Genomic DNA, 116484 nt, shown 5'->3' with positions numbered 1-116484 from the left:
ATAGCTTATTTTTCAGTCTTTAGTTTTTATTGCTGACTTTCTAGTTTTTTATTTGTGAATATAACATTTGGTTGTTTCACGAAAACACCAAATAATGATCCTCTTGATGTTTCACTGACCATCCACTAAAACATTTGGCCCTTTGCTTTGTAGTATCATTAGTAATAAGTCGATTCATCGCATTGGGGTATCTCTAAGTATAAAATTAGAGTTTTTTTAATCACCCTTGATAAAGTACTTCGAGCTATCATATTTTCTATGGAAAAATTTAGTATCTTAGGTACCAGATTTTTGCACTAAAATTTTCAGTACCTCAAGGCACTTAATTTTGGTACTTTAAGGTACAAACTAAATGGAGGTATTAAATTTTACACTCAAAATGTAGTTCCTCTCAATGTTTTTTTAAGAATAATAAAATTACTCTTTAAGTTGATTTTGCTATCCTTAAGAAAGTATTTAGAGATACTGTATTTTCTAGTCTAAAATTTGTTACCTTTAATTATTGTGAGCTTCAGGTTACTAAAATTTTAAGTTTAAATTTTAGTACTGAGAGGTACTTTTACAATAATAGTAAAATTTTCCTATAGAGAAAAATCAGACTTTTGATCAGCAGTGTTGTAATAAAACGAAACGTAGGTCAACCGACTAAAACATGAATAATTTTACCATCTCTAAAAAAACGCTGAAAGTTATCATAATAATTTATAGTGTAAATTTATGTATCTTTATGTATTTTGTATTTTAAGATATTAATATCTTAAGTGTAAATTTTTACCTCGAGGTACTAAGGTTTTAAGTTTTAAGTGTAAATTGTTGTACATTGGCGTACTTTCTTTAAGAGGATAAAATTGCCCACACCACGTACGCTTGCCACAGCTCCGATCCTCCGGGTACGTGTCTTATTCGAATGTAATAATAAGAAACAGAGGAACAAAAACCATATATTTCAGTGTGAAATATAACCATGGCACATAGATCATGTGCGATGTCGCCATTTCGAACAAGCGGTTGGGGGCAGACATGGGCGGACACTCGAGCTTTTGTCCGGGCATCAGCGTTTGATTGCTAGCCAGAGGCTCACCTTTTGATTTTTACGTGGAATAAATCACACAGTATGTTTACAAAAAAATTATAGATAAATTTTTTACATATGTTAATTAGTAAATGCTAAAAAAACAAACTTTAATAAAAAAATTAAAATCGACTTCAAATCTAAAGCTGAAAATTTAAAGATGTGGCGATGTCAACACCCGAAACTTGGCGTTCGCGCTCGTCGTCGCCGGCGAAAACGTTATCGAGCACGCAAGATTGGGCCAAAAGATCGCACTGGTGGAGGTGGCTACCTAGCAGGTTAGGCGGAGTGTGTCTTTTGCTTCTGGAGCAAGACGGCGCCATGCGCAGGCCGGGCGGGCCACGGATCGCGTCGGCTTCCATTCGCCCGAGAGCAATCCAGCGCGCGCGCGCGGTGCGGTCGAGCGTCGCCGTCGCCGTCGCCGGCGTGTACCGCGGATGGCGTGCGTGTGGTCGTCTATGGCTCGGCGGTTTTGGGCTTGTGCAGCAACGGTCCAACGACACGTACGAAAGCTACAACCTACAAGCTCACTGGCTGAGGACTCTACACTGAAACGTCTCGTGCTTCTGAAAGAAATATGGCTTGGCTTTATTTTAACACCGTGAAGGGGAAAGCTGGCTCCCAAATAGTAGGCGTCACTATCGCTGGGTTTTGGCTGTTACTTATTAGTATTATTGCATCTTGGATTGCGTCAATGAAGATCTTAAGACACAGTGAGCTGATTACATGTGACTGTAGTTGATCGACTTAGCTCCAAAGACCGAGTTATCACACTTCACACATGACTCCACCATACCTTGAAAAGTTGAAATATCTCTTTCACTAGTACTATCTCTTGGTTTTCATTGCACCACAGTAACAGGCATGCAACATAGTTGGGCTGGGCCTGTGGGAGATGGGCCTAGCCGAATGAACTGGTGGGCTGCATATCAGCCTGCCCTGCTCCTCGCAAGCCGGGCCAATTCGGGATCCGCGTCCTACCAGGTTAGTTTCGCAGCTTTGAGCGGTTTAGACGATGATTTTATCCTCCATACCATCCTTATGTTATACTCCCTCCTTCTTCGTTTACTTGTCATCGTTGACTATTACTATTTCAATTTTAACCATTAATAGTAATTAAATGATCAGTTGATGATTATTGAAAGTTATACTGCTGTATATTTATATGTCATACATCACAAATATAACATGTTTTTCGGTATACATAATATTTTTTCAAAAAAGACAATTGGTCAAAGTTCATAAATGAATAGTAACTGGTGTCAATTATTTGAAACCAGAGGGAGTATTGAACTAGTTTGCATCGAATATAATATTTACATGGCGTTTACATAGTGTTGTCATTATATTAAAACGAATGCGTCGTCCAAACCACGAGAGAAAGCAAAATGAGACAATGCCGATATCTGAGGCCTGATGGATGTAAAATCATCGTCTTTGCGCTGCAAGGCAACCATCTCGGTTATTTAGAGGGCTACCTGTCAACCTGTGTAGTGTTGGGTTGCTGACCCGCTGCCATGTCGACTTCAAACCACTCAAAGCAATTTAAGCCATGAATTTATTGATTTAAAGTTAATAAAAAGAGAACAACAATAGAAAATGAAACTGTCAACCCAAACATAGACGACCGAACCAGCTATAGCCTATAGGACATAGTGAGCATAGTTGGATGATACTCTCCTGTCCCATAAAGAATGCATTTTTTACAATTTGTGTTTAACATTTGACTGACCGTTTTATTTAAAAAATGTTTTATGATTAAAGCATTCACAGTATAAGCCAAAAGTGATCCTTATAATTTTATATAGACTTTTTCCATTGTGGAAGGAGTGTTAGAAAATAAAATAGAATAAAATATCTTTAGCTATATGGATTATCCGTATGAATTAAAGTATATTATCTCTCTTATCTCAGAAGAGATAGTTATGACTTTTGGATGTGATTTGTGGATCTTAACTTATGACCATTACTGTCTTTATGCATGTGCAAATTGAAATTATAAAATATCAACTATATAGGTTTCATCCCTATAGGCTAAAGGCTAAGCATTTATATACATTATGAAACATATTGATTTCTATGTAACTATATTTTAAAAAATAATAGAATTTTTAAATAAAATAAATAGTTAAATATTGGACATAAAAATCTCTAAATGCCGTTAAATTGGAACGGGTGGACTAACACATCTATCGCGTCTCTCAAAGAGACGCCCATATCGAGAGGATCAATACCTAGCGGTACGGTCTCGCTTCATCAGAAAGATCCTGAGTTGACATCTAACCGGCGCGCGGATGTGGCCATCTCGTGCAAATCGTGCAACACGTACGCATGTACCAACCTCGTGTTCCGCTGTGCTCGCACAGTCCGCAGTGCTACACGTTCCAGGGTGGTGTCGGTTGGTCGCCTATACTCCACTGAGTTAAACAGTAAATCATCTTATGTAATCTCTCGGGAATCAACTTCTAATGATAAATCTGGACAACTAACACTCATTCAATTTGCTTTTTTACAGGGGGAGTAATGCTCAATGCTTAAAAACATAATGCACAAATTCCAATCTCCGCCTGGACTGTTCCCAGGATATACCAAACAAAAAAAATTTAGTTTTAATATATCTGATCGACATTTCCCGGCCTGTGAAGTGTGGACATGGAGTGAGAAAAATATACCCATTCTTAATTAACATCCAAATGCAATTTTAATTGTAGGCTGAAAAGATCAAAATATCCCTCCCCAATAGAAACCAGTATTTCGTATAGGTTGTTAAGGGGTATTAAAAGGATAAAACTTTTGGATTTATGGAATGAAGTTATGTAATAGGGAGTGAATTATTTTTTGAAGTAGAGTTTAGACTATAAGAATGTGCTCATTTTAGACCGGAAGGAGTATTCTTTTATATAGTTCTAAATAATTATGGATGTTTTGGACAACGTTAGAGTCAAACCATATGAAGTTTAATTATAAATAAATTTTAAAATATTTTGTTTCGAGATAGAAGTATAGATTTGTCTTATAAAGCACTATCATAATTTAAGTATTTATTTATTTATATATACATTGTACTAAAAATATAGTTAAAGATATATTTTATCACAAAATATAGAATTGGAAGGAACTGGCTTATAAACTATACTCCCTCAGTCCTATAAGAGATTCATGTTGGTTTGGAGAAATTAAAGGTAAAGAAAAGGACTAGTGTCCCTCTTGATATCGGGAGTGCAGGGTGGATAGGGATAAAATGGAAAAATTTTGACTGGTTCCTAATTAATATGACTTCTTATATTGTTATTGTTAGACAAATTTTTAATACCATATGACCCATTATATAAAATAGATAGAGAAATTTAACTATTTACCACTCTTACAATGTTAATGGGTCACTCTTTAAATATCACTTTTACGTTTGTCTTACAAAATTTCCACCTGGAAGAGGTTATTCAATAATTATTTGACACTTTTGCGTAAGATTGCTAGTGTGGCACATAACGTGAAAAACATCATGGACCCTATATGTTTGTCCCTCCCCTTTCGTTAATCTCCTTCCCTATCAGTCAACCATCTTCCAGTTGCTTATCACCATGCAAGTTTGTTGTTTTAGGAGCTCTACTGTATAGGAGGGGCATCGAGGTTATGCAAAGAACTAATTGTTGTAGGAGCTCTAGCCCGACAAGTGCTAGAGGAGTTCCAGAGTGAGCGAATAACCAAATAGGTGGTGAAAGCAGCGCACCAAGGACGTTGGCGTCCATGGAGAAGAGATGACACGAAGGAGAAACCAGAGGATGTCAGGTAGCAAGGCACTGAGGATGGTGGTGGGGACATAAAAGAGCCTAACAATGAAGGAACCAGAAGGTATTGGTGGCATGGCACCAAGGACGGTAGCTGCCCATATCTAGTGATGGACGAGCAATGAAGCTCGTTCCCTGGGTGGCTAGGAGTTTGCGATGCCCCATAAGCAGTGAACACCAAGTTATTGGTCCAACCGATGTCAAGCTCATATTGGTCAAGATGGTCCATCTCGGCGTCGTTATTAAGTTCGAGTGACGCCACCTCGCCGTCAAGGTTGAGCTTGAGGTGTGTCACACCTTGAGATGAGCCCGATGGCAAGCAGCACATTTTGTTGTCTGTGGCGGGCATGATGATGACGAGGCTGTGATGGTTTGCACGGAGATAAAAAGACCCCTCTTACCGCATATGCTTACGCTTTCACCAGAGGCATGGGACACCGGTGGCTGATGGCCGATAGGCAAGATAGAGATGAAGGGGAGGGGAAATGCTGACATGCAGGACCCACATTGTTTTTATATTGGTGTGCAAAGCTAGCATGCTACGTAGGCAAAAGTTGTCAGTAGTTAAGAAATCACTTCGATCTGATGGCAATTTTGTAAGGTCATGTGTCATTTAAAGAGTTACACATTATAAGAATGGCAAATAGTTAAATTTTCCTCCTTCTTTACCGTATCTCAATGGTGCTATGTACCTTTTAGAAAAACAAACGATGCTATGTACCAAGTGTTTGAGCATCCCTAGTCCATATACATGGATCCACATATGTGTTATTTTGCTATTTCAATCTGCACAATATATAAAGATAGCAACGGATATAAAATAGGATCCACAATTCACATCCAATAATACTAGAGCATTTTTCCCATCTTTAAGGAGGTACCACCGTTTTCTATGTAAAATTTGGTACCTTCTAGTATCTAAGATATTATGTTGTAACAAATTTTATGTAGAAAACAGTGGTACCTCTTGGTATCTACTCAAGATGGTAAAATTGCTCATAATACTAGCTCTAGAGAAGAGGGATGAGAGAGATAATATATTTTAATTTATATATGTAGTCCATATAGCTAAAGTTAGCTTATTTTATTTTATTTTCTAATGCCTATTTTTATAATTGAAAAATAGTCTATAAATAGTTATAAAGACCACCGCTTTGGCTCACATTGTGGATGCCATTATAGATGAATCAGCACGTTCAACTTTAAAGAGGACTTATTATAGACAGGTAGTTTGGCAACCTCTTTCTCGAGCAGTGGTAAATAGAGACTTACTGTAGACATGTAGTTTGGCTTACCCAAACGAGTGAAAGAACAGCCAAATGTAACATGGTGTACATACTGGAGAAGTGGGATCCATATACAGTGCACCACTGAATCGATCACTGATTCGTATACCAGATTGTGCTCTAGTACAACTCTACCAGTCCGACTATAAATAATGATGCATCCAAAACTAAGTACGCCGTGCACCGTATGCATGTGCAGAGCACCATGATGCATCTGCGGAACGATATGATATTTTAAACCCTTTCAAACGCATGGATTTTACAACATTATTTTTCTCACGGTAGTACTTCAATTCTAGGACAAGTCAAGAAGGGTTTCATTACTTGGGGTAGATATGTACTCTTTTCTTAAATGTAATAAATACTTATTAAAAAAATTACAAGACGGTTTAATATAATCCACCAATATGTAAATTCAAATTCAACTCCTATAAATTATAAAAAAATAATAATGATTGCAATTTTTTAAAAGAACTATTATTATTTAGATAATTAGATGACACGTAAGAAATGATTGAATGTCTAATTGAGGATGAAAACACATCTCCATGGAGAAGATTGAAGTTATTCACAATCTAAGGGCATATGCATGATGGATAATCTTGCACATTATATCCACCTACGCCGCACGTACAAGTTCTAGGAAAAATGAAACAAACAAACGCAAATTAAGCAACAAGCAGCGTACAACCGAAATAAACAGATCACTAACAGTGACATACCAACCGTACCTATACATAGCCAATATAAGCGAACATGCATATACGTACATGCATGCATGACGGCGGCGTGCATATGCTAAACTTTCACTAATACCAACATTAAAAATAACACAAGGTTGACAGATACATATACGTACTGATGAATGCCGATACGTGTCACCTACGTGTAGCTTAATCCATGTACCGTGTAGTACCATACGATCAAGAGGAGACGTGGCGTACGTCATTCTTTTAGCTGACGACAACGCCACACTGGTCTTGGATGAGGACGTCACGAGCGAAATGATCGACCATGGCCGACGGCTCATGAGCTATCCATGGTGCTGGCCATGGCCGGCCCTCCTCTTGACCGTGACGGCGAGCCCATTCTTCATGTGCAGGATGATGGACAGCTTCGGCTCGACGACGTGCCCCGGCACCACCGCCACGGCGAAGTTCCACAGCACGGCGGCCGCCACGGTCTTGAGCTGCACGAACGCCAGCTCCTTGCCGAGGCACGTTCTCGGGCCGGCGTTGAAGGAGATGAACTTGTAGGACGGCTCGTACCGCAGCTTCCCTTCGCTGGTGATCCACCTCTCCGGCAGGAACTCCGTGCAGTCCTTGCCCCACACGCCTTCCATCCTGCCCATGGAGTAGGAGAACACCAGTACCTTGTCGCCGGCCTTCATCTCGTGCCCGCTCGGGAGCACGTCGTCGGCGACCACCGCCTTGTGCTCGAACGGCACGGACGGGTACAGCCTCAGGCACTCGCACAGCGCCGCGTGCAGGTACACCAGGTCCTTGAGCTCGCCGGCGTCGAATATCACCATGCCGCCGTCGCCGCCGCCGTCCTTCTTCCGGGAAGCGATTGGCGCCAGCTCCTCTACGAGCTTCTGCTCCACGCGCGGGTTCTTGGAGACGATGTAGAAGAACCACGACAGCGCCGCGCCCGTCGTGTCGCGGCCGGCGAGGAGGAGGTTCACCGTCGTGTCACGCAGGAACTCATCGGTCTCGTCGTCGTTGCTCGTGTCGTCGTCGCTGATGAAGGATGATAGCAAGTCGTCCGAGTTACTGGTTCCTTCTCGGAGCATGTCGGCCCTGCGCTTCCCGATGGTCTCGGCGACGAACTTGTCGATCGTCCTCCGAGCGACGGCCATCTTCTTCTCCGTTCCGACCTCCAACCGGTTCATGACCTTCCAGCACGAGATCGGCATGATGTGCCGGATGAAGAGCGTCTCCAGCACGTCATCCATGGCGCGCGCGAAGGGGATCACCGGCAGGCCGGCCGACAGGCAGCCGGTGTCCACGCCGAAGACGAGGATGCAGGTCACGTCGAAGGTCAGCCGCAAGAACAGGTCGTGCAGGTCGCAGCGCGCGCCTGCGTCGGCCGCCTGCGCGAGCAGCGGCAGGAGGCTCCTCTCCGCCTTGTCGCGGCTGCACCGCGCGGCGAAGGCGCGGAACCGGGAGCCCGCCATGAGCATCTGGGCCTTCGCCCTCTGGCTGCGCCACGACTCGCCGTCGGCGTTGAAGATGCCGTTGCCAAGGACGTCGAAGATCTCGGCGAACTCGTCGCCCTTGGGGTAGTTGGCGAAGTTGGACGTGAAGATGTGGCGCACGTTGGACGGGTCGCAGGTGATGAAGAACCGCACGCCGGTGAGCCCTGCGCGAGCTTCGAAGTTGTACCATGCGCCGGCGAGGACGTCGGTGGCCCAGTCGTGGAAGCGGTGGATGTTGGCGAACATCCCGAAGAGATGACCCAGCACGGGCCATTCGGTCGGCTCCGAAGCGCTCGTTTTCTTGGACTGGAGGTGGTAGTAGTAGATGATGCAGCAGCAAAGGATGGAGAAGATCTCCACGAAACAGAGAAGCATATCCATGGCTCAGGAAAAAGATGGGAGCAGCTTACGAGTGCAAGGTGGTTTGCTTCTTTTTGTAGTTTTATACTAAGTAGGCAAGACGAGTCCATGAGACCATGACTGCATGAGATATGCCATATGTGTACAACAGTAGGCGACGTGTCACCATCTCATCTCATCTTTGACTGTGATTAATTACTTGCCTACGTTACGGGGAAGCAATTTTTTCCACACCGATGGATATACCTCCGTTGCTTATATGCCATCTAAATAATCATAAAAAATATGAAAATTTTTGATAAGATAGATAAATATAAGTTATATCACTTCACAAATATACAAGTTTAAATTCAACTTCTACATATTTGTGGAGTGATATAACTCATATTAATCTATCTTGTCATTTCTTTGTCATTCTCCAGAAAGCTAGTTAAAAGAAGCATTAATTATTTTTAAATTTTTAATTTAAATTTGGATTTCTCTAAACCATATTTAAGAAGTGGACTCTATTTTACTTTTTTTAATTTTTAACTCCGAAATTGCATTTCTAATTTGTTTATATTTTTTGTTTTTAATTAATGTGAGATTTTATGACATAACGAACGTGATGGCTCCTTTCCCACTTTTACTATTCGTACGTTTGATTTTTTTTTCTACTGTCAAAATATGCGTAATGCATAGGAGACTGGGAGGAGGGCGTATATGTGCTTTTTTGACTTGCGTGCACGCTTTCACATTATCATTCAACGGCAGTGATCAGATTTAGTTGATGAAATTAAAATTTTTAAACATTTCATCACTAGTCAGACTCTTGCTACGCACATGATGTGGGAGCAGACACCGGGTGCGGGTGGTGGTGTGGGCGAAACCAACTACGAGCTGGCCGGCCTTCGAATCGAGCTGCTTGCCTGTTTAACGTCAGCGTACAGGAGAGAAACTTCCACTAGGCTGCAGTGCGCTACTGCACTATCAGTCTACTATCGCTGACTCAAGGCCACAGGACCACAGGGTGTTATCACCGTCATATGGTACGTAGAATGTGATAGGAAAATAGAAGTGAAGTGTGAGACAGTGAGAAAGAAGTCTTTGGAGCTAATCGATCAACAACCGTCACAAGATAGGTATCAACCAACTGCGTTTTAGTGCGTTCCAAATCTTTGATGATTGAAGCAATCCAAGACACACCCAAAACCCAATGATGACGACGACGACTAGACGGCCTTCACGGCGTAAATAAATCCAAGAGTTTTTTTTTTTGTTTTTGACGACAAGACTCAAAGAGATTAGAGATGTTCAAGGTGGAGTGAAGCAGCTTGTAGCTTTCGTGTTCCTGGACTAAAATCCATCCTGCCAAAGCCCAAAACACACCGGTCCATATACGAAGACAAGGACACTCGACCACATCGCTGGTCTCATAGCTTTGGCGAAGCCAGCCGTGGCCCGGCCTGCGTGCCGTCTTGCGGCGAAAGACCCACGCCGCCTAACCTGCTAGCAAACAACGCACAATATTTTGGCCCAATCTGCATGATCGTTTGCGCCCCCCCGCGCCGCCGGCCTGGGTGGCCAAACGCAACTCGCGGGACGCAGCCACGCGGCCACTTGATACGACGTACTACTAATAAGATAAACGATATTATATATATATATATATATATATATATATATATATATATATATATATATATTCACGTCATATTAATTATTCTACATAATATTATTAACTCACGAAAAAATTAGAAGATATCTTCATTCGTCTACTGTTCGAGAATATGCTCTAAGCTGCATGTAACCATTTTTAAAGAATAACTTTATATATTAGTTGAATATAACAGATACAAAGCATTAAAAAATAATATATTAAATATTATATTAGATGTGGCCGACTCCGGTGCATATTACTTGTAGTATAATTTAATCTAGATCGCTGATCTAATTTTGTTGGACGGTTGTGATTAAATTATATTAACAACAAATTTAGATGTAGTAGAATTTTGAGGGGGCAATATCGTCTTTTTAACTTTTTTTACTGTGATAGTAAGTGGGACTTGTTGGGTTTTTTTATCCGTGCATAATGTGATAAAAAATAATAAATATAAATCAAATATTAATCAAAGTACGAAAATACCATTTTAGATCAATAGACGAGATTAGTTCTACTGGTAGTATTATACTATAAGTAATATGTACCGAAACGTTGTCCTAGATAGATAGCTTATTATATAACTTGCTTATTTAGCTATCGGTTTCTTATTTTATCTATTGTTTGAGAACATGTTTCTAAGCTGCGTGCAATTATTTTTTAAAAAAAACATTTTAAAAAAAAACTCTATACATTAGTTACCTATAACAAACAAAACATCGAAACCGCCCAACGCTAGGACGACGAGTTGGCGATCGGCAACGCAACGGTGCTGTCTGCGCGACGTCAAGTAGTGCGTGCCCCCCGCCCCAATCATTTCTTTCATAGTTTTGCTGACCACTACGCGTGTGTCGTGTGCTAGCTAGATGGTTTCCACGTAGCTTTCGCGGCTCCGGCCGGCCGCCGGCCGGGTCCACGTCTCTCACAGTTGCGCTGACGCAGGGACAAAATATCGAGGGCCAGCCACGTCTGGCTGCTGCCTCGAACAGTTTGTTTGAGATCGGAGCACATGTTGTGCATGCGACTTTTCTATTAACGAACTGCATATACGGTCGCACTCCCTGTCTCGATCATAATGAATTCGACGGTAACGGTTACCCGCCCCTCAATACTGCAAGCAAGCATGTTGCTTAGTTAGCGCACTTTCTTAAAGCTAGACAGGTATGGTTAGGTATTCACGAAGCTAAATTTCCCCTTTTTGAAACATAGCATGTCATTAGGAACAAATATGACGAGATGATTCTTTTGAAATATTCATGTGCCTCTTTGTTTAAACAGATGATTGTTTGGATGTTTTAAAAAATGAAATAATATATTTACAAACGAAAAATAATTTATGAATAAAAAAATTATACGTATTCTTAGTGATCTAAAAGCTAAATTATTTACAAACGAAAAATAATTTGTGAATAAAAAATTATACGTATTCTTAGCGATCTAAAAGCTAAAGAAAAAATAAACTTCAGTAAAAACCACATAATTAACTCCAAATTTAAGTTAAAAATTTAAATTTTGACTTATAAGCATAAGTATAAGTGAAAAGATTAGGTCGTATCAACTGACCCCGGTGACAGGTCATGGATCCACAGATCATTCAGAGATAAAATAAAGAAAAATAATATTTTACTCTATCCATTTCAGAATATAAGTATTTCTATATTAGTTAGCTTAATAAGAAAAGACTATAAGTCACTTATTTAATAAGAAATGGATTGATGTTGAGGGGTGTGTAATGATAAAATAAAAAGGGGTGATTTGTTTGACTTTTTTATAAAAAAAACAAACGACATATTTACAAACGAAAAATAATATATGAATAAAACTTTTACATATGTATTCTTAGTGGTCTAAAAATAAGGGTTGAAAACTAAAATTCGATGAAAAAACCTTAAGATCCACTCCAATTTTTAGTTTTGACTTATAAGCATGAGCCAAATTTCCAGTGCTCGGTGCGGCTTGGCAGCCAAGAAGGTTGATCCCATCTCGGCGAGGAACTGCTTCGGTGCCACGAGCATCTCACGAAAGCAGCCATGTGCATCGGCAAGGAGGAGGAGGTCACCACGCGCGTGCGTGCTCTTATGTTTGCGCAAGCATACAGTCATACTCGATGAGGGGATGTGGTAGAGATTTTCTTGTATGCTTTTGATTCACATGAAGCATCTCGTCTGTTTGCCCAATTCAGATTTGGTAGTTCCACGAAGAGGCTCGTTTTATCTGAAATCCCTTCATTACCTAGCTTTAATTGTAGATGAGAGAGAGAACGAGTCTTTATCTCTTTATTTATGTCTAAATTTATAAGTCAAAATTTAAATGGTAAAACTTAAATATAGTGTTACTTTTGAGTTCTTTTTTATAATAGTTTATTTATCAGTTTTTATTTTTAGATCGCTAAATATACGTATATAAAAATTTTAGGGTTAAATCGTTCCATGCCACTGTAGATATAGCTCTTCAGAAAAATGTCATTACAATTCACGTATTTGGATAGGTGCCACCACAATTTTTTTAAATTAGATCCATGCCACTACCGTGACTTTTTCCATCCACTCCGTTATCTCCTCTACTTCTGGCCGCCACCGAAGTCGCCTTCCGGCCGCCGCCGAAGCCGTTGTCCATCGGGCAAGGCTGCCGCTTCCGCCGTCCAGATCTGGCCGGAAGTTAGTCGCCGCCACCGTCCGAGAGTCGTCGTCGCCGGCCTCCGTCCCGCCCCGCACGGCAGCCGTTGGCCTCCGCCCGCCCACCGTTGGCCTCGCACGCCCAATCCACCCCGCCGGTGGCCTTCGCTTGTCCCGCACGCTCGCCGCCAACCTCCCACCTCGCTGCTCACCGTCGCTGCCCTCCTGCCGCTCGCTGTCGCACACGGCGGCCGGCACCGACCTCTCGCCCCGGCCCGCCTCGCTGCTCACCGTCGCCGCCCTCCCTGCCGCTCGCTGTCGCACACGGCGGCAGACATGGATCTAATCTGGAGAAGAGGGAAGAAAATGGAAGGAAGAAGACAGATGGATGAAAAAAGTCATGGCAGTGGCATGGATCTAATTTAGTAAAATAGTGGTGGCACCCGTCAAATATGCGAATTGTAATGACATTTATCTGAATACCCATATTTGCAATGGCATGGAACGAATTAACCCAAAATTTTATCAATGAATTGTTTTTAAATTGTTAATAATTGATTCACTTATGCTTAATATAAGCTTAAAGATAAAAATCTCATGGAGGGTGGAGACATGGTAGTTCTCGGAGAAGAAACCGGCCATCCTCTAAACGCCGATTGCATAGGATCTGTAACTTAAACGACGTGGAATTTCTCATGCAAGCCTGACTCCGGAACAGAGGAAAAAGGAAGAAGGTGGGTGCATGTAAAGCGACGTACTTATTAAAATTCTATTTTATAAATGTGAGACGATAAATTTATAAAGATTTTTTTAAAAAAAGAAATGTAATGTAAAACCCAAAAAATAATCTGTCATGCCAGAAGAACCACGGAAGGGCCGCGACGACATGGACTCCGTAACAATGGATGAAAATTGGGCGGAAACAAGCTAGGAATTTCATACTGTTTGGAATCATGGTAGGAGCGATGGACACGAAAACAGAGACACTCCATATTTTTCCAGCATATAATTAAAGATTGTACGGTTGGATTAGAAACAGGAGACGACATAGTACACTGGAGTAGTACTACTGCTCGGTGCAGTACTCTAGTCAGCAACACAGTACAATACTAGTCACTAGTCAGCCCACCGGATGAAACGGGGAAGGAAGAGCTATATACCATGCGTACTAGAGGTATGCGCCAGGAGGTTTACACGTACGGACCATGCATACACGTACAGAACTACTGCTTAATCGCGATTCCCCTCCTACTTGTCCTAGAGCCATCGATCCAATACTCCCTAGCGATCCGCCTGCCTTCGCTTCACCCTCACCATGAATCCATTCTTCATGTGGAGTATGATGGAGAGCTTGGGCTCCACGACGTGCCCCGGCACGGCCTCCACCTCGAAGTTCTTCATCACGGCGGCCGCCGCGGTCTTGAGCTGCACGAACGCCATGTCCTTGCCGAGGCAGGTACGGGGCCCCGAGTTGAAGGACATGAACTTGTAGGACGGCACGTACCGCAGCTTCTTGCCGTCGTCGGAGATCCACCGCTCCGGCTTGAACTCCGAGCAGTCGCTGCCCCACACCGACTCCATCCTCCCCATCGCGTACAGCGACACCACGATCTTGTCCCCCGGGAGCACCTCGTCGCCGCTCGGCAGCACGTCGGCGGCGACGGGGCCCTTGTGTTCCATTGGCACCGGCGGGTACAGCCTGAGTGAGTCGCACAGGGCGGCGTGCAGGTACACGAGCCGTCCAACCTCGTCCGGGTCGAAGACCACCATGCCGTCCGGGGTGGTGCTGCTCTTGATGGAGTCGAGCTCTTGTAGGAGTTTGCGCAGCACGAGCGGGTTCTTGGTTAGGAGGTAGAAGAACCATGACAGCGCAGAGCCCGTCGTGTCGCGGCCGGCGAGCATGAGGTTCACGGTCGTGTCGCGGAGGAAGGCGTCCACCGTACCAGCGTCCTCGTCGTCGTCGTCGATGTAGGATGAGAGCAGGTCAGCGGAGGCGTCGATCCCGGTTTTGGCTTTCTCCGCCCGCCGCTTGGCGATCGTGTCGGCGACGAACCGGTCCATGGTGCGCCACGCCACCGGCATCTTCCGCTCGTATCCGATCCCAAGCCGCCTCGCCAGCTTCCACCACGACAGCGGGATGATGTGCCGTAAGAGGAGCACGCTCATCGCGTCGTCCATGGCGCGCGCGAACGGCACCTCCGGCAAGCCGACCGCGACGCTGCCGGGGTCGACGCCGAACACCAGCGTCGTCGTCGTGTCAAACGTCAGCCTCAAGAACACGTCCTGCAGGTTGCACGCCTCCCCTGTCCCCGCGAAGTGGGCGAGCAGCGGGAGCAGCGCCCTCTCCACCTTGGCGCGGCTGTACCGGGACACGAACTCCCGGAAACGGGGGCTCGACATGAGCAGCTGCGCCTTGGTTCGCTGTCGGCGCCACGACTCGCCGTCGGCGGAGAAGATGCCGTCGCCGAGGACGTCGAAGATCTCCTGGAACTCCCGCCCCTTGGGGTAGTTGGAGAAGTTGGTGTTGAAGACGTGGCGGATGTTGGCCGGATCGCTGGTGACAAAGAGCCGCATGTCTGATCTTGGTGGTCCGATGAACCGGAAGTTCAACGGGGAGGCGGTGAGGAGGGAGGTGATCCACTCGTGGAGGTGGTTGCAGTTGGCGAGGAGCGCCGGCAGCATGCCCACCAATGGCCATTGCAGTGGGATGACGGGGTTCTTCTGCTTCGACTTGGCGTGGTAGTAGTAGAAGAAACCGAAGCAGACGAAGGAGAGCAAGAGCTCGAGGAATGAAAACGAAGACATGGCCTTTGCTTTGCTTGCTGCAGTTCAACGAGCTGGCGATCAAAAAGATCACCGGGGTGGTGGATTTTGTAGTGTCACGGATCATCGATGCATTATTAATGTACATGAGACATCAAGTGGTTAGTAAGATGAGAAGTAAGGACAGGTATTAATTAGCACCTGTTGACTAATTTCGCCAATTTGTTCTAGAAATCTTTTTGATATCTAGCATGTTGATTAAGAGCATCTCCTAGTATATTGGGCCAAAAACATTGAGATCAGGTTGCTTTCGTCGTAAACGAAAGATTCATCTTGTTGCGATGGACTTATCTATGTATAATCTATTTTATATCTATACTAATTAGTTTACTTTATAGTCGGTACGGAAAATCTAGCGGTTGATTAGATGGTCCGATTATTTGTGATCGTATATCCGCACATAACATTGTGGGTCAGAAAGTTTCTGTTCTGCATCTCGTAGAAAGTAAGGCTCCAAAATAAATACAACTAAGGCCCTCTTCCAAACACATAGATTTTATAGAATTTTTAGATAAAATAGTTCAATTTCTCTAATTTTTCTTTGAAAATCATTCAAAACAAAGAGACCCTAAGTTTTTACTAGATTCAAATTCTAGACTTATCAAAATTGAGAAGATATTAGGTAACTATAACTCTAAGCTGAATACAACTTGGTATTTACGAACTACATATTTCAAAACCATTAAATCACGATAAATCTCGTTTTAACCTTTTCTAAATGAGTGAAAATTACTACCAAGTGCACCCAGAGAACCAAAATATAGAAGATAGACCTGTTATCAGCTCTACTAACTCCTACTGTCCCTGTCCTCTCTCCCAGAAACAAAAGCATGCTCTCCGCAATTCCACGTCACTATCAGAGTATACGACTGCATTGATCCCTAGTGATCGCAGGGAACCTCTCTGAACCACGCTTACATACAAACAGCGTGTCCGATACGATTGGTTGCGCCTTTTTTTTCCCTCTTTATACAAAAGATTGAAATTATCTAATTTTATAATAATTACTAAATAGTTAAATAATAAAAACAAAGTTAAAATATATATTCGGAGAAAGATGATATTATGAACGGGTATATAAAAACAGTGTGTACGTGACTAGAGAGAAAAAAAAATCTGTACTGTCTTTAGCCAAACGAAACGCAGGTGAAAGATTGGAAATCGGCTCACGTGTCCTCCATTAACAGATGCAGACACGTCAAACACGCCTCACCGCACACTCGGCTGCACTGCACAGTCACTTCTAGGCGGTTGCGTGCGCGTGCGGCCGGCCGTGGCGCAAGCACGGTCCCGCTCCCGCATCGGCGCCGGCGTGCAGCGCCCATGGCCGGATCGCGCTTGGACGGATCGGGTCCATCGGGAATCCACGGAGCGTGGGCAGAAGCAGAACAGCCGGTGATCGCGTGGATGCGCGTGGGAACGGCCGGCCGGGGGCGCAACGGTCAAGCAAATTTTGGACCACCGGTCGGTACGCGCGTGTCCGTACGTACCTACGCACTTTGGGCTTATTGTTTGGTTTTTTTTATGAACAGAAATGCCAATATTATATTTAAAAATTATAAATATATTTAATTTTAACGATCCAAGATTCAAGTCTGAAAAGTAAATTTGGTGAAACAACCACAAAATAAACTTTATGTTTAAGGTTCAAAATTTAAATTTGGGTTATAAGCATAAAAGATGAGGGTGTTTATCCACAAGGAGGAAATTTCTGAAATGAAAGTATGCTGATCTGCAGCCGTTCTGTACTTATGTTTATCGCTAAGATTATTTTACGCCTTCCGTAACTACGAACTCATTTTTCGTTATATTTATAAACCAAAATTTGAATTTTTAATCTTAAATCTGAAGTCGATTTTGGAGTTTTACTTATGACATGGAAAAAGGAAAAAAAATGATTAACCGTACCTCATCAAATCTCTAATTTCTAATTCTAATTTCTAATAATTAGAGTAAAATCAAATTGCTTAACACGATAATTAGCTAGATTATCAAAATTTGCCTTCTGACCCTTGTAGAGCTAAATCAATCAATTAGCGCATTTAGACCCTCTCAGAATTTGGGGAGCTTTTTCCCATCCTTGAGAAGGTACATAAGGAACCACTCTTTTCTATATAAAATTTGGTATCTTTTAGTATCTAGAAAATAATGGTATCTCTTGGTATCTTCTCAAGGACGATAAAATTGCTCAAATTTGGGTGTTATCATTTGGCATTTGTTTAGGATCTTTTGCATAAGCTGATGGTACATACATGTCCTCCTTAAATTATATATATATATATATATATATATATATATATATATATATATATATATATATATATATATATTGCAACAATCCCATATTTTCTTCAAAAATCACCTTGTTGCAAAAAAAACCCCTCAGAATTTGATAAATTTTACCCCTGAGCCTTCATATTAAGGCCTCTAAATATTATGGAACCTTCTAGAACCCACAAAAGTCACGATTTCTATCAATTTCAGTTCTCGAATATTATAGAACTTTTTGGAAACTTCGAAAGCCTTGTCCAGTTTTTTTATCCCAAAATGATTAGCATCCATTATAAGCAACTTGATTATCTATTCGTACAAGGATCGATAAGCTGCATATGGTAAATATATGTTAGGGATGAGAGGATAGACACTGTTTTTTAAGTAGTTTAGAACTTTAGATACAATGATGATGTACCGTGTACGGAGTTGAATACCAAGTATAGTTTAAACATCATCATCCATTTTGGTCTGGAGCTAAAAGTTATGGGCCTACATGGCTATATGTGTTTGTTGCTCGTGCACATGCTGTGCTTGCTCTAGCTGGGTGCATCCGTGCATGGGTGGTCGATTGCCCGTACAAGCTATCCAGCTGATCGAACTGAACATCATACGAATCATACGTGGCCTGATTTGGATCGCGCGACTATATGTGAGAGTTAACGATTGGTACGTGTAGCTAGTGACTGTCGCAATCTCTAGCTCATCATCGAGCAGTGGCTGCAAGGTTAAGCTAGCGCCATGCCTGCTCCACACGTTAGCTAGATAACCCCAAGCTGTCCAAGCAGACTCAATTATACAAGGTACTGTTACAATTACTACTGTAGGTGCATGATGATGGTAGTACCATGGTCGCGACTAGGGTGGTTTAGGTTACCGCAGGGACAGTTACTGCTTTTAGCAAAAGTATGTATTTGAATGAAGGGTTTTGGGTGGATAGGATATGTCGGTCTATTTTTTTTATAGTTGTTTGGTTGATGGACGAGAGTAGGATAGGATGGCCCCGAGAAGAATATTCACCACAGATGCCGGATGGATGAATCGGTCAGCGCCCCAGGCGAGTCGGGCGACGGCGACGACGACGACGTGCTGCTGCGGCGGCGGAGGGAGCAGCGGCAAGCACTGGCGTGGGCGACGAGCGTGGCGGCGACGACGATGCCGATGCGTGCCCGACAACGATGACGTGCTGCGGCTGGGAGGAGGAAGCAGCGGCGAGCGATGGCGCGGGCAACGAGAGCGGTGGCGACGGCGATGTCGATACGTGCCCGGCGACGACGACGACGACGTGCCAGCGAGAGGCGCGGTGACGGAGGAGGCGTGAGGCGGCGGCTGGGGGAGGAGGCGGCGGTGGCGGTGAGCTCCCGCCAGCTAGATCCAGATGTTTTTTTTCCTTTTTTTCTTTTTCTATGTGTATTTATAATGGGGATAGTAGTGTAAATTATTGGAAATTTTATGATTTGTTTCTGTATTAAAATTTGATGGGGCTATACCACACTTATAAATTCATCCTACTTTCTCCGACCAAACAAATAATTGGATCACCAAATCCATCTTCATCCCTACAATCAAACAAAAAACTGGATCGCTATATTCGCTTAACCAAACAAAAAAAAAACTAGATCGTCATATACAACAAAATATGAACCGCTATATCCCATCTAGTCTTAACCGTGAACTAAACACATCCTCAGTGGTACGACAGTTATTGCACGGTAACCATGATTAAATAGTGCAATTTTACATTAAATTAATTAAACTTTTATTTTAAAATTTTATTTAAATTTGGAGCTGTTACAACGGTTTTACTGTTATAGATTGCTTGTGTCACTGTGTTGTGTTACTGTGGTTACCGCAGTAACCGGACGGTTATCGACCTCTGTAAGATTCAATTCATTTGTACGCGATTTCTGCCATGATATGATCGTAGCTCAAACACAATTAATGTCGAATAGACGAGCTTGCGCACGGTACATTAATTACCTATGATATATATCTGTCTGCCACTCTCTTGATGGCACGAGGTCAGCCAAAAATTAATTACCTAGATGTTGGCATGTCGCCAACTCCATAAACAAAGTCAACAGAAAATGTACAAACTTTTGTTGTCAAGGGTCCATGCTGAATTATGCGCAAAAGTATGGTACAGTTCGTTGATCATCACGCTGTGTATAGATAGATATTGATCTGATAAGGTATGTGGCAATACACTGCTTCGTCTGAACCATCTGCAGGACAAGCTAGCAGTACTGCAGTAGCATGATGGTGCAGTCCGTATCCTGAATAAGATGCTCTGTTATCTTTCAGTTGTTCATCCTAGAAGCTTCCCATACTGTTTGTACACCCTGCATTTCAGTACACGCACATCGATTGATCATCCTCTCCAATGGTGTAGGGGCATGAATGCGAGTGACGTTGATCTATAAATATATTGAAAACGTGCCAAAGACCGAATTATTTCCATACGCTGACGTGTTGTGTCTCATCTCGCAGGGGACCATTAGCCGTGCAATGGTTCAGCATTAAAAAAACAAAATTATCAATAAAATTTTTATATACATGTTCTTAGCGATTTAAAAGTTAAGCCTAAAAAATAAATTATGATAAAAAATCACAAAATCTTAGGAGGTTACTATTGTACGGTTACTACGGTATACCGCCTTGGAACGAGATTATTCCGGTGTGGTACCAAACATGATACCTCGTTGGTATCAGATCTAGTATCGCACCGGTAATAGCTAATAACAAAACGGTACTAGCTGATATTCTATCGGTATTATCTGGTACTGGAGGTGGTATCAGCCGATATTCTATCAGTAATAACTAATATTAAGATGGTACTAACAATACTCATCAATTCCAAGATAATACTCTAAATTATAAATGACAAGAAAACAGATTGAACGGTTGCTAAGTACTGTAAAACCGTCTCGTTCTAAACTGTATTCTAGCTTTTTTGATATTTATAATATAAAGATTTTAGCAATGTAAATATATAGCCAAAATAAAGTAGGAGCATTTGATCATTAGAGTTTAATGAGCATGCATGTACAATATCCCATTGTCTTAGGGCATTCCCAACTCATAACACTAGATATGGTTTCTATAAACTTTCTATCATCAAGAAACTAGTACTAAACACTACTCTTTCAATGCAAACACCACTGTTCCACACTTAAATTTAATGTTACTTATCTCACATGATATCTTGGATGTTGTGTAGAAATCATGTCTCATGCAAGACATTGTTTCATTCTCTTTCCTCATTTATTCACTTGCCACGTCATTTTTCATCCTATGTGATAACTTATTTAATGCTATAGACACCATCCTGGTTATTGGGTTGGAATGCCACATCATTTTTCATCCTATGTGATAACTTATTTAATGCTATAGACACCGTCCTAGTTATTGGGTTGGGAATGCCCTTAGTAATGATTATATAAAGTAACCATCAACTGGTGAGAGTTACCCACTAATGAGTGGACAACGACTGTGTTTTCTTTGTTTTCTTTTCTTTTCTTTTCTTTTTTTTTTGAAAACGGCATGAACCATTTCAGTTGTTTCTTGTATATACAAATGGAGAGAACATCCTGACGATTAAAAACTACTAGTTAATTTGCCCCAGTGTTAATTATGTCAGGCAAGGCTATACTGTTGGCCGGAATGGTACAATGTTGTATAGCATTTACCTAGATTTAAGTTTGAAAATTCAAATTTTGACTTATAAGCATAAGTAGAAATAAAAAGATGAGGGTATCATGGGATGATTGTTTAGTTTTTCATAAAAACCAAACAACACATTTGTAAATGAAAAATAATTTGTGAATATAACTTTTATAGTGTATTTAGCGATCTTAAAGACAATGCTGGAAATTAAACTTTGGTGAAAAAACTTCAAAATCAATTTAAATTTAAGGTTAGAAATTTAAATTTTGTCATATAAACAAAAGCAAAAGCGAAAAGATAGAGGTGTCCAATTTGTGAGTTATATTGTTTTATTCTGCAATTTGCAGTGAGGCTGTGGTGCGTACAGATAGGCAGACATATATTGTGCAATCATCACTGATCTCTTGTCACGTTACTCCGGCTACATTATAGATAATGCGCATTAGTGCATATTTTGGGAACCTTACAAAATGTAAGGTAATGGTGTCCAAAGACATGCAAGGGAGATGAAGATGTATCACCAGACATAGCTAATGGACGAACCATATTATTGGAACTGCGACCAGAATGATTGATTCGATTTGATAGCTCGTTCGCTGGCTTTCTAGCTAGTGAGCTAGCCTTCCGTGATCGTCGCCTCGTCGGTGACAATCTGTTTGTCCCAGTGTGGCGTGAGGACATATAGATTGATTTGTTCTAACTGTACGTTCTTGTTGCGATCTGCATGCCATGCATGCATCAACTTTCGAGCTGTGGATCCAGAATTCCAGATTAATTTACTATGAAATGGAATTTGCATGTCAATTTCATGGAGCATTTCTAGTTCTACTATTTATCATGTCCAAACCGTTTATTCACTAGGTTGTTGTCATGAACTTAACAATAACAAATAACTAACTTAGAACAAGTGATCTAAATAATACCATTCCACGAATACTTTGTTTTTGTGGCCGATTCCGGTGCATTTTACTTATAGTGCCACTGATCTGTTTTTATCGTGTGACTGTGATTAAATTATACTATCAATAATTTTAGATGTAGTAGAATTCTAAGGGGACAATTTCATTCCTTTTCTGTGATGGGCCTGGCTGGGCTTTTACCCCTCCTGGCACAGCGCTGATCGATCACATCTCTTCCTCCGACCTTTACCCCTCCGCCCTGATCGATCCCATTTTTGCCTCCGATCGATCCCATCTCTGGACGATGCATATTCAAGATAGAGAATAAACGATGCAGACCTAGACTAGGAGAATATTCGAAGTGATATAATAATTAATAAAAACAAATCAAATATAAATCAATGTACCAAAATACTCTTTTAAATCAATGGACGGGATTAGTTCTACTGACTGACAGTATAATACTACCAGTAAAATGTATCAAAGCGTTGCTCTTTATTTTTAGTTTCTCATATTTGAAAAGTTACCGTGCATTCAATTCATTGAGTTTTATAAAAAATAAAGAGTGTTTTAGTTTTGTGGCTTTGAATTGATTTGTATGAGATATGCTAAAAATGAAGTATTTTTGGAGGACAGATTACAGTAAAAAACAATCAAAGCTAAGCAATGCATCTTACTGGACGTCTTTTGCTTAGGACATACTGGACCAAAGCTACAAGTAATAGTATACTTATGGAACCGGAGCCGTGCGTCGCTTGCACCAACAACTAACAAGTAGGAGCAGTACCAGATGTTTAAAAGGACTTTAGATTATGAGAAGCAGCGGCTTGTAGTCAGTTTCTAAGAATCTGGAAAATCTTCTAAACCTAAATTCTCCCACTTCTAGAATTTTAGTTTATTTTCTAGAATATGTAACTATATATTCTTAGAAATTGTGAACCGTTTAAAACAATAGAAGTAGTTTTTGGAAATGTTGCGATCCAAACAGGCCCAAGAAACCAAGAGCAGCTGCACGAACTTGAGCACTCTGCTTGGATGGCTTAATATGTTCGTTTGCCGATGGAACCAACCGTACGTTGGGTGGGAGCTCGACATGCATGGCGAGTCCAGCCACGGCGAGTGCGAGCCGGCCCCAGCAAGTCTGTTGGGCGCAGGCCGTGCCGCCGTGGGAGCGCCCTTGTTGGGTTTGTTTGACGATTAAATAAAAAAGGACGCGCAAGTGGATGGACACAGACTCGTAGATCGCGTACCACCTCCGTCTACTTTTTTGCTTTCAATCGGGCAATCCATCCGGCGATTCCGGCCGGCCGGCCGGCCCAGGTGTATCAATTCATGGCGCATCTTTTTCATTCGCCGTCTCGCCGAGGAGGACTGCCCCAACCTTTGTCTCTCCTTTATTATTCGTAAGTACTAATATTAGTTACAGCGGTACATGCCGTAAGAACAGTACTTGCATTCTAATTATTTTTTGTTTTGCATGATCTTCACTGCAAATATAAACACTTTTGTAAATTCACACCAATATAAACTTATGAATTATAAAATACAAGTATTTTTTATATTTAAATTTTGAAAAAAATATAAGTATTTTTAATAATATTCGTGGTAGTAGTTATCTCATCAATCAATTTCAATTCAAATTCTTTCAATTTTATTCTCATGTATTCTTCTATAATCCTTCCTTCCTTCCTTATTTATTAAAGCATATTACAGTCTTTTCTTTTGAAACTTAATCACTAAAAAACTTAAAAAAATTTATATTTCAGGATAGAAAGAGCACGACTCGTGTGTGTGTGTTAGTGGTGTGTTTCTCCAGAAATGAGGCTGCAAAGCCTGCGCTAAGGCAAGTCCGGCCGGTGACCAGTGAAAGTCACGATTACATCATGTTCAGGCAGAAGATGAAGATCAGTGCTGTAGTACAGTGAGTGAGATGGATGTACCACTCAACTCAAGTAGAAATGTCAAAACTAGCACGGTGAAGCATCGGTGTCCAGTGCTCTATTCCTGGCTCGATCAGCCCCGAGACAGCCCCACGTGATGAAGTAACATCTGGGAAATGATAGCAGTCCCAGTAGTACATGTGGACCGTAGTGGAGTGCCTTGTACTACCACCACACTTCTCTCGCGGTCTCTCGCTGTAGCGGGTTCAAGGCCGTACAATACAACGTCGCGGAACCACGAACAAGACCCCCGGCACGGCACGTCTGCCATTGGTAAGCAACGTTAATTAGGAGGACGTGAATGAATCCGGGGGTGAGGTCGCCGTCTCGCTGTACGCACGGCAATACGGCATCGCACGCTACGGAGACAGCATCGGCGACGCGAACGCGACTCCCACGCCCCCGCCGGTGCGCATCCGCGCCGCGCCTAACCCAAAAAATTACTCCGTGGTTAGCTGAACAGAGTGCTAAACAGTTCGCGGGAAATACACTGTTTATCAACAAGAAAAATATATGTATAAAAATCAGAAATAACATAGTAAAATCAGAAGAAAAAATGGTGAAAAATATCGCAGCAGCCGCATGTGTGCATCACGTGGCGGCAATGCACATCTAGATGCGCCGGTTTCACGGAGCGGGATTTTCTGACATGTGCGAACATCACAAATCTTAGGGTTTTTCTGTGCTTATAAGTAAAATTTTAAATCTAGAGTTAATTTTAGATTTTTTTTATCATAGTTTATTTTTCAATATTTATTTTTAAATAATTAAAAACATATATATATAATATTTATTCACTAATTAGTTATCGATTGCAAATATCTTATTTGACTTTTCTTGTAACATGACAAGATGATCCCTGAAAAACACCGGCGCGTGTGTTGCCTTTGCCGCGGACGGAGAAGGAACAGTTATCTGGCCGTACGTGACTAGTAGATATCTTCGCCCTTTGCTCAGAGACTAGTCAGTGGAACGTGTATAATTAATTAATTATTGCATGCAGCACGCGCACAAGCTAACCTGTCTATCTTCTGTACTGTGTCCCACTTATCTGGAGCACTGCAACTTTGTGAGGGATTGATACTAAAAACGTAAAGCTTTCTCTTCGTTTTCCCCGAAGACTTAAACTCAAATACAGTATTTTGGTCCCCATGCTATGTCCTAACTTGTTAGTTTCTTTAAATTCAAACTAGTTGAACTAGAAAAATGAAATTATATCACGGTTAGCATACTGTTTTTTTGTGACATGTGACGTGCCTCACTTTCTCGTACTTGATCCAACCTTATATGATCTGGGCCGTTCAACACTGATGATTTGTGAGGATCCAAAATTACATGGGCCAAATTTAGATCCTTATTACTGTTTGGCACCAAAGTACTTGGGCCGAAATAACTGTTTGGCATCCAAATTTTGTGGGCCTTGCATCTATCAGAAATCCGTGTGATTTTTTACTCTCAAACCAATCGCGCGGCAAAATCCTTTCGTGATAGGGCTTGCGCCAAGGTTAGACCTTAAATTGACTTAAGACTTGAGTTCATGTATCGTGTTGAACTGTTTGGCCAAGAGACTAAGACTTGGAACGGAACAGCAAGAATCAAAATGATATCGAAAAAAGCAAACTGACTTTTCTCCCTATGTTTTTATTACGAGGAACCACATCCTTTTTTTTTCCAAGGTGGAAAACGACAGTAAGTACACAAATATCCACACGTAGACCTCCGAAATATGCCCCAGCAAACAAGAAAATGACATCGTGCAACCACATATTATTGCTAGATGATTCAAATTCCGACGGTTTAAAGAAGTTGAGCATTTGTCGTCCTTCTCTTAACCCTGACCATGAAGCCATTCTTCATGTGAAGCACGATGGAGAGCGCGGGCTCGACGACGTGGCCGGGAACGGCCTCGACCTCGAAGTTCTTCAACACGGCCGCGGCCACGGCCTTGAGCTGCACGAACGCCATGTCCTTGCCGAGGCAGGTCCGTGGCCCTGAGCTGAAGGCCATGAACTTGTACGACGGCACGTACCGCAGCTTGCCGTCCTTCGTCACCCACCGCTCCGGCCTGAACTCCCGGCAGTCGTTGCCCCACACGGCGTCCATCCTCGCCATCGCGAACAGCGACACCACGATCTTGTCCCCGGGACGCACGCCGTGCCCGCTCGGCAGCACGTCGGCGGCGAGCACGCCCTTGTGCTCCAGAGGCACGGGCGGGTACAGCCTGAGTGTTTCGGACAGGGCGGCGTGCAGGTACACGAGCGGCCTGAGCTCGTCCGAGTCGAAGGTCACCATGCCGTCGGCGGTGGCGATGCTGTCGATGGCGCGAAGCTCCTCCAGGATCTTGGACACTACGTGTGGGTTCTTGGTGAGGAGGTAGAAGAACCATGACAGGGCCATGGCCGAAGCGTCGCGGCCGGCGGAGATCAGGTTCATGGTCGTGTCACGGAGGAAGGCGTCCGCGCTCTCCTCGTCGTCGTTGATGTAGGACGAGAGCAGATCAGCCGAATCCTCGGCCTCTCCTCGAGCCTTCTCTGCCCGTCGCTTCTCGATCGTCTCGTGGACGAACAGGTCACAGGTGCGCAACGCCTCAGCCATCGTCCGCTCGTACCCGACGCCCAGCCTCCTCGCCAGCTTCCACCATGACAGCGGGACGATGTGCCGGACGAGGAGCACTCGCATCACGTCGTCCACCGCGCGCGCGAAGGCCACCTCGGGCAAGCTGGTCGCGAGGCACCCGGCGTCGGCGCCGGACACCATCATGGTCGTCGTGTCGAACGTCAGCCTCATGAACACGTCCTGCAGGTTGCACGCCTCCCCCGTCGCCGCGAAGTGGGCGAGCAGCGGGAGCAGCGACGTCTCCACCTTGGCGCGACTGCACCGCGACACGAAGGCCCGGAACTGGGGCCTGCACATCAGCAGCTGGGCCTTGGCTCGCTGGCGGCGCCAGGCGTCGCCGTCCACGTTGAAGATGCCGCCGCCGAAGATGTCGAAGATCTCGGCGAAATCTGGGCCCTTGGGGTAGTTGCAGAAGTTGGAGGTGAAGACGTGCCGGACATTGGCCGGGTCGCAGGTGATGAAGAGCCGCATGCTGGAGCTCGTCGGGCCAGTGAACCGGAAGTTGAGCTTGGAGACGGCGAGCAAGGAGGTGATCCAGCCATGGATGCGGTGGCGGTTGGCCAAGAGCTCAGGGAGCATGCCCACCAATGGCCAGCACAGTGGGATGGCACGGCTCTTCCTCTTCGACACCATGTGGTGGTAGTAGAAAACGCTAAAGCAGAGGAAACAGAGCGCGAGGTGCAGAGTGCAAGCGAAAGCCATTGCTTGATTGATCGTGCAGTTGCACGTACACGCGTGATGCAAAACAATGGCGCCAATCGATTGGTCAGGGTGATCGTGTGTGAACGTTTGCAGTGTTATACGTGTATTAATAGGTGTTTTTTTACCGTCCTTGAGAAGCATGTTAAGGTACCAAAAATTTTACTGATGTGATACTAAATTTTTATACTAATACTTCGAGATAATTTTTAAGGTTAGGGAAAAAACTCTTATTAATATACTCCAGCGAGTAGTAAGATGAGGCCGGCGATGTTAGCGACAGTGTTTGTGATCTTTGTCTGAAATAGTTTGATTTTTATTCCCAGTAGAGCGCCATTGCATCTTGAGATATACCAGAAAGAAAAATTAATCAATGTTGGCCATGTTTGCTTGAACCAGCTTTCTATCGATCGATGGGAATCAGTTTGCCTTTTAAACTCTGATCTCCTCCACACATTGCCGCCATTTCGTGTCTCATTGCGCATGTTGTTCTTGCTGCTTTCTCGGTGTCACCGTGGAAGTGGAACTAAATTATCCCATTCTGGATACTAAATCACATCTGGACAGAGTTTTGACTAGTGTCTCCCGTAGGCAACTAAATATCCCATTCTGACTTTGTTTCTTTTCTAAGCAAGGTTACAGTGTCGTCATGACATACGTAAATTCCTGCAATCCCCAGATATTTCCTCGAGCGTTAGAAGTGCCAATTTATCAAAATTTAATCTGAAAACTTTCCATTTTCAAATGTTCATGATAGGGATAACATAGTTCGCCCTCTATATCTACCAAACTTAGAAACCAAAATTCAAATAGAAGTTCAAACGAAGACTCGGCATTTATAAAATATAAAAGTCTTTACCATATCTATGTTACTTGACATGTATATATGCTGAAAAATATGAAATGATGGCCGGCCCATATAAAAGGGCATTTCTCTCATTCTTAAGAGAGGTACCATGAGATACCACTATTTTCTATATAAAATTTGGTGAGATACCAAATTTTACATAAAAAATAGTAATACCTCCTGGTACCTTGTCAAGGATGGTAAAATTGCTCCATATAAAAAGAGTATGAGTCACGCCAGTTGGAGCAGTATAAGGTAGATGACATTGTCTCAGGGTTTCACTTATCCTGATAATTGCAATAATCGTCCAAGCCGCCATGACATGATAGCGATATGCTGCGGTTTTGCTCAACAAATATCGCGAGAATTTTAATTTTTTTGAAAATAAATGGAAAAACCAAAAAAATCATGATAGTATATCGCGATAATGATGACATATTGCGCAATAATCATGTGTTTTTATACCAAAACCGTGATTATCAATATCGTGAAAACCACCACGATTATTGTTACTGCCAAAATCGCTATGATAATCGCCTGATATTCACGATTATCACTTAATATCGTGTGGTTTGACCACCTAAATCATAATGATTTTTCTAAAAAATTTGAATTTAAATTCATGTGATTTCTCCACAATTATCGCTGATAAACGTTTGTCTACTGGTGCACGGTTTTAGAGGGGAAAACAATAAGTGAAACCCTCCGCGGTCTAGGCTATTGTTAGGCTCTCCGCTGCTACCTCCCCATGAGGCCATGACCATGAATTGCTGCACCAAAAGGCCCAATAACAGGAAAACCTAAATTTAAGTGTTCCATATATATATATATATATATATACATTGACTTTATTTATTGTTATTGTTCATATATACTAGCCTACCAATGATGTAACGTAACAAATCAATTATGTTTCCCTACTAGCTTGCTACGGCTAGCTGTTACTTCTATGATACAGTTGTATTTGGGATTTGTGAAATAGTTGAGTAACTATCATATATATGGTATATACAGTTGTTGCTTTGATTTTATATCCAAATAAGTATTCGTAACCGGGATCATTCATATCCATCTTAGTACGTATTTGTTTCATATTTGTACCTGACATGATTTGTCTTTGTATTTGTATTTGATAATATCAGTATTCGACCCGATCCTAAGAAGAAAATGTGGGTTAGGGTATAGGAAATGTGCTATCCGACCCAGTTTTACTCCTACTTGCTATTACTAGCAAATCGTTAGGTCTCCATAGCATGTGTGGTGCACCAATTTCTAGATTTTCATATTAGAAAACAGTGTTGGAGTACGCACGTATGTGACACATGTATAGCACTGCAGCGTTGCAATCTATCATCGTACAAGCGATGATGGTGGTGTCATGTGCAGGCTGGAATAGCCTATTCCGTTCTATAAAATTGGAACGGTATTGCATTGTCTAGCATTTCTCTGACAATTTTTAAAATATTTAGTTTGAAAACATACTTTAATAAAAATAAACATTTCTTTTATTTATACATACATATAATATAATATCACATTTAAAGCTCCCATTCATAGTTCTGCTACAGACGATACACGAGGAAGAGTTTTATGGCGGTTCTTCCTTCTAATTACAGGCATATCGATCTATGACTCTTTTACCTGTCTAAAATGATTGTAATTATGAACATATACGGGAGAATAATTAGTTGTTAAGCACCTGCCTTCTCTTAACCTTGACCAAGAAGCCATTCTTCATGTAGAGAATCAAGGACAGCTTGGGCTCCATGACGTGCCCTGGAACGGCCTCGACCTCGAAGTTCTTCACCATGGCGGCCGCCACGACCTTGAGCTGCACAAACACCATCTCCTTGCCGAGGCAGGTCCGGGGCCCCGTGAGGAAGGACAGGAACCGGTAGGACGGCACGTACCGCAGCTTGCCGTCGTCGGAGATCCACCGCTCCGGCCTGAACTCCCCGCAGTCGCTGCCCCATACGGACTCCGTCCTCCCCATGGCGTACATGGACACCACCACCTCGTCGCCGGGCCGCACCTCGTGCCCGCTCGGCAGCACGTCGGCGGCAAGCACGCCCTTGTGCTCCAGCGGCACGGGCGGGTAGAGCCTCAGCGACTCGCACAGGGCCGCGTGCAGGTACACGAGTGGCCTGAGCTCGTCCGAGTCAAAGGTCACCATGCCATCCGTGCTGCTGCTGCTGGTGCTCTTCTTTACGGCGTCAAGCTCCTCTAGGATCTTGGACACCACGCGTTGATTCTTGGCGAGGAGGTAGAAGAACCAGGATAGCGCCGCGCCGGTGGTGTCGCGGCCGGCGATGATCAGCGTGAGGGCCGTGTCACGGAGAAAGGTCGTGTTCTCGTCGTCGTCCTTGATGTAGGACGACAGCAGATCCTCCGCGTCGTCGATCCCTTCTTGCGTTTTCTTTGCCCGCCGCTTCGCGATCGTCTCATACAGGAACAGATTACCGACACGCAACGCCTCCGCGCCATGGTCCACTCGAATCCAACACCCAGCCTCCTCAGCAGCTTCCACCATGACCGCGGCACGATGTGGCGAACCAGGAGCACATGCGTCGCGTCGTCCAGCGCGCGCGCGAAGGGCGGCACCTCCGGTAAGCCGATCGCGAGGCACCCCATGTCGGCGCCGGAAACCGGCATGGTCGTCGTGTCAAATGTCAGTCTCATGAACACGTCGTGCAGATCGCACGCTTCCCATGTTCCGGCGAGCTGGCTGAGCAATGGGAGCAGCGATCTCTCCACCCTGTCGCGGATGCATCGGGACACCATGGCCCGGAACCGGGGGTTGTGCATGACAAGCTGAGCCTTGGCTCGCTGGCGGCGCCACGACTCGCCGTCCGCGTTGAAGATGCCACCGCCGAAGACGTCGTCGAAGATCTCGGTGAGACCTGTACCCTTGGGGTAGTTGGAGAAGTTGGAGGTGAAGATGTGCCGGGCATTGACCGGGTCGCAGGTGAAGAAGAGCCGCATGTTGGTGCTCGGCGGGCCGACAAACCGGAAGTTGAGCTGGGAGGCGGCGAGGAAGGAGACGATCCAGTCTTGGAAGCGGTGGCGGTTGATGAAAAGATCGGGGAGCATACCCAGCAGGGGCCAGCTCAGTGGGAGTGCAGGGTACTGCTTTCTCTTTGACTTGATGTGGTAGTAGTAAAATGCACTGAAGCATATGAACAGTGCCACGAGCTGGAGCATGGAGATGAAAGCCATTGCTTGTGTGATGAAGAACGGGTAGAGGAGGCACCGATCGATGGTAGCACAAATCCTGTGGTCACTCACTGGGGGTGATGGTTGTATCGTTATATACTCGAGCTGTTAGTATGATTTGGCGGTGGATGCTAGCGACAAGAAATGTTTGCAATTAAGGTATGAAATGTTTATAAAATTTTTGTTGCAGAATAAAAACATGACAGCAAATCCTAGGATTGAATTTTCATTTGCTTTCTCTATGATTTTTATTTCTGAATTAATACATTGCAGCATAAAAGGAAATCACCAGTGGCGATAACAACCCGGCCTTTCCAAATTTAAGTATGCATGCGTGCATGCATGCAAGAAAAATTAAAGCTGGAATGTACCGGCCATTTGAATTGACCTAGCTTCACCGTTATGAATTCGAATGCTATATATTTTGTTTGGTTGTTTAAATTAGGTTAGCAATAAAAGTTACGCAAAAATCAAAGTAGGGAATAAAATTGAAATGCATCTAAATTTGATTACGCCTTATCGGCTAACGAGCTGCCAAATACAGACGCAATTTTAGAATTTAAATACTCCATCCATTTTAAAATTCAAGGATTATAAGCATTTTTGCACTAATTTTTATGATTTCAATCATTCCAATAATTCAAGAACCAATTAGTTGTTTAGAAAGGTAATCTAATCAATTCAAAAATTAAAAATTAACCACTAAAATGGTTAAAAGATAATTTTTTAACATCTCATTAGTTTATGCCAGCCAATCTAAAAATAATATTTCAGAATGGAAGCAATACATTTGTACCCTAGTTTTGATATTCCGGGCGCGTGAATTGCACTTTGTTTCTACTTGCCATGCTTTCTTTACAGCTGCCAAGCGGTGTAGTTGCTCTCGGAACCGGTGTACATACCAACGGGCAACTGCCGTCATGCGAGCAACAGTCGGCACGCGCGTCCAATCTCACGTTGCGAAACCACAAAATTCTTAGGCATAGCGCTCAATGATAAAAAAAAATTTAACTAAATTTAGTATTTTTCTAATGTGTTTTTTCAACCAGACGCTCCTGCTCACATACCCCGTGATCCATGTACAATAGGATTAGTTATCGGCCTACCAAATCAAACGGACATTTAGTAATCTCTGTCATCTCATCTGTGGCATAGAGGTTTTATTTTTAAAGTGATTAATATATAAGATTTTGCTAAAGTATAGAATAAACACACGGAAAGTTGCTAAATTGGAGAACAAAGACACAAAGTGCATGAAGGTTTGCTAAAGCGAAACATGTTCTAGTTTATTATTGTTTGTATTGGCATATGTTAAAAATTTTCGTGGGGCGAAGTTAGCGAGCAGCAAGCTGGCTAACTAATTATGGGCATGGGCAGCTGGTTAACTCGATTGATCATTGATGACGACGTCGACCGATGCGCGTGCACATTCATGGCGTGATAGTATGAAACATGAAACTTGTGTACACATGTGATCTGAAAATCGTGATAGGAATGGTTTGTACCGAAAATAAGTTTATTAGAGGTCTCTTAATTTAATATCGAATTTGTCTAATGTCTGTTAACTCTAAAACCAGAAATATGTATCTCTCAACTTATAAAAACCGTTTAAAAAAGGTCCCTCAACCGTATCGACTCATCTTTACCGGGTTTTACTGACGTGGCATCCAATAAACCCCATATATCAGATTTTTCTTTTTTTTAATCCTCTTTCCTTCTCTTCTGTTCCTTCCCATCTTTCTCTTCTTCGTCTCCTCTTCCTCTCTTCTAGCCCGTGCATCAAGGTGGACGGCGCTGTCGAAGGCTGGCGGCAGCACGGAGGAGGTGGGGAGGAGGAGCTTGCGGAGCCGCGTGGGGGACTCGGCGAACGCCGCGACCCCCGGGAGCGCGGCGGCGTCCGCGGCGAGCGCCCGCGCGAAACGCGGCACGAAGGAAAGCGGGGAGGGGAGCGCCGGGGGCAGGTGCGGCTTCCGCGACTTGCGTCGTCGACGGCGCCCTGAGCCCGTCGGCAGCCGTCGCCCACCATCAGTGCCCCAGCTCACCGGGCTATTGCCGCCCGCCCACAGTCCGCCGGCCGCTGCCGCTGGGCCAGGAACGTGCACCCGGCTTCCACAAGTAGCGCCGCCGCGTCGTCGATGGCGCCCGCATCCCGCCGGAACCCGAACCCGCGCAGCCGTCACCACTGGCCCCCGCCGGAGTCGCTGCCGTCGTCTTCGGAGTCCAACGCCGCTGTCCGCACCGCGAGCTAGCTGCACGTGAGAGAAAGAGGGGAGGTGTTGATGACGGGGGAGAGCGGCTGGTTGATCTCGGCCTGGAAGGCGAACGTCTCCCTCTCCGTCTCCATAGCCGCCATCGGCACGTCCGTTGCCGCCATTTTTTGCTGCTTAATTCTTGCTCTGCTCAACAACGTCGAGTTGTCGATCGATCACTCACCGCTGGAACTGGAATGCAACAAGAGAGAGATGGGAAGGATGAGAAAAAAAAAAGAAAGATGATTAAAAAAAGGAAAAAATTGAAATGTGAGGCCAGACGCCACGTCAGCAAAATCAGACAAAAAGCGAGTCGATATAGGGACATTTTTTGAATGCTTTTTGTAAATTGAGGAATACATATTTCTGGTTTTAGTGTTAAGAGATCTCAGACAAACTCTACATTAAATTGTTGAGAGACCTCTAATGAATTTATTCCTTTTACCTAAGCTTGCACTGCGTGTTATTGTTGGGCTTATTTCAACTGGTCCGGTACTTATCTTGACCGTGTTAGAAGGCCCATTACAAGGTGGCTGTGTTCTTCTTCTTGTTTTTTACTCTTCTTGTTTTTTACTCGCTTTTTATGTACACGTTTTATAAAGAGTTAAATATTATAATTTTTGCTAAACTTTTCCCTATAGAAGTTTATTCTCTCGTATTTCTTAAGTAAGTAGTTTTTTAACTTTATAGAAGTTAATTTCATTATTTATAAGATTAAATAACTATAAAAATATTATATTATGCTTCATATTTCATCAATAAAAGAACACGACCTATTAACCATTATCCGTATTATTTTTTTTGCCTCAAACCAGAATCCTATCGAATTTGAAAATTACAAATGCTTATATAAGATATGTACTATTAATTGTATTAGTTGACCTTTTTTATAAACTTGGTCTGACTTAGTCATATTTTTTTTCAATTCACCTTATTTTAAATTATATTTTCATTAAAAAAAACTAGGGATTGAAGAATTAGGATACTACGTAAGATTTGGTAGGATTGTATTGGAATGAATCATAAGATCGGGATGTTGTGTAAATTAGAATACTATGTGAGATCGATATCATTTTTGTTGGTAGGAGTATAGTATTGTAGGATACTAGGGTACAAATCGGTATACTGATAACATTGATCCACTGTGCTTGATGCCCTACAGTAAATATATTTTCTTGATTTTAAAAGAATCTTACCTCCATTTCGTTGAAACAAACATAAAATTAATATTGTGTTATTTTATAGTTCTATATAGTCATATAGATTCATCCACATTGATCAACATGTGTCAAAATTTATTGGTATTCATATATAAATCTAAATAAAACTACAAAATCTTACCTATTTCAACGAGAAAGAGTACATAGATGCAGACGATATGTCGTGTGAGACGGCTCATGTCATCAATAGGCTTGGTATGTCACCATGTCATGTCGTGCAACGGGTACAACCCGGCTGTGGCTCACTCGTACGGACTCATGCTCTGAGAAGGCATATGGGGATGGATATACAGTACGTGGTAAGAAATTATTTGTGTCATCTCTATCCAGTTGTGGGTGAGGATTAGGTATGAAAGGGTCGGTAATATGAAATAAATCATTTTCACATCCGTACTATTTGTTGGAAACAAAATTAAAAATGGTAAGCTAAAAATAAAAACACTATCAGAAATATCGCTAATGAAAAATGCGCAAACCAGGTCGAAGCAGAAAAATGGGTAAACCACCAGGTCGAAGCAGAAAAATGGGTAAACCACCAGGTCGAAGCGAAACCCGGACGAGGCCGAGCGGGGCGGGTGAATCTCCCGTCCCGTCGCGCCATCGGGACGTGTCTGCCGCATCGGCGCCAGCCGAAGGGGAGGGCCGATTTCCGTGGCCCCCGCCCCGCCCCGCCCCGCGCGTGCGCGTCGCGACCCGGCACCGTCCGTAGCCCAGACCCGGAGCTGCCGCTACCCTAGCACGTACCCGCGCGGAACGGCATCACGGCCGTTTCGCCCTGTGCTAAACCGCGAAAAGACGGGGGGGAGACGCGGGCGCAGCACCCTGTTCCGCTAAAGCGGGGACACCCGAAGCGCGCCCCAGATCGCCGTCGCCGCCCGCTTTTTCCCACTTGCATACAGCGTGCTCATCTGGAGTAAGTTGCGTGAAGACCCCTTGCCCCGGTTGCCCCTCTCTCCCTTTCCCTGCCGTACGTGCCGGTGCCCGAACATACAACAAGCACCATTTGTACGAGCCGAGGTGGATTCGGCCTAGCTGCCGCTACCCTACTCGATCTCGCAGGCTGCAGATAGCGAGGGATAGAGATAGAGAGATTCCAGGAGCAGCGAGGCGTGGTGCCCTAAACCCCTCTGGGACCTGGCCTGGCCCTTTTTTGGGGACTGACTGATGGGCATTAGTTCCATTTCGGTGAGTGGAAGCAAGCAAGTGCACGCATGCGACCCACTTGTGCGTTAAGCTTCGGCCGACTTTGTTCCTGTATTACTCTAACCTGTCAGAGCCCGGACGGGAGGGGCCTCTCCTGTCGCCGGTACACTCTACTCTCTACTTGCTTGTATTGCTGCTAGGAGTAGCTTTTGACACTCCATGATTGGAGATCGCGTTATAGATTACCTTTCTCAGCGAGTGAGCGGCAGCCATAACGTTCTCGTCGCTCGCAATCGCTACCACCCGATCTCTCGGTAGTGGCCACATTATTCCGGGGAGGTGGAATTAAGCTAGATATAGCTATGTTTTTCTTTTGCTGAATGTTGACTACGGAAAGAAGCTGGGTAGGTCGTACGTGCAATCTCGTGCTTGGACTGGCTTAATTGTCGTTTGCTAGCCGGGATCAACGTTATTTGGGAATTGGAACGTACATGCATGCACACACACCTGTCGATTGCTCCGACGTTTTTTTGGCGAAACAACAGCAACTGTATCTTTCCTTCAAGTAGTAGCGAACTGACGCTGATCGATCAGTGAATTAAGCGTGGCAAGCACACGCAAAACCATTCGAATCGGTCGAACCTTGTGCGGTGTCACAACACGCGTCGATTGATAGGAGATCAGAGACCGAGAGAGCGTAAAATTCATATACAACAAATGTACATGTATTTGCTGAGACGATCGAGTCTGTGGTTTTGTCGACGTCCACGCCGAAATAATCTCCCGTACGTCCCGTCGGGAGATCGGAATCTGTCACGCAGGTTTTGGATGCCCCCGGCGGCCGATATCTCTGGACGATACGCTGCGTGAATCGCCGTGCCGGGGTTAGACTGCAAAGCATGTTACCACCGTACGATATATGCTCTGTGCTTACTACTGTCACTTTTAGGGGTTGTTTAGATTGGGCTAAAATTTTTAGCCTCATGTCACATCGGATGTTTGGACACTAATTTGAAGTGTTAAATATGGACTAATAAAAAAACTAAATTTATAAATGAGAGCTAATCCACGAGATGAATTTTTTGAGCCTAATTAATTCATAATTAGCAAATGTTTACTGTAGCATCACATAGACTACTCATGGATTAATTAGGCTCATTAGATTCGTCTCGCAAACTAGTCCAAGATTATGCATGGTTTTATTTATAGACTATGTTTACTATTTTACTATTTATAATAAATATCAAACATTCGATGTGACTATGGGCTAAAGTTTAGCCCTAGAAACAAACGCCCTTTAATCAACATAGGTGCTCATCCTTAAAACTGAAGATTTGCCGTGCCTCTAGGCACTGGGGTAGCTGAGCAGCTAGCCAGCACGTACAGGCTGACATGAGGTGACCCAAAGCAGTCGACCACTCGACCAGATAACATTCGCAGATAGCTGCATTGTCGAGTTATTATGAGTCTTTGCTAAACACAGGCTACAGTCCAACACGCGGTTACATCGATCAGCCATAATCACAACAGTAATCAACTGAAGAAACAGCACCTACCTTGCCTACCATAACTGAAACTAGCATTAAGCATCTGAATCAACAGGAGGGGTTTAGTTCCCAGCTGAGCTGTTTGGGAGTTGTTCATCGCACCGGACGGCACCAAAGATAGCAAAGGGTGAGCATGCTGTCTCTCGCTAGGTTCCCCCTCTCTCTCTTCCCAACTATAAATAACCTGCTTCTGCATTGGCCATGGTTCGGCGACGAAATCCTTTTGACGTTTCTTCCTCCTCGCGGTAGCTTGTGAAGCCACTGCAGCCTCCTAGCTAGATTTCTATTGATATACGATACCTCGCGCCCATACTGTGCAACCAACACCAGCACATATATATATACATATACCTGGGGATTTGGGTGTTCTACAATATGATGATGATGTTCGAGGCGGACATGGCCATCAGAGGGATGATGTTGGAGGCGGACACGGCCAGCGGACCGATGTTGTCAGACCCGCTCTGCATTGTAATTTCTCCAACCTTTGCTTTCTATCTGCATTTTTTTTTTGTTCTTGAAGAGTTTGTGGCGTTTGAGTGTTTGATTGATCAGTTCTGTTCTTGGTTAATTTTGTGGCCCTGTTAGCCTTCTTTGCTTCCTTCGTCACTACTAGTTGCATATGTATGCAAACAGAGTTAGATAGATACAAAATACTTGTCTCTTGTATGTTTTCTTTATAATCCAACTGCAGCCTATTCTGTGAGTTAGAAATATTAAATATAGTTATGCTTTTTTGAGTTAGTGCCATGCATGCTCTTACATAAATGTTGTGCATTGACTACGTATCTCTGATTAGCAAATCTGAATGCAAGTTCTTGTTAGGCTGCCTTCTAAATAGGGGCTTGCATTAGTCGATTAGCCGCACGCAGAATGAGAAACATAGTTAGTATATGACTAATGGAGTATTATAATAATTTAAAAAATAAATTTACGTTTTTAAAAGCAACTTCTATATAGAAAGTTTGTACACAAAATATGTTTAGTAATTTAAAAATATGCTAATAGTAAATGAGGATTAGCTAAGCTAAAATAACTGAAAAGAACAGACCCTTAATTAGACACACATATCTAATCAACACAAGGATTTTTTTTCTCAAGCGCGCAAAAGGTTTACACGTCAATATATTAAAAGAAAAGAAGTGTTGCTACATAACACAACAAGATCGGACCGACCTCGTACATGGACCCCAAAGGAACGAAGCTAGAACAAACTTAATACATACACCAAAAAGAGAGAAAATGGCAGACAATGCTACTCTCCCAAAAGACCGCCAAAGGCCGCTACTCCGGCGGAGGAACACATATGTCCATCTGAGCATATGGTCTTGAGTACCACTTGGGTCGAGCACGGAACATTGTGTCAAAAATTTTACGGTTATACTTCTTCCTGAATTTAATATTATGTTCGTTTAGTTTGATATAACGTCCTGTAGGTGCAATCCGACCTGAATTTATTAAAGAGATGCTATCCATATATTGCATAACCAGATTTTTAGCAAGGGAATATCGATACAAAATGCTCACACTCCTTCCTGAATTTAATATTATGTTCGTTTAGTTTGATATAACGTCCTATAGGTGCAATCCGATCTGAATTTATTAAAGACATATTATCCATATATTGCATAACCAGATTTTTAGCAGGGAATATCGATACAAAATGCTCACACTTTTCAAATACTACTACGCAAATAGTCTTCAAAATAATATTAGATTCGTTGTTAGTTTGGTAAATTAGACACCATAACTCGTGCAAAAATGTAATACTAAACCCGTTCTATATATCAATGAAAGTAACTCTGTTAGTATTCAACATGTTTTTGCTCATATATAGATCGAGGTTTGATTCTTTTTTTTTTTACAAAAGATCACATGAGGGGAGAGGTTCCCATCTGAACTTTCATTTCATATTTTAAAGAAAATCATAGTCTAGTGCAATACGAATATTTAAGATTATACATTCATATTGAAGGATTGTAGGTGAGATGAGAAAGTGGCATTCCAATTCGTTAGTATTCTTCGGTTATCTAACTTTATTTCTTCTGTTCAACTCGTTCTTCTATCCCACATCAGTGTGAATTGACTCAAGATTATGAAACTGCACTTTTTATTTTAAAAAATTTCTAATATTTTAGAATTATTTGATATTGTTAATTGTTTAAAACACAACTGTACTATTTGCCAACATATATCTTGTTTCGTTTTTAAAAAAGAAAAAATATAGTAGATAAAACCAATATAGTCGATATTTTAGCATGATTGTTGGATCCTTGTGGTTATAGAGGAGGTAAATATAGACACACTTAAGACCAACAATATCATATTGACTTTTTTATCTTTTGATACATAGCAATTTGAGAAATGCTAGATCAAAAGATAAGCCATTCAAAAAGTTATATCAAAAGACAGAGATTCAAAAATAACTTCTATGCGAGAACAGAGGGACAGAAGGAGAGACGTCAAAAAATAAAATAGAGTATTGAAAAATCCAAACATAAATTAAATACAGAAAGCATAAATTCGGAATTTAAATGCTGTAAATAAATTAAACTTAAAATTTCATTGCATTGAAATGGAGTTTACACAAACATGTATTACACTCTCATAAATCTATCCACTGAACTAAAAAAACACTAAAAATATAATAGCAAAACAAATCTCATAAAATATTTCCTCTATCTCTTAAGGTGCACTGAAAAACCTAGCTCTCCACCTTATTATATATGTCTAGGATGACTAGTTTCTCTCATAGTAAAGTATTAAAGTGCCCTCAACATGTAGCCCCTACTCTATTTCTTTTTCATGACTAGATGAAGATCTAATGCTCCAAATTTAGCCACATGGCAATTGTTCAGATCTATCGTAGGGGATCCGCAAGCCATAGAAGACCGTGAATAACCTACTGTCTCCAGCGTGCACGGAGACTGAGGAGCCTTGCCACGCGTCGACCAGAGATACGCCGTCCTCCCACGTAGCAAATCAAAGAACGGTGCGTGGCTTGTATGGCGGCAGCGCTCTCGCTCGCGGACACGCAACGTGTGGGCTGGCTTGGCCACGCGTCATGCTTTAAGTTCGCCAATTTTCCATCATACCAAGATTAGAACACTTTTGGTTTCACAAAGATACGTATTCAAATACCATATATCAAAAGGTAGCAGATAAACAGTGTTGATGCAATATCATTTATCGTGATAGATGGCAAAAAAAACACCCGGAGAGAATACACACGAGGTAGTTCTTCCTAGTATATGGGATGTTCAAGTGATGCATTATAGTGCACAAAAATAGCATCCCGCGCAAAAAATAGCATCCCCGTGCATAGGGGCATGTTCGATCGCGTGCTTAATTCTTAGCTTTGTCCAAATCCCCGTTCCTCTCCTGAGCGCGAGTGTAGCACACAATTTCGGGCCGTCTTGGACGCCATTTTCATCCCACGCCCATGAATCAAATCCTTTATTAAAGCCCCTAAGCAGAACGGTTTCCCTTCTCAAGGATCAATAGGACGAGAACACTGATGTTATGTTTTGGGTTCAAAACAAGCTTCACCACAAAGCGAACAATCTCTCTGTTGAGGATCAATGATGCTTCCCGACGATTGCGTCAGTGTAATTGTTTCTATGATCTTGCTCGGTTTATCCTGATGTTTATGGGGTCCTTCTATGCTATGATCTTGATTTTGTTTTCATTTATCTTGTTCATAAATGCTCGTTGAATTGTAACTTAGATAGCGGCCTTCTGCTGCATAGGCCAACCCGTACATATCTGCATACCGGATATAATCTTTTTTTTTCTTTTTGAATACAGAAGCGTTATTCAAAAGCAAAAAACCGACGTGAAACCTTTCAAATTTGGATCTGGGGCAGTTCCTGAGATCGATATCTCAATTTTATTCTTTTTTTTTGCTTTTTCGTTGACATCTGTGAGTATTACTTAACAGATCTTTTTCAACTAAAATCACATGGATGTAACTACAATACAATACAGTATAATTATAGTGCAATTACAATATAACTAGCTTGTACAAGTCTCCCGTACTACTGAGTACATTAGAATTACATGCGGTTATATTGTAATTACATACGAGTTACATTTGTGTGAAAATCACATGGAAGAATTTTAGCAAAACCGTAGTCGTACACACGTAAACTTGTCGACATGGTCTGTTCTCCATTTTTTTTTCCTCATGCAAAAAGTTCAGGCAATGCAATAAAAGGTACTCACAGGTTCATTCCCATGCAAATTTTTCAGGAAGGCCTCTCAAGCCCCATAGCTGCTCAAATTCTTGATTTCTGCGATGACGGCCTGGGTGATGATCTATTCACTGCTGTGGCTACTACCTCTCAGCAATTTGCAGCCTATTCCGAGGATGGTTCATCATCGTCCACAGCCACACCTCCTCTCTGCAGTAAAAGCGATGACATTGCAGCAGTTGCAGACACAGCTTTCTCCCCATTACTCTCCTTTGACTCCACCCTCTCGGCCTTCCTTGAGCAAGAGCAAAACCCTGACCAGGACGCCAAGCTACTTTCCTCCATTGATGAAACCCTTACAGCACCAGCATACTTTCCAGTTGCCACTGAGGCCAACATAGAGCAATTCAGCCAAATAATGGTTCCAGATCACACAGCTGAACCAATGCCCCCAATGCAAATTAGCAGGGCTACAGCTGCCCTGATGCCCATTGCTTCAGGGTACGATGACAAGTGTCTCACAGCAGCACTAGCTGGAGAGTACATGGGCCTGGATGAAACCCTGTATCATCAGACAGGGGTAATGATTCCGAATTGCAATGTGGAGGCACCACAAGTAGGATTTTTCAACCATAACAGTACTAGTAACAATGATATGGTGATGATGGATATGAATAATTTCGGTGAGTACCAGAGGATGATGGAAGGTGAAGGACTGACCAGAACATATAGTGACAAAGATTCCATGCAGGGGGCATTTAATAATGCTGAAGAGATGCAGGTAATATTCTGAACCTATTTATTTAAATGGAAAGTGTTATACATGATAAATAAGTGTTATACATGCATGAATATTATGTAACACGATGAACTTTATACTTCTTGCTAATAACTGAAATATCATCAGTATCTAAACCAAATATTTTACTGAAACAGATGGGAGAAAATAACCAGAACATGATAGCTGGATGCAATGAAAGCCCATTAACATTGCCTTCAACAGAAGGCTCAAGCTTGGAAGATACCCCCTACAAAGGTGTGCGTCTAACAGCTGAGCAGAGAAAGGAAAAGATCTCCAGGTACATAAAGAAAAGGAACGAAAGAAACTTCAGCAAAAAAATAAAGGTAATATTAAACATTTCAAGAATATAAACTACCATGCATCTTACCAATTATATTGTACTGATATGAAACAAAATGCAGTACGCTTGTAGAAAAACCTTAGCAGATAGCAGGCCTCGTGTCCGCGGAAGGTTTGCGAAGAATGATGAACTCTGTGAAGCTACAAGATCAAGCTCCCAAAATTTTGAACAATATGAACATGCTGTAAGTTTTCTAGTAAATTACACTGTCAAATCAGAAACTACATACCAAATTTAGCTGAAACTATTCACAGATAAAAATGAAAGGAAAGATTACCTTATTAACCTTAGAGACAATGCATCAAGATGGTCATATAATCATCTCGTCATTTTCTCCATTGCAGTCGTAGATTAAATATTTAAACTCATACTCCCTTCGATGTTTTATGTTTGATGCTGTTGTATTTTAGACATACATGTGACCATTCATCTTATTCATTTTTTTTGTGCAACTATGCAGAAATATAAGTCATGCTTCAAATTTACTTGATGATAAAACAAATCATAGCAAAATAAATAATAATTACATATTTTTTTCTTGAATAAGACAAGTGGTCAACATAGGTTCAAATGTCAATCGCATCAAACATAACAAACTGGAGGGAGCATTGACTTTTTTATACTTGCTACCTATACCTAATTCATCCATTTGGCTTTTTCCAGGTGGGCATGAAGGGAGAAGACATGCTTGATTCTTCCGATATTCTAGCACATTTAAGTGGGATGAACTCTTACGGCTATAAGTACAACTACACTGTGGAATCCTGGATATAATTCTGATAAATCACACAAATTGAAGTGTGTTTTCCTTCCAATTGTGCAAACATTAAACACATTTTCCCCTTGTTCCCAGTAAAATAAGATTGAAGCTTTAGAAGCTCTATTCAGCTGTTTGGGAGAAGTGCTTAGGTCAAGTTATTGTAGATCTTGTATCGTATCAATATGTGCTCGCTCGTCGCCATTCTTGAGAGAGAGAGAGAGAGAGAGTTCTGCATAATAGTATAACACTGATTTGTAAATAGAATTGTTCCTTATCTTAATAGAGATACTAGTTTCGAGATTTTCTTGCAATTTTTCCATGTTATAAATACAGACTTGGTCTACTATAAGTGTTCAAGCGAAAGTAACACAACAGTTGTGAAACCAGTAATATCAGCATAATCTTAAAGCATGATCAAACCTAGCTAGTTCTTACCATCCTCATGTGAAGAAAGCCCGTAAATCAGAATCCAGTAAAAGAATGAGTAACTAGAAAGTGGATTGCAGCTCATAAACATCTGTTGTTTCTATTCAGCTCATACATATATGTTCTTTCTACTCACATGGTATGATATGACTGTGTACCCATATTGAAGAGAAGGGGTGTAGAACTCAAGCTGGTCAGGATTATAATGATACAAACACACGGGAATATGGGAATAGCAAAATAAAACCACATCATCACTGTGCAATCTAGTTTATGACAGAGACACTCCATTTAACAAAGATAACTGGTCAAACATCAATTTCAATACCAGGAGGATAATCTGATTTGGCAAAAAAAAAAATATCAACAGGTTTTAGGAACATTTTAGCCTCTTTATCCAAGTTATACATGGCACATTGTGCAAGCATAAACTGAAAAACAATACTTTCAAAAGTGTTATGCATTGAATTGTGGATGAAGCTCAAACTGAAAAATCAGTGACACTTCCAAAACTCAAATGCCAAAAAATGGGCAATATTCTATTCCAGATCCATAATTCAACCTTTTATAGGACAAATTTAGTAATGTTCTACACTTGTAAGTACACCATTACAAAAAAGGACATCTTAGTTATGTTTTTGCTTCCATTAGAGTTATCAAGGCATAAACTAGAAATAGCAATACACCATTGTTTTAAGGCGAATATTTATGCCTAAATATAAACCATGTTTCTTTCTGAAGGTTAAGCACTCTAAAGCAGTCCCAAGACAAACTTTCAGCCTAAAAGGTAAATGATTTAGGTACCCAAAGCAAGGTGAACCGAACACATTTGCAGTGCTCCATTTTGGCAAAACTATCATGTGTCAAAATCGAAACTATAGCTTACTCCAGCGCCGGTTGGAATTCCTAAGAGGGTTCAAAGAGAATCTGGGGAACCCAAAAAAAATCCATACCAAGATATACTCTTTGTTTTCAGAAATGTTAGTAACCTTGCATAATGATGAAGCCCATACAGTTGAACTGAGATGTTGTCGCACAGTTAATTAGCCAAACTTAACTAAGAAACGAGAAAAGAAGCAAACATTCGAGCAAAATTCAGAGCCATCTCTACATGATATCTTATATATGCAATTGTACAACAATTTTGTGCTAAGTGCTAACTCACTAATAATGTGTTGCCTCAGGAAGTGGCACCGCAAGGCAGAGTAAGTCCGACCCCTCTCGCCCTTCCAACTGTTTCTCATCTCCATCCATCGCAACTCTTCCAGCTCCATGATCCAAGAGCACAACTTGGGCTTCAGATTTGCTATACCGAACAAGCAGTAAACTGCTCGGCCGAGTAAAGCCGAGAAATTGCACGGAGCACCCCCGTCGGCCGCCCCAGAATCGACCGCCGACCCATACGGCGACCTCGGTGGCGATTACGGCGACCTTGACGACCACCCCGAGCGCGTCGACCCCATTCCTGATGCCCTTGTGCACCTGGAGGCCGAGGAAGCCCTCGATGACCTTGGCCGAGTTCTTGGAAAGCTTGTAGCCAGACTTGAGGATCGCGAGGGCCGCGACGCCGGTGGGGGACGCGACGGGGGGCGGCGCGGCGGCCGCGAGGCGTAGGAGCGAGGCGGCGGCGAACGCGGCCTTGAGGCGCTTGTCGGAGGGGAGGGAAGGGAGGCGCGCGGCGGGGCGGAGCGTTCGCGCGGCCTTGTAGGACTTGGACGCGGCCTTGGAGGCCGCGAGCAGCGCGGCGAGCGGGGACGAGGAGGCGGCCAGCGCGCGCGGGGTCTTGAGCGCGGCCGCCGCGGCGGACGTGGCGGCGGCGAGCGGCTTGAGCGCGCGGGAGCGGGAGAGGAGCAGCAGCAGCCGCACCCCCAGCGCTACCCCGAGCGCGGAGGTGGCGGCGGCGGCGATCGCGGCGTGCGTCGGCGGCGCCATCGCGGCGGGCCACTGGCCATAGGACGAAAGAGGACCGGCCGGCCGCGGCGGGTGGGTGCTGTTCGGCGCCCCTCGCGTGCGAAAGGCGTAGTCGTCGTCGCGCATCCGACACGATGCCGAGGCGAGACGAGACGAAAGGGGATGGACTGGAGGATGGCGAGGCGAGCGACGTGGCGGCAGCCGGCATCGCGCGCTCAGATTTTTCGCCCTGACCCGGCCCGGACACGCATATGCTGCTGCTGCGTGCCGCCGATTCAGTCCGCATATGCTGCAGATGCCGCGTGCCGGCCCACGGCGTGCTTTGGCATGGGCCGAATTCACGCACGCGAATCATGATCGAGTCGACGGAGACGGAGACGGAGACGTTGCTGCCGAGGAGAAAACGCCGAGCCCAACTCGGTCCACCGGCGAAGGCTGAAGACGACGACTCGCGAGTACAGAGCCACAGACGCTGCATCACACTGTCGTCGCTTCACGACATTCGAGTTGGTGCAGTCACCAGCATTCACCACTGCAAACACTCGCAAATAATACCAAGTTTGAATTTTAGAGCCTAGTTTTAGAGTTTTTCATTAGAGTTTTTCACCGTTATTCGGTTATGGATTACTTATCCGGCACGAAAAATATACTAATAGATCAATACATGATTAATTAATTATTTGTTATTACAAAATTAAGAATAGATTAATATGATTTTTTAAAAACAATTTTTCTTTGGAAAATTTTTAAAAAAGACATACCGTTTAGCGGTTCAGAAAACGTGCGCATAAAACGGATAAATGTATGATTAGTAAGAGGGGGAGAAGAACTCAGCCGCAGAATATTGCTATGCGCAGGTACAATAGTAAACTATAAGCCAACTATAACCATATTTTGAGAAGATAAGAGAGGGAAGAGAAGGATAGCGGGCTACTAATTTATAGCCAGCTATGGCACGAATTTCAAGACACATGTATGTATGACAGGTGAGACCGAATATTAGTTGTGTAGTTTATGCTTAGACAAGTTAGAACCAATAGTTGGCTATACTATTCAACTTGCTAAACGAATCGACGAGGCGATCAGTATCCTGATAACGGCTGCGGTAATCAACTGATTGAAGCTTCAGTGGGTTTTTCAAAAAAAAGCTTCAGTGGAGTACTGTAATGAGTAGCAGCATTACTCTTCCAGAATTCGTCTGAGCATACGATACACGCCACACATGGGTGTTCTACTCTCTTTTGTACGAGACGTACCTGCACCCCCTTCGAGTTCGTTTTGGCTGTACACATCTCACATTCTCATTGCTTCATGATTGAGAAACCGAAATGCATTACAGGTCACTCACTGCGCATATTCGCCGGTTGCGTGACGGAGCCGGACAAGACACCCGGCGGATACAACATTTCTTTCTGAACACCTAACTCCATACTCTACGCACGTTCACGTTAGCACTAGTAGTACTTGGTACAAATACTATGTCCGGCATATCTGTAAAAGAAATTATGAATAAAATTTTTATATACGTATTCTTAACGATCTAAAAGATAAAGCTAGAAAATAAACTTTGGTGAAAAACCCTAAAATCAACTTTAAATTTAAAATTTAAATTTTAAATTTTAATTCATAAGCATAAGCTAAAGAAAAAAAAAGATAGGGTGAATTAACAGTCTAGCACATGTACGTGCATAAAAATCGGCTGACTTTGTAGCCGTTTGTATGGTCAGGTATGTGAGTGACTAGCAGCTGATTGGTTTTCTTCGGAGGGATTGTAGTCTCATATACCTGATTCATCATGTATTCATGGTGATCAGGCAGCCAGGCACCAAGATGCTTGACCTGATAAAAGCTATAGTACCAAGACTTTCTGAAAGGTCTCTGAACTCTGAACAAGATGCTGCAAGTACTATGGTTGAGATGCCTATCTTATCTTGGACTAACGCAGCTGCCTGTAGTCAACACGCACGTAACAAAAGCACTTCTCCCGGTACACTTGTCTTTGACGAACTTGTAAGCAACTGAAGTCCCCTTCAAACCAACTTAATCAATCGCCGCTCTTATTATAAGCTCTGGCATTGGAACATCAACCACTACTGCATGTGTGGTGCTTAGTATCTTATTGCGAGTTTTAGGCCACTTCCCAAGGAGTATGTCCAGGCCAGCAACGAAGACGATGATGGATACGTTATGTCAGAGACCACAAGCTCTTTTCTTTTTCCTCTGAAAAGAGTACAAGTTTCATCTCAAATTTAGTGGGGAAAATATGTCTTCTGTTTAGTTTGACTCAATGACTCATCAAACTTATTACAATACTGCAGATTAATCGTTTGGGGAGTTTTGCCGGAAATCATGGAATAATTCATGACCATGTTAAGTACTGACGGTGATGTTAGACCAATCCTTTTTCCAGTTGTTTGGTTCTTGTATTTTCGTTTGTCCATAGATGAGCTGCTGCAAAAATGGGCTAGTTATCCATGGAAAATGATGAAATGATATGTCGGCGAAATTATGACACTCACGTCATATTCACGTCTCATTTGGCCACCAACCTTGGTTTGAAATGGTTCATATACTGCGTAGAAATATCATCACTGCATAACCAATAATTCGCCATCTATTGCATCCGCCAAAGAAAACGAGAGGAACAAAAATGCCGTCAAGACAAGAAAGAAACAAGTCCCCCCTATTTAAGAGAGATGCATTCAGAAATGATTAGTTTCTTACCTAACACAAACTGCTCTAATTTAATACTTGATTAAAATAGTAGTCTTCAGGTATAGGACCTAAAAACGGATAAGTTTTGGCGATCTGCTGGAGCCTGAAGCTGAAGGTAACACAACATCTACCAGAGCAGATTGCAACGAGTGGCAACGTCAGAATTGCCATCAAAATCCTCTCTGCATTTGATGGTAAATCCTTCGTCGGCACGTCGGTAATGCTTGTCACCGTCGTTGCTGCTTTGATCCACTTCAGGATGTGAGCTGAGATCTTCCACTTACAGGCGCCAGAAGCCACTCAAGGTGGCTGCCATTGCTCATTGCTAATGCAGTGGACAACTGGAGATCTTGATTAGTGAAAAAAATGACATCATTGGAGTAGTAAAACTGGAGCTGGATGGATATCTTACCTGTCTCCTTGCTAAGACGTCCCTGTCCACCACAGCAGGAACGCACTCTGTCCTTCGTCATGCCTTGCAGTGAACGTTGGGACTCCTCGCGTTGATTCGCAAGAGAATTTGAATCTTTCCAGGTCAAGATTGCATTAGCATCCCCTGTTTGAAAGGGAGATGCAGGATGCAGATGCACTGTGACGAAGACAAAGACGAGCAAAAAAGATCATGGACTGTAAAGGCTTGTCTTCTCTTACAACACAATTCAACTCAACCCATTTTGGTGTAAAGCAGACACCTGCTGTTTACCATTTTTTCTTCTTCTTGAGTCTTGACAAGAGTATTAAAGAAACATATCCACCAGACCAGAAATTCAAAATGAAACCCATCATCCACAGTGAATTCCCCGGAAAGCTGAAGAAATGAAAGATTGCACATGGTCATTGAAGTAGTACCTCTACGGCTCTACCTCACCACTTGCAAGAACAGTGTGAAGTTTGAACAGCCAAATTGCCACAAATCGTCAACCGGACAGGACTAGTTCAAAATCGGTGACACTCTCCTGCTGAACCGTTCACCTGTCCAACGGTTTCCCGTTGCTCGACTCCTGTTCACTGCATTTCTGCGTGTCCACATAAAAATTGACCAGTTGATGCGGAACAAACTGTGAAAAAAATAGCTAGCTCTCGGTCCCAAAATAACTTTATATAAATCAATATAAAGTCATAAAGATTAGAATTTTTTTTAATTTTTGGAATCCTGATGCATTTGTTTTATACCTTATTCCGATCTGTTTATTCTTCACTTTATCAAACTCCAATGCAATAATTGCTTAAAATAAAGTTCTTATAGGATAAATGAGAGAAGTTAACAATATAATTTTTTGTATAATGGAAATAGTACTATGTTATGTTCTTTTATTAATAAAGGACGGGAAATAAAAGATTATTTGATTTTTAATAATTATTTAATTGTATAAATGATGAAACTAATTATTATATGTTAAAGAATCTACTTTAGAAAGTTGACTCGATGAATTTCTATATATTTTTTTAATAAACATATTGTTTAACCATTAAAAATACATGCAAAAAAACAAGAAAAAATTAAGAATAAACCGAGGAGAAGAGAACACCGCCTATATACAAGTACTCCGTTTTTTTTTTTGATCAAACAAGTACTCCGTATTACTCTCTGAGGATAATTTTCACCGATCACAAGTAGTCGACATTAAGAATTTGGAGACAGGTCCAGCTAGATAGATAATCCAAGGTGTGAGCTTTTTTACGGTGGATTCTTCCTCCGTCGTGTTCTGAATACTACGAGAAAATTGCTATTATACCATCTTCAATATGTATATTCGCTCATATTATTATAGAATTTGTATTCGTTAAAACATCACTCTTAAACTGAGAGCTACCTTTAGAATAGATTTCATCCGTATCTAATATAAAATAAACACATTATACGTATTAATGTTAAAATACCGACCAAACTACCCCTCCCTGCTACTTCACAGGTCACGACACTCTCAATCCATCCACTCTCAGTCCCCGTCGCCTGCAGCCAAGGTCGACGCCGGCTCTCTCCACCCAAGACCGGCGCCGGCGAATCCATCCGCCGCCCCGGCCACCGAAGCACGCCGCCGCCGCCTCCTGCCCATCGCGCCGCCGCCGTCGCCTCCCCCATCGCACTGCCGCCAGATCTCGCGCGACCGAGTGAACCGGATCTCGACGCCGCCGCCGGCGCGGGCTCGGCCCGGCCGCCGCGGAATTGTCCCCGCCACCGCCGGCGCGGGCTCGGCCTCGACGCTGCGGATTCGTCCCCGCCGCCGCTGCTTCTTCCCCGAGCCGCCCCAGCCTCAGCACGGCCCTCACCGTCCACCCTCCACTGTGACGCCGGCTCCAACACTGACAGCTCCATGTGAACTGTTTAAATGCTATCACTAGTTTTCTTAATGATCTCATGCTGTACTTACTGATATTTTTTCATCGTGTTGTAACCTTGTTGGATGAACTATCCATATTAGTGAGTGAGATGCAAACTTTTACTTAATATGAACTATTAAAATTCTTTCATTGCTATTTTTAGTGATTCCATAGTGTAGCTGCTGACTTTTTCCCCTCGATATTGTATTGATTATTTCAAAACATGTTCTAAAGTGTCTCATAGGCATAACTAATTCTAAATTTTAAATCAAACTCTCATATTTAAAATTATTAGGCTGTAAACATGTCCTAAAGTATCCCATAGGGATAACTGGGTCGCAGATTTAAATCAAATAATTTTATTTAATTCTCCATTCAAGCAAACTCACCTATTGTAGTGTGCTCAACCAGGGGTATTTTGGTCATAATATTGATGTAAATATGTATACACATATTTTTATACGTAGACAATACAAATTCTAGAATAATATATGAGCGAATGCATATACTGTAGATGGCGTAATAGCAATTTTTTCGAATAATACTACAGAGTGAGAGAGCTGGAAAGGTAACAAACTCTGAAACGTAGCAGTTGGGGTGAAAACAGTTGGACAGCTACGAGGAGATGGCCGTTAGCGTCGCGCTGGTCGAGGCGAGGAACAGACGAGCAGTGAATGACTAGACGTACACCCGTTTGCCGCCCTCTTCAAAGACTCGTTCTTTCCTTCGTTAACCCTGCACTTACCAAGAATAAACTAAACAGTAGATGTACTGCACGTACCTTCAGGTCTCAGTTTCAACTCTCCAAAAGACCGATCAGTACGCATACTGTGATTTTTACTAGTTGTCAAAGAGTATTTCTGCAAAGGTTTGATTTTTAGGAAGGAATTTGAAAGGATCAATAAATTCATGAGGTTCATCTTTTCAATTTTTCAAGGAAAAAAGACAAACGACATATTTATAAATAAAAAATAATTTATAAATAAATATTTTATATATATGCTCATAACAATATAAAAAGTTAGGATAAAAATAAATTATGATAAAAACCTTAAAGTTAACTTTAATTTTAAGATTAAAAATTTAAATTTTATAACCAGCCAAAAGAAACTCAGACAAACTGCAGCCACAAGAGGAAAACAAATGGGAACTAAGTTTGTCTGAACATGCAAAAAGAAAGCTCCTTTTTTTCCTATCTGGCCGCCGCTCGTGACCAATTCTCTTGTCCCTGTCTCTGTTGGCCCCCTCCCTCCACTGCGGCGAGTGGCCGAAGTCCATGCCGTAACGTTCGGCCAGGAGCACGATGAGAGAACCAAAAACCAATTCGGCTCCGACCAAAGCGGGAATAAATCCCCGCACCACACTAACCCTTTACAACTCCGGAGAATTTAGAACCTGTCCTAGAAGTAATCGAGGGTGCAAACGCATGAACACGCGTGTCAAGAACTGAACCCAAAAAAAACTAGCCGAATCCGGATCCACAAATCCAAGTTTTTTTAGTGTCCAAAACCGTTTCTTGGGTGCAGTATCCTACTGCTGCTTGTGCGCTAGCCTAGTCGTCCTCTTCACATGGCCTGTGCGTAGGAACCGAGCTTTTCTTCCCCACTGCAATCCCGGGTAATCTTGCCATTCCCCTGTCTTCTTTTCTGCTTTTCTGCTCCAAAAGGCTGTAGGCTTTGTAGTAGCTCGCCCAATCGACCTCGTCCCTGAATTCTGCACCTGCTCCTTGTTCCTCGCGCTCTGGGCTCTGGCCCTTCTTGCAATTACTCCTTGCCGTTCTTGATGAGCCTTTAATGGAGAGGAGTTAAGCTTCCCAGTTATGGAGGTTTTGCTGTGGTAGGCGTTTCGATCCTTTTCACGGCCGGCTGTTCCTTGGCTTGCATGCTTGGGCGCAGGCAGGCAGGGATGGAAACTGTAGCCTCACGCGTTGCCGAGAGAGGCAGCTCGTTTGCCATCGAATTGATGGGAACGAGAGCGTGAGTAGTAAAAGGAGACAGCTTTTTTTCCTTAACGCCTCTCCGTGTGCTCCTCACCGTTCTGGAAATCGATCAAACGCCATCTCCAATCTCCATCTCCATCTCCATCTCCATCTCCATCTCCATCGTCTTCTTCCTTCTCCAGGAGCCCTTTGGGGTTTTGGAGGTCTCTGATCGTCTGATACCCTGGTTGCTCGTTTGAGGGGGATTGTTAGTGCAGAAAAGCTGACTCATTTGTCTCTTCTTAGCCATACTAGTAAGTGGTGCTCTTGTGCCATCCTTTGATTCTTTCTTGGCCCCTTTGATAGCTTGGTTTAGGTCCTAAGTCCTCTTCACCTAATCTTGTTTTTTTTTTTTTTTTTGCTTCGGTTGGTGAGTCATCAGTTATCTGAGTCTTGCCTCCGGTTCTTATATAACCTTAAGTCCTCTATGCTCTGTTCTTGTTCACTTCACATTACTCCATTTCCCTTCTCTTTCCCAAGGTTTTGTTGCAAGCGTGCTCTTTTCATCAACAAGAGGTTCTGCTCTGCTCCGTGTTGGGAGGTCAGGAGACAGTTTTTTGCTTTCAGGCCAGCGTTGGTGAGCTCTGAGGTGAGGAATCTGATGCCCTCTCCACTTCTACTCAATGATGCATCATCTTTAGTTCACTTTGTTCCTTTCAGCCTTCGACCATGCAAAACAAGCCTAGGTTTACTCGGTTTTCATTGACAGCTTTGGTTTTTGTTGTAAAGTATGTTCTGTGATTGCTTCTTGCTTGAGAAAAGATGGATTCAACTTTCTTGTTTCTTTTGTACGTACGTGTTCTTGCGCGTAGGCTCCCATTGTGGTCGTGTTAAAAGGTGCAACAAAGCGATGTGCCGGCGAATGCGTTCTTTAAACCGGTGATGAATGCATTTAAGGTCATCTTTTTTGGTTGGGCTAGCAGCGCGTAGTTGCTTTTTTGCAGCGTGGGCGCCGCTACAACTTTTGTTTTTATTTCTAACCAACTTTTCTTTTCCGGTTGACTTTGATTGCTCATGGTTGATACACAACAAGAACTTCTTGGTGATTTTTTTTGCTAGCCGGTTTATCGTCCTTAGTCTGAGTTAGTGAGAGACACTGAGTTGAGACTCAGAGTATCCTTGAGGTTAGTTCTCTGGTTTCTCGGGCATAATTCAACTCATCTAAGTTCATTTGGTTCGTTATTTTTTCCTATGTACATCTCGTGCAGTCTTGATCAGATTGTCCGTGCCTGTACGGCTTGGTTTTTCAAGTACTGGTTCTAATTTTGCTACTAGAATCTAACATCCAATGATTCAGTAGAGTTACTTGCTTTCAGCAGTGCATTTTAAGCAATGAAGTACAGTTAGTACTAGCATGTTCTCTTTTGTTTCTACTAGAAGGAAAGCCTTCAGAGTTTAGATACTGCACAAGTACTATATTTATGGGTACCTGGGTGGAGTGTACGCCATAATCTTACGGAGAAAGTATTAATGTGTGGCTGTGTGCTGTTATTGTTGATGATATGGTACAATTTATTGCTGGCAACAATCATTAGTTGTTTCCATTTGGAAGAGAGATTCCTTTGATGGTTGGATCCTACTGCTGTGAAATTTTGTGTGTGTAAGCATGTCTGCACCAACTGCAGTATGCATGTTTCTTCCACGACCTTATTTTGCAGAGGGGATGTTCCATAAGGAAGAAGTAACATGGCATTCTCTCTACATACTTGTCAATAATTTCTGTTGTTTTTTAGTTTATTGGTCAGCCATAAAATCATATGCACGTTTCTTCCATGATCGATGTGCAAAATTTTGGTCCTTGGTACAAATGCCGATTCCATTTCCCTTTTGCAATTGTTTTATTGCCAGAAGTCTTTGACTCCTTCCTATTTCTCAAAACTTTCTGATCTGCCTTTGGCATTCAGAAACTGTTGTATCTGAACTAAGTTTTTCAGTGAGCTAGTATTTTATTTTCCATCAGCTGAACATGCTTGCAACACTATTGTTGTGCAGGTGATCAAGGTCTTGTTTCACCGCGATTACTAGAGTTTCTAACACCAGAGCTAAAGATGGAACTTGTCTACTTGGAAAGGAGAAATGGGTTAGATGAAGATAGCGCCTCTCCAGAGTTTAGTGGAAGGTCAGCAATTGACCATCAACACCTGACAGTTGCTACACCTGAGGTGAAGTCTGATTTAGGACAGACAATGTACAAGCATCCAGTACCATCAGATGAGAAGAAAAGCAGGAACTGCCAGTCATGTCATAAGTCGTCGTGTTCTTGTAGGAGCGAAGTGTTCCATTCAGATTTGTACCCGACGCTTCCTGCGAAGATGATGATACTGGAGTTCCTCATCAGGAGCCTGAGGCACCCAACAAGAACCCACAACGTGAGTGATCTCGATGACATGATTAGCAATGGAGCTAGCACAGGGAGTGTAGTTCTTGGTCCTTCAGAGAAAATGATGTTGGATTCTTTGCATTCCCTTGTTGATGCGAAAGCAAGGCCGAAAAGTCCTTCATTCTTCCACTCAGGAGCTAAGATGAGAAAAGCTCGGTCAAAATCCCACATGATAACACAGTCAGAGATACTGAAGCTTATATCTCCTGAGACATGGGAGATCTCATCCCCTGGCGCATCGCCATTGAAGAAGAACACAGCTGAGTTGAGCATGAATGAGAAGATGGTGTCCTCTTGCTCTGATACACCATCTTTGAGTTCAAAGCAACCTGTTTTGTCCTCATGCTCATCGTCTCTAAGTGCAGGGCTTCTACAGTGCATATGGAGGGATGGTCTTCCACATTTTGAACTGTCACTGGACAATCCTATGGCAGTATACACGGCAAATCCTACCAAGGCCCAGGACAATGACAAGTCCCTTGACTTTGTCTACTTGCTCCATTCAGATGAGCAAGGGAGAAAAGATTGGCTAGGCAACTCAAGCAATGTGTCACGGCTTGTCGGCAAGATGAAGGTATCAAGTTCTTTAGTTCTAAACTCAGATAAGTCGACTTCTATGGAGACAGAGTTTGTCTTGTATGGTTCACCAGATGATTACCTGAGGCAATTGCAAAGTTCATATGCTGTTACAAAAAGCAAGGGGCTAGCCAAGAGAGTAGCAGACATTATGAAGCCAGCCAATTTGAACTCTAGTCCAAAACATGTGTGGAAGTTTGGCAAATCTTCAACCCAACAGGTTGACGAGCTGCCTGAAATATCTGAAGGTGAACAGTGCAGTGCCAAAGAATCAGTCCTCAAAAATCTCACCGCCGATGATCTGCCTACCAACCAGGAGATAGCAGCAATTGTAGTCAGAAAACAGCAGCGCGAACGGCAGAAATCGCCTGTTCTTGGTGGCTGGGGGCTCAAGTTCCTTGAGAAGGCTGGAGCCACTGCTCATACAGGGAGCAGTGAAGATGCTGATGTTCAGACCAGGAAGAGTAATGCAGGGAGTGTAAGTGCTATTGTTCCCCGAGGTTACCATGGCGGCACGGCTTCGAAGAACGGCGGCCCTGCCGGCCTCATCGAGAGATGGAGGTCAGGAGGGCATTGTGATTGCGGTGGATGGGATCTTGGTTGCCCAATTAGAGTGCTGCAGAATGATGGCTGTGGCACATCGCCTCAGTCAGAGTCCCAGGCACATGACAGAAAATCAATAGAGCTACTATCACTGAAGGTAACACTAGGTTTCTTTCAGTATTTTTTACTATCAGATATTAGAATTTGGTAGAATTCTGACGATTCCTGTTAGATTTTAGAATTTATTATACAGTTTGATGCAGTAGAATAGCTCCCAATTCTGACCCTACTTCCTACTGTTTTCAGGGTGGGAAGAATGAGCCCATGTTCAAGCTTGTGAATGTCACAGATGACCTGCACATCATATACTTTGACTCCAGTCTTTCGCCGTTGCAATGCTTCTCAGCAGGAATAGCAATTATCCACAGCCAGGCGCCTCAGCTCCATCCAAAACTGTGAAGACATCTTGATCTTGTTTAAGACTAAAATATAGAATAGAAGATTTTAAATGCGTCATCTTGTTTCTTTTACTTGATTTCATAAGGGGAGGTTATCCTCCTGTTAAATTGTTAATATTTCAGTCTATTCCATCATTTTTAATCTTAATCTTGTTTTAACGCTATAATGTGCTATAAATCGCTGGTAGGTACCTTGCTATGGTAAATTTTCTTTCAAATGGTTTGCAGAAGGATGTACTCCCTCGAGCCAAGGGATCATTTATTAAGAACAATTTCAGAACAAACCACGCCATCGTACAGTAGGAAGCGTCATTTGACATACGATATTAAGATTTCACCAACCACAGCACAGTATTTTCCGAGCTGCATCCAAACTACAATAAAGAAATTTACCAGCGGCATCAGTACAGTAGAGTATCCATGCAAACTAAGGAATGCATCAAGATACTACAGTAAAAAGGTGAAAACAACCCAGACAACATTTCGGTCATATACGAAGCCCAGCAAATAGATGACAAACAAAATATCATATGGGGTGGCAACTTCTGTTCACTACAAAACTGCAAAGGACAAGCAAACGATAGCACCACAAAGTTACTCGGTTGTCCTAGTAAAAACATTTGCAGACAATACTGAGATCATATAATTGTTTGGACAACTCAAACAAGCTCAGACAATAGCATTTGCTGCACTAGCTATCCTAGGCCAAAGGTCAGCACACTCCTTTCCGATGGGTCCAGTGATAGCAGAGCCTGAAAGAACAAGGTAAACATATAATCCATTAACTAGTTCAATGTTACTAATTAGATCAGGATAAATAAATGTAAGTTCAGCACTGTTACCTTTCATCTCACCCTTAGGATTGACAATCACTCCAGCATTATCTGCAAACGAAATTTGCACCAACAATAAGATAAATGGCTTTGGAATTTCTCAAGAGCAACACCGTAATGCAAACATTCACAACAGTCCGAAAAACAACTGATAATAAAAAAGTTCACATCACCTACAACAATATATTTAATTTTAACAATTGAATTACCTAAACTCAAATAACCTAAACCCAATTTTAACCACATGCAGACGGGGGAATTCCTAAGGAAAACCTAGACAGTCAAAGGTCTACTTAATGATATTGGCCTAGGATGCAAACATGTTAGGCTTGCTGCAAAAAAGGTATATATATCCCTGTTTCAAATAGCAAAATGTTCAACGACTATCTGTTTGTCATATGAAACAACAACAATTTTGGCACAAGGCATTACAAAACAGGGAAATAAATGTAAGATAACAAAATTGGAGGTAAGTGCACTTAAAAATGACCGCCTCATGGCCTAGACCAAATGTTTAATGGCAGCAACGCCGCTAACAATGGCCATGGAATATGAGTCTGCCATCAGATGGAGGAATTCCTAGCGAAAGCCCCAACATCCAAAAGCTTGATTTATGACGTTTGCTTAGGACTATGCAAACATGTGAGGTTTGCTCCAAATATGCTGAAAGACTCGGATGGTGTCTCACCGTCAAATAGAAAAAGTTACAAAAGGTATTCTAAAATAAACTACCTAAAAGAGAACAAAATGTAGTATATATATGCAGCATTAGTATTAAAAATGATTGCCTCATGACCTAGACCCAATGTTTAATTGCAGCAACGCCACTAACAAGGGCCATGGAATATGAGTCCACCATCGGATGGAGGAATTCATATGGAAGACCTCAACATCCAAAAGCTTACTTTATGACGTTTGCTTAGGACTATGCAAACATGTGAGGTTTGCTCCAAAAGGCTGAAGAACTCGGATGTCCCCCCATCAAATAAAACAAAAGTTGCACAGACTGTTTCTAAAATAGAGAATTAAAATCCATTGTATATCTCAAACAACAGAGAATAAAATGGGATAGATATGCAGTACTAGTATAAAAAAAATGATTGCCTCATGGCCTAGACCCAATGTTTAATTGCAGCAACGCCACTAACAAGGGCCATGGAATATGAGTCCGCCATCAGATGGAGAAGTTCCTAGGGAACATCTCAACATCTGAAAGCTTACTTTATGACGTTTGCCTAGGAATATGCAAACATGTGAAGTTTGCTCCAGAAAGGCTGAAGGACTCGGATGTCCCTCTGTCAAGCAGTGTGAAGGTTCATCACAACTAAAACGAAGTGCAGAACATGCATCAACTTATGATACAATGAATCAATTCTAGAATCAGATGACAGGATATCGACAAACATTGAGAGGAAATGACAATTGTAAAAACCATGTCATCTACAAATATTAGCATGAGTATCAGAGAATCAATACTACACAACAAAAGCTGACAGGACAACAGACATTGTAGAGAATTTGAATATTACATTGGGGAATATGCACCTCATGGCCAGTCCCAAATTTTCAAAGCAGCAACGCCGCTAAACAAGGCAATGGAATATGAGGCTGCATTCAGATGGAGGACATCGATAAAAGAAGAATCTTTCATTCGAAAACCTCGACATCAGAAGGCTTAATCTCTGACGTTTACTTTGGAATATACAGACACTGAAATATCTGCTCCGGTTTAAGCTGGAGAACCTGGCGGCCCTCCCGTCATTCACACTCTAATCTAGCATCTACACTATTAGAATTGCGACGAGCAACAGTGGATCAACACATGACCATATGGGGGATCAAATTTAGAACACACGGTAGGAGTTGATGCTATTACCTTCGAAGTACATGTAGACACCGTCCTTGCGGCGCCACGGCTTGCGCTGGCGGACGATGACGGCGGGCATGACCTTCTTACGGAGATCGGGCTTGCCCTTCTTGACGGTGGCCATGACCATGTCGCCGACGCAGGCGGACGGGAGGCGGTTGAGGCGGCCCTTGATGCCCTTCACGGAGATGATGTAGAGGTTCTTGGCCCCGGTGTTGTCCGCGCAGTTCACCGTCGCCGCCACCGGCAGACCCAGCGACATCCGGAACTTGTTCCCCGCCGAGCCTCCTCTCCCTGCAGCACACGTCGCAACAACACATGAAGCAATCACAGCGTGAGATCACCTATCGTGAAGTACCTCGCGGGATCGAGAGGGGACTGGAGCGCGGAGGGAGGAAGAATGGTTACCTCGCTTCGACATGGTGGCGGCTGGGGTGGGATCTGACCGCTAGGGCTCGGCTTGAGCCCCCCTCTTATAGATGCGAGGACTAGGGTTTCGGCGTGTACGAAAATACTGAAATGCCCTCGTATTAGTTAGGGCATTGCTCTGTAGGGCAAGGGTACAGATGTCTTTCGTTATCCAGGAGGCTTGACGGGCTCACGGTGGCGGCGGCGGCGGCTGCGTGGGCTTTTACTGGGCCGTGGTGCGCAAAATACAAACGGGCCTCCTAGCCCACGTAATCTCTGGTTATGGATGCAACTGCAGGCCCATTAAAACCGTGTTCAGCAAGAAGGTGGATACGTTAGCTTATTAATAAATTAGTACATGATCAATTAATTATTAAAAAATATAAAATAGATTAATATGATTTTTTAAAATAACTTTTCTCTAGAAAATTTTTGCAAAAAATTCACTGTTTATCAGTTCGAGAAGCATGTGCACGGAAAAAGAGATAACTAATTTAACTTATCGACCCGGTCGAACGCGGCCTAAGTGAGTCTGTTTAGGAATATGTTGGTATAAGGTAGTAGTAGTATCACACTTGTACAAGTTTTCAGTCAGCTTGTTTGAGAGATACTCGGGCATGACAATTGTATTTGTTGCTAGGCTGACCGGAGACAAGAGTGAACTTCTGAAGTTCTCAACACACAACACAAAGTAGGCAAAAAGGATAGAGATTATAGAGATATCAATGATAACATGACATGATCCATTAGACTAGAATGGGGACATCGTTTGGTATTTTCATGTAAAAAGTAAAATGACATATTTGTAAATAAAAATAATTTATGAATAAAATTTTATATGCATGTCTTAGAGATCTAAAAGCAATGGTTAAAATATAAACAATGATTTAAAAAGCTCCAAATCAACTGGTAAAAATGTTTGAACTTCCGAATTCTGAACACAGCAAGTGAACAATCTATTACCTGGTTATCCATATAAAGATATGGAGAAACCATGAACACAAAAGCATAGTTGTGTTGCAGGTACAAAATCTAAATCACTCATCACATTGGTTTATGAGAACTAATGAGCCATTAATTGAGCATCTATAGAACTAGAGACGAAGCTAAATATGATTCCTAGAAAACCTGAACAGATCATTCGATGAAATGCATTAAAACACTAGTTAGCAGATCATTCCAACTCTAGCCTTGGTGCTGAACAGGTGGATAAACAAACAGGCATGGACTAGAAGGTACCTAGCAGAACACATGACTTCTTGTCAGTGCTTTACTCTTCTTGATACAAAAATTCGCAAGTCTTGCGTATTCCCGTAAAAAAAAAGTTCTTGTCAGTGTGTTTTAGATTGGCAAGTCATTTATAAACAAGATACGAGCTACCTGCTAGCCACCAGGCACCAGGGAGTCAGGGACATTGCTAAGCTCACAATGCATAGCAATCAGCAGACTTCACATTGCTTTCGGAGCAACAGCCTACAGTAACACAGAGAGCATGATCTATCATCAAAGAGGCCGCACAGCATCTATAGTTCAATTGTTCCTTTGTGTCTCAAGCTCAAACTTTGAATTGTTCCTGTGGAAAGCCCTGCAAGAAATGTGCAATCACAATGGCAGGGTGTACTAATACACAATTGCAAACCCGTAATCGGGCACAAATTGAACAGAACCTCACATATATCACTTTCATAACCTAATCCTCATCCAAAAAACAAGATTTTGCACAAATTGCATGTACAATTCCTCCTACAATTCTGGTCTCCTGGACCTGAAGTCGTCTAACTAGCTATCGCCTCTGAGCTTCCTGACCTTGTCGAGGAATGCTTGACGGCCGGGGAACGGGTTCCCTCCCTCGCCGCCTGAACCAGGCAACACCTTCTCGCCGAGCACCTCGCCGCCCCGGCTGCCTCGACCCAAACCCAAAATGTCCTTCTTGGCCGTAGTCCTAGTACGGGCCTTCCTCGCCGTCCCGACAGCACCGTCGTCCTTCACGCCGGCGCTCACCCCGAGCACATCGAGCTTGGCATTCCTCACCTGCGTCTCCCTCCTCAGCCGCATCCGCTCCCTCCTCTCGTCCCGCTTCCCTCGCGGGCCGTCCGGGTCAGACCCCATGTCGAACAGGAAGTCCTTCTTGGCGCCGCCGGGCGAGCTGGTGCTGGTGGTTTGCCTCCGGCCGCTCCTTCTTGGGATGCGGCCACCGTAGGAGGTGCCGAGGAGGCGGAAGTCGAGGCGGCTCCACCCCTCCTCGTCGGAGAGGTCCCAGCCAAAGCGGTCGGCCATCTCCTGGAGCGGCCCGTCCTCGCCGTCGCCGTCGTAGTCGGTGTCCCCGCGGAGGAAGCGGTGCGCGTGCTCCCACTCGTCGCGGTCGACGTATACGGGGTCGTCGAGGACGTCGCGCGCGAGGGTCGCCCATGGCGCGGTGTCCCCGTAGTCGAGCTCGGCGACGACCCAGCGGAGGTAGGACGGCGGGAGCGTGCCCAGCATCTGCCCCTTGTACTTCCCGAAGTCAATCACGCGGTCCCTGGCAGGGCGGGAGTACGCGCCCGGCCCCGGCGAGGCGGCGGCTCTGAGTGTCCGGAGAAGCCTAATACGCTTTGGGAGCGCGTGGTAGTGAGAGGTAGGAGCGAGGCGGATGAGAGGAATCGTCCTGGGATGGGATATCGGCGGCGCCGGGGAGGACGAGAGGCAGGCTCTCGCGGCGGCGAGTGGGAGCATCGTGTGCGGCGGCGGCCGGCGAGCGAGCGAGCGAACGGTTTCTGGTGGAGACGCGCCGCCGCATTACTCGCGCTCACGACTTCACGGCGGGTAAAATTATCCACTCGTCCACGAAATGGGCCGCAGAGCAAGCTCCAAGCCCAATAAGGCGTTGTTTTGATGGGCCAAAAATGTGAACTAGATTTTTGGCCGATAGGCCGAACAAGCCCATTCCCATGGCGAAAGCCACAGTTCTGGGATATTCGGAAGTGGGCTGAACATATCCGCAAGGTGAAAGGCAGGAGAGATCACCGGTACTGCTGAATTTTCGTATTTTGGCCGGTATACGCAGTTGAACTGGGGGTAAGATTTTGCAAAAAAGGAACTAGAATACATTTCCCAAGTTAGTGAGTGGTGACGTGACAAACGGAATGAAACGAGCAAAATATTCATCAAAAAAATAGAAATGCACCAGCCGGGAATCGAACCCGGGTCTGTACCGTGGCAGGGTACTAATAATTGTACTCTTAGGACTACTTCGAGGAATAGTAGAAGGGCTCAAGAAAAAAACGTCAAACGAGCGAGCCTTCCCCCTGACCGCCCACCAAATCTTCCGGACTTCCCGTGCCCCCACTTCCATCACATACGTATGCAGCAGTACAGCGAAACGAGCAGATTATTATAGTAGTCGTACATTTACAACACGAGCGAGGAAGAACCGAAGAACGAGACGGTCTTTCCCCTCACGCTGCGTTGCGTTGCGATGTCCCCTTCTCCCCACGTATCACGGGCGCAGCAGGAGCAGCTAGCGTAGCGGCGTCTCGCCGTGACGCGAGCGCGACTAGCTCCCTCCGGCCGGGCGGGCCCTGCGGCTTGTCGCCACCCGGCCCGTGGAATGAATGGGAACCATGGAAGTGGCAGTGGTCTCGTCTCAGACTAATTATGATGTGCTGCAGTGAGTACGAACAGCAAGCGAAATAGAGAGATCGCGTGGTAGATCGCGTTTGTTTGCCGGTGGATCCATGCGGTTGCCACTTGCCAGTATATATCTAGAGCCTGAAGCAGTGAAGCGGTGAAGCCGGCAGGGCGGTACAAGTGGACGCTGGCGGCCGATCGATGCTTCCCTGCTCCGACCGTAGTAGCGTCTCATTAACTGATCGATGTACATCTTCGTGGCTGTCCCATCAACGTTTACGCTTTACAAACAGCCAGATATTATATTTTTCTTTTGAAAAAATATATAAGCATCTATAAGTATGTTTAATTTATAAACTGTTAAACATTACTTTTTATTTAAAAAATATATAGAAATTGATCGTTTTATATTTCTAATATTTTGTTAGATGTTAATTGTATCGTTTACGCTGTGGGAATAATTGTCACATAAGTTAAAATAACTTTGTCTTGTATCTTCACATGATAAAGTAAAAAAAGAACCCGCTACATGGTTATGTGTCGATCGATTAGAAGGACGTATGTGAGGACTGCCGACTGCGTGCGTGCGTACGTGCCGCCCGTTTTTGTAAGCAGATGCATGCATATTTGTAGCCGCGTGGGATACGGTACGCCTCGCCCCGCGGTTTTCCGTGTCCACATTGGGGACGCCACGAGGTAGGCCGAGTCGCGGAATGGAGACGCAGGCCGCGGTCTCCGTTCGCCGTAAGCAAAACAGCCACGGGGAAAGATACTGGATACGATACCACCATCGGTATTGCGCTGTCGACGGCGAAAGCCCGACAGCCACGCGCGTAGACGCGTGGCCTCCACCTACCGTGGATCAGCTAGCCAGATCACCATCCGTCCATTAATCGACTTTACATTGGCTGAGTTCTTTCCGCCTAATTATTATGTTTTTTTTTCTATATTTTTTTTACACATGTGTATCCCAAACCGTTAAGAGTTATTTTTCTAAAAAGTATTTCTACACAAAAGTTTATCATGTCATATTTTTAATTATTAAAACATAGCTAACATAGAAATCGTTTTCATCATTAAATAGCTAACATAGAAATCAAATTATTTTTTATATTTCATCTTAGGTCGTAAAGGAACATAATCTTTATCCCGATCTCGTGGTAAATACTACTACATAATTGAAACTTTACAAGGGTAGAGAAGTGGGATGATGCAGTAGTGATCGACACACTGTATGTGTTTACTTTTTTCCTCTTACAACAAATCACATAAAACCAACCAATTTATTTTTAAACCCTCCGGAAGATATCCCCTCTCCTCGTTTAATTCTTACCTATCATTAATATTGTTTTGGAAAATAATTGTGATATATTAGTGGATAAATATGTAATATTAAATTTAATTTCTATAATATATATATATATATAACTCTTAAACACTAATCAAATATTTAGGCCATGTTTGTTTCATCTTATAATTATTGTTACATGAATTATAGAAATATATGAAACAAACAGTTAGATTATTACCAGCTTATTACAATTTAAAGTCTTAGATTAATATAATATGATAATCTCCTCCAAGGATTTTGTTACTATGTTATTGAGTGGCTAAAGATGCATTACACTTAGCTACTTTAAATTAATTATCAATCTTGCCGTGCATTACCTACTTCAGTTTATAATGATCCAACTTATAATGATTTAGATTATAATAATCTCAAGTGGATATAAACGTGGTCTTAATCTACTCTATTTTTTACAATCTATAATGATCGAGTCTGTACGTCTAACCAGCTATAGATCGATCAGAGGTTAACAGAGAGCTATATACTTCAACGCTACTCCCTCCGTCCCAAAATAAATCAATTTTTTATTTTTTACCTTTAATTTTGACTCTTCGTCTTATTTAAAATTTTTTTGCGATTAATATTTTTTTATTTTTATTATATGCTAAATCATAAATAGTACTTTACGTGTGACTAATTTTTTTTAATTTTCTAAATAAATTTTAAACAAGACGGATGATCAAACGTTAGACACGGAAACCGGAAATTTTTTTTTAAGACAGAGTGAGTATGTTTGCTGTCACAGTCTCGAACGTGTATTTCCACAAGCCGCAGTCAAGCTGGTAATCATTTATAGGTTATAGCTGGCAAATCGTAGTGCCGGTACTATCCCGTAAAACTTGCTGAGGGCATGTTGGTAGTTACAAAAAACCGTGCAATGGTGGGGCCATCTCTCACTGACGACGAACACGCGCGAGGACTAGTGTACTAACTAGTGTGCAGTGCGGGCACAAAGATTCTATAAATGCAGGTCCCAGCATTATGGCAAGCTAGTACTTGTCGGAGCAGCTCGCCGAAGAAGACAAAGCGAGAGGTAGGAATAATTAATGGCGGTGACCGAGAGCTTGCCGGCGGCCATGGAGAACGGCGAGAGCAAGGGAGGAGGCGACTACACGCAGGACGGCTCGGTGGATCTCCGGGGCAACCCCGTGCTCCGGTCCAAGAGAGGCGGCTGGACCGCTTGCTCCTTCATCGTAGGTACGTATATATGCACGCTTCTTCCATGTCTCCGACGAGCTCATCAGCTTCGTGTGGCATGCACGCACGGCGGCGCCATGGATGGGATTCAGTGATAAATTAACTAACCGTGAGTTGAATGTTCCAGTGTACGAGCTGTTCGAGAGGATGGCGTACTACGGGATAGCGGCCAACCTGGTGATCTACCTGACGGACAAGCTCCACCAGGGGACGGTGGAGGCGTCCAACAACGTCACCAACTGGTCCGGCGCCGTCTTCATCATGCCCTTGATCGGAGCCTACGTCGCCGACGCCTACCTCGGCCGCTACTGGACCTTCGTCGCCGGCTCCGCCATCTACTTCTTGGTATAACTAATTTAATTGTCCCGAGACTATGCTTTTCTTTTGACAGATTATTATTCGGTTTTTGCATGCATGTTTAAAAAAATAAACTGCATACTTTTTAAATATATATATATAAGATTATTGTCTCATATTTCTAAAATATATTTTAATTTTACAATAGTTAATTCTATTATTTATACTATAAAATAACTATAAAAATCAAACAATCAATATTTTTCTTTATCTAATAAAAGAACATCGTCTTGTATTTTTTTTTAGGTATTTCTAACTTCACTACCTCTCGAATTAAAGAATTTTATGAGGATATTCCTCATTGAAGGTTTGTGTTCTTGTGTTTAGTCAAAAAAAATTTGAAGTTTGACCGGATTTATAGTGATATAAAAAGATATTAAATGATGAAATTAATTGAGCTAATTTAGTGTTATAGATGCTAGTATTTTATAAAATCGTGAAATTTAATGTAAGACAAACCCAAAACGTGCCCAGCGAAAAAAGTTTTGTAACTGCTGGGGCAGAGATTACCAGTCATTTCTGATGATTTGAATGACATAGGGCCGGACACGAATTTTTCGTCTCTCGTCATCAGATTAGAAGATTAGTTGTATCTGTGGAGTTATTTATATTGGAGTGGACTTGGAAAGCAAAAAAGCAAATCGATCTCCAGTTTTTGACTCACCAGTGAGCCTAGTCAGACACCGGACTGGCCGGTGTACTGTACTGTCTACTGCTGCAAGTCAGTGTTTCTACTTCTACGTTCTGTAAAGGAGCGTTACATACTTGCATTACCCTGTGACACTAATTCAGATTGCAACACTACGAATCTACGATTGATGCTCTGTACATCATCTAGAAAACTCTCTCTAGCTAGTTAAATTATTGTGCGTTGCAACAGTTTATTGAAAATAACACAATTATGTTTGGTTGAAAAATATTTTAATCGGTTGAAACAAGATCGTGTGTTATATTGAGTTTGCAAAATACAAAGAAATATTTCATTTAAAAAAACAAAACAATCATTCTTATAAATTTCCAGCTATATAGAGTCACACATGTTGTGGTGATATAATGGTCAACTAAATAGAGATCGTGATGATGATAGACTCACTACCACTGTCTTTGTGTTTTATAGCGGTATAGATCATAAGGCATTATCTGAGCCAGAGCTTAGGTAGAAATTATATAGCTATCATGTTGTTTTTTCTGTAATTTTTTAATTAATTAGTATGCTAGTGACATGCAATTTCATGGGTGTGAATGTTTGTGTTGTTTTACTCAATAAGTCAATGCACGAGACACTCTATGGGCCCATGAGTCATCACAATCATTGGAAACTTTGCATATAGATTCAACAAAAACAGTCCAAAAGGGCCGGCCATGGTCACAGAGTAAAATGAAACTTGTCATATCTTAGTTTTTAAATAACTGTCATAGACACTATTTATCTTAAAACTTTGACTAAGATATTTTATCATTAAGGTGTACTATAGCATCATAACTATGAGAGTATTTTTACTATCCATGATAAGATATTTGGATATACAATATTTTCTATTTTTTATTGTAAAATTTATTATCTCCATGTATCTAGGCGCATAGAGATATCAAAATTTTGTATTAAAAATAAGTTTTACTCCCATCCTTACTTTTGTACCAACCGGTACCTCGAGGTACTAAATTGTTTCTCACCGTTGAATCGAGATAAGTAGGATGTACGCTGTTGGATCCAATGATCAAAAACGATTTGGTACCGCGAGGTACTGGTACCTCAAAATACAAAAGAAATGATGGGAGTAAAACTCATTAAAATTTTAATACATCTAATTACTCCATCTGGTCTAACCAGAGCGTTGTAGGAGTATTACCTAGTGAAGTTAGGATATTTCACTTTACTATGGCAACATTAGTTCGAACGTCGAACTAACTCACGATAAATAGTAAACCAACGTATTGTTAATTGTTAAAATGGTAAATCACTGAATACACATATGTCAGTTGACTGACATATTACAACTACCAAATAAATTCGATTGCCCTAAATTAGGTACAGTTTTCCTTTCAAAATAATTCAGGGAAAGTCAGAAATTGGCAATAATCATACCATGCCTCGTGTGAAACTGTGATAGGTTTCAAAACCGGCACATGCATGATAATGGAAAATACCAGCCTATAGATGAGTCAGGATTTAATATGTATCGATCGATATATTATTTTCTTCAGTATAAAGTATAAATGGTTGTGAAACACACATCACACGTAAATGGACAGATATTGAAACAACACATCACATGTGAATGGACATGTATTGCCATTTAGTGGTTTTGTACCGAGTCTACCGACTACTCTATCCGTCACAAAATATAAATATTTATAGAATTTAAATTTTATTCCATAATATTAGTATTTTTGCATTAATTCTCATGATTCCACCATTCCAATTATTACGGAGTTAATCATATGCTCAGAAAGATAATATAATCAATTCAAAGTTCAAAAAATTAATAACTAAAATGACCGAAGTAAACTAGAAATGTCTATATTTTAAAACAAGAGGTAGTATTTCTTTCTGGCTAGTCAAATTCCTCTTACAAAATGAAAAGCACCAATGATATGCTATTAGGGTTGTGTTGTATAACTCGACCTAGGAGTGAGTACTTCATCGTCCACAATATAAGGCTATGAGTGAAATATCCCTCAAAAATCAAATATAAGGATTTCATGCTTCTTCATTTGTTCACAAATATAAGGGTTTTTATTTAAAGTATCACTTTCACAATTGATCCAACAACTTCATTTACTACTCCTTAGTAGTTATATTGTTAGACATGATTTTTCCTAATCATATCTTACCACCGTTCTCTATTATTCTAGTTTTTTTAGATAGACACCAATAAATCTGAATACATGTAAAAACATATATGTTGATATATAGATAAATTTAGTTAGAACGAAAATATCTTGTAACATGAAACATATGGATTTCTAAAGACATGCGTGTACTTTTGTAGCTTGATCTCAAACATTGCTACACAACTTAGAATCCCTTATATTTGTGAACCAATCCATGCAAAATCATTTCATTAGCTCTATTGTTTTGGAGGTGAGGTGGATCCATAAGTTGAAGTGTTGAACAATAATGCAGGGAATGTGTTTGCTGACGCTGGCGGTGACCATTCCGTCGCTGAAGCCGCCGCCGTGCGACGGCGGTGTGTGCCCGCCGGCGTCGGCCCTGCAGCTGGGCGTCTACTTCGGCGGCCTGTACATCATCGCCTTCGGCAATGGCGGCACCAAGCCCAACATCTCGACCATCGGCGCCGACCAGTTCGACGAGTTCGACCCACGGGAGAAGATGCACAAGATGTCGTTCTTCAACTGGTGGATGTTCACCATCTTCGTCGGCATCCTCTTCTCCTCCACCGTCCTCGTCTACCTCCAGGACAACATCAGCTGGTCCGTCGGCTACGGCATCCCCACGCTCGGCCTCCTCATCTCCATCTCCATCTTCCTCGCCGGCACGCCGCTGTACCGGCACAAGGTGCCGCAGGGCAGCCCGTTCACTCGCATGGGCAAGGTGGTCGCCGCCGCCGTCTGGAAGTGGCGCGTGGCCGTGCCGGCGGACGCCAAGGAGCTGCACGAGCTGGAGCTCGAGGAGTACACGAGGAAGCGCAAGTTCCGGATAGACTCCACCAACACCATGAGGTTCCTGAACAAGGCTGCCGTGAAGGACGGTTCGCCGGCGAAGTGGAGCCTGTGCACGGTGACCCAGGTGGAGGAGACGAAGCAGATCATCAAGGTGGTCCCTTTGCTGGCGACGATGTTCGTGCCATGCACGCTCATCGCCCAGACGAACACCCTCTTCGTGAAGCAGGGCAGGACGATGAACCGCCACATCGGGCCGCACTTCCAGATCCCTCCGGCCAGCCTCGGCGCGTTCGTCACGCTGAGCATGCTCGTCGCCGTCGTCGTGTACGACCGGCTCTTCGTGAGGGCCATCCGGAAGTACACCAAGAACCCCCGGGGCATCCCGCTGCTGAAGAGGATGGGCGTCGGGCTGCTGCTGCAGGTGCTGGCAATGGCGACGGCGTCCCTGATGGAGAGCCGGCGGCTGAGCTACGCGCGGCGGCACGGCCTGGTCAGGACGGGCGGGGTGGTGCCGCTCACCATCCTGGAGCTGCTGCCGCAGTACGTGCTGATGGGCGTGGCGGACGCGTTCCTGGTGGTGGGCAAGATCGAGTTCTTCTACGACCAGGCGCCAGAGAGCATGAAGAGCCTCGGCACGGCCATGTCGCTGACGGCGTACGGCGTCGGCAACGTGCTCAGCAGCTTCCTCCTCTCCCTCGTGTCGCGCGTCACGCAGGAGAGGGGCGACCCGTGGGTGACCAACAACCTCAACGCCTCGCACCTCGACTACTACTATGGCTTCCTCACCGTGCTCGGCGCCGTCAACGCCGTCGTCTTCGTCGTGCTCAGCAGCAAGTACTCCTACAAGGTCGAGTCGACGGAGACGATCGACATTGCCATGGACGTGAAGGGTGAGACAGCCAAGGTTCAGAGCTGATCATGCTCTGCAAATAAAAACCAGACACAATGCAAATCGTCATGCATCACAATGCTCCCAACCAAACAATGTAGTATCTTGTAAACGTGCACAGAATTCGGAAGAACTTGTGTCTGTGCAAGCACAGTATATAGTTAGACTGGTCTGAACTTTTCTAGTTATGTCGTAAAATGCAGCCATCCTGAATTCCTGATACTGTTTACGGAGTAGAATCTTACAAGAGAAATTGAAAAAGAAATCCAAGAATATTCGCTGCTTGAAATTATTTTTGCTCCTTCATAAATTCTAGGAATCTTACATGACAAGACTTTCATACTTTCTCTCATGGTGGTCTATGAAAAAAGGAAAAGTCAAATAATATATTTGTAAATTAAAAATAATTTATGAATAATTTTTTATATATGTGTGTTTATAGTGATCTAAAAGCCAAGGTTATAAAATAAACTTCGATAAAAAAATATTAAAATTATTTAGAAAATTTAAATTTTGACTTGTAAGCATAAGAAACAACAGGTGGGGTGGAAAGCGGCAAGAAAACCTCCTAAACAATTCTATAATTAAATAGTAGTAACAATCTATTATATATATAAAGTAATAGAAAAAGGAGCCTCCACATCATCTCTCACGGGCTAGAAATTCTGAGATTAATCGAAAAAATAAGAAAAAAAAGAAAAGATCAAATCTTGTCTTGTCCGATTCAAAAATCTATCTTTCCTCTTAATTTCCGTATCGAACCCGTTAGATCAGGTCCTAATCTTGCCCGTCCGATTCAAAAAATACTTTTCCCTCTTATTTTCTGTTGATTGCCCGATTAAAAATCATTATATTTTCTTTTCTCTCTTATTTTCCTTTGATTAATCTTAAAATTTATAATAAAAAAGAAATCTCCACGTTGTCTCTCATGGGCTCGAAATTATGAGATTAATCAAAGAAAAATAAGAGAAAAAGAGAAAAGATCAAATCTTGTCTTGTCCGATTAAAAATCTATTTTTCCTCTTATTTTCTGTATCGAACCCGTTAGATCAGGTATATGGTTAAAAGTGAACGATATGTTATTTGAAACAGGTTATGGACAATCACAAATAAATAATATATATATGAAAATAAGTAATATATATGAAAGATATGTAAAAGAACATAATTAGATATGAAGAGAAGATGACAATATTAATATGAAGATAGAGGGAAGAAGAGATATTATGCCATAAATTTTGTACAACTTTGATCTATTGTATTATTATTCTTAGATCTATTATGTAATTAAGATAATATAAAATGAGTCACTGTTTTACTTTGCGTGAAGCGTCAAATGCAAAAGTTTGATCTAAGTTAGGTCCAAGTTTAAAACTATATTACCACTTTTAATATTTATATTTTACAACATAATATAAAACTATATTTGATATTATATAAAAATTTCATAACGAAGTTAGCCGCGCAGTCTGCGCGAATGATTTTTTTTCATTTTAATGTTATAAATCAATCTATTATATATATAAAGTAATAGGAAAAAGAATCTTCACGTCATCTCTCACGGTCTAGAAATTCTAAGATTAATCGAAGAAAAACAAAAGAAAAAACAATATTTTTAATCAAATAAGGAAAGAAAAGATATGTTTCGGTAAGAGAAAAGGAACGGTTTTGAATCGGACTACGAAACATGAGGGACAAAAAAAAAATTAACGGTTTTGAATCGGTACTGGCTATCTAATCGTGTTCTTCTTTGTGTTTACAAGGTGTTGCCTCTCCACTATTAAGAGTGGCTACCTTAAGGTTTCGGTAAGAGATAAATATTTTTATTACCAAAGCGGGTAAGCGACTTTTTGAAAACATCAATATTTTTGAAAACGCGTGAGACAACGATTAGAAACATATACAATCATGTATTGGTTTATAAGTTTATATCCCATAAATAACCAGAAAAAATATTAAATAAATAAATAACTCATGTAGAGAGAAAATCACACGTTAATCAAAAAATAAAAAATGGAATTAGAAATACAAATTTAGAATATAAACAAAAGTAAAAAAAAGAATCCATGTATAAATAAACTTCAAAAATCTGACATTTGGATTAAAATAAAAATAGTTAATATCGAGTGAGGAGTTCATCTAGAAATACCACTCTTATGGGTTAGAAAATCTCACATTAATAAAAAACATACAATTTTAGAATTAAAGATAAAAATAAAAAGTTTATGCGTAAGCAAAATTATCTGACGATACAGAGGACTAGACCATAAAGAGTCCATGCGTAAGAAAAATTATCTGACGATACAGAGGATCGGACCATAAAGAGTCCATGTATAAGAAAAATTATGTGACGATATAGAGACCAAGTCAGGTCCGGTCCGAGCACCATGCATCTGATCTGATCTATCTATGCTATTTGAATTAATAATTCAATATATATATATATATGCTAGCCGCGCAATATGCGCGGGCCACCATGCTAGTTAAATATATACTATCAGATGCAGCTAAACAGGTACTCCCTCCATACCAAAAAAACCAATTCTTTGGTTTCGTGTTTAGCGTTTGACTATCCATTTTATTTAAAAATTTTTTAAGAAATTATAATAGAATGAGTCACACGTAAAGTACTATTCACGATTTATCATCTAATAAAAATAAAAATCTTAATCATAATTTTTTTAAATAATACGAAGAGTCAAACATTAACATTATAGTTAAAAAGTAAAAAATTGATTCATTTTGAGACGAAGGAAGTAGGCCTGTTAATGTTTGTACAATGGAAAATATCTCTGGTCAGTGTAAAATCAGTATCAGAGATATTTATAACATGATGATACGTGTAGATTTGAGATTTGGTTCATGGATTTTTGAATAGTCGGATGGGTTAATTAGTGACATGACGGCTATATGGTCCGATGGTCCATTTGGTATAAAGCTATTGTGGCGCATAATAAATTAGTGGGCTGCAGATCTTGACACTCCAGTGGGAAGGCCTCTGCAATAGTTATCCATAGTGCAGTGATATGTTTGACTGAAACAATTTTCTTCAGACAATCAGAGTCACATATAGCACTCGACGAATCAATCACTGGACTGGATCGGATAATGATAAGACTTACAACTCATCTAGTCACTTCTTCTTATGATTATGACCCAAAATTTAAATTTTTAACATTAAATTTAGACTTGTATTAGAGTTTTTTATTATAGTTTATTTTAGCCTTAACTTTATGCTAAAAATATGTATATAAAATTTATACTCACAAATTATTTCTTATTTACAAATATATTGTTTGACTTTTTTTTAAGAAAGCAAAAACAATCACCTGTTCACGATTCTCCTCGTGCAAGAACAGCAAGCTCATTGATGATAAAATACTCTGTAGAAGCTTTGGAAATAGCTAGCTAAGTGTACATAGACCTGAGTTAATGGGTTTAAATGAAATAATCCGAACCAAAATTAAGGCTCGCGAAACGAGGTAAGTTACTATTACATTATTAATTATATTTTAAAAAATTCTATAGAAATGTTGCTTAAAACAAAAAAAATTATTTTTAGTTAAAATAATTAATACGTAATTTAATCATGCACTAGTCTTCTCTTGTTTTACGGAAGCAAATCGATTGAGACCTGTTTTGGCTTTTAAAAAAAACTCGCATTACTGATTGGGGATCAGTCGATATCTCAGCCAAAAGCCAAGGACACATCAAGAAGATCATGAATCTAACTGGCACTAAGAGCATCCTAACAGTTTATCCATCCCATCCTCCATCCTAGAAATAGAGGATGAAGAGTAAAAGTTAATCTCCAGCAGAACATCTCTCATCATCTATTTTTAGATGTCATCCATATTAGGAGAGAAAACTCTATATTTAGATGTTATCTCTCCAATCCTCCAAATAGAGGATGCTATATATAGATAATCTTCTGGAGTAGAAAGAGATATAAAGGATAAAAATGTTTTAGATGATCATCCAAATAAAGATATGGATGACCAAATTTAGATGAGCTATTGGGGATGCTCTAAGGGATGGTATCTTCACTCAATGAGCATAAAGGCGGTGTTCTTTTCCTCGTGAGATATTTAGATGGTAGATTATATGATTTGTTGACAGCTATTAAAAATATAAACAATTAAATTAACTATTAAAATTAAAAAACTGCTTAAGATAGATCGATTGAGGATATAAAAACTTTTTATATGAAATACATCGTTAAAAAGGTTTCAACAAAAATAAAAAAATAGAATAGAACATAGGATTGAAACACAAAAATCAAACCTACCATACCTACCATAGAGAGTTGAATGGTAGGAATACCAAAAAAAGAAGTCTTTTGAGGAATAAAAGATACCTCTGTTTGGATGAAGTCATAGTGTACTTACTAGATGTCATCAGTCCGACTCTGACCGTCTCACTCCTGCTGGTCCGATTGTCTCCACTGCACAAACATCGGTCTAACCACCTATGGACAGAGAAAACCAATTTCAACAAAAACCTATTAACTTTTGAAGAAGTATCATATTTATTTCATTAAGATATACTCTACAGAGTGTATACAAAACACCACTCTAAATTTTGACTAAACTTGCTAAACCAAAACCCTAACTTTTCACTGTCAAAAGCAACTACATTGAGACCTAGACTGACTCTCTATTTATCCCCATAGACGGTGCACAAAAGCCAAATTTGAACCCCCTCTTGTATAATGTAAAATTTATCTCTTAAAGATTCGAACTCAAAGTTTTCTATCTTAATCTCTATCCAAATTCAACTATCCTTTCCATATGCATACAATTTGTTCTCTAGCTTTACTACCCCGCGTGATCTACTTGCCTAGACCTCAGTTTCTCCCAAACTTAGTTCCTATCCACCACCAGCAATACTCCCAATGCCTCGACACAACCACACATAAACAAACAAAAAAAATCATATGCGAGCACAAGTTATTTGTCAACTTGACTCAAATTAGCGGTACCCCTCAGGAGTGCATATGAAATATATGAAAGCAGTACCCCTCAAGAGTTCAATGATAATCACAAAACCACTCAAAAACGAAACTAATCTTGACACATCCTGTCCGATGGTTGGTGGGCCAATCTAACCGATATTGTTCATCCGGTTAGTTTGGCTCTGCTCTTCGAATAGAGAAGAGATAAAATGAGTGACACGGAAGAGAACGTAACCATTAAGGTGAGGGGCGGTCTATAAAAAAATGTAATTAACGGGGGACACTCCGGTCAGACCATGTTATTGTTCACCGCACTAAAAAATCACAAATTCAATTCTAAAACCTGCCAATGTTCATTATATAAAATTAAATCAAGACAATATTTTCACATAGGACATGGCCGAAGAGATGTAAAGTGTATCAGGCATGGAGTTTCAAAGCTTGAATTTGGGGCTTATCCAAGATGAGGATGACATACTTTCAGCAATTAACTAAAACGATGGCCGCACATGTTAAAAGAACTCTGTAACGGCTGTTCAGGGAAAATTTCTGCAAATGATGCAGACGTCATTTTCTAGCAACAGTGCGTAGCCAATGAACACCCGAAAGCTCAAGTGGGAAACTGAGAAACAATGAACCAATCATCATTTAAATGGTCAAACTGAAAAGTATGATCTGCATTGCCAATTTGGCACTGGTGAATTTGGCGGGAAGTGATGAGACAAGCTCTAGTTGCGAGTACTCAAGATTCGCCGACTACCACTCATCAACTGAAGTCTGAAGAAACCCATTCACATCACATCATCCCATGTAATGTGATCAAATTTTCAAACGAGAAGAGGAGTCCATTGTCCTTCTCAAAACCTAGATATCCACAGGTCTAATGATGGCAACTTATCATCGACAATTCTATCGATTAAGGGGGTGATTGATTGCGTGTTTTATGAAAAAAAATAATCAAACGACGTATCTATAGACGGAAAATAATTTATGAATAAAAATTTTATATATGAATTGTTACCGATCTAAAAGCCAAAGCTAGAAAATAAAATCCGATAAAAAACCCAAAATTAATTCTAAATTTTAATTTGAAATTTGAAATTTGAAAATTTGACTTATAAGCATAAGTATAAACGAAAAGACGATGTTGCGGATGTTGCTCAAGTTGTTTGACTTGGAAAACATAAGATCTTGTCCATTTCTACGAGGTAGTACAATTAATTTATATTCAATATTCCTACAGGACCATTTGAGAATTATTGGATATAGTTGTAGCTTGGCATACTCTGGATGAGCCCACGGAAGAAACCCATTCCCAAGTGGGGGCAGCATTATCTTTGACCCCTTTTTCTTGGCGGCGAGCATCGTCTTAATTTGACTTCACTAGCAGAGTACCATGCAAATTACAAAAAGCATGATGATACGGAACTTTCAGTTATCACTTTCTTTTAGTGGAAATATGTTTAGAGTGACGGTGATGTCACTACGGGCGTTATGATTTTGGTAAGAGTATAGGGTATTTAGGGTACGTTTGTACTATGATTGGAAAGATTATGGACAACTGTTAGATGAATTTAAATATTAGGTAGGTATAGCCAACAAATAGCTTAAGGTCTTGTTTCTTTTATATAGGGATTAGTGTAATATAAATGATTAAGTCAGAATACTAAAATTGAATTATTATAAGTTAAAGTTAAAAATAATAAATATATATAATTATTTTAAAGTATTCAAGAACCGTGGGTTTAAAGCCACCCAATAATTAAAAAAACAATCTAGGCTCTAGATTATAGTAATATATGATATATCTGTTTATTTTAGCTTAATCCTAATAAGCTAAATTACAATAATCCTAAGCTAAATAAAACAGGGCCTAAAACATGTTATTGAAGCAATGATGACGTAGAAAGTTTTTGAATAAATTCTTCTTTTCAAAGCTTAGCACAAATCCGCACATAATATACTCTTTTGCAGCTTATACTCCGTATTATGGCCCATTCATTTTTTCTCGAAAAAAAGAATATGTATGTAATCTTTATGATGGGCCAGTAGTATAGATTGGGGTGGGCTGCAAAAGCAACCTGCCCTGACGAGGACGAGAAGAAGCATGATGGGCCGGAAAAGCCAACGTGGATTTAAACTATCGAGAGGACGACTACTCATTTATTACATGTCTTCTAAATAATTAAAAAAATTATGAAAATGGATTAATATGATATATATCATGCTGCAAACAAGTTTAAATATAGCTTATATTTATAGTCATATTTGTTATTTTTGTTATATTTTACAAAATTTATACTTATAGTGGATTTGTATATTTAATATTAATCTATCTTCATAATATATTTTTCAAAAAGTTTTTGGTAACTATTTAATAAGATAACATGTAATATCTTCATAATATATAACATGCAATAATTGATGGGTATTCCTAAAGAGTTCTTTCCCCGGAACAGCCCATGATACAACGAGAGGAATCCTTGCGCCGGACACGTGTCGCAGTCTCCCGGAACAGCGGCGTGGGAAACGGGTGGGGCCATATGGCAGTGAGCCAGCCAGACATGCGAGTTCCCCCCCGCGCGGCCGTTTGTGGCGCCCACCCCACCTCTCTCTCCCTCGGGCCGAAAGAGCAGCGCAGCCGCCGCTCGCTCGATCGGCCGGAAGGAGAGCATGGGGCGCCTCCAGCATTACCACCGCTCCCGCTCCGCCTCCTCCTTCGCGCGCTCCTCCGACACCGCCGCCACCGACAGCGACGTGCGCAGCCTCGCCGTGCCTGTCGCCGCCGCCGCCGTCGACTGTCCCTTCGGCCACGTCGATGGACTCACCCGCGCTGAGCTCCGGGAGGCCGCCTACGAGGTGTTCTTCATGTCCTGCCGCATCGCCGGGGGTGGCCGGCTCAACTACTTCCCGGCAGGGGAGAGCGGGGGTGACGGGTCACCGACCATCGGCGCCGGCCCCAGGGGCGGGACTGGGATGAACGTCGTCAGCAGCAGGGTCAAGAGGGCGCTGGGGCTCAAAGCGCGTAGGTCATCGCAGCCGACCACCGCGCGAATCGCCATGAACGCGTCATCGGCGCCCGGCTCGCCCAGGCGTGCCATGCGGCAGGCGTCGACACCGGTGTCGCCCGGGAAAGGGAGGCGGCCGATGACCTCCGCTGAGATCATGCGGCAGCAGATGCGGGTCGCGGAGCAGAGCGACGCCCGCCTCCGCAAGACGCTCATGCGCACCCTCGTCGGCCAGGTCCGCGCACGCGCAGCATTCCGTCATGACGCCATTGTTACCCATGCGGCCATGCGACGTTGAAAGGTTGCATGTGTGTGCTGTTCGATTTGATGATCCACGTGAACAGGTGGGAAGAAAAGCTGAGACGATCATCCTGCCCCTAGAGTTGCTCCGGCAGCTCAAGCCCACCGACTTCGCCAACAACGACGATTACCACCAGTGGCAGCGGCGGCAGCTCAAGCTCCTCGAGGCCGGCCTCGTCGTGCACCCTTCCCTCCCGCACGACCACCTCAGTGTCGTCGTGCTCCGGTTCCGCGATGTCGTGCAGGCCACCGACGCCCGCGCCATCGACACCGGCAAGACATCAGACGCCATGCAAGCCCTCTGCAACGCCGTGCACGCGCTTGCTTGGCGCCCCACTCCCGGCAGCAGGTCCCCCAGCGAGGCCTGCCACTGGGCCGACGGCTACCCTCTCAACGTGCTACTCTACGTCTCGCTCCTCCAGGCCATCTTTGACCTTAAGGAGGAGACCGTCGTGCTCGACGAGGTGGATGAGCTCCTGGAGCTAATGAAGAGGACATGGACAACGCTAGGCATCAACAAGATGATGCACAACGTGTGCTTTGCTTGGGTCCTTTTCCGGCAGTACGTGGTCACTGACCAGATCGAACCGGACCTCGCCGGCGCGGCGCTCGTCATGCTCACGGAGGTGGCAACCGACGCAAAGCAAGAGAACCACGATCCAGTGTACTCCCGGGTGCTCTCGAGCACCATTGGCGTGATACACGACTGGTCGGAGAAGATGCTACTTGACTACCATGAGTGGTATGGGAACGACAATTGTGGCGCCATGGCCATGGAGAGTGCTCTTTCACTGGCGCTCGCCACAAGCAAGATCATCGCCGATAATGCGACCGGCACAGGCATCAACACGGCGAGCACCGAGGACGACGACTGCAGCGTTGGAAGCTTCGCCGGCGACTGTGCAGATTACTACGTGAGGTGTTCCATGAGAAGCGCATTCACTAAGGTCAGCTAAGCAGATGGTCAGGCCATGGGGAAGTATTTTTTAAAGCATACGGGTGTATGTCCACCCGTTACTTATATGCCATCTAAATAGTTATTAAAAAATATAAAAAGATTTGACAAGATAGTTTAATATGAGTTATATCATTCCACCAACATGTAAGTTTAAATTTAACTTCTACAAGTTGTAGCAAAAAATAACAAAAACAATTATGAATATGCGTATCAGTTTTGTTTGCTTTTTTGCTACGACTTGTAGAAGTTAAATTTAAACTTGCATATTTACGGAGTGATGTAGCTCATATTAATCTATCATGTTTTTTTTATATTTTTATGACTATTTAAATAGCATGTAAGCACACGAGTGTATATACAACATGTACTAAAAACTGTTTCCCTAGTCCATGACATATCTTGATTGAATACACATCAAAGTAGACATTTTTATTTTTTTAGTGTTGATCTGCGCATATGTGCTTGTCCAGTTACTGCAGAATGGACTCAGACAAGGGGACGGCCTAATTATCGATCGCGGCGACGATGACCCGAGTGACATCCTAGCGCGGCTCGCCAGCGACACAGAGCAGATCGCGTTGTGGGAGTACGACAGCTTCAGCCCGGTGCTGCGACGGTGGCACCCGTTCCCGGGCGCGGTCGCCGCGGTGACCCTGCACGGCTGCTACGGCGTCATGCTGAAGCAGTACTTGGGGAAGGCCTCCGGCCTCACCAACGAGCTCGTGCACGTGCTGCACGCGGCTGGTAGGCTCGAGAAGGCGCTGGTGCAGATGGTGGTGGAGGACGTGGCGGACAGCGACGACGGCGGCAAGTCGGTGGTGAGGGAGGTGGCGCCGTACGACGTGGAGTCCGTGGTGGTCGAGTTCCTCAGGACGTGGATCTTGGAAAGGCTCAGGATCTGCAAGGAGTGCCTCCACCGAGCCAAAGAAACCGAGGTTTGCTCGAGTTCTTTCGTCGAACATGTGTTCTACAATCTACAGCTACCATGTATGCGATGCAGTCTCAACATCGAGCATGTCGCGATGTTGGTGTGTAGAGCTGGATGCCGAGGTCCAAGAATGAGCCCTACGCGCAGTCGGCGGTGGAGCTGATGAAGGTGGCCAAGGCGACCGTCGACGAGTTCTTCGGCATCCCGGTGAGCGTGAGGGACGACATGGTCCAGGACCTCGCCAACGGCATGGAGACGATCTTTCACGAGTACATCTCCTTCCTCGCCTCTTGCGGTACGTAGACGTCGCCGTCGTTTACAACAACATTTCCCACACAAAATTGAATTTTAATTTTTACATTCTCTTGTGTTGGTCAATTTGGTGAATCGTGCAGGCAATAAACAGAGCTACCTCCCGTCGCTGCCGTTGCTGACGAGGTGCAACCAGGACTCGAAGATAATCAGGCTGTGGAAGAAGGCGGCGACGCCGTGCCGGGTGCCCGTGTCGAGCCCTCGTGGCAACGTGCACCATGGCCAGGGCAGCATGGCGTCCGGCGGCCAGAACCCGCGGCCGTCGACCAGCCGCGGCACGCAACGCCTCTACGTCCGGCTCAACACGCTCCACTTCATCCTCAGCCACATCCACGCGCTCGACAAGTCGCTCTCCTTCTTCTCCCACGGCAGGTGCTCGTCGCCGGCCGCCGCCGCCACCACCCGCCTCCTGGCGCCGTCCTCCCACTTCGACCGCGCGCGCACCGCAGCGCAGTCCGCGGTCGGCCACGTCGCCGAGGTCGCCGCGTACCGCCTCATCTTCCTCGACTCGCACCACTCGTTCTACGATGGGCTCTACGTCGGCGGCGTCGCTGACGCCCGCATACGTCCGGCGCTCCGCACATTGAAGCAGAACCTGTCGCTGCTCCTCTCCGTCCTCGTCGATCGCGCGCAACCAGTAGCAGTGCGGGAGGTGATGAAGGCCTCGTTCCAGTCGTTCTTGCTGGTCCTTCTCGCCGGCGGCAGCGACCGGAGCTTCACAAAGGACGACCACGACATGGTCGAGGAGGACTTCCGGAGCCTGAAGCGCGCCTTCTGCACACGCGGCGAGGGCCTGGTGACCGAGGAGGTGGTCGACGGCGAGGCGGAGGCGGCAGAAAGCGTCGTGGCGCTCATGGGGCAAACGGCAGAGCAGCTCGTGGAGGAGCTGAGCATCGCGTGTGAGTTGAGCGCCGTGAGCTCCGCTGGCCAGAGGATGCCGGTGCCAGCGACGACATGGCGATGGAGCCGCACGGACCCGAACACGATCCTCCGCGTTCTCTGCCACCGTGACGACGTGGTGGCGAGCCACTACTTGAAGCGCACATTTCAGCTTCCCAAAAGGCGGTGACAAACTTTCGATTCGCAATGCAAATTTCATGGGCGTGTGTTCTTGTTGGAAGCAAATAAAGCTCAAATCATCTGGAAAAAAAAACCTGATCTAGCTTCAATTGTGCAGGAGAAGAGAGAAGCTGCATGATTCGTAATTCTAATTCTACTGCCGATTTGCAGCAGGTGTTGGTGCTGTACACCAAAATTTTCTCTAGAAAGTTAGGTACTGGAACTCTGCTGTCCAAACAAGTGTAACTCCCGTTTCTCTCGTATTGCAACATGAAGATACTCAGACAGGTTAACATGACTGAGTATAGCACTAAATCAGAATAAACCCTGAAGGCATCCAGAAAGGGGGTGAACGGTAACGGAAAGAGCCTCATACAACATATTGACAATGTAACAATGAAGCAATACATCATATTGACAGAGCCAAAAAAAGATTACCATACTAGAATATGGATGGACATTGTTTACAACAAATAAAAGAATTGACAAGTAACATCTTTGAATAAAGCATGCCACTCCTTCCACAACCTCACTGACTCTATATGTATGTTCTTCTGACAAAAGATTCATCCTCTGCAATTCTCCAACTGAAACCGAACTCGTTTCTTCCCAGCTTCCAGCTGGGAAGCATTCAGTAGCAATTCACCATTTCACCCTGCAAAGTTCTACAGAAATTCGTCATCAGCTCAAATGCACATGAAAAATTCAGAATCAATATATTGAAACTAGGTGACAGTGACATCAATCTTACCTGCCCAAACCTTGTCCTAGTCCTCATAAAGCCTCCTCTTGTCACCGGATCACCAGCCTTGGAGCTGCAGTTCCAGTAAGCCCCTACGGTGCCCAGGATGGGCATGTCGTCAGGGCTCGGGCTCGGAGACCTCGACCTCCTCGGAGACGAATTGGCAGAGGATATCTTGATGTCCTCCACGGTCAGGGCCCCAAGGATCGGCCGGTCTTCTCGGCTCATCGGCGAGAAGGACCGGACGGAGTTGCTCTCCGGTGTCCCCGAAGAGCCCAGCCATGTCGAGAGGCTCGCGTCCACCGAGATTTCTTGCTTGCTTGGCGTGCTGGGGCTGTAGTCGGAGGAGACCTGCCAGTCTTTCTTCTTGGCTGGGATCGCCGGCTCGGAGAGCAAGTCCGCTGCCATTCTGTTCTCCTTGTCCGAAGCAGCCCTTGGTGCAGCAGTGGCGGCGCGGGTCTTGGCGTCCTTCCACTGGGTGAGATTCTCCACTGAGCCGAGCACCGGGTTCGAGTCGCGCGTCTGTTGACGCGCGGGCGGTGGCTCCGGCGAGGTGACGCCGGCAGCCGCTTCCTGGCCGTTGCTGTCCTTGGTCTTGCTCATTGGAAGCAGGAAGAGTGACTCGCATGCCTCGTCCTCGCCGCGCCCAATGCCAAGAAGGCCGTCTTCCTCTTCGTCGTCGATCGCGCACTCGTCGAGCCCATCCTCATCTTCCTCCTCCTCCTCCTCCTCCTCCTCCTCATCCTCGTCGTACTCGCTTTCATTGTCGCTGTCAGCGTAGTTGCTGTACCTGTGGTTCCGCGGGAAAGCTTCGGATTTCGCGCAATCCGGCCCCAGCATCCACCTCGCCTCATCCTTGTCGTCACCCGCAGCCGGCTCGGCCTCCTCCTCCTCCTCCTCCTCCTCCGGGATCGCCGCCGCCTCGTAGGTGGTGACGTTGGGATCAAACGTCACCTTCTTCTTGACGACGGTCAAGCACAAGTCGTCAGTGGAATCCCTAAACACACACACACATGAACATCAGCACACCGGAACAAGCGAATCCCCCTCCAAACCAAATCCTCCCGCCGATCATCTACACCACAAACCTCAACTCCAGGAGCGTCGCCAGCAGCGGCGCGGCGGCGGAAACAACGTCCCCATCCAACGCGGCGGTAGCCTTCTTCGGGGAAAGCCGCGGCGTGGCCTGCCCCCATTCCAAATTTCAAAAAAAAAAAACACGCACAAAACACCTCAGCATCTCAGAAAATGCGGATCGATCGAGAGAGGATAGATAGAGATGGAAGAGATGACGCCACCACTTACCCGGGCGCGGCCGGAGGGGGACTGCGCGGGGGAGCGTTTCCGGCGGCGTCGGCGCTCCTTGGCCCCCCCGAAGCAGCCAAGGAAGCAGCCCATGGCGAGGGCGAAGGCAAGAAGAGCAGCGCACGGGCAGAGGAGAGGGGGGGGGGGAGTGCAGCTAGTGAAGAGGAGGAGGCGGCATTTCCGGGCTCGCGAGAGAGAGGAAGCAAACGGAGGCGAAACGAGGATGCCGTTGGGGGAAAAAGGCAAGCGGCGCGCGGTAACGGTCAAGTTTGACCCAGCTGGCATGTGACCGTTGGATGGATGGAACCGATGGCTACCGTGACGCCCCCCGGCGGGGCCCACCGCAAAGAGGGTCGTGGAATCCGAGGACTACAGCAACACCTGCGCGATGGGCTGAAATGGTCCGGACCACTCTGCTTTTTGGGCTGTAGAAGGAGATTTTTCTTATCTTATTTGTATCGTGTCTCCTATCTCTATCACTCTGCATTCCTATCTCGGAGAAAAAAAAATATAGACAGTTTATGAGAATTGCATGAATGAAAAATGCAGCTGAGAGTCAGGAGAAAAGCATTGGATGTTAGTTACTGTAGTATGTAAGGACATGTTTAGTTAATAAAAGGAAAATTTTTAGTATCATGTCAAACATTTAACCAGATGTCAAAAGGAGTTTTCAGATACGAATGAAAAAAAAAACGAATTTCATAGCTTGTTCGGAAACCGCAAGATAATCTTTTAAGCCTAACTAATCTATCATTAGCGTACGTGGGTTACCGTGGCATTTATAGCTAATCATAATTCGTCTCACGATTCCCCCTTAACTATACAATTAGTTTTTTTACCATTTATGATTAATGCTCCATTTAGGTATCTAAATATTCGATACGTGTTTTTTTTTTAAAAAAAAGAAGTAATCGGGCCCAAGTTGAAGAAAGCAGCTGGTGGTGCCTCGTCATATTGCCACATCAATTACTATTGACAAAATCGGTCTTGAGTTCTGGCAGTGAAATAATAAATGCTACTGTATAATTCTACCAGCACATTGTTGACTATACTCGCAAAATGGGTCAAAATGTTAAACCAAAGAGGGCCTCCTTTCGGATCTGTTTCCTTTTCCTCTCTACATGATGTCCGCCTGTACCCAGTGGTATAGTTTTCTTTGGACTCTTGACCAAAACTGCACGTTAAGGCCATTTGCATATCACCAGCTTTTTCTCCATTGCAAGGTTAGCTACATTTTGCAGTACCTCCTGAACAGAGATGGCATGAGTCTGCTGGAGTGAGTCGGTATACATGGCTGTTAGGTGCATGCAGAAGCCAGCAAAATTTGACACACTACAGATCTTGCTACACATGCATAGAGCAACATACTCCACATGGTGCAAGATGTGCCGGAGATTAAGCTTCATGGTATTTACATAATTGAACATATGCAAGTATCCAAGTATTCATCATCAGAATCATCCGAATCACTGCAAATATTAAAACAACGAAGCGTAGTTAGGCAAAAAAAGATGCGGTCTTGAAATATAGTCGAAGATCAGAACAATTTTAATACAATATTTTAAATGGAGTGATTAAAGGCACGCAGCCATTTCCAAATGTATACTCTATATACTATAGAGACAAAATTAGCTTCAAAGGTGGCGGCGCCACCAAACCCCATCTTACCACCCAGGTAGAAAATATGATTCTCGACATAATCATTTATCTTTTGCAGTACATTTGAAATGATGCCAACAGGCATAAAATCAACTTGAGGCAACTAAGTTTTTTGAACAAGTATACGGGGATGGTCCCGCAATTGGGGCAATTGCGAAACAAAAGTATTTACCAGTCAGAAATAATATTTTAGAATAAACAAGAACAACAAGATACCAAACAAGGAGATTTATAGAGGTAAATCAATCGTCTTTAGCAAGATAAGTGTACACCAAAAAGAACTCAGTTTAAAACAACTTCATATAAAGTGGGTTGAGAAATGCTGCCCCCCTCAACTTTGTCCAAGCAATCTGTGACTGTAACCCTATAACCTATTATTTGATTAAATCCCACAGATGTAGCATTGATCAATAAGTAATGCTCTCCTAAAAGGATAGGTATTCATTTCATAACTATCAGGACTATCAGCACGGTACATGTGTCCATCACTTCATACTTCCAAACCTGTATAAGGCAACAACATTCTCTAGTTCTTGTGTAATATTACATGTTGGTGGCATATTTAATTTAGATAACAACTTTGTCATGGACTAGGATTAGATGGCCCCGGAACCAAACAAGAAAACCACCTGCTGGCAGGCAGCGCCACAACATGAGCCACATGATAGGCTTAATCTCAGATTGACAGGTTTACTTAGCTCATACAATTAAGACTATCTTTGAAACTGCAAAGTTATTTAATAATCAACATTCCCATGCAGAGAAGTTGAATATCAAAACGGAGTTATGTAGGCAGTGATGATAGTTGTGATTTTATGTGGCCACTCCTTTGGAGCACAGGAATACTTCCTGATTCCTATCAAATCTCTGCAAAAATCTTATGGAATTCCCATGTTACAAACAGGGCCTACAAGGTCCCAACTAGGCTGATGCCACAGATTGCATGTTACAGAAGGTGCAAGGTCTGGGGGCGGTGCCCTCACAAAAGTGTATTTTTAGGTTTTTTTTTTAAAGAAAAAGTCAGTTGTCTACAAAGTAGCACAAGGATTATAATTTTCTACCAGTAAGGTTTATCAGTACAGTCAATCTCCTTAAAGTTTGAACATACAATCAAAATTCCTGCACCACTAAGCAACTTTCAGGCTGTAGATGTGATCATGATCCTAGTTCTATTTGGCTGTTAAACAGACCGAAATGAGCTAGAATCCCAGCAGAAACTATTCTATTATCTGATAGATGCACCAGAAAAAAAAAACTCATATACAGAAACAATAAACATTAAAAAACCCCTTTGAGGAGCAGAGTACATCTTATGTTGTAGGCCAGGTTGTACAGTTGCAGATTGTATAATCATTATGTCACTTGATCAATGCTTTATTATTGTATATACATGTGATCAGATTAACTTGTCTAGCTGCCCAGTTGACTGTATATATCAAATCATGTCAACCTGCATTAGTTGCTTCAAGTACCACTTCTTTTGAACTACATTTAATAATGGTTAAAGAGGGGTATCAGATTGTCATCGTCTACTATTAATTAGCATGTGCAGCTTCACATGTGTCAGTAATACATGTTCAATTAAATTAAATAAGCATAATTTAATAGGCATCTAGAATAACTAAACACAAATGATCTATATCACCATAATGTGATTATGAAGGCTATTGCATTTTTTCCATTTTACTGATGGACAAAGCTTTCTAAACTAAACTGCAGACAAAACATCAACAAATAACATTTCTTGTCTAGTAACGCATCAGGAAAAATATGTCAAAATTAAACAGTGCAGACCTTTTTTCTTAACAGGTAAAGAAGCTTCTAGTCTAGTTAATAATGCCAGTCCTGCAGTAGAAAATGCAGCAATTCCAGTTTGTAATTCCTTTGCAATTTTTTCCCTCCTTACATGCTTCTCTCAGTATATCATTTCATTTGAAATTCTGGATATGCCACCAAAGACCAACATTGGCAGCTGATATCCAAATAAGAGTGTTTAACGCATGTGCCGATTGTGAGTCAGTCCTCAAAGAGGCCCTATAAAATCATTTCATATATGTTTCCATCGATGTACAGTAGTGCATAGACATTATCTCTAGGATAACGTACTTGGCTCTCTTTTACTTTAATAGTCTGAAGATCATGTCCACAATTATAAATGCTAGCAAAACTTATCACAATGAGCTTCAGCTAATTTCTAGCTCCAGGTTACTTCAGAAAAGATCACCAAAAGGATTTACAGATTACTCAAATTAGGTGATTGAAAGCCCAATGCCAAACAATTCAGGCTTCAGCTCATCTTGCTCGGAGTGGCATACCCAGGTTTAAGGCTTTCCTAACAGAAGACGTGTTTGAATGTTATATCCAGCCAGATACATTCTTTTGCTGAGAGTGGCGTATTGTAGCTGGCCTCTTCTAGCAAAATACAGAAAAAAAATAACCCGCACTAATATTTGTCCACCTTCCTGCTTGGCAATAACACTAGACCTAAAAGACATCCTCGCAGACCATTTACCTATCTGAACAACCAATGCAGCTAATTTGCCAACCAAACAGAGGAAAACATTAGCCAGGATATATCGCTGTCAATATACAGTATGCGATCATCGAAACTATGATATCAATCCAATATAAATGGACCAGCACAAATAAGATGGGTGTTTATAAGGGGCGCTTTAGGATCTATCAGTCAACATGTGGCCACATTTTATCCAGACAATTGAATGGAAAAATTGCTCAAAGGTATAACACAACGAAAGGATGCGCAAGCTTATTTACCTAGGCTGGAATTCCCTGACCTCGATGAGCTTCTTCCCATGCCTATCCTTCCACTGCACGCGCCGTTTCGGTCCCCTCAGGCCCTTCCGAGCGGTGCCGCCCGCCGGATGCGGCGACAGCAGCGCCCTGCGCTCGACGGAGACCACAGCGTCCCCCCTCGAGCCGGCTGGCGCGGCCGCGGGTGCTCGGGAACCCGCTGCCGGCGAGGGAGAGGCCAGATTCTTGCCACCGACGTTAAAAGAGACACTCCTGAAGCTGCGGCGATCCATCGCCGGGTGGCATCAACTCCGCGTCGCCCAAGCTCGATCCACCCCGACTCAATTCATTCGATCCCGCCCGAGAATTTTCCAAAACACCCCCTCTGATTAAACAACACAGAAACAAACCCGGCACAAAAATCAAGCCATAATCCAAACTGCGCAGAGAATCGAATCAAATCCACCAACGGGGCCAGCGAAAAATCCGCCGGAAAAAGAAACAAAGCTGTGGGAGTGAGGAAACCAACCGAATTCGCCGCAAATCCGAAAGGGTCCCCCGGGGAATTCCCGGATCGAATGGGCAGGAGGAGGAGGTGGTGGTGGTGGTGCGCGTGGGGCCGCCGACGCGGCGAGATTTTGAGATGGGAGGGGAGGATTCGGGGGCAGGATTGGTGGGAGGAAGAGGAGGACGAGGAGGAGAGGGGATGATTTGGAATCCGACGCTGCGGACGCAGGCGGAAGGTGGTGGTAACGGCAAATCCGCGCGCGTCTTCGCTTTACTTCCTCGCTAACCAATAACCCGCCTCCGCTCTCTCGGCTTTTCGTTAAGGTCCCCGAGATGTGAGATGAGATGGGTTTCGCGCTATTATCTGTTTACCAATTTTGTCCATTAGTTTTATTGTGCGTTTAAGTGATTTGTGATGTCATAACTCATAATTGGCTTTTTGTGAGTGATGTCATAATTATCTGTTTGCCAATTATGTCAGTTAGCTAAAATTAAAAGTGGAAGCAAAAAAGGGTTGTTTTAATACCATTAAATTGTTCGGTCTTGAGATAAAACCTTGATTATAAAACTGGATTTTATGAGGAAACCGTTCGGTTCCTCCCATCTTTCTTTACAAATAATCTAAACCGAATAATTCCTTAGTCACTAGAATTGGAATATTTTTTGGGTGTGTCATGCGGCGGATGGGAAGAGTGGGGCAGGATTCAGGCAGACCCAAGTTTCATAAATTTTTATTGAATTGACTTAATTTTGCTCATATTTTTTTAAAAAAACCATTTTTTATGATGAACCATTAGGAGCCCTCTCGTGAGATAATTTTGGGTGTTCGTGGCTCGGTCACCGGTCACCGTGGGACATAATTTATGATGGACCATTAGTCGGCCTTATGTCAATCCAGATCATGGGCTGCTGGAACCATAATGGGTCAACGATGTTGCCTTGTTGGGCCCATTATGCAGTGGAATATTTTGGACCTCAATTACACAGTCTAATGGGCCTTACATACCTAAAAACTTAAAAACTGACAACTAAAAACTTGATGGACCTTGAGTAAAAACAACAACATCAACAAAAACTTTGGACCTAACGTCACTCAATATGGATCGAGATTCTCTGCCGTCAAAGTCCCCGTATCTTTACCACTAATATATAGGCTCAGGGTCAATACATACCAGTAACAAAGTTTGCAGACAACCTGAGCAATTCAATTATGATGAAACACACATGCAAAGGAGATACATAGTGCGTACAGAATTCACGGTGAAACTACAGGTACAGGTCGTTTACAAATTACAACACGTACGTTACGTTTTTACTGCTGGGTGCATGGCACGATCTACCGCTTCTTCGCCTTCACCATGAGCCCGTTCTTGATCTGCATCACGACGGACACCTTGGGCTCCACGACGTGGCCCCGCGCCATCTCGAGGTCGAAGTTCCACGCCACGGCGGCGATGACGCTCTTCATCTGCACCACCGAGATGTCCTTCCCGAGGCACGACCGCGGCCCGGCGTTGAACGGCATGAACCTGTGCGCCGGCACGTGCCGCAGCTTGCCGTCCTCCGTCACCCACCGCTCCGGCCTGTACTCCGCGCAGTCCTCGCCCCACACGCCCGCGTCCCGGCCCATGGAGTAGAGTGGTATCAGGATGTTGTCGCCGGCGCGCACCGTGTGCCCGCTCGGGAGCACGTCGTCGGCGAGCGCCATCTTCCGCTCGATCGGCCCCGGCGGGTACAGCCGCATGGACTCGAACAGCGCCGCCTGGAGGTACACGAGGGGCTTCGTCTCCTCGGGCTCGAACACCACCATGCCGCCGCCGCCGCCGCTCTTGGCGCCGGCCTTGCGCGACGCGATCGGCGCCAGCTCTTCCCTGATTCTTGCCGCGACGCGCGGGTGCTTGATGAGGTTGGAGAAGAACCACGACAGCGCCGTGCCGACCGTGTCGCGCCCGGCGACCATGTAGTTGATGAAGGTCGCGTACATGAACTCCCTGGGGTTCCCGTCCTCGTCGACGTAGTCCGGGTCGCCGATGTAGGAGGACACGATGTCCACAGGCGGAGGAGCTCCCTCTTTCTCGCCGTCGGTCGCCGTGTCGGCGGCGCCGGCTCGCCTTTTCTCGATCATCTCCGCGACGAACCGGCGTAGCAAGCGCTGTGCCGCGGCGAGCCTCCTCTCCGGGCCGATTCCTAGACTCCTCATCAGCTTCCAGCAAGACACCGGCACGGTGTGGCGGAAGAAGCCGACCTGCATGACGGTGTCCATGGCGTTCGCGACGTCGAGGGGTGGCATGTCGATGGACAGGCGGCACGTGTCCGCACCGAAGACCGGCATGGCCGTCATGTCGAACGCGAACCTGGTGATCAGGCACTGCAGGTCGAACGGAGCACCGGCGCGCGCCATGTGTTCCAGTATGGGGAGGAGGCCCTTCTCCACCTTGCCACGGCAGCAGGCGGCCATGAACGCGAGCAGCCGCGGGTTGCTCATGATGTGCTGCACCCTCGCGCGCTGGCGGCGCCACGACTCGCCGTCCGCGTTGAAGAAGCTGTCGCCCATGACGTCGAAGACGGAGGCGAACTCCTCGCCCTTGGGGTAGTTGGCGAAGTTGGAGATGAAGATGTGGCGCACGTTGTCCGGGTCACGGGTCACGAAGAACCGCAGGCCAGACATCGGCGGGCCGCGCGCCTCGAAGCTGTTGCCGGAGGCGGCGAGGAGGTCGGTGGTGTAGTCGAACAGTCGGTGGAGGTTGACGACGAGCGAAGGGAGCATGCCGACTACCGGCCATTCCGTCGGAAGCAATGTGTTTCTGGCCTTTGCACTCATCGAGCGCCTGAGGTAGACGTACACGAGAAGAAGAAGCATGAAAAAGGGGAGGAGGACGACGAGGTCTCCCGGCGGGTACAACGCCATTGTGTTGCCCATGCAGAATTGCTGGTCAGTACTGCTCGCTACTGGAGTAGAGAGTGGATATGAACAGAGGCTATTTATAGTTAGGAAAGCTTCTTCTATAAATGGCAGTCAGGGCTGGTTTTATCATTATTATCATGGCGATAATCACCGCAGTCGCACGAGCCGTCGGAGCGCGGCTTATAAAATTTTATGATATTTCAACTTTTTTTTGAAACTATTTTATAAATAATAAAAAAAACCACGTCAATATATCCTGGTAATCGTGATATATCGCGTGGTTTTTATATCTAACCCACGGTTATCAATATTGATAGTGTCACTGCGATTATCGGTATATATTATGATTATTGATATTATAAAAACCACCGTTATTATTACAATAGATATTGTGATAATTGTTTGATACCACACAATTTTCCTCCCAAAGCCACAATGATTTTATATATTTTTTTAATTTACATTTATATAGTTTTTTAACAATAATCATGGTTATCACTGATTATCACCGTACCGTCGCCTCCAGGTTTTGGTTGAAGAACGATATTGCAAACCCAAGATGACCGCTCTTTTCCGAAAATGCTAGGGTTACCAAAACCGATATACAGTAACAGCTTGGTTAGTACTACCTCCGTTTCATAACCAAGCTGTCACTGTATATCTTTTATAACCAAGCTGTCACTGTATATCAGTTTTGGTAATCCTGATATTTCCGGAAAACTTAAATTTTACTAAAAGTTAATTTAGGCAAGTGCATAAAAACTTTATCCATATATTAATTATGGTTGGTCCTGGTCCATTCATTTTCTCACGATTTATTGGTGGTAAACGATTTGTCTACATCCTGGCATGGTTTCTATCGGGAAATTGTTGGTTAACTGGCCAATACACATGTTTGACTGGTTTTTGAGCTGTTGACATGATTACGGATAAAATCAGCTTTGGATGCATTTCGGTTTACAGATAGTAATGTACATCCTATATAAGTTTTATGGACGTCCCTAACACGATATAAACCTAGACACACATGTAAATGTGTGCATCCATATTATTAAGTCCAGAATTTTGAACCCAGCTGGGATATTTTCGCCCACGAGAAATTAACATAACTAATTAAGTTGAGTCCACTTTGGGTTGTTTTGAGATTTATGTGTGAGTGTGTACGCGAATACCCAGTAATTTCCATTTTGGACGCACTTAACTGTATGTGTCTACGAAAGAAAAATTATCCTCGTATTTACTTTTTTTTTCATGACGTGTCGTTTGTGACTCATTAATTTGTTAAATCTTGAATTGTCAGGGACGAGGACCACCCTTTTGAATGTTGTATTGTTTGGTTTGGTAATTTAATTTTGGTTTGCTACTTGCCAGGATGGGGACTACCTTCTCACGGTGTTCCGCTCTTCTGCTCCATTTAAATCCAAACTTTAAGTTGTGAACATTTTTCTCATTTTTAAAATGATATCATGATGTACCACTGTTTTTTATATAAAATTTAGTAGTCTATATGTATTCGTCTCCAATACATGTGTCATGGGCATTGGGCCGAGATACGTAGTAGGCCCATAAGCCTAAAGCCCGACAGATTAATAATATCGCTCGTACTGTAGTAGCTAGGTAATTGATGAGTTATGATTAAGGGGTAAAGTCAGGGTAGTTACTGCTACATTACCGCGCATCCGCTAGACTTTGGGCTCGTGGGCCTACGTCCCTCGGCCCAATGCCCCATCACAACACGGTAAACAATGATTTTTTAAATAAAAACGTTGAGACCGATGCATGCTCACGTGGCTAATTATAATTCTTTTCATTAAATTTATTTTATAAAATTGACTTTTAAATTCACTAACAACACTGATATAGTACTTTATTGAAATTTGCTTTTGGTTGATTCGTTCCCTAGAGCCATAATCTTTAGAAGGAGTAGAATCACAAAAGAAAATCCAACAAATGTCATTGACAAACACTTAATTATAAATGGAAAACTCACACTCATCAATGACATTTCTTATACTTTAACGTTTATCAAATATCATTTTTAGATTTTCTTTTATATAAATGGAAAAATTCATAGGTGGTTGGATCTGCTCATCTGCATAGCGTAAGGATGAGGAGAGAATTCAGATATGAGTAATTTGCCTTGATGAGCCGGCCGGGTCGGTCGATCAGCGGTGGCCTGGGCCGTGCATATGCACGGGTCAGCCATGGGACCTGCGTTTTTGCAGTAGATGTCCCTTCTCGAGAGGCACACATGGGGACCGTACGTCGCCAGCGAAAGGCGAAGTCCGCTCAACAACTGCAAGCCGCTCGCAGCATCCGGGTGTTGTTGACTTGTTTCGCCGGCGCTGTGCGCTACCTGGCTCTGCTTCTCTTTGGCAGATGGCTCCAACTCGGTCCGGTTCCTCTGCGTTAACAAGGACATTGTTTATATGAGTGCAACAGTGATCCAATGCTATAAACAGTATTAAAACACTATACCAACAAAACTTTTGAATATTGTTCACTGTAGTAAAAAATACTGTAGCGCTAAATCTCATCTATCTATTTTGATCCAGCGAACACGAGATATAATAAATTTACGTCACTATAGCTCTCTGTAGTAGCATGTTGCGAGGATCTTATCCCCTCCAACTCAGGCTTCGGTTGCATACTTGCATGCAGAGCTACAAGCTGTAATTTGTGTCGCGTGGTTCGGACGGTACGTATGCACGTGGATGGAGTTTCTACTAAACCATCTCTTGGTTTTCATTTGAAAAAAAAACTAAACGACGTATTGATAAATAAAAAATATTTAACAATAAATTTTTTATATACGTGTTAGTGGTGATATAAAATTAGTGGCTACATAATAAACTATGATAAAATCCTTAAATTAATTTAAAGTTAAAAATTTAAATTTTAGATTATAAATATAAACAAAAGCAAACAAAATGCGGCCGTGGGCTTATCCGACCATTGGAGCTGGATCGAGCTCTCCCTACTCCCCGGGGAGGTACTGGGTAGTCCATACTCAAAAAAAAAATATCTAATATAAAATAAATACGTATTACTTAAAAGTATGGATATTTCATTAGGCAAAAGAATAGATATAGATAAATCCCACTGGTAGAAACGGACTAAATTTTATACAAAGTTGCTTTTCCTACGTAATAAAATATTTCACTAAAGTTTCATTAAATTTAATGAACTTTTACAGTGTGAACAGGATTTTAGGAAACTTGCATCCAAATTTATACATACTAAGAACAAACGGGATAAAATGAGTAATATCCTCTCTATGTCCAAAATTCAAATGTCTAATTATTCTTTATCCATATTCTATTCCTACCTAACTAACGTAAGTAGGACATGAAGTAGCATCACTAGCTGGATATCAAACGACCGCCGATGTACAACGATAATAATTTGATCTAAGTAGGGGTTTCTTTCCAATACTCTTTGGGGAGAGTTTGCTCTCTACTGCAATAATCTTGCTTATCATATTAAAACGAGAAAATCGACACAAAATTTACTAGGAAATTTAAATTTGCTATATATTTCTTGAGCTTGATCAAGTTAATGGGTCTTTAGACCGTTATAGTACCAACCCGGTTTATCACCACAGTAACCGGTATCCAGCGAAACCCTGGGCCTAATATGGACAGAGCAAAATGAACTAGGCCCTGATGAACTATTGCGGCCTAATTCTAGGTGAAGCACAAAAGCTTCCGGTCCAAGCCAGATGCAGCCCAAAGCTTCCGGCCCAACTCGTTCTCAACCCAACTGGCCGCAGCCGCAGGCCCGCCTCCTCACGCTCGGAGGGTGGTGGTCGTGGTCTCGTTCTCATCTCACCACGAGGCGGAGCCCCGAGAAGAGAGAAGGGATCGCGCGGAGGCGGAGCCAGTCCCCCGCAGCCACCACCACCACCACCCACCCACCAGCGTCGTGCCACCCCACCCCCACCGCCGCCGCGCCGGGACTGCGGGCGCCCTGCCGCCACCCGGATTCCCCTCCGCTTTCTCCTGCAGGTCCCTGCTGCTGCCCGTGAAGGGTTCCCTCCCGCTGGTGCTGTTCCGTTCCTCTTTGCCGTGAGGTTTTGATGCGATGGTTTGGGGGGCTCACGGGCGTGAGCCTTTTGGGCTGCTTGCGTGGTGCTCCTGGGTGCTGGCCGACGATTGAGGAAGGTGGTGGTCGTCGGGAGTGGCGGAGGAGCAGGAGGCGAGGAGGCTGGACTGGATGAACAACAGGGTGGGAGTGGGACAGCTGACGAGGTGAGGCGAGGAGTTCGGGGACGGCGTGGGCGAGCCCAAAATTTTGCGTGAGAGAATGGGTTAAGGATGAGGAAGAATAACGTAGGTTGGAGAGGATTGGGAATTTATGTACGTTCTAGTGGGAAATTTCATCCCAACTTTCAATGGCGATACCCTAACACCTCGTAGTCACCATCCCGCTGAAAGCACCTCAGTATCGCCCTATTGACTTCTAGTTATTGGGTAGCTTGTGTTTCTCCTAGAATCAGTCTCTACGCTGACTGTTTGTTCGATGGCAATTGAACAGGGCCTTAGCATTTGGATGACTGTTGTTCATATTGAAATGATTAGGGATAACTTGCATATGCATAATCTGACACAACCCCGTTATGCAGTGATATCTTTAAAAAGAGGTGCATTGATCATTTATCAGTTATCAGTCTGATCTAATAAGTTTTAGGTGGGAAAATCTGAGTTTTGCTATTCTTGACTACTTCTAGTGTTCTTTGTTAAGTAGTTCTACATGCAAAACAATTTACCATATCGAGGTCTGCATGCTTGTTGATGAAAATGTGCAAGGTGCTGTTCTGTATAGTTGTGGATGACTCTACTAAGATTTTATGCACACCTAAGTGCAGTGCGCACTTGCCTTTTTCTTGTTGTTATTGATTGAGATTGCATTGTACTTGCACTATTGTGTCTCCTGTGTGCTATTGTCAATTGTCATGGGTTCCCTGAATATCCTTATGGCTTAAAATATGTTGAATTGTTTTGACATTTATATTGGTATAGTTCTACAGGAAGAAGAGGCACATAGTGTGGGAAGCTGCTATCGTCATGATCCTCTGGTTATGCTAATTCAAATAATTTAGGATATCATTATCTATTCAAAGTTCCTGGTTCTGGGGCAAGATGAGTAGAAGAGTACAGAATGAAAAGGATTCTGGGAGAATCAAAAGCGATGGGACAGCTGCTCGCACAAGGCCTTTGAGCATTCAGGATATCATGTCCCGTCGTGAAAAGAAAACTGCTTCAGAAGCTAAGAAAACCAAGGAAGGCCTCGAAGAGAACAGTAATGGTAAATCCAGTCATTTGGAATCAGGAAGAGGATCCAAAAGCAGAAAGGATCTCAGAGATGTGCCTATGGATAGTTCCAAAAAGGATAATAGAGATAGACCAGGGGAGGGTTCCAAGGAGGAGGATATGAGACATATGTTAAGGGAAGAGCATAAAAAGGACAACATGAGAGGTAAGCCAAGAGAGGTCTCCAAGAAAGACAACCCGAAAGATAGGCCAAAAGACAGCTCCAAGATAGATAGCTTGAAAGCTAAAGTGAAGGTTCCATCGAAAGATGACCAAAGAGATGCACCAAACAAGGGTGCCGAGAAAGAGCAGTCCTCCATAAGAGACAACAACCATTTGGTTGACAAAGATAAAGGCAATCATAATTCTCATAAACTTAGCTCATACACCAGTGGTCGTGTTGGCAAAAACAAAGGAGGGAACCATGGTGACATTACAGCAAGAGACGGTGATGCAACAATACAGGAATCACAAAAAGGACCTGGGAAAAGATGGATTGATGAACCAGTTGGTAATGATAGAATCAAAGAGAGGAGTGAGAGGCGAGCTGATGGAAAGAGAAAAAGCCGTGGCTTTGACGATGAGAAGAGTTCTCAGGTTGATCGATCCACACTGAAGAAACAGGATGCTGTGCGGCTGAAAGATCCCAAACATTTTGATAGAGCAGACGGGAGGAAAGAGTATGCAAAACTGCACCATGAAGTGCCCAGGTCAAAAAGGAGAAGGTCTACAAGCAGGGATTATGAGCGAGAAAGATATGACAGGTCTGTCTCACCATCCACAAGGGAACAAAGACATAGCTATCGTGGACATGGTCATGATTATTATGCTCCATATTACTCCATGGACAAATCAAGAAGGAATCATGCTGAAACTGACCGGCATAGAACATCTTGGAATGCTGGATACAGTGGCGGGTCTTATCGGAGATATGAAAGTCGGCTTGGTGGATATTCACCAAGGAAAAGAAAAACAGCACCAAAAGATGAACAGACAACTATCAAGACCGCTTCTCCAATTATTCGATCTCCAGAAAAGAAATCAGCCACATGGGATCAGCTTCCTGTGGCAGAAGATCAATCTAATTTAGTTACCACTTTGCAGTCAACTGTTGGTCAAAAGGATTCCTCTGTTCCAGTCAATTTTTCCACATCAAAGCAGGATCTGAATACTACCATTGGAACTATATTGACAGGGAGTAGTTTGGCTGTTGATTCTGTTCAGCTGACACAAGCAACCCGACCACTTAGGAGATTGCACATTGAAAATCTACCAAGTTCGGCTACAGAAGACATGCTAATTGGCTGCTTGAATGAGTTTTTGCTGTCATCTAGTGTGAGCCATATCCAGAGGTCCAAACAACCATGCTTCAGTTGTGTGGTGAGCAAACTACGATCTCACCACTTGTTACTGTTTTGCAAATGTTTCTTAATAGCATTTAGTGACGCCATGTTCCTTCAATGCAGATAAACAAGGATAAACGCCAGGCTTTTGTTGAATTTCTTACACCGGAGGACGCTACAGCAGCTCTTTCTTTTGACGGACGATCTTTCAATGGTTCTTCTTTGAAAATTAGACGCCCTAAAGAATATGTCGAATTGACAGTAAGATTCCATCCTTTTACATCTTCTCTTGCCAATAGATGATTTTCAGATTTGCTTGCATGTTGCTTTGATCTAGATGATTCCCAGTAAAAGAATTTTCAAGATATTCTTATTACAACAATCTCTCAGCTGTTCTATTTTTCCATTATATTCATTAAAATCAGCGCTAATTTCAGATTATTGCAACCGTACAATATCTGTATCACTTTTATGGATGTTGGGTTCTTACTGATTGGCTTTTCTTCTAAAATAACGTCTGGTGGTCCGATCAAACATCTTAGCATTACTACAATTTATCAGTATATAGCTATTTATCATAGTGCTATTACATAAAAACTGGGGATGTGCTGTATAACATGCTCGCACGTTTCCTGGACACAAGATTACCCTTGTCGTTGCACCTATTTGATTTTTGTAATCATTCTGTATTCATTGTTGCATGACCTAGTCAGCTTGGAATTGAGGATTTATTCACCTTTCGATCTGAATATGCCTGTAACTTATTAGGTTTTATTCAACTTTGCTTATATCAATTCTCCCTCCGGGCATTAGGTTTGAACCAAATTTCCAAATATCTTGAAGTAGCGTTAATTACTTTCTGGACATCTAATTGTCCTCTAGCGCCAACTATTTTATGTTGAGCTTCTTATATGTAGCTGAGCGATGCTGAATGTTCCAATAAATGGTACTATGTGCCCCTAGTTTATAATTAATGCATGAAGGGTTGTAGCTTGTGATTCTTTTGCTTGTTTGTAGGATTCTTGAACATTTCACATGCTTACTGCATAAATGGACTAAGAAAGATTTCCCTTTTGAGGTGGCTTTACATAAATGAAATGATTGGCAATAATATGGGCATGTTGGTTGTTTGGCCTTTCCTGAGCTTTTGCATGTTCTTTCCATATGCTTGGATGCTTCTTTTAATGGTTAGATGCTAACATGTTCAGTACTACCCTTAACGGCAATGCTAGGATTTCATAGGGAAGATTATCATTTCATTAAGCTGCTTAGCTTACAAATGTCTACTTGCAATTGTGAAATGGTGGCAGAAAAACTACTGTGCCTGCAAATATTCATTTGATCCTTGCTCTACATCTGTGCATTCAATTTTGGAGTGCTATATCCAGAGACTGCATTATTTTATATCTAAATAATATAACACTGTGCTTAGTGGTTTTATGTTACTTGCAATTTAATGCTCTGTACAATTTTAAAGCTAGAAGTGCTGACATGGTTGGTGTCAAATGCTATGTTCATTTCTGTTTGAATAGGGTGGTATTAGATGCTTTGATGTATTTTTTAAGAAAATTATTTCAGAGTAGTTTTTTAATGTTTATCATGGTGCAAAAAGTATTCCAGAGTTTTTTGTTGGATTTATTCATGGCATATATTTGTATCACCGAGAAGTTCTCATCTGACGGGTCATGTTGGAATCTTTTAAATAGGGTATTTTAATTGGGTATTTCATAATTCACATTCCAGACCATGAAGCAAAGGATTTGTTAAGCAGACTTCCAGGTGTAATTCCAATATTACGTGACTGCTGCTTCTTCCAGAATTATTGGTTGCCGATTACACTGCTGGCAGAGTTCTTATGGTGCTCGGTTCATGGAAAAATTAGGAAGACAGCTTACACAACATGGTTCAAGTAAATGTATTACTAGCGAAGATTTGAGCATGATGACTTCTTAGATAACCTTCCTGTCTTGGTTCCGGATATCCATAAATCATGTTTAATAGCAGCATGAGTGCAATTTGATAGTTGATAAATGATGAGTTAGCCATATTGCTATTCTAACATGACTGAAGCTGGAATAATAGAGCAATTTGAATGTGTCACAAAAAATCTCTTTACTAAGATTATGATTTGATCATTTGAACTCATTAAATTTTATTAGTAGAGCAACCATTTGGTCATTTTAGAAGTGCATAGATCAAGGTGAACCTAGAGTCAAACATGCACCCTTACATTGGCTTCTTTTTGTTGTTCCACTTTTCTGGAAACAGCTAAAGATGCCAAACATATTAGTTTGATGTAAGTCAACATGGCATTTAGTTTGATTTGCGTCAATATGCCAGATTTGTGTGACATATTTATTAAGTGGCTTCACAAATCGCAAATGATTATTGTCTCTTCTCTTGTTTTCAGATGGACTGTACTAAATTCTTCTTGAAATGCACATGCTCGTAGTCGCTTCTAATTTTCATTACTGTGATGAGTACATTGTTGAAGCCCATTCACATTCTGAAGTTTGTGCTTGGTCATTCTGTGACTAATGGACCTCAATCACTCTTTACTGTTCCTATCACTAAGATGCATTGATTTTTACTTGTTTACAAAATGGTCTGCTAAATGCTAACGGCAATTATTATTGTGTTATACCGAGTTTTCACTTTCAATACCCTTTTCTTAAAACTTTAGCTTTCATACATTTTTAACAATTCTGTCTTAAAGATAATAAGTTTCAGCCTAATTCAGTATGTTGAGAAAATCATATGCTATCTTGAGCCACGAATTAGGCATGGCTCATTTTACTGGGTATTTTAACTATATTACTAACAGAAAAAGATCACTCTCACTGAAAAGATCCTGTCTCTATTTTCATTCTGTAAACTAATAAATTATCATGGCTTTTTGTTCAACCATCTTTCTCAATCAGCTATTCGGCTGTATACTGTCACATGCCATTTTTACGCGAAAAATTTCAGACTGCTCACTCAACTTATATGTTTGTTTTTTAAAGTATTTTTGCTGCTGTTCATTTCGTTTGCTACTTACGAAAATGCCTACAAATCAAGAATGCATGCTGTTTGGTGGTCGCTATTTGATGTAACCAAGAATAATTAGTTATGTCTGTCTAAGACTAATACTTTGTAGTACCAACAAATAACACAATATATAACTCACTACCCCTAGGCATATCAGTATTTTAGGGAAGATGTACACCTGACCAAAAAAAGAAAAAAGAAAAAAAAACTAGGACCTTGTATAATAATGTTACATTCAGTAGAACAGAGACATAGACTCGGTCCATGAGCTTGGGTTAAGAACCAAGTCTAACTATTGATGAATGATTAATTTATTATATTTGCTATCCACATAGTTTGCCCTCAAATCATTACTCCGGGGTCTTCTACATGCATACCTTTTTGCTGCCTTTTTTTTAATATAGCATGATTTTTGCAACTTTGAAACAGCTTATAGTTTGTAAAATACTTCGTTCTTGTGTTTCTAATTTTGTGTTATATTTTTCTGTTCCATGCAGCATATTGCTCCTAAGAAGCCTTCCACAGAGATTAAATTAATATCCAATGTCGTTGCAGATTCACCACATAAGGTAACTTCCCAGAGTCAGGGACTCAGGGTCGTTCTATTGATCTACCCACATCTATGATATGGATGACTATATTTCCAGAGGTGGAGCAAAAATATTTGCAATTTCTGGTTGTTAGAAATTCTTACTTTTTTGGACAAATATTTGATACATGGATATCATACATCTTATTTTATTTGAAACTAATAATCTAATATAATACATATAGGTTTGATTATCTAGGAGTTGTGGTAGCTTTCTTCGATGTCTCACCTTTTTAACTTTTGCAGATTTTTATCTCTGGGATTTCTAGAGTGATTTCATCTGAGATGGTAATACAAAAGTATCCAACTGTATATTTGCATGATTTGTTGCTAATTCAATAATCATGCTCTGCATGAGGTATTGCGTCTATTAATGCTCTTGTCCTCAAAAGCTACTGCATTGTCCTCTTTCAGCTCATGGAAATTGCTAGTTCATTTGGTCCATTGGCTGCTTACCGTTTTCTTTTCAATGAAGACCTTGGTGGGGCATGCGCATTTCTTGAGGTCTGGAAAGCCCTGATAACTAAAGCATCTTTTTTTGAAATATGTGATTGGTAGAGAAGATAAAAACTAGACAATATGAATATACTAGTGACAAAATGATTTCTGATTAATTTGATATGTGCAGTACATTGATCACTCCATTACATCGAAGGCATGTGCTGGCCTCAACGGAATGAAGCTTGGTGGATGCATCCTAACTGCTGTTCACGTGGTCCCTGATCCTCCCACGCAGGTTCAAACATTTTGGATTCATTCATTTTCTACCATATCCGTTGTATTAAATTAATTCACACCATGTTTACTTTGAAATTTCAGGTTGATAACGAAGCTTCTCCATTTTATGGAATTCCGGACAGTGCCAAATCACTTCTTGAAGAACCAACAAAGATCCTGCAGCTAAAAAATGTGGTCAGTGTCAACTCTGTTCATAAGTTTTTCCTTCAATGAACATCTCTCTTTGAATCAAAACCATTAGTGACCTTACATGTTTCCTCCATGTATTATGGACCATTGTTATTGCACATGTGCTCCAAATGATATTGGAGTCTACCATTGTACCTTTGATGCATGTCTCTTTATTAGTCAGTAATCAGAACTGTTTTTCACGTTTCTTGTGTTATAAAGTTGTGAGTTGTTTACAAACATGCAATAATGCAGTTTGACCAAGAAGAGTACTTTCTACTTTCAAAATCTGAGCTGGAGGAAATATTGGAAGATGTACGTGTGGAGTGTGCAAGGTATAGGTGATTCTGATGCATTCCTGTTGTATTACTTATTTTGGTGCTTTCAGCTTACATTATGGGCAAGATCGACAGGTTTGGAGCTGTGAAATCCATAAATGTTGTAGAGTATCCTGGTAGCAGTGACAGCACTACAGGGGATATCATAACTGTGTCTGAAGATGGATCTGCGAAGAATGAACCCGAAGAATATGGTGGCAATGTCAACCACACTGATACTGGAGCAGAATGTTCTGTATTGAATCAGAGTACATGTGAGGTCCAGGATCCTGTAAAGCTTGACATAGATTCTATTCCCAAGGGTGCGGACCACAATGAGCTTGACAGACTTCGCAAATGTGATGCACCTACAGCAGGAGATGAGAATACTGATCAAAGCGCGGAAGCTGATCAGACCGATACTATAGATGCTGATGTTCGTGCGGTGGATGATGGCACTCTTGAGAAAGGACATGCAGACCCGCTGATCCCGGAAATCTGCTGTTCCAGTCCACCAGGAGATGGAGCGGACAAACCTGGTAGGGAGAACGAGCAACAATGTGGTACTGGCGTGAGTGAAAGCAACACGGAGAAGGCACCTGCAGTTGATGCTAGAGACAGTGCTTCGGCTTCAAGCACCAGTGCGCTCGAAGCTGGCTGTATACTTGTAGAGTTCTTGCGCAAGGAGGCTGCATGCACGGCTGCTCATTCACTACATGGGCGGCGTTTTGGCAGCAGGATTGTCTCTGCAGGATATGCTCCACATGATCTCTACTTGCAGAAGTACCCGAGGTGATTTCTAGTGATGAGATAATGTACCTTTTTGGGGGGGAGGATTCTGATGTACTGATGGAACCCAAAGCTCTCATGTATCCCAGTATGAACTATGAACTAGCCTAGGCCTGTAGTAGTTTTGGTGTTTTGGATGCATAGGCTAATCGTCAGTCAATGAGATTTCATCAGAATTGATGTACTTCTATTATAGAAGGGACACACAGGGATCAGTAGTCAGTAGTTGTTCTTTGGAGTAAAACAATAGGATAACACGTGATCATTAACCATTTTATCTGAGTTGCAGCTTGGTTTTTTGTTTGCAACCAGGGAAACTTAAACATTCCCTTGTTGGAATAGATCATACAGTTCAAAGTACTTTCTTTTAGGCGGAGAAAAATCAAGTGTGCGGCATATGATTATTAACCATTCACTGTCTGTGTTTTGACTGTTTTACATCTACCTTGCTTTTCTTGCAACTTTTGTCAACAATGTAGCCCCAGGTGTTGAATTGTTTACTGAGTAATAGACGGTGTCGTCTCTTAGGACCGCCCTCTTGGAGCAATGGTGCGGTTGAAGAGGAGATGGACGAGTACATATGTTTCCTCCCAGCACGGCTGAATTGAGCTACGCTGCTCGAGATGATCTTGAGGAGGAAGACAACCGGCTGTGTTGGGCTTTGACGGGCCTCTTGTCTCGGATTTGTCTAGGGCTCCGCAGGAGAAGTAGCCCACGGCCCATTTCTGAAGAATGGGAAGCCGGGAAACTTTCAAAATAGTCCCTCGGCTTCTCGCCTTCCCTTTCCTCCTGTCCGGCGACGCCGCCCGCCCGCGCCGCAGCCTGCCGCCGCGTGACCGCGTACATCGATGGCCGATATCTCCGCCTCATCCTCGCCTCGATCACCGGATCCGTCGCCCCTACTCGCTGCCTTTTCTCTGTTCAGCTTATCCACGGCAATTGGCCCATGAGTTGGGGACTAGGGCACGCGACGGGTGCCATGGCCGCCTGCAAGAGCAGCACTTGCAAGAGAAGGTATTCTTCTGCTGATTAGCTTTGGTTTTCGATGCCATGTTGCCAACACTTGTGATTCATTATACTAATTGAGAAATGCATTATACGGGAAAAGGGGGCATCCTCTCGAAGCTCCTCGCTTGCTAGCCGCTGGCATGTGCTTCGACTCCACACACTGCGACTGGTAATTGCCAAAACTTTTCTGACAGCAGAGCTTAGATTTCGTAGTACTAATAATTGAAAAGTGCATTGTAAGAAAAACTGGGAGAAATGGACAAATGTTTATTTGTGTACTTCATGGAGAGGAGGTATTCTTGAAAGTATCTTGAATCTGAACTACCTATTCATCAATAAATGCTAATAATGAAATGCAAACATTTTAGTTTATACTGCTGCTCGTATTCAATTTTACAGTAACATATATTCCCTGTTAGCAGACAACAGTATTCAACATTGAGAAAGTCCTTGCTTCTGTCAACGTACTGATTATGGAATTCGATATTTACAGCATTTGCGGAGTATTAGCTTGACTGATAAACTAAATTTGTAACATCACAAAAGCAGAGTATTCCTTTTGAACATACATCAATAATACTTCTGAACCATAGACTGAACATGAGTTTGCATCATGCTATAATATCAATATTGTGTCAACAAAACATGGTAACGATTATACATGTGTTTATAATTTATGCACTTTACACACTCTCCTCTCCGAAATGTTGGAACGGTGAAAAAAAAATGTATCAGAAAGGGAAAAAATGTCGAGACTGTGTTGTGAAAGCACTTTGTGTTGTAGGCATCTCTCTACAGCATTCAATGGGTTACAACTATGTCATCTAAAAGGTTCTACTGGGTTAGTTTCTTCAAGAAGAGCAGCAGTCTGAAAACACTCAGCAGCTTCAAGTGCTGAGCTGCCGCCTTCATCTTCGTAGAGTAAGCCAAGGTTGAACCATGCAACATGATTTGTTCTGTCTAATTGCAATGCATCAGTTAGGAAACACCTTACAGCAGCCAAGGGTCTCTCGCCAAGCCGTCGAAGCACAATAGCTGTCGATATCAAACTTGGTACATGTCTAGGTTCAAGGTCCAATGCTGTTGAGTATGCTCGAAAAGCTTCCTTTAGAAAACCTTTTGCTTCATGTAGCTTTCCTGCATGGTAAATATCGTCGTAAATACTAACAACAATGAGTTCATGGTAAACAACGTTTCTTCTCTTGATCATGATGAATTATGAATAGAACATGAAGCACCTGTAGCATGACAAGCCAAAGCAGAATATGGACTGATAGCTTTTATTTTTGATATGCAAAGTTCTGCATCCCTCCACCGTGACATGCTTATATACAAAAGTACCAGATCATACCATGTCTCTATCTCCAGACTTCTATCATCCGAAGAGCCCTGCAAAGAGTGTCACATGAGTATCAACGAGTTTACATTTTACAAAGAGCAAATTTCACAAAATCAGGATTCAGGAGATTATAAAAGAGGTTATGTTAGATGATATGGGAGATTTTCTATTTGTCATGATAATACACATATTGATGAGAACATGTGGTAGTCTTTCTGATATATATAAGCACATATAGAATATGCTACTGAAAAACCATCAGATGATAGATTTAGAAAAGGGCTATCCACCTTTAACACAGAAATGCCAGCATCAAAACTTTTTGTCCTTAGCTGGATGACAGCAAGAAGCCGGGTATATATTTCAACTGCTTTCTTAAATTTCCCCTGTGCAGCCTGCATTTTGGCTTTAATTTGCAATAGATCTCCTTGATACCACTTCCCAGTCTGATCTAGTGCAGCATTTACAATGGATTCAGCATCTTCAAACCGTCTTTGAGCACTCATTATTCGAGCAGTTAGGAGCCAAGTCCTGAGTTCTGATCCACCCTCTAATTTCAGCAGTTTCTTTGCATAAAGGACTGCTGTATCTAATTTCCTTTGCTTGGCATTTTCAAGGCTGAGATTGTACAATACCCTGAAATCTATACCATGCATCTTTTTTTGAGCAATACCAAGCACTTCCAATGCTTCACGCTGCTGAGAAGCTCTCCTTGTGTTGGTTGTAGCAAATCTAGCTTGATTAGAAAGTGATATCCCAAGTAAGAGGTTTGCAGAAATCTCGATTTGATCACAACCTCCATGTAGATTCGCAAGGGCTCTGCGTGCATACGAAACACCTTCTTCAACATGTACACTGTTCTCGCAACAAATTTTGGAAGCTAGGAGAAGTTCTTTGAGGCTATTGGAATCTTCTCCAGACATCAATATCCTTTTGAGCAGATTCAGGGCGATTAGATCATCCTCTTCTGCTAGGTAGCACAAAGCAACATTGTACAGCCACTCTCTGTTGTGTAACTCTCCAGGTAATAATTCTTCAAACTGAACAGCTAGTGGTTTTAACTGCGCAGACATGGAGAGTGCAAATGTCAGATGATGCATCACGGTTGGGTCCCTCTCGAGCCTCTTAAGATTGAACTTCCTCAATAGAAGCATTAAAAGAAGAATAGCTTCTTCCAAATTGTTCCGAGGTACAAATGAGCCATCCAACTGACATCGAAGATTTGGAGAGCAAAATTCAGAGCCACTGTATAGGAGGAGAACAGCAAATTCCTTCTGTATTCTACCTATTGCTTTTTCATCAAGGTTCCAGTTACTCCAAAGAGCCCTCCTGTATGAAGAGACAGCTTCAAAATGAGAACCCACTAATTTATATAGCTCTGGAAGCAATTCAACAGCTCTGCATAATGTTGCTTTCAGGTTGCAGTAATCACCAACGATATCTGGCAAACCCTCAGGTAGTGCAGATTCCACGACATCCAGTATGGTGCTACACTCCTTTGCAGCTTCTAAAAAGAGCAAATCGAGTTGAAGTTATGCATCCAATAGTAATATCACAGAGATGAGCAAAATACTTTATGATCAGAGAAAAAATGGGGCCTATACCTTCAATTTTTCCAAGATCACGAAGTGATGTGGCTTTGAAATATATAATCTCCAGTAGTAGAATAGCAGCATGAAAAGGCAAGGAGGGAGAGCTGGAATGTAAATGGGCCATTTGCAGGTCCACTTTTCTAATGATAGACGTTTTCACCTTAGGTATTAAAGCATGTATATTTATTCCACTGAACACTCGTAGTGCTTCTTCAGCATTCCCATATTGGTACTCTACCTTTCCTAGCAATGCTCTTGCCTCCTGAAAATTGTCGTTTTACATATAACATGAGAGAGAATTGATTATGAGCATCATATTCTGACAGCTATCAAGATTACAACTGTAAGGTCAAGACATGCGGACATGTGTAAGAAATTGAATGGTCAAGGCAAATGTATGAGGATACATGATTGCTACAGACATGGTACTCATGTACTGAATTATGTACCTTTTCCATGAAAACGCATACATAATGCACATGTTCCAACTATGTTCTGCAAAATACTTTCAGCCCCATGAACTAGCATAAGGCTCCTCCTATGACTTGTAATGAAACAAAGAGAAAGGGCACACAAACGCATGCAGATTGCTTCTGCGCTGACACAATTCCATTAAGGCTAATGCTTCTATGGGGGGCATAAATATGGGGGACGCAAATATATTCATCAACACATACACTGATATACTAGTAGTAATTAGTAAAGAGTATAAACAACAGGTCATGCATGGGCTAGTCCAAGAAAAGTTTTTCAGTGGCTTCAGTTATTGAAACAGCCATATGGCATATAACATAACTAGAAATATTCAGTTGTATACCAAAGCAGGAAATTTCAATTACAAATGATGATCACGTTCTGGGAAAAAATGTCTTTAGAAATTATGCTATGAAAGGAAACCAACCTTACTGTTAAGGGAACCTCCCTGCTGGAGAGGGAAGTCAGCTTCTTCAGTATCGACATTGTTGATCTGCTGCTTGATCTCGCCATTCGAAGACGAGTACCTGCTTATCTCTGATGACTTTACCCCTTTTTCAGTTCTGTTCATCTAGGACCCAGGGCACAGGCACTGCATTGCCAGCCAACAAAATAATTTTACTGAATAAACCCCACCTCAATACTTTCCTACTCCATTTTCATTCACTCCTGTTGCAAGTACGTGCTAATTAACATTATTCACAGACGAACCATTTATGACTGTTAGTGCACCATAATATTATTACATAGCCTGATAGTTGTATTATTTAAATAATCGTCCTTCACAGAGTACAGTTTGTACCTAATGCAATCAGCATATCACAATTTAATGGCTATGCCAGATAATTGTACATCGGCAACAAAAAAAAAACAGAAGATGGAGAAAACAAAACAATAATATTCAAAGTGACAATTGTCAAGCCACTGGAAAACCACTTCAAGAATCGCCTTAATTATAATTAACTCAAGGGAAAACTGCAAGACTCATACTAAACAAATGTTAACTATAGCAATTAAACTTCGTTCAATTCACTCGACCGAACTATTGAATCAAGAGCCACCGGGCGATTGCTCGGAGAGTCAGAAAAAAACCAGAATTAACAGCTATACAAAGAACTCCATCATCTTCACCACAGAAAGGAAGCCCAGCTTCCAATCAACGAACTCACCTCAAACAACTCAGCTCGCAAATCAAAATCCAATTTTGCTCTCCAATTCGGAGCACCGGTCCGTCTAAAATTCCAACCAAACCCTGGAGAGGGCGCAGCTGGAAAGCGTCGACGAGATCTCGTGGGACTCGGACGAAGCCGCGGAACGGGAGGCGGTGGGATCGAGAGGTGGAAGACCGCTTCAAATTCAGCGGCGAAATAATCTAAAAGAGACGCGAGCCAGTGATCCTAATTAGCCACTGGAGAGATCGCCGCGGAGCTGGGGCGAACGTACGAACCGGTAGAGTCGAAGGGAATAGATTCTTTCACTAAGGTCCTCTAAGTTCTGGGGAATAGTACGCTAGTGCATCGTTTTACTGAATTTTCAAGCGATTGCAGCCGTAGATCCGGCGACCGATTAATCCATTTCATATGCGTCTATTTGAATTTTCGTCGTTCCATCACATATATCCTACAGTAAATTAAATTAATTTCCTATGAATTTAACTGATTTTGTTCCTTCATTTGATGAAGGTTACAAAATACAAGGTAAACAAGTAAGTTATCTTGGTTGTCTGTGTTATCGAGTTGGTAATTATTTAAAAACCGCTCGATTAAGCTAGCCAATCTTTTTTACTCCATCCATCCACAGTGGATAAGCGCATAAGCAATTTTGAAAAAAAAAATCCACAAATGAGCGCAAAACATTAGCATGTAGAGAAAAATTGGATGGATTGAATGTGCTGCATGCAAAATGTTCGCATGTGGAGAAAGACCATGCATCCGCTCAGCTGCATACATAATCAACAGGCTAAATGTGTACATCCGCCAGTCCATTATGCATTTTCAGCTGGATTCAGGCAGAGATGATACGGTTGCCGTCAGCGGCGGAGCTAGGGTTATTTCGTGGTGTCACGTGACATCAATAATCTTTTATATTTTTTATTATAAATTGATTTTTTCTATTATATATTTATGAAATAGTCCAATAATACAATAGAAGTGACACCAATAACATCTCATTCTGCTCTGGCAGCCGTGAAGTGAGGTATCGCGATGTCACGACCATAGCATGCATGGAGGCATCACTGCAGCATGGATTTTCTTTATTTTGGCCTTGGAGCCTAGATAAAATACGCTTAAGGAGGGAGTAAAAGGCTAAATCTGAATTGAAATTATTAGTATATTTGTAATTTTTCAGGGAGACGAGCGGTTTCTGTAGCTGAAGAATTTTGCAGACCCTGAATCTGTAGGCAAATGGCCGTTCCGTTTGATTTACGAAAACTTTCGAGGGCCATATCGCGAAATATGTACTACTAAAAGGCTAGGGCGTGGCGCCTTTTGCGTGTGGGGGCGCCGGGAGATCACGCCTGGATTAATTTATCGTTAAAGTGGATTAGCAACAGCTTAGCCCGGGCCCACCGTACCGGGGTTCTGACAGACAGGTTCGTTCTTGTTCCGCGGGCCCACGTGTCATAGAAGGAGTCGTGGGAGACCGGGCCCGCCGGTCGGGTCGGACTTCTCGGAGCCGCCACCGAGGACCACGTGGCGTTTACTACCTTTCTTTCGCTTCCGCCTTTGACCCCGCTCTTGGGCCGCGAGCCAACACGGGCTGCGGCCAGCCTGGCTGGGCCATTGAGCGGCCCAGTAAGTTTGTGGGCCGGCAAAAGGCTGCCCGTGATTGGCATCACACAAGTGCACAACTGGGCCGTATCACCTGCTACCGATACTATCATGGCCTGTGACACGAAAAGTTGTGGTATTTTTAAAAATGTTTAAACATGGCGCCACCAACACCACTCCTAAACTTGTAGATAAAAAATAATTTGTAAATAAAACTTGTATATAACGTGTCTTCGTGATCTAAAAACTAAGGTTAAAAAAAAAGCTATGATGAAAAAAACCTAAAATCTACTCTAAATTTAAGGTTGAAAATTTTAAATTTTGGCTTATAAGAAGACGAAAAGATGGGTCTGTGATACCTCCTTAACATTCTAATGATATGGAGTATCTTGTGTGCTGAATTTTCTTATGACATACTCCCTTTGTTCTAGAAAAAAATTCTAAAGATGAATATGGCCGCGTTCGTTGGGGGAGGTGGGTAAGTTAATTTATCCGGCGTGAAAATCGTAGTAATAGATTAGCACATGATTAATTAATTATTAATTATTAAAAAAATATGAAATAGACTAATATGATTTTTTAAAGCAACTTTCCTATAGAATTTTTTTTGTAAAAAATACACCTTTTAGCAGTTTGGAAAGTGTGCGCGCGGAGAACCAAGGATATAAGATAACTTGTCTTGTATGCCGAACGCGGCCTATGTATATCTAGCTGTCCAAATTTATCCCCAGTTGATTATGCTGGGAGGAAGAGTGTACTCACTCCAGTTTCTCTCCATATGCTGCTGCTTTCTTTGTCTTACTACAAAGATATGTAAGGCTCTTAACTTATTCGTGAGAAAAATTATGTAGATTCCCTCCGTTTTCAAATTCATGTTTCCAATGATTCACCGTACAGTATTTGAAAATTGAAAATGGCAATGGCAGCAGAGGATATCATGATCATGTCATCGCAGTTCAGGCAAATTGCAGAACCATGGCGCCACTCGCCCACTCCTGAAGACCTGAACTCTGCAAGGTGGAGTAAAAAGGAAAGAAAAGGAGGGAGATTTGAAACCCAGATGACCAATCTGAAAGTTAGTGTAAATACAGCAGCCAGTGAGCGATGATTGATCGGCCACACGATGAGCCTCGCCTTGTCGCGTTGAGGACAATCAGGGCAGCGCAGGTGCAGCAAATGCACAACAATCAATGGGCCGCAGGAGTACTTGCCGTCAGTCGCTCGCTCCTGCTCCTGTCATCCTGCCACTCCACTCTCCGATGGCCTCTTCTTCATCAGTTCTTCTTCCCCTTTCAAAAAACCACCGGGCGTAATTTGGCGCCAACCTACTCCTGCCTCATAATGAAAATGGAGCACTGCACATCTGCGTCTGCCAGGAGCTGAACATTGTCATATACTACCTCCGTCTCATAATAATCTCATTTTTCGTTTTCCTGTATCCAACGTTTGACCATTCGTTTTATTTAAAATTTTTTTGCGATTAATAATTTTATTATTACTAGATGATAAAATATGAATAGTATTTTATACATGACTAATTTTTTAGTTTTTGCAAAAAAAATTTTAAATAAGACGAATGGTCAAACGTTGGACACGAAAAACAAAAAATAAAATTATTATGATACGGATTTAGTAGTACGTATACTCCAGTAGGTAGGAGTAGTAGATGATGCTTCATGGAGTTGGCAGTATTGTATATTGACGGTGTCTTTTTTTCTTTCTTTCACTAGAACTCCAGCTGCGACAGGCATTCATCACATCACACAGTTGGGGCAGACCAGCACTGTATTTGGCTGTATACAGGTCCACCTGGATGGCTACTCTGCCACAGTGCCTATCGGAGAAATCTCATGCAATGCATTGATCACTGTTGTTGCATCACTGCAATGCAAATATGCAAATGCAGGAGAAGGGACAATAACAGGATGCTGTTCAGTGACGCCATGGGGTTTGTGTGTGTATACACAGCTGGCACATACAGTAAGCAACTTCTGCAATGAAGAAAAGAAAAATACGGGGTACCAGTAAAAAGAAAGTCTTGTCCCTTCACTGCTCATCTGAAACTTGTATATTTAATACACTTCAGAAACCTGTTCCCGTCAGGATATCTGCTCGTGAATTCAGAAGAGCCCTGTAGGATCCTTGCAACCCGTACAGGCATCGCGCAAAGTTTTCTGTTGAACCATCTGTTTTCCCCTGGCCTAGTTGCGTTTTTACTCCAGTGCAAAGATCTCTTAAAAAATATTTTTTGGAATGATAATGATATAGTACTTCCCCAAAATACTTTATCTTTGGCTCATACTATTTTTCCCAAAGACTTTATTTTTACGTAATTATTGTATCAAAATTTGATAAAATAAGGGACAAACGCATCGGAGTTTAAAAAGCGAAGAGTATTCTAATATTTATAGCTTTGTATATGTATATATAAGGAATACTAAACATAAAAAAAAAGTCTTTTTGAAACCGATGAATTACTGTACTCTGTATCTTGTCGGAAAACTGTTCAATGAGTCTACATGTTTTTGTTATTTTCCGTTTAATAACACGAGATATAGACATTTGAAAACAAGATTAGGCAAGTAGTTTAACAATTGAAGGGTTGAGGCCACGGCAAACACCTGTCACTACTCCAGAGAATGCTAAAGCTCCCGAGCTTCATAATAACTACCCATGTTTGTTTTTTGACTATACTCCAGAAAACATCTGGCTATAATGACTATTGAATATATGCTGTGTGATCTGATTCTCGACGGCTACTCTCTTATCTGACTGGATGTTTAACTTGGTTATACTGATAAGAACTGTACTGTACTAGTGTATCTGAAATTTGAATACGACTCAAATGAATCAACCTCTAGACCCTGAGAGCAAATGCAATGGCCTTATGGTTCCGGGGACCTTTGGTCCATTTCATAACAGTTCTAGATGATGATCAGTCTGTTATAGCAGGATCCACAGCCCGTACCTCAAATTTGCTTACAGTATGACTATCAAAACATACACTTTTCTGAGGTAAAAAAATACTAGCAAGTACCCAAGTACAGGCACATCAGAGGTGCAGAGGTATCAGAGTATAGCCTAGTATAAATAGTTCGACCAATATTGTTTGAGGCTTGTCTGAAGTCTGAAAATGCATGTGTACTGTACAGGAAAATATATGCACAAAAGATGATACTCCATAAACCAAAATGCAAAAATATCTTCCACTTGAATTGAGTGCTCCACAGATAAAGAAATTAAATAACTGTCTGTGTCTTGACTCTTGAGCAGTGAAAATGGAAGCGAACGATAGTAGCGATAGATACTAGAGCAACATATTAGGTCAAGTAAAATATATAGCTCTGGGGGATGTTGTAAACTTTCAACCATGCATGTGCAAAGACCATGCTGCAAACATGAGGGTAGATACACATATTTGCATGCCATTGAATTCTTCTGTTCTTGAAGCTGAGAAAGGAAGGGTTCCAAATCTACTGTCAAAAAGAACTCACCATTCACCAATGCTCTTCTGAATCTGTTGGAGCAAAGCGTTAACATTTCAGTAGCACTGCAAACTTTTTTGAAAGGTACTCTACTCGCTAAAGTAGAATCTTATGATCAGAATTTAACAAAGCTGCAGTGATCAGGAACGAATTAAGGATGTCTTCAGTACATCAGTGAGCTCCTTTTAACAATGCCTGAAATCTGAATGCTGTGCAAAGACCATGGAAGAGCCTCAACTCCACTGGTGGTGGTGCTGCTGCTTGTCGTTAATGATTAGCCCCAGTGCACCCGCTTGGCATCCAAAGGGGGAGCAGCTCCAGCTGTGAACTGTCTCATCATATGCTTACGTACTCCCATACTTGGATTGGCACAGCAGATCAATATCTAAAGGGACTGTTAGGATAACGATAAGAACAGGATTTTATGCCTGTTGCATACAAAATCCAAATGGCATGGCTGAATTGTTTGTTCTTGCAGTACCAGCTTGCCTGATGAAACAGCTAGTGGTGGTAGT

At 42.8% G+C, this 116484-nt stretch overlaps 14 protein-coding genes, 1 long non-coding RNA gene and 1 pseudogene across 19 annotated transcripts; 5 read left to right on the top strand and 11 right to left on the bottom strand.

Moving 5' to 3' along the window:
• Nucleotides 1-6672: 6672 nt before the first annotated feature.
• On the bottom strand, nt 6673-8760 carry LOC102704322 (noroxomaritidine synthase-like). The gene has a single exon (XM_040522555.1). The coding sequence runs from the start codon at nt 8722-8724 to the stop codon at nt 7180-7182; it is 1545 nt and encodes a 514-aa protein (XP_040378489.1). The 5' UTR covers nt 8725-8760; the 3' UTR covers nt 6673-7179.
• A 5203-nt stretch (nt 8761-13963) lies between these two features.
• Nucleotides 13964-15882, bottom strand: LOC102721057 (noroxomaritidine synthase-like). Its single transcript, XM_006649317.3, has one exon. It carries the CDS (start codon nt 15760-15762, stop codon nt 14239-14241), a length of 1524 nt encoding a protein of 507 aa, XP_006649380.1. The 5' UTR covers nt 15763-15882; the 3' UTR covers nt 13964-14238.
• Nucleotides 15883-26268: 10386 nt separating this feature from the next.
• On the bottom strand, nt 26269-27874 carry LOC102704043 (noroxomaritidine synthase-like). The gene has a single exon (XM_006650958.3). It carries the CDS (start codon nt 27872-27874, stop codon nt 26354-26356), a length of 1521 nt encoding a protein of 506 aa, XP_006651021.1. The 3' UTR covers nt 26269-26353.
• A 2400-nt stretch (nt 27875-30274) lies between these two features.
• LOC102720774 lies at nt 30275-31934 on the bottom strand (annotated as a pseudogene).
• Nucleotides 31935-41533: 9599 nt separating this feature from the next.
• LOC102720496 lies at nt 41534-44548 on the top strand. Its single transcript, XM_015834889.2, has 5 exons — nt 41534-41698; nt 42342-43064; nt 43220-43408; nt 43487-43609; nt 44089-44548. The coding sequence occupies exons 1-5, from the start codon at nt 41672-41674 to the stop codon at nt 44197-44199; spliced, it is 1173 nt and encodes a 390-aa protein (XP_015690375.1). The 5' UTR covers nt 41534-41671; the 3' UTR covers nt 44200-44548.
• Nucleotides 44549-45626: 1078 nt separating this feature from the next.
• Nucleotides 45627-46653, bottom strand: LOC102703763. Its single transcript, XM_006650957.2, has one exon. The coding sequence runs from the start codon at nt 46646-46648 to the stop codon at nt 45776-45778; it is 873 nt and encodes a 290-aa protein (XP_006651020.2). The 5' UTR covers nt 46649-46653; the 3' UTR covers nt 45627-45775.
• A 6244-nt stretch (nt 46654-52897) lies between these two features.
• LOC102719843 lies at nt 52898-57919 on the top strand. Of its 2 annotated transcripts, none has more exons than XM_006649315.3 (4): nt 52898-53176; nt 54018-54126; nt 55530-57193; nt 57343-57919. In XM_006649315.3, the coding sequence occupies exons 3-4, from the start codon at nt 55586-55588 to the stop codon at nt 57493-57495; spliced, it is 1761 nt and encodes a 586-aa protein (XP_006649378.1). In that variant the 5' UTR covers nt 52898-53176; nt 54018-54126; nt 55530-55585; the 3' UTR covers nt 57496-57919. The 2 variants fall into 2 exon arrangements, with proteins under 2 accessions (XP_006649378.1, XP_006649377.1); XM_006649314.3 differs by having other exon boundaries at nt 52898-53791.
• An 82-nt stretch (nt 57920-58001) lies between these two features.
• Nucleotides 58002-60641, bottom strand: LOC102719564 (60S ribosomal protein L23). The gene is made up of 4 exons (XM_006649312.1): nt 60603-60641; nt 60204-60488; nt 58337-58378; nt 58002-58246 (listed from the first exon to the last, which is right to left on the bottom strand). Exons 1-4 carry the CDS (start codon nt 60613-60615, stop codon nt 58164-58166), a joined length of 423 nt encoding a protein of 140 aa, XP_006649375.1. The 5' UTR covers nt 60616-60641; the 3' UTR covers nt 58002-58163.
• Nucleotides 60642-62249: 1608 nt separating this feature from the next.
• On the bottom strand, nt 62250-63363 carry LOC102719278. The gene has a single exon (XM_006649311.2). The coding sequence runs from the start codon at nt 63312-63314 to the stop codon at nt 62382-62384; it is 933 nt and encodes a 310-aa protein (XP_006649374.1). The 5' UTR covers nt 63315-63363; the 3' UTR covers nt 62250-62381.
• A 3200-nt stretch (nt 63364-66563) lies between these two features.
• On the top strand, nt 66564-71700 carry LOC102718996 (protein NRT1/ PTR FAMILY 5.2-like). Its single transcript, XM_006649310.3, has 3 exons — nt 66564-66753; nt 66881-67098; nt 70238-71700. The coding sequence occupies exons 1-3, from the start codon at nt 66603-66605 to the stop codon at nt 71651-71653; spliced, it is 1785 nt and encodes a 594-aa protein (XP_006649373.1). The 5' UTR covers nt 66564-66602; the 3' UTR covers nt 71654-71700.
• Nucleotides 71701-79173: 7473 nt separating this feature from the next.
• Nucleotides 79174-83342, top strand: LOC102718719 (protein unc-13 homolog). Its single transcript, XM_015835739.2, has 5 exons — nt 79174-79823; nt 79933-80835; nt 81317-81781; nt 81883-82069; nt 82170-83342. Exons 1-5 carry the CDS (start codon nt 79254-79256, stop codon nt 83153-83155), a joined length of 3111 nt encoding a protein of 1036 aa, XP_015691225.2. The 5' UTR covers nt 79174-79253; the 3' UTR covers nt 83156-83342.
• A 219-nt stretch (nt 83343-83561) lies between these two features.
• Nucleotides 83562-85366, bottom strand: LOC102718436 (death domain-associated protein 6-like). 2 transcript variants are annotated; one of them, XM_015835741.2, is made up of 4 exons: nt 85193-85366; nt 84976-85073; nt 83897-84884; nt 83562-83810 (listed from the first exon to the last, which is right to left on the bottom strand). In XM_015835741.2, the coding sequence occupies exons 1-4, from the start codon at nt 85283-85285 to the stop codon at nt 83796-83798; spliced, it is 1194 nt and encodes a 397-aa protein (XP_015691227.2). In that variant the 5' UTR covers nt 85286-85366; the 3' UTR covers nt 83562-83795. The 2 variants fall into 2 exon arrangements, with proteins under 2 accessions (XP_015691227.2, XP_015691226.2); XM_015835740.2 differs by having other exon boundaries at nt 83711-83800; nt 85193-85347.
• Nucleotides 85367-86125: 759 nt separating this feature from the next.
• On the bottom strand, nt 86126-90426 carry LOC102718155. The gene is made up of 3 exons (XR_001549770.2): nt 90132-90426; nt 89627-89987; nt 86126-86661 (listed from the first exon to the last, which is right to left on the bottom strand). It is a non-coding gene; the product is annotated as an uncharacterized LOC102718155 (long non-coding RNA).
• An 803-nt stretch (nt 90427-91229) lies between these two features.
• Nucleotides 91230-93046, bottom strand: LOC102717877 (alkane hydroxylase MAH1-like). The gene has a single exon (XM_040522341.1). The coding sequence runs from the start codon at nt 93027-93029 to the stop codon at nt 91446-91448; it is 1584 nt and encodes a 527-aa protein (XP_040378275.1). The 5' UTR covers nt 93030-93046; the 3' UTR covers nt 91230-91445.
• A 4031-nt stretch (nt 93047-97077) lies between these two features.
• LOC102717222 (splicing factor U2af large subunit B) lies at nt 97078-105639 on the top strand. Of its 2 annotated transcripts, XM_015835327.2 has the most exons (10): nt 97078-97264; nt 98044-99706; nt 99793-99930; nt 103197-103268; nt 103535-103576; nt 103703-103792; nt 103917-104024; nt 104108-104200; nt 104450-104529; nt 104608-105639. In XM_015835327.2, exons 2-10 carry the CDS (start codon nt 98156-98158, stop codon nt 105305-105307), a joined length of 2874 nt encoding a protein of 957 aa, XP_015690813.1. In that variant the 5' UTR covers nt 97078-97264; nt 98044-98155; the 3' UTR covers nt 105308-105639. The 2 variants fall into 2 exon arrangements, with proteins under 2 accessions (XP_015690813.1, XP_006649367.1); XM_006649304.3 differs by lacking the exon at nt 97078-97264 and having other exon boundaries at nt 97968-99706.
• A 1261-nt stretch (nt 105640-106900) lies between these two features.
• Nucleotides 106901-111050, bottom strand: LOC102716940 (protein NPGR2). Of its 2 annotated transcripts, XM_015835625.2 has the most exons (6): nt 110883-111050; nt 110141-110305; nt 109252-109501; nt 107938-109154; nt 107547-107697; nt 106901-107445 (listed from the first exon to the last, which is right to left on the bottom strand). In XM_015835625.2, the coding sequence occupies exons 2-6, from the start codon at nt 110282-110284 to the stop codon at nt 107129-107131; spliced, it is 2079 nt and encodes a 692-aa protein (XP_015691111.1). In that variant the 5' UTR covers nt 110285-110305; nt 110883-111050; the 3' UTR covers nt 106901-107128. The 2 variants fall into 2 exon arrangements, with proteins under 2 accessions (XP_015691111.1, XP_040378165.1); XM_040522231.1 differs by having other exon boundaries at nt 110141-111050.
• Between the last annotated feature and the right edge of the window lie 5434 nt (nt 111051-116484).

This window comes from Oryza brachyantha, chromosome 3 (assembly GCF_000231095.2).
Source record: "Oryza brachyantha chromosome 3, ObraRS2, whole genome shotgun sequence".
NCBI classification, from domain to species: Eukaryota; Viridiplantae; Streptophyta; class Magnoliopsida; order Poales; family Poaceae; genus Oryza; species Oryza brachyantha.
Note: the sequence above shows the minus strand (reverse complement) of the source record. Positions and strands in the feature narration are given on the sequence as shown.

What these genes read in the sequence shown, in the direction of transcription:
- LOC102704322 (XM_040522555.1), bottom strand. Translation starts at nt 8,724, where the DNA reads ATGGATATGCTTCTCTGTTTCGTGGAGATCTTCTCCATCCTTTGCTGC.
- LOC102721057 (XM_006649317.3), bottom strand. Translation starts at nt 15,762, where the DNA reads ATGTCTTCGTTTTCATTCCTCGAGCTCTTGCTCTCCTTCGTCTGCTTC.
- LOC102704043 (XM_006650958.3), bottom strand. Translation starts at nt 27,874, where the DNA reads ATGGCTTTCGCTTGCACTCTGCACCTCGCGCTCTGTTTCCTCTGCTTT.
- LOC102720496 (XM_015834889.2), top strand. Translation starts at nt 41,672, where the DNA reads ATGATGCTTCCCGACGATTGCGTCAGT. An exon ending in TTCCCGACGATTGCGTCAGT is followed by an intron (nt 41,699 to 42,341) that starts GTAATTGTTTCT and finishes CAAATTTTTCAG; the next exon opens with GAAGGCCTCTCAAGCCCCAT. An exon ending in ATAATGCTGAAGAGATGCAG is followed by an intron (nt 43,065 to 43,219) that starts GTAATATTCTGA and finishes TTACTGAAACAG; the next exon opens with ATGGGAGAAAATAACCAGAA.
- LOC102703763 (XM_006650957.2), bottom strand. Translation starts at nt 46,648, where the DNA reads ATGCGCGACGACGACTACGCCTTTCGCACGCGAGGGGCGCCGAACAGC.
- LOC102719843 (XM_006649315.3), top strand. Translation starts at nt 55,586, where the DNA reads ATGGAACTTGTCTACTTGGAAAGGAGAAATGGGTTAGATGAAGATAGC. An exon ending in TAGAGCTACTATCACTGAAG is followed by an intron (nt 57,194 to 57,342) that starts GTAACACTAGGT and finishes TACTGTTTTCAG; the next exon opens with GGTGGGAAGAATGAGCCCAT.
- LOC102719564 (XM_006649312.1), bottom strand. An exon ending in TGTCTACATGTACTTCGAAG is followed by an intron (nt 58,379 to 60,203) that starts GTAATAGCATCA and finishes TTTCGTTTGCAG; the next exon opens with ATAATGCTGGAGTGATTGTC. An exon ending in TCCTAAGGGTGAGATGAAAG is followed by an intron (nt 58,247 to 58,336) that starts GTAACAGTGCTG and finishes TTGTTCTTTCAG; the next exon opens with GCTCTGCTATCACTGGACCC.
- LOC102719278 (XM_006649311.2), bottom strand. Translation starts at nt 63,314, where the DNA reads ATGCTCCCACTCGCCGCCGCGAGAGCCTGCCTCTCGTCCTCCCCGGCG.
- LOC102718996 (XM_006649310.3), top strand. Translation starts at nt 66,603, where the DNA reads ATGGCGGTGACCGAGAGCTTGCCGGCGGCCATGGAGAACGGCGAGAGC. An exon ending in CGCTTGCTCCTTCATCGTAG is followed by an intron (nt 66,754 to 66,880) that starts GTACGTATATAT and finishes TGAATGTTCCAG; the next exon opens with TGTACGAGCTGTTCGAGAGG. An exon ending in GCTCCGCCATCTACTTCTTG is followed by an intron (nt 67,099 to 70,237) that starts GTATAACTAATT and finishes ACAATAATGCAG; the next exon opens with GGAATGTGTTTGCTGACGCT.
- LOC102718719 (XM_015835739.2), top strand. Translation starts at nt 79,254, where the DNA reads ATGGGGCGCCTCCAGCATTACCACCGCTCCCGCTCCGCCTCCTCCTTC. An exon ending in TGCGCACCCTCGTCGGCCAG is followed by an intron (nt 79,824 to 79,932) that starts GTCCGCGCACGC and finishes CCACGTGAACAG; the next exon opens with GTGGGAAGAAAAGCTGAGAC. An exon ending in ACCGAGCCAAAGAAACCGAG is followed by an intron (nt 81,782 to 81,882) that starts GTTTGCTCGAGT and finishes GTTGGTGTGTAG; the next exon opens with AGCTGGATGCCGAGGTCCAA.
- LOC102718436 (XM_015835740.2), bottom strand. Translation starts at nt 85,285, where the DNA reads ATGGGCTGCTTCCTTGGCTGCTTCGGGGGGGCCAAGGAGCGCCGACGC. An exon ending in CCCCCTCCGGCCGCGCCCGG is followed by an intron (nt 85,074 to 85,192) that starts GTAAGTGGTGGC and finishes GAATGGGGGCAG; the next exon opens with GCCACGCCGCGGCTTTCCCC. An exon ending in CTAGGACAAGGTTTGGGCAG is followed by an intron (nt 83,801 to 83,896) that starts GTAAGATTGATG and finishes AGAACTTTGCAG; the next exon opens with GGTGAAATGGTGAATTGCTA.
- LOC102717877 (XM_040522341.1), bottom strand. Translation starts at nt 93,029, where the DNA reads ATGGGCAACACAATGGCGTTGTACCCGCCGGGAGACCTCGTCGTCCTC.
- LOC102717222 (XM_015835327.2), top strand. Translation starts at nt 98,156, where the DNA reads ATGAGTAGAAGAGTACAGAATGAAAAGGATTCTGGGAGAATCAAAAGC. An exon ending in AAGAATATGTCGAATTGACA is followed by an intron (nt 99,931 to 103,196) that starts GTAAGATTCCAT and finishes TGTTCCATGCAG; the next exon opens with CATATTGCTCCTAAGAAGCC. An exon ending in TCCTGCAGCTAAAAAATGTG is followed by an intron (nt 104,201 to 104,449) that starts GTCAGTGTCAAC and finishes GCAATAATGCAG; the next exon opens with TTTGACCAAGAAGAGTACTT.
- LOC102716940 (XM_040522231.1), bottom strand. Translation starts at nt 110,284, where the DNA reads ATGAACAGAACTGAAAAAGGGGTAAAGTCATCAGAGATAAGCAGGTAC. An exon ending in CTGGCATTTCTGTGTTAAAG is followed by an intron (nt 107,698 to 107,937) that starts GTGGATAGCCCT and finishes CACTCTTTGCAG; the next exon opens with GGCTCTTCGGATGATAGAAG. An exon ending in TTTGGCTTGTCATGCTACAG is followed by an intron (nt 107,446 to 107,546) that starts GTGCTTCATGTT and finishes TTTACCATGCAG; the next exon opens with GAAAGCTACATGAAGCAAAA.